This window comes from Microcaecilia unicolor, chromosome 5 (genome assembly GCF_901765095.1).
Source record: "Microcaecilia unicolor chromosome 5, aMicUni1.1, whole genome shotgun sequence".
In the NCBI taxonomy this organism is placed as follows: domain Eukaryota; kingdom Metazoa; phylum Chordata; class Amphibia; order Gymnophiona; family Siphonopidae; genus Microcaecilia; species Microcaecilia unicolor.
The window spans coordinates 235,743,110-235,887,288 of record NC_044035.1 but is presented as its reverse complement, the minus strand read 5'-3'; the positions used below and the strand labels follow the sequence as shown (position 1 = coordinate 235,887,288).

The following is a 144,179-nucleotide window of genomic DNA, read 5'->3' as shown; positions in this document are numbered from 1 at the left end:
TAAAGCAGGTTTCCAAATATATCAGGTTTCCAATAAAGCAGGTTACTCTCACCTCCAACATCCTTCCAAACCCTCAGGAGCTGGCCATCCCTGCCTTGGAACTCTCCCACTCCATAGAGGCTTCTCCCCCCTCCTGGGATTCCTCTCCCCTCTGATCTACCCATCCTTCCATATAATCCATATAATCATCTTCTTCCCTCTCCATGGGCCCCTCTCTATTCCAGCTGGGCCGCATGGTATATTGATTGTGTATCCAGGAGAACTGAGTTCTTTCCTCTGCCTCCCCCTAGTGGGGGACAAAATTATAGGCTCAGCCTGACTATCCCCCTGGCTCCCTCTGCTGGAGCTGGGAATCCATTCCCTTGTTTCCAGATTACTCTCTGCCTCCCTCCTTGCAATGGCTTCTGGTACTTGTATTTCAGGGTCTAAATGCTTCATCCTAGCCCCCATGGCAGTAGCCTTGTCACAACGTGTTCTGTAATTTTATTCTTTATAATAGTTTGGCTGGCACTGAAATCAGGCTTACCAGTCTGTAATTTCCTGGATCACCCTTTTTATTTTATTTTGTTTGATTTCTATTGATAACCTTAAGAGTGGACTAACACGGTTACCACACTCCTCTACTGGATCACCCTGGAACCCTTTTTAAAAATCAGCATCAAGGTGGCCTCCCTCCAATCTTCAGGTTCTATGGATGATGTTAACGACAAGTTACAGATCACTAGCAGCAGATCAGCAATTTCATGTTTGAGTTCTTTCAATACCCTGGGGTGTATACCATCTGGCACAGGTGATTTATCTCTCTTTAACTTGTCAATTTGGCTCAGCACATCTTTCATGTTCGCAGAGATTTCTTTCATTTCCTCTGCATCGTCAACTCTGAAAACCATTTCCGGTACAGGTAGATCTCTTACATCTTCTTCCATAAAGACCAAAGCAAAGAATTCATTCAATCTCTCCACTGTGGCCTTGTCCTCCTTGAGTGCTCCTTTTGCTCCTTCCTGATCTAACGGTCCTACGGATTCCCTTGGAGGCTAGCTACGCTTCCATGAAAATATTTAAATACACAAAACCAATCATAACTTCAGATAGAGCAACCTCTCCCCACTTGCTATCACTATTTTTTAAATGTAAAAATGCTGCATAAAATGCTGAAAAACAAGAAAAGAAACTTTTAAAATTATGTGTTCCAGGCAGCCATTTTGTATGCATTTCAATAACTCCAATGATGTCATCAGAAAGGGAAAGGGCTAAAGAGTCATACAAATGTATTGGAACATTTCAAAAATGCATATTAAAAACCAATTCTCATTGAAAAACAATTAACAAATTATTCAATGAAAAATTGCTATTAAAGGTGGTCATGCCTATGAAACATTCAATAAATACATAAATAATAATGTATCTAAAAAGCACAAATTAATAAAATCATAAATACAGAACCTAATAAAATCAGAATACAAAACAATCTTACTAAAACTATACAACATAAATACTGAATAGATGACTGACCATTAAATATGTGTTATGGAACTGTATGCATGCCTTCTTTTTGCTGAAGGTGCATATGTTCCATTTATTACAATTGGATCATAAAATTACAGAAAATCTAACTCCATGTTAAGACTATTAGGTGACGTGGAGGGGCATTTTCAATATGATGTCTAAGTCCGACTTTGGACGTTTTGCAAAAATATCCAAAATCTGAATAGGAAAGAAGGTCATTTTCAAAAAAGAAAAACGTCTACCTTTTTTTCCAAAAATACTGTTTTGAACAAGGTTTTGTGATTTGGACGTTTTGTTATTTTGGTCCATTAAAAAAACAAAAAACGGCCATGTGCAAGACACACAAAATCAAGCCATTGGGATGTAGGAGGAGCCAGCATTTTTAGTACACTGGTCCCCCAGACATCCCAGGAAAGCAATGGGGCACCCTATGGAGCACTGCTGTGGACTTCATAAAATGCTCCCAGGTACACATCTCACCATTGCTCCCTTATCTTGTCTGCTGAGCCCCCCAAAACCCATTACCCCAACTGTACACCACTACCATAGCCCTTACGGGTGAAGGGGGCACCTATATGTGTGTACAGTGGGTTTCTGGTGGGCTCATTATAGAGAAAGAAATGACAGGATTTAGCAGTCTGTTGAATATGTGCAGAGAAAGGAGAGAGAGGAGTCGAAGATGACCCCAAGGTTACGAGCTGATGATAAAGGGAGGATGAAAGTGTTGTCCACAGAGATAAATTGGGGAAGAGGAGAGGTTGGTTTAGGGGGATAGATAAGAAGCTCAGTCTTGGACATGTTTAGTTTCAGATGGTGGTGAGACATCCAGACAGCAGTGTCAAACAGGAAGGCTGATACTTTACATCTAACTTCCAATGCTTATGTTGCTTCTTATTTTCTTCATTTGGGTTCTTTTTCTATTTTCAAAGGATAATCTTTTGGCTATAATAGCCTCTTTTACTTCACCTTTTAACCATGCTGGCTGTCGTTTTCTCTTTTTTTTTTCCATCTTTGCAAATATGTGGAGTGCATCTGGCCTTATTTTTTCTTTCCAGTGTTGGGCTTTTAATCACATTATCAGTGTCATGTTTGATCCTTATCAGTTTCTTGCTTCTATCCCTAATTACATTATACCTTGTTTTATTTTTTTTCCTATGCCAGGAATATATAGAATGATATTTATAATCTAGCTTGTCTCTTTTGAACTTTTCATACTTGATATGTTTAATTTCTTTCTTAAAGTGCTCTAATTGGTATAATGTTCATACAGGACAATAAAGGAAATGTCATGCTTTTTAACATTTCTTAATTGTGCGTCTAAGTCCTCTTTTACCTTTTCTGCCTTTGTAGTTGCAGTTTGTGCAATTAAAATCATTAAATACAGGGAGCATTTATTGATTATAGCTTCCCATTTTATCATAAATTCATTGTCATCATTGTACATTCTGGGTTCTTTGTAAATCCTCAGGCCCCAAGGAATCATGTCTACAATAATCATGTAGAAGAATGCAGTTCTGTGTGTACTAAATGCTTACTCAGTTTAATTGCTTCTTCCCAGTATTCTTAAAGAATGGTTCCTTGGGGAGAAGCTCTTCCAGTTGTGTGTCAGTAAAGCTCAAGATGTCTCTCCATGGTGAAAACCACGTTTTGCCTCACAAGAAACAGTACAGCAACAAAGAGGCTGAGAACTGCATGTGAACAGTCCACACACAGAACAGAGCACACCACTAAATTGATGAAACAGATATTTATTGCTCAAGATGACCGACATGGCCATGTTTCACCTTCCAAGAGGCTGCGTCAGGGGCCATATATACAGTTAAAATCATATAAAACTTTACTTCACAACCAAATAAATTGAAATCATGCACATGCAATTACTTGAAATACACACAATTAGTTGAACAAATCATAATAAATAAGTCAAATGGGGAGATATGATAGAAGTCTATAAAATAATGAGTGGAGTGGAAGGGTAGGCGTGAATCGTTTGTTTACTCTTTCCAAAAATACTAGGAGTAGGAGATATGTGATGAAACTACAAAGTAGTAAATTTAATACAAATCAGAGAAAATTTTCTTCACTCAACGTGTAATTAAACTCTGGAATTCGTTGCCAGAGAATGTGGTAAAGGTGGTTTAACTTAGCGGGGTTTTAAAAAGGTATAGACAGCTTCCTAAAGGAAAAGTCCATAGACCATTATTAAATTGACAGGGGGAAAATCCACTGTTATTTCTGGGATAAACAGCATAAAATGTATTGAACTTTTTCGGGATCTTGCCAGGTATTTGTGACCTGGATTGGCCACTGTTGAAAACAGGATGCTGGGCTTGATGGACCTTTGGTCTGTCCCAGTGTGGCAATACTTATGTACTTATGTATGTACTTATGGTAAAACAAGAAGAGTTAGTACTATACTGAATGAAAATCATAAGTCTAAACAGCTTAGAATATGCATAAAATACTGAATGAAAATCATAATTCTTAAAGGCTTAGAACATACATATGTGTGCACAATAGGACATTTAGAAAAGACACATACCTATTAAAGTTTCTCGAGGCACTTTCCCCTAATAGTAAGTGCATGTCTTTTTATAGAAGTTCTGTTTGTGGGTGCTGACTTGTACAGCTTTCTGGAATCTGCTTTTGGACGAATCATGCTATATTAACCTAAATGGATATTGCTATTATTTCACTCTAATTATGTTCTGTCTAGGCTTTGTGGTCTTGTAAGTTCAATAAGAAAAACAGAACTTCTGACCCTAGAGTACTTTCAAAAGAAAGTTGTAACCCTACCCATTCCCCCAGGTATAAACAATATGTCCTGATGTTCACAGGGTTAATTAGTAAAGGACAGCTCAAGTCAGGGACAGCCAGTTCTGGGAAGTCATTGTGAGTCACTGTTGGTGACTTTTTCTTGGCTTGGAACTGTATTAAAGAAGAAATGAATCTTCTGAGTAAGTTGTTTGTCTTCTTTTACATGATCACATTGGGAGACTGTGCAAATGGTAGACCTGGAAATTCATAGAAGCTTGCAGTCAAAGTATTAAAGAAACTTTCTAAAGGAAAATTCACTTTCATAGAAAAAGAACAGGCCAAAGTCCAAATGTAGCCTCTTTTCACTCAGGGTTACCAGAAGACTTGGTGCCATCTGCGATTGGCCAGTTCTGGGTATGTCTCACTCTATTTATAGATTAGATAGGGCATCTTGCATTCCTTAGAACTAACCCATTTGTAGACATTGCCTCCAAAAGAGAACAAGTTCATTTTTCTCCCTGAACTAAATGTCCACACAGCTGTACTGGGGAAGTCCCAGCAGAACTAACAGTGGTTCAATCCACTCATTTATTTCCATGATCTCACTGATGTAGAAGCAGGAAAGAAAGGGAAAATAAGTTTAGTGATGCACTTTCAATTTCTTCAGTCAGGAGAAAGATTATCCACGAGTCAGACCTCCTCCTAAGAGAAATTCTGTCCAGTTGAAACGGCAGTATTTGTGTATTAATAAGTAAACTAATTGCATGTGTTAATGTACAAATATTAACATTTACACTTTCACGAGTAAGTGTAACATGTAAGTGTATACTTACTCGTGAAAGTGCTAGCAGGGCTCCTAATTCTATAATCCTGTGCACAAAGGTTATTTAATACTGCCAATTATTTGTTTATTGGTTAATTAAGCACTAATTGGCGCTAATAACCATACTGGTGATTATTGGAGTTAACTGGTGCTAATTGGCACTAATTTGCACTTATATGTATAACAACACTAAATCACTATTCTAGAAACTTAGGACTAGATTCTGTACATGGTGCCCCAGATAGTTGCTGAAATGATGTGCACTAAGCCAGAATTCTGTAAAGAGCATCCTCCACAGAATAACAATTAGAGACTATTAGCTTCATGCACATTTTGCACCTAAATTTGGGCGCTAGCACTTATGCCTGCCAAGACTGGTGTAAATGCTTGTGCCCAACTGATGGCTGTTAGGTAGGCAAATACAGGTATCTATAACATCACTCCTAATTTCTAGGAATGTCCCTGATCTTCCCATGGCCACGCCCTTTTTGGAGTTGTACACTATGAAATTGAGGAGCACACATTATAGATTAAGGCATAGGGCATATTTGTGCGTAGCTCCTAATTACTGCCAAAGATTGTTAGCACTTAATTAGTTTGCACATGGATCTGCAATCCGCACTCAAATTTGGACACCCAACTTTGGGTGACCTATACAGAATTTGGCAGTTATTGTGCAAGAGCTGTTGCATGTAACTACAAGAAGGCATGCACATGGGAGAATCATGGGCAGGTCAGAGGCATGCCTAGCACTTTTGTGCTACTAGTAGAACCGTGCCCGTTTCCTTAACAATGAAATGGGCCCTAGGAAGGCTGTCATGTACCCCTCCATGTCCAGCGATTCTTCCCTCCCCTCCATGTCCAGCAATTCTTCTCTTCCCTGCCCTCCCATCCATGTCCCACGATTCTCTCCTCTACTGTCCTCCCATCCCATCCATGTCCATCAATTCTCCTCTGCCCTGCCCTCCCTTCCCCTTCCCTTCCTCCCTCCCTCCCCTCGATTTGTACCTGAACGTTCTGTGGCTGGCTAGCGCTGGCTTCACCCTCCTGACGTCAGCTCACCTACAGCGTTCCCTTCCCTCTCACTGTTCCGCCCTCTGACGTCATTACGTCTTGATGCGAGGGCGGGACAGTGAGGGGGAATGGAACGCTGGAGGCTGGCTGACATCAGGAGATGTTACGAACCCAGGCAGCCAGACATGGAACGTTGGAGGTGCAAATTATTATATAGGATGATTCCAGAAAACTGTCAATTATGTGTGCAATTGCAACATTTAGTCATGGTCATTTTCACCACCCATTGACATGGTATAAGTGGCCACTCCTAAATTTCAGTGTCACAATGCTGACTTACACTGGTATTCTATAATAGTAATTATGATTGTAATTGCCAGTATAGAATTTGCACTTAACATGCAGCATCCTAGTCCTTAAATTTCAATGACCTTTTCAGAATTACCCCCTTACCACTGGAGTCTAAATAACGCGCCTAGCATTCTGTGCTGAAATCTATGTGCATTCCATAACAACACACAAAACTTAATTGGCTTAACAAGCTAATCAGCACTGATAACAGCACCTAACAAGCAATAATGAGCACTAATTTGCAGGCCACATTGAGCCTGCAAATAGGTGGGAAAATGTGGGATACAAATGCAATAAATAAATAAATAAATAAATAAATAATTGGCAATAATTACAATTTATGTGCACAACTCGCTAAGCATATTCTGTAATGAACTGCATCTAACTTTTAATGTGCACAGTTCAAAAGGGGCATGGTTATGGGCGGGGAAATGAGTGTTTCATGGGCGTTCCAAAATTTACACGCGTAATTACAGAATATGGCCCAATGCATGTAAATCTACGTGCAGGGATTTATGCCATGTTTTCATTGGTGTAAATGGAGTCGCATAGTTTTAGGTGCTGGGACATCAGCTAAGTGTATTCTATATACTCTATATGCTAAACCTAGTGGACTTACCGCCCAGGAATGCCAAAAGATCGGCCCGCAAATTCCTCAACCTGAACTTCCCCAGCTGCAAAGGAATGAAATACAAACAGGCTTATGCTACTACCTTTGCGTACAAAAGCACACAGTCTTGGAATGCACTACCCATGGCCCTGAAAACCATAACCAATCTAACAAGCTTTCGCAAAGCTTTGAAAACACATCTCTTCAACAGAGCCTACAAAAGTCACCCTCAATGAAACGAATCATTCCTTAAACTACCCAAGTACACCTAAAACACCTCTCACACGACCTTACCTAACACCTTTCCATCTGAATTCCTCTTTCACCTCAGCTTATGATTGACTTTTTTTTTTTTTTAAATCATGTAACGACGTTCTCATTTCCATACTCTGTAAGCCACATTGAGCCTGCAAAGAGGTGGGAAAATGTGGGGTACAAATACAATAATTAAATAAATAAATAAATATACTGCGCCTAAATCAAGGTGCCGCTTACAGAATACGCTTAGCCGGAAATGTTTACTATGCAGATTGTTTAGGCGCCTTATATAGAATCTGGCCCTTAGTGCATAAATGCAAGAGGGATATACACATGGGTGGGTCTCCCATTAACAAAATGTGTCCCTGTTGTATTTAGGTGCCTGCAGTTACACCAGACCTATTGGTCATGTAACTGTAGGTGCGAAATGTATAGTGGTGTTCATAAGTCCTGCATCACTTTGTTGAAATCTGTTTTTAGCAGTTTAAGACAAAATTTGAAGCTATGCAACTGAATACTGCATGTCGTTTTGTTCTAATTTTCATTCTGGGCTATCATATACCATCACTTGCAAATTTACATTACTGTTGACACACCTATAGCCCTAATTATAAACTATTTTGAATTTCCATGTTGCATTGACAGAGTTGCCTTATTGTAACCACTATTCACCCTATATTCAAGGCTCCTGACTGGTTAAATTGTTTATGACCACCTAAGTGGTAATATTCAGTGGCACGTAACCAGATAGTGATGCTGAATATGACGATACACTGTTCCTGCATTGTCAGGTTAATGCCATGGTGGTCCGTGGGCAACACCTGAGCAAAGTTGTTAAATCGCAAGAGGATTGTCAAAAATTACAAGAGGACCTTACGAGACTGGGAGACTGGGTGTCTAAATGGCAGATGACGTTTAATGTCATAAGTACATAAGTATTGCCATACTGGGAAAGATCAAAGGTCCATCGAGCCCAGCATCCTGTTTCCAACAGTTGCCAATCCAAGTCACAAATACTTGGCAAGATCCCGAAAATGTACAAAACATTTTACACTGCCTATCCCAGAAATAGTGGATTTTCCCCAAGTTCACCCAACAACGGTCCATGGACTTCTCCTCCAGGAAGCCGTCCAAACCCCCTTCAAACTCTGCCAAGCTAACTGCCCTTATCACACTCTCTGGCAACGAATTCCAGAGTTCAATTACACGTTGAGCGAAGAAAAACTTTCTCCGATTTGTGCAAAGTGATGCATGTGGGAAAGAGGAACCCAAGTTATAGGTACGTAATTCAAGGTTCCTCGTTAGGAGTCACCGACCAAGACAGGGATCTAGGCAGCGGCGTTGATAATACTTTGAAACCCACTGCTCAGTGTGCGGCGGCAGCGGCTAAGAAAGCAAATAGAACATTAGGTATTATTAGGAAAGGAATGGAAAACAAAAATGAGGACGTTATAATGTTCTTGTATCGCTCCATGGTGTGACCACACCTCGAAATTGTGTTCAATTCTGGTCGTTGCATCTCAAAAAAGATTAATAGTGGAATTAGAAAAGATACAGAGAAGGGAGACAAAAATGATAAAGGCAATGGGACGATTTCCTTATGAGGAAAGGCTGAAGCGGCTAGGTCTCTTCAGCTTGGAGAAAAGACGGCTGAGGGGAGATATGATAGATTTCTATAAAATAGTGAGTGGAGTAGAACAGGTAGATGTCAATTATTTGTTTACTCTTTCCAAAAATACTAGGGGGCATGGAATGAATCTACAAAGTAGTATATTTAAAACGAATTGGAGAAAAGTTTTCTTCACTCAACATGTAATTAAACTCTGGAATTCGTTGCCAGAAAATGTGGTAAAGGCGGTTAGCTTAGCGGGGTTTAAAAAAGGTTTGGATGGCTTCCTAAAGGAAAAGTCCATAGACCATTATTAAAATGAACTTGGGGAAAGTCCACTGCTTATTTCTGGGATAAGCAGCATCAAATGTATTGTACTTTTTCGGATCTTGCCAGGTATTTGTGACCTGGATTGGCCACTGTTGGAAGCAGGATGCTGGGCTTTATGGACCTTTGGTCTGTCCCAGTATGGCAATACTTATGTACTTACTGTATAATGACTAGCCTATTGTAATGCCCTGAACACTGGTCAAACCAAAAAACGTTTGTATCAAATCTAACTAATACAGAATACTGCAGCACGACTGATAGAAGGCTGCAAATGGTGTGACCACATCACACCCTTCCTGCAAAAACTACACTGGCTACCAGTACCTTACAGGGCTAAATTTAAAACTCTATGTTTGATTTTCAAGGCCCTCAAACAAAACAGGCCAGAGTATTTAAAGAATAAGTTAGCCCTTTACACATCTTTGAGACCTCTAAGATCCTCTCAAGGATCAGTGCTATCTGTCCCCTCAACAAAGAAAATTGTACCATGTAATACTGTCACGTCTGTGGCCGTGACCACCCTCAGACTTACCTTATTTCTGGGGGTCAGCTTCTAAGCTGGCTTCTGCCTATCCTTTCTGGAGTAGTTTTCCTTCTGTGTGCTGGCTGCTTCCAGCATGGCTCTAATTACTCCATTCTACTGCACCTGGGGGTGCTGCCTGAGTTAGCTCTACTTCTGTCTCCAGCCTGGATCTGTTTGCTCCTCTGTGCTGCACCTAAGTCTCTCTATGTTCTGTATGCGCTCTGCCTGCTCCTTGGTTTGTGCTCCTCTCACCTGCTGGTGGCCAGAGCTAGTGGCTGCCATAGTTTGTCTTGCTGTTCCTACCCGTTCCAGACTTTAGCCCAGTCTGGTCCGGTTCTTCCAGGCTGCTGGACTTGTTTCTCTTGTTTGTGCCTGGACAGCCTCCGTAGTTGCTTACTGATGGCTGCAACTGCTCCTCAGGTGTTGAAGGGCTTTATTAATCACTTAGAGACTGCAGCCTTTGCCACTTTCAGTAGCACATGTTGCCATTTGGCCTTGCGTCAGCTCCCAGGGTTTTCACCAATTGCTATGCAGACTGGGAGTCCATGTGTCTTACTACTACTACTTAACATTTCTAGAGCGCTACTAGGGTTACTAGGAGTCCATGTGTCTTCCTACCTGGATGATTGGCTGGTAAAGAGCATGTTAAATGACAGTGCTCAGGAGTCCATGAGGAGAGCTATTCAGGTGCTGGACCTATTAGGGTTTATTTTAAACTACCCCAAGTCCCATCTGCTCCTGGTTCAGCAATTGGAATTCATTGGAGCCCTGTTAGACACACAGCAGCAGGTGCAAGCCTTTCTCCCTGTGCTGAGGGCGGACACACTAGTCACCCTCGCCACTTGGGTTCGAGCCAGCCAGCAGGTCACAACTCAGCAGATGTTGAGATTGCTAGGTCACAAGGCCTCCACAATACATGTCACTCCCTTGACACGTCTACACACGAGAATGGCCCAATTGACTCTAGCTACACAGTGGTGTCAGGCCTCCGAAACCTAGCGGATGTCATCTGAGTAACACCGGAGTTGTTTCAGTTCCTCCTCTGGTGGACAATCTGATCCAATTTTGACAGTGGGACTTCGAATCCAAATTGCTCAGCCCCAGAAGGTGCTGATGACAGATGCATCCCGCCTGGCTTCACAGCCAGGGTGCTTGGTCTGTAATGGTATCAGTTTAAATTGTCAGGATTATTGAAATATATGTAGCATAATTATTGATTGTGCTGAATCAGTTACAAATATATAACAATATAAAAATACAATTTTAAAAGACTTATTGAAACTGCAACAGGGGAACTGATCTGAACTCCAAATCCCTCTTCCCCCTCCCTTTGGGAACATTTAAAAGGACAAAAGGCCACTACTTCAGAAGTCTTCAAACTTCCTCTCCCCCTCCCACTTGAAGGACTGGTAACAAAAGCATGACTAAGGTTGGTACCTGAAGGCTCATCAAGACATCTCCACCAGCAGACAGAGAGTCTGGAAAAGTGTAAATCCAGATACTGAAAACAAAGGAAAACCATAAACAAGGCATTTGCTTGTTAAACCATTTGCTGGTTGCCTCAGATATGTATATCTGTCCCCTCCCATTAGCTATCAGACATGAAGATGCCAAGACATGTGCAGAAAGGAAAGACTTATAATGTGATCATGTGAACAGACTACAATTACCATAATGCCTTGCAAAATATCCAGTGCAAACCAGGAAGCAAATGATCCAGGACATGCACCCACCATGAACTATAAAAAGCCTGGAAATAGCCCAGCTCAAGCTCTTGGGACCTGCCTGCTCTTGGGAATCTGCTCTTGGAAATCTGATGCTCTGGGGACCCGTAGCCCACCTGCCTGCTGTGAGGACCTGCCTCTGCCTCATGGCTCTTCACTGGACCACAGCATGCTCTATAACAAAGACTGTTCTGTAAGTTATAACCTCTGATTTAAAAACCTGCTACTTTACTTAAGCACAGATTCTCTGTAAGATCTCTTAAGACTCTTATTTCTCGCTACAACATTAATCGCTAAAATTGTAACTTAATAAACCCTTTTGAATCTAAATATATAGTGCTCCTGTTCTTTCTTAAACCTGGTAATGCAGGTTAAAGTAATCCAATAAATGTACTTAATGCTTAATTCATTGCAATTGTGAATCTTGTTGCTTTAATCGGCAACTGGTGGAGAATTAATATATATATATATATAAATTATAAACATTAGTGAGTGCTCTAGAGCTATCTCCAAGTATAAATTAATTCCTGTTACAGGTCAACGCAGGAAATATATCTTCAGATCAACCTACTGGAACACTCTAAAGGCTTTCAGAGATTGACTGGTCAACAAATTGAACTCATTGAATGGACAATCAGGTTGCAATGTATTACACTAACAAGCAGGGGGGTACTGGATCATACCCTCTGTGTCAGGAGGCTGAGGGGAAGTGGCAATGGGCTGCCAAGAACAGGATAGTTCTCAGAACCATATACCTGGCAGGCAAATCCAACATCCTGGTCGACAGGCTGAGCAGGGTCATGCAATCGCTCAGCACGAGTGCTTCCCGAAAGATCTTCCGGGAGTGGGGAACCCCCTTGATGGATCTGTTTACTACTCTGTTCACCACAAAGTCCCTCAGTAGTGTTTCAGGGTCATGGCACACAACAAACTAGCATTGGATGGTTTCCTCCTCCACCGGGGGAATGGTCTTCTGTATGCGTATCCTCCCATTCATCTCATGGGGAAGACTTTGCTGAAACTCAAGCGAGACCTAGAAATCATGATCCTTATTGCCCCTTATTGGCCCAGGCAGATCTGGTTTCCTCTTCTTCTGGAGTTATCTTGGAGGAGTGTTTTCTGACTCTCATCACACAGAATGAGGTTGCATCCCAACCTCCAGTCCTTGGCCCTCACAGCCTGGTTGTTAAGAGCTTAAAATTTGCTTCCTTGCATCTTCTTGAGGGTGTCTCCAGGGTCTTGCTGGCTTCCAGGAAAGATTCCACTAAGAAATGTTATTCTTTCAAATGGAGATTTGCCATCTGGTGTGAGGGCAGGGCCCTAGATCCTATTTCTTGCCCTACACAGACCCTGCTTGAATACCTTCTACACCTTTCTGAATCTGGTCTAACTCTGTAAGGGTTCACCTTAGTGCAATTAGTGCTTACCATCAGTGTGTGGAAGGAAGCCCATCTCTGGACATGTGACGTGGATGATGTTGCCCATATGTGAGAATTAATGGCCTGCTGTCCTCGGAGAATACCTGCTACAGGTAAGTATCTTTGCATTAACATGAACTCATTTTTGCCCATGTACATCCCTAGTACAAACTGTCCACCAGCAAACCTTCCACATTTGGGATCTTATTCATAGAACCAACTCTTCTTAACTAGATGAAGTAAACTTTAGCAATACAGGAGGGAAGGCCTCCTAGGGTATGTTGAGACCCTCCTGTATGTACTTCTTGAACAAGTCCACAGGAGTCACAATAGAAATCTTAGGAAAATTCAAAACCCTTCATGTCAGTTGTCTTGCTGAATTTTCCAAATTCTCCAATTTGCAGTAGATATTAGTCTTATTCTGAATCAGACCACATTGTACTTGCTGAACTTCTGCTTCAGAAACAGCAAAGAAAGCCATCACCCAGAGCTCTAGTGCAATGAGAAGTATTTTTGGGGAGCAGTAAGGATGAATGCTGAAAGAGTATGACGAGAAAAAAGGACGAATGATTGTGGAGAATGCATGACTGAATGTAGGGGTAGGTGAAGAGGGATGTGAATGCTTAAGTGATGAAGGCACAAGATTCTAATGGAGTATTAGGACAAGCATAGCCATAAAGGGAAAGGACAGGAGAGCTAATATCAGGTAGCTTGGGAAGAGGAGACAAGATGGGGGGAGGAGGTGAGAGGGAAAGAGAACCCAGAAGAGGAGATGGGACAGCGGAAGGGTGAGGAGAAGATGAGGGAGAGAGAATTGTGGACTGAGACAGAGGTGACCTAGAATAGGGAGAAGAGGATAAAAGAAAAAAGGAGCCTGGATAAGGAGCAAGGTGATGGAGAGGAAAAAAGGACCAGGCTGTAGTGAGAATGAGTGGACTGGCTACTGGGTAGAGAAAGATGGAGAAATGACTCATAAGGGAGGACCAGGTGTAACCCCCAGCCACCTATGGTACTCTGTGCCAACTTATGTTTACAGAAGGTAGGCTGGAAGACACATTCAGATATAGAAGGGGTGTGAATAGGCAAGAACACTTTCTCCCTTGCCTGGAAAAACAGGGTTCTTGGACACTGATCCACTGGATCAAGACAGATAGGCATTACAAGCTGCTAAGAGGATTTCTTTCTCAGTTTCATACAAAAATTGACCAGAGAGGCAGGTGTATAAATCACAGCAATAACTATACTGAAAGGTACTGGGGTTTAACTTAAAAATAGAAATAACAAGGCAATAAGACATTTATAGAAGGGAAAGAACCAGTATATAAACATAAAGATAAATAGTACATCCTTTTAAACAGCAAATGTTACTGTAAGACTTGGGGTTTCAGTTTTTGAGGGAGCCTAAGCTATCAGACTGCTATGCCTGAAGAAGAATGCATTAACTAATATAAGTTCAGTTCAATAATAATATAGCATGGTGTTGGGGCCCATGTGGAACTCTTACTACTTTCAAACAGGATTCCAAGCAGAAGATATAATAACCCTTTTCATCACTGTATAATAGTTGGGATAGTATGTCCTCTCTGTTTTTAAATTTAGATTGAGAGAATATGTTTTTTCCTATCAAAATACACTTGTCTCTTCTCCAAAGCAATTTATGACACTTTTTTCCACTGCCTATGGGAGGCACAGTAGCTAAAGCATGTGGCTTTGTGTTTTCTTTTGGGCTAGTGAAGTCCAAATTATTTCTTGTGATTTCTCAGGTTCTGTGTGAGTTCCTGAAACTGACTCTCTTCTCTCCAGCTTGTTGCACACCCTTCAGCCTCCAGTGCAGGGTTGCCAGATTGAAAAAATTTTCCCCACCCAAAACCAGCCCAAAACCCGCACAAAGTTAAACCCCGCCCCCGACGTCATCAACCCCTCCTCCGACGCCTTTAACCCTGCCCCCGATGTATCCTCTGATGTCATTAACACCGCCCCCGATGTAGCCGCCGATGTCACTAACCCCGCCCCCGAAGTAGCTGCTGATGTCATTAACCCCGCCCCCGATGTCATTAACCCAGCCTCTGTGGGGCTTCTATTGGACCAAATTGGACCAATAGAAGCCCCAGAAAAGCACCCAAATCCGCACCGTGGCTTTTTAAAAGCCACCCAATTCCCCGCAGCCCACAGCCGGCAAAAATTGCCAGCAACTGGTCGCGGAATGCCGCTCAATTGGGTGGGAAACCCGCAGACCTGGCAACTTTGCTTTGCTCCAGTGACAGTCCAAACCCTCTCTTTTCTCTTCTGGTTGTGTCTCTAGGCAGAGCTCCCAGAGTCTTTCAAAGTAGCCAATAGTAGCAGCTGTGTGCGTAAAGTGGGAGGAGTCCAGGCAGTGTTCCTTCACTTCCCTGTTGTTATAGGAAGGCCTGCATAGTGCTTTTTTTTTTTTTTTTTTACAAAAATACAAGGGGCTTTCCGATCCTGATGATGAGTACCATAGACCAATTCCTTTTGCTTTTAACTCCTAATGCCTTATCACTTGTACAGTACCCTTGTATATTTTATCTTTCCCACCTTATTAATTCCCTTATCCCTTATTTGTCTTGTTTGCCTGTCCTGATTAGATTTTAAGCTCTTTCGAGCAGGAACTTTCTTTTCATGTTCAAGTGTACAGCGCAGCGTTAGTCACTTTGAGTTTCAGCCCCCTCATATTGCGGCACCAGGCATCTGCTGCTATAGCTGGCGGGGATCACCAAGCCCCACCAGTTGATGAACTTCTCCACTGGCATTCCGTCTGTCAGCTGTATTTTCTATGGGATGGAGGGGGGCAGCTGATGCAGGGCTAGGACCTCCCTGTCCCACCACATATGCTCAGTTTTTGTGAAACTGAGCATGTGCTGGGAGGGCAGGGCCTGCCCTGTGCATGCTTAGTTTCCATGCATGCATGGGGATGAGGGGAGTTTGGTGCAGGGGTAATTGTAGCCCATAGAAAATGCTGCTGACAGGTTGAGAACCTCTTCGGTTGACGGGGCTTGGTGATCCCCTCCAGTAGCCAAAAGTATTTGGGGTCCCTGCGAAGGGTGTGGGAGTGCAGGGGGTGGGGCAAATTTTGTGCCCCCTCCCCCCACTGTGAGCATAGGCTCCCTCAAAAACTGATGGTCTGCGTACATGGCTGCAATAAAGGAATTTCTGTATGAGACTTCCTCATACAGGAATAGCAGGATGAGAGAGAAGGAGAGATAGTGAAGACTGGGAAATGAGGCAGACGGAATAAGAACACTGAATAGCAGGGATAGAGAGGGAGAAATGAGACAGGTAGAAAGGGAGGGGTTCAGATGACCAAGTATTGAGTGAATGGGGAGGGAGGAAATACCATGATGAGGGGAAGACTGGGAACAGAGTGTGAGAAAGCGAGGGCTTTGGAGAAAGAGGATCATGGGACATATTTGAGAAAGAAGGGAGATGAAGAATGGAGGAAAGAGAGTAGGCAAAAGGAGAAGGAATGGAGAAAGAAGACCAGACAATAAGATGAAGAGGATACAAGGAGGAAAAAAGTGGAGCCCATTCCCCAATCATTTGTGGCTGAGAGAAGTGCCTATACATATTATTTTTGGTGTCTGTAACAATAAAATTAAAATCTTCTCCACAATCCTCTTCCTAAGCATACATATCAGGTATAAAGGGTCACCTGAAGGCTGACTGTATAATCTTTGACTAGTCTCTAGGTAGGCACACTAAACCCTCACTGGAAGATAACTGAAGCAGGCTAATAAGAGTTAGAATATCCCCATTTACTGAATCCTCCCCACGAGCACAAAATATACATAGAACTTTGAAAACAATGAGGCATATAGTCCACAAAAACAAAGCAAGGTGATGGCAAAAAGTTTCAAATGCACTCACAGTATTCACAGTCCTTGATCTTCTCTATAGTGCACTTTAGTACATACATAAGCATTGCCACACTGGGACAGACCAAAGGTCCATCAAGCCCAGCATCCTGTTTCCAACAGTGGCCAATCTAGGTCACAAATACCTGGCAGGATTCCAAAAAAGCTCAATACATTTTATGCTGCTTATCCCAGAAATAAGCAGTGGATTTTCCCCACGTCAATTTAACAAAGTAAGGTAACATAGTAGATGACGGCAGAAAAAGACCTGCACAGTCCATCCAGTTTGCCCAACAAGATAACTCATATGTGCCACTTTTTGTGTATACCTTACCTTGATTTGTACTTGTCTTTTTCAGGGCACAGATCGTATAAGTCTGCCCAGCACTATCCCCGCCCCCCCCAACCACCATTTAATAATGGTCTAAGGACTTTTCTGTATTCTCATGCATCTCCTCTGCTCCTTTCTCCTCTGGATGGATTTTGAACCCTATCTGCTTATTTAGAAAGTGCCTTTTCTTTAGGGATCTCTGGCAACTCCTCCTTCTAGGTATCTTAGGTGTAGTCAGTGTTAGAATATTGGAAATACCCTAATTTCTCTCTCTCTCCTTTCCTCTCTTGCTTCTCACAAACTGTGCAGTCTTTCGGTGCTAGTGGAAAGTCCCAGTTCTTCTCTCTAGGACTTAACTCTCCTCATTCCTTATTACATATTCCACATGCTCAACTTCTGAACTTTGCAGGTAGGATGCACCCAGAACGAGGGTCCCATATCTTATCACACAGGCTGTCAGCATGCACCAGGGGCGTATCTGAACTTCAACGGTAGGGGGGGGGGCCAGAGCCAAGGAGAGGGGGCACATTTTACCCCCCCCCTGGCGCCGCTGACCCCCCCCCCGCCGAAGACGAAGACAATGACGACGCCACCATCCGACTACTTTAAACGCCCCCCCTTGCAGAAAACAGCTCCAACTACTTTGAACCCCCCCCCATCTCCCGCCGTCACTCCGCCATCGCACCTCACCTCCCTTTGCTGGCAGGGGTTGGCCCACCAGCCGAAGTCTCCATCCTTCCTTCCTTCCTTCCTTTGGTCACTCTGCCGTCGCGCCTCACCTCCCTTTGCTGGCGGGGGACCCCAACCCCCGCCAGCCGAAGTCTCTGTCCTTCCTTCCTTCCTTCGTTTGGGTTTGGTGGTTTCTGACATCCTGCACGCTGCACGTTGTACGTGTTTGCGTGCAGGACGTCAGAAACCACCAACCCCAAACAAAGGAAGGAAGGAAGGATGGAGACTTCGGCTGGCGGGGGTTGGGGTCCCCCGCCAGCAAAGGGAGGTGAGGTGCGCCAGCGGAGTGACGGCAGGAGGAGGGGGGTTGAGAGTGTCATCGGTAGGGGGGTCCAGGGGCAAATCTGCAGGGGTCAGGCCCCTGTGGCCCCATAGCAGATACGCCCCTGAGTCAGACTGCTTATGGGTTAAACAACCCTGAGCAGGCTGACTGTCAATATTGAGTGGCACTTAACTGGGCAATGCTAGGGCAGAGTCAGGGTGGAGCCAGGAGTTATGCGGGCATGAGCAATAATCAGTGTCAGTGCCTGCATACCTAACTGGGTAAGTTGAACTCCAACGTTGCCTGTTTAGGTATGCAGGTACGACAATGAATATTAGCCATACTCCCATAACTTCTGGTTGCTGCCAAAGAGCTAGATATCCAATGCCAGTTCCTGGACATGGACCAACATTAAACATCAGGATCTAACAGCCAGCAATGGTCAGTGTTTAAAAAAACACTCCTGCTGCTGGCTGAATATTGACTGGATGGTTTATAATGTGATAGGAAACCCAGATTTCTCTTAAGTCCTGACTTGGTGGTGTCAAAATATTTTATCATTTTAACTTCAAAGGTCTTATGTTTATGGATTGTTAAAAAAATTTCCTTTAAGTATTCTGCTACAAAAAGAAAGGAGAGAATCAAGGAAAGAGAGAAAAAATGAAGCAAAAGAAAGTGTTAAAATGTCACTCTATAGGTAAGAGACAAAGAAAAAGACAGAGGGTAAACAATAAAAACAACAGAGAGAAGACCAAAGAATGAAAAAAAAGGCCACTTTGTCAAAAAAGCAAGCCAGGTACACAAATATTTAAACTGTTATTGCCTGACAAAGAGTGTTAATAATAGCTCATCAGTGTAAAATAACCTGGGATAAAGTTCAAAGTCTTGAACCATGTCATTCACATAAAAATTACTTGTTAAGAATACTGGATGTTACTGGCACTGCCCAATTATACTTTTTCTGGGACAACTACCAGCATTGAGACTTTTCTACTAGCCTCAAAATATTTTGTGGTAACAAAAGTTAACAAATGTGCTTTTAGATATATTTTGAAAGCACAATTTTTCATGGTACCGTCCGCCAGACTGCTCCTCCTCTCACCAAAATAACTGCCTTGTTCACTACTAGCACTACAGGAAACAAGTATGCTATGTAGATTTCACTAGGGTTACCATATGTCCAGTTTTACCCAGACATGTCCTCTTTTGAGGACATGGCCGGGCAACCGGGCGGGTTTTACCAGCCTGCCCGTTTGTCCAGATTTCTGGGCCTAATGGTGTCCTATCCTAGCCTCCCCTTACCTTACTCTACTGCCCTGGTGGTCTAATGACCTCTTTGGTACAGGAAAGAGCCCCCTCTTTCCTGCCCGGAGAGCTGCCCTGCATTCTGTTCCCCTTGCAATGCTTGCTGAGTATTGATGGTCCCGGCGCCGATTCAAAATGGCTGCCGAGAGTTGCAGCGGATATTCAGTGGCACATAACTGGGCAATGCCACTGAATATCCTAACTACTGCAGAACTCCCTAGTTAGTGCCAGGGTGGTCTAGGGGCGGTTTGGGAAAAGCCGGGAGTTATCCGGGTGCCGGTGATATTCACTTAACTTTGCCTGGTTAGCTATGTGGATACCGCACTACTACTACTACTACTTAACATTTCTAAAGCGCTACTAGGGTTACACAGCGCTGTACAATTTAACATGGAAGGACAGTCCCTGCTCAAGGAGCTTACAATCTAAAAGACAGGTGTACAATCTAGAGACAAGTGTACAATCTAAAAGACAAGTGTAGAGTCAATCTGAAAGGGCATACTATATTTCTCGAAAGGTTAGGTGCCGAAGGCAGCATTGAAGAGGTGAGTTTTAAGCAGAGATTTGAAGATGGGTAGGGAGGGGGCTTGGCGTAGGGGTTGAGGAAGATTGTTCCAGGCATAGGGTGAGGCAAGGCAGAATGAGCAGTGGTGGAGAAGGGTACTGAAAGGAGGGATTTGTCCTGTGAGCGGAGGTTACGGGCGGGAACATAGGGGGTAGAGAGGTAGTGAGGAGCCACAGACCGGGTGCATTTGTAGGTAAGGAGTAGAAGCTTGAATTGTAAGTGGTATCTGATCGGAAGCCAGTGAAGTGACTTGAGGAGAGGGGTGATATGAGTATATCGGTTCTGGCGGAATATGAGACGTGCGGCAGTGTTCTGAACGGATTGAAGGGGGGATAGATGGCTAAGTGGGAGGCCGGTGAGGAGTAAGTTGTAGTAGTCAAGGCGAGAGGTAATGAGAGCGCGGATGAGAGTTCGTGTGGTGTGCTCAGAGAGGAAAGGGCGAATTTTGCTGATGTTGAAGAGGAAGAAGCGACAGGTCTTGGCAGTCTGTTGGATATGCGCAGAGAAGGAGATGGAGGAGTCAAAGATGACTCCGAGGTTGCGGGCAGATGGGACGGGGAGGATGAGGGTGTTATCAACTGAGATAGAGAGTGGAGGAAGAGGAGAAGTGGGTTTAGGTGGAAAGACGAGGAGCTCGGTTTTGGACATGTTCAGCTTCAGGTGGCGGTTGGACATCCAGGCAGCAATGTCGGATAAGCAGGCCGATACCTTGGCCTGGGTCTCGGCGGTGATGTCTGGTGTGGAGAGAGATATAGCTGGGTGTCATCAGCATAAAGATGATACTGAAAACCATGAGATGAGATCAGTGAGCCTAGGGAAGAGGTGTAGATTGAGAAGAGAAGGGGTCCAAAGACAGATCCCTGGGGAACTCCAACAGATAGTGGGATGGGAGTGGAGGAAGATCCATGAGAGTGTACCCTGAAGGTGCGGTGGGAGAGATAAGAGGAGAACCAGGAGAGGACAGAGCCTTGGAACCCAAAAGAGGACAGTGTGGCAAGAAGTAAATCATGATTGACAGTGTCAAACGCAGCGGATAGATCGAGGAGGATGAGGATGGAATAGTGGCCTCTGGATTTGGCGAGGAGCAGGTCATTGCAGACTTTAGAGAGTGCTGTTTATGTCAAGTGAAGAGGGCGAAAACTGGATTGAAGTGGATCGAGGATGGCATGAGAGGAGAGAAAATCAAGGCAGCGACTGTGAACGGCGCGCTCAAGTATTTTGGAGAGGAAGGGTAGGAGAGAGGTGGGGCGGTAGTTGGAGGAGCAGGTAGGGTCAAGTAATGGTTTTTTTAGGAGAGGTGTGACTACGGCGTGCTTGAAGGTGTCAGGGACAGTTGCAGTGAAGAAAGAAAGGTTAAGGATGCGACAGATGGAGGGGGTGACAGTATGGGAGATGGTGTTAAGTAGGGTGGTGGGGATGGGATCGGAGGAACAGGTGGTGCATTTCAAGGAGGAAAGAAGGTGAGAGGTTTCATCCTCGGTGATCTCAGGAAAGGAGGAGAAAGAGGCCATGGTTGGTTGGTTGTTGGATGGGGCTACAGGCTGAAGAGGAGGTGGTGGCTTGGTAGTGAACTCAAGGTTGATCTTTTGCACCTTGTCGCGGAAGTAGTCAGCCAGTGATTGAGCAGAGAGTGAAGAAGGAGTGGGAGCGGGGGGCACTTTGAGGAGGGAGTTAAGGGTGGTGAAGAGACGACGAGGGTTGGAACTGAGAGAATTGGTCAATTGGGTGTAATAGTCCTGTTTTGCAAGGAATAGGGAGGAATGGAAGGAGGATAGCATGAATTTGTAGTGAAGGAAGTCTGAATGGGTACGAGATTTCCTCCAGAGGCGTTCAGTGGATCGGGTGCAGGAGCGAAGGTAATGGATGCAAGGGGTCAGCCAAGGCTGGGGATTAGTACGCTTTGTGGGACGGGAGGTGGATGGGGCGAGGGTGTCCAAAGCAGAGGAGAGAGCGGCATTGTAAGCGGAGACCGCTTTGTCTACAGTCTCAGAGGACATGATGGAAGGGAGGAGATTAGGGATACTAGAGGATAAAGTGGGGGGGTCAATAGCCTGGAGATTCCTGGAGGTGGTGGTTACAGTTGGACGGGGGAGGGGGGGGGTGAAGAAGTGTAAATGTGGTGATGATCGGAGAGAGGTAAAGCAGAAGCGTGGAAATTGGAGGGTGAGCCGGAGGAGGAGAGGATGAGGTCAAGACAATGGCCGTCACGGTGAGTAGGGGTGGTGGAGCACAGCTGGAGGTTGAAGGAGGATGTTAGGGTGAGGAACTTAGAAGTGTCAGGGTCGGATGGGTCATCAGCGTGTATGTTAAAGTCTCCGAGAATGAGGGACGGAGATGAGGGTTCAAGAAAGACGGAAAGCCAAGCATCAAAGTCGGTGAGGAAGGAAGAGAAGGATTTATCAGGGGGGCGGTAGATGACTGCGACTCTGAGTGGCAGCGGGTAGAATAGCCAGATGGAGTGGGCTTCAAAGGATGAGAAGCAGTGAGACTGCGGTAGGGGGAGGGGTTGGAAACTACAGGAGGGCGAGAGTAGTAGCCCAACACCTCCACCGCGACCAACTGGGCGGGGAGTGTGGGAGAAGAGATAACCTCCATGGCAGAGGGCCGCAACTGAGGCCGAGTCTTCCGGGGAGATCCAGGTTTCGGTTAGGGCGAGCAGTTGAAGGGAGCGAGAGATGAAGAGATCGTGGGTGAAGGGCAGTTTGTTGCAGACTGCGTGGGCATTCCACAAGGCGCATGAGAAGGGGAGGGAAGAGGGGGGGAGGAGGGGAATAGAGACAAGATTGGAGACATCCCGGAATCATTCGCATGGATAGGACGGGGACAGGTGAGGGGGACCTGGATTAGGGTTAATGTCTCCCGCGGATAGCAGGAGGAGGAGCAAGAGAATGCGGAGGAGGGTGGGGGAGGTCGGGTGGTGAAGGCGACGAAGATGGGGTGAACTTAGGAGGAATGGGGATGGGTTAATGGCAGGAAGGAAGTGTTGAAGGTTAAGAGCTAGGAAGGAGGAGGGGTCAAGAGGGATGGTGAGGTGGTGGGGGATGAGGGTGAATAGGGTATTGGCGTGGCGGGCAGGGCGGGAGGGCAGCGAGTTCTAGTGGTAGACAGTGGGAGTGGGGGGAAAGAAGATTAGGAAGAGACAGGGCAAGGAAGAGAACGTGGACAGGGGCCATAAGTAGTGGCTGAGATGTAACAGGTGACTATGTAGTGACTGAGGTGACTGAGGTGTTAAGCAGATAGATAGAGCTGGAAAGCTGGGTTTGGACTGGCGAGTAGGTAAGTCAATGGCTGACAAGCACTGAATATTGGCTGTTCCTTCATAAGTTTTGGGCACTGCCCGGATAGGGGCTCACAACTGAATATCCTGGTCTATTTTAGCTGGTGGCAGTCAAGAGATAAAGATACTCTGACTGCTGCTGACTGAACATTGACCCATTTGGTTTTCTTACAATAGCGTCAAACATTTTACCCAGCATCCTCTTCAGGTTTACCAATCTATAGTGCCTCAAATCAACCTTGGAACCCTTTTCAAAAACCAGCATTACATTGGAATCCACCAGTCCTCATATATTGAATGATAGGTTACAGATTATTAACATTATTATTACAGTTTAGCAATTTCGTATTTGAACTTTTCCACAACTTGAGGTGAATACCATCCAGTACTGGCAATTTATTGCTCTTGAGTTTCTCACTTTGAACTATTACATCTTCTAGACTTGCAGTGATGTGGTTTAGGTGCTTTAAATCATTACTATAAAAGAAAGTTTCTGATATGGTTATGACCCCAACATCCTCCTCAGTAAAGACCAAGGCAAAGAAATAGTTTAGTTTTTCTGATATTATCTAATCCTCCCTGAACTCTCATGTTACCCCATGGTTTTCCATAAGTCCAACTGGCTCCCTCATGGACCTTCTTTTTTTATTATTATTATTTCAGATATACTTGAAAAAGATTTTAGCATTAGCTCTTGACTCTACAGCAAGCTGTTTTCAAAGTCTGTCTTGGCCTGCCTTATTACCATTTTATATACAAGTTGTCACTGCTGCTTGTGTTCATCCCTACTTTCTTCATTAGGGTCTGCTTTCCATTCTCTGAAAGATGCCCTTTGGGCTTTCACTACCTCTTCCACCTCACTATTAAACCATGCTGGTTGTTGTTTGGACTTTTAAAAAAATCTTTTTTAATACATGGAATATATTTTATCTAGGCTTCCAATATGGTCTTTTAAAAGCAACATTCATGCCTCATGCAAACCTTTGCCCCTGGCAACTACTTTTTGCTTCATTTATCATAGTTGCCCTTTTTAAATGAAAGTGCTAAAGCAGTAGGGTTACATGTATATGTGTGTGTGTGTGTCTTCCTTCTTGTGTTGATACATTTGACTGCTTTATGATCACAGTTGCCTGGTAGCCCCACCAATATTATTCTTTACACCAGAAGAATGTTCCCCTCTAGCCATCTCCTGGATCAACTGCTCCATGAAATGGCATCTAGAAACTTTACTTCTCTACCTGTCCTCCACCCCCTAGCTCAAACACATTTGCTGCCACTTTCAAAAGCAGTCTTGCTTTTTCTCCCTCTCCCCTCAGTAGGGGGAGACAGTGAGCAGTGCAGCTGCCACCATCTCCTCTGCTAGCTTCTTTCTGAAATTGGAACTGTACTTGCAAGATTATGGCCCTCACACAGTTCTGAGTGACTTCAGAAGGATGCCAGCAGAGGAAGAGGCTGCAGCAGGTAAAAACTGCTCACCCAATTCCTTTTGCAGGATGAGTAAAGGAACGTGGTGATGCCATGAGTGTGTTTGTTGGGGTGGGTGGCAAGAGAAAGTACTGATGTCAACATGGGTAGAAGTGATGAGGACCCACTATAATTCTCTGAACATAGCCCTGGATCCCGACAGATCTCCCCTGCTAAGAGACCATTCCTTACACCAGAGCACAGTGCTGCATGTCTATTCATTTTCTAGTGAAAGAGCTTCACTCACAGCAACAGAATATGCCAATCACTAGATCTGATTTCACATGGCCTAGTACTGAAGCCTCTATAACTCATGCAGAACCTTAATAAAGTTATTTTACAGTATAATCCTTCTTATAGAGTCCTTTAACTAAGGTGCGCTAATGGATTTAGGGCCAGATTCTATACATGGTGCCTAAAAAATATGCGCAGTTAACATTTCCGACTAAGCATAGTCTATAAGCCGTGCCTAGATTTACGTGTGGTATATAGACTATGCTTAGTTGGTATCCCAGTGCTTAAAACTATGCGCCTCCATTTACACCAATGAAAACGTGGCGTAAATCCCTGTGCATAGATTTACACGCACTGGGCCATATTTTGTAACTAAGTGCGTAAATTTGGGAACGCCCATGAAACACCCATAGCCACGCCCATTTTGAACTGCATGCAGGAGAAGTTAGGCACAGTTCATTATAGAATGCGCTTAGCGAGTTGTGTGTGCAAATTCTAATTATTGCCAATTAGTGCTCATTATTGCTTGTTAATACCCAGTGTACCTGAATGTAACTTAGCTTGAGCTACTAGTGAAAAAGGTGTGAGCAAAATTTAAATAAATAATAATAATAATAATAAATAATAATGTGTTGTTAAAATGCTGATTAGCTTGTTAACCGAATTAAGTTATCTGCATAGTTACAGAACATGCCTGGACTTCGGTGTAGATCTCTAGGTGCGCTATATAGAATCCAGTAGTTAGTTGCCACTATATTTTATTTGTTGCATTTGTATCCCACATTTTCCCACCTTTTTGCAGGCTCAAGGTGGCTTACATATTACCGTTAACGGCGTTAGCCGATTCCGGTCTGAACAAATATATGGTGTGAATGAATACAAGGTGATATTGTGGTAGATAAGGTACATGTAAGGTAGGTACAATTGGGGGTAATTTAGGGAGGGAGGAAGGGAGGAGTCAGATAATGTCCATTACGTTCTTTGGTTACATCGTGTCGCAGGTGGACATGTATTTTATGTTGGGTCGGTGGGGTATGCTCTTTTGAACAGGTTTGCTTTCAGTGCTTTCCAGAATTTAAGGTGGTCTGGCATAGTTTTTACTATTTTTGGTAGTGCGTTCCATAGTTGTGTGCTTAAGTGGGAAAAGCAGGATGCATAAGTGGATTTGTATTTGAGGCCTTTGTTGTTTGGGTAGTGGAGGTTTAGGTATGATCGTGCAGACTTTGTGGTGTTTCTGGTTGGCAGGTCAATGAGGTCTGTCATTTATCCAGGTGCCTCACCGTAAATAATTTTATAAAATTATTAGGAAAGGGATGCAAAATAAGACCAAGAATACTATAATGCCTCTGAATTGCTCCATGGTGCGACCTGACCTTGAATATTGTATTCAATTCTGGTTGCACTATCTCAAAAAATGTAGCAGAATTAGAAAAGGTTCCAAGAGCGACCAAAATGATAAAGGGGATGGAACACCTCCCATATGAGGAAAGGCTAAAGAGGTTAGGGCTTTTCATCTTGGAAAAGAGACAGCTGAGGGGGATATGATTGAGGTCTATAAAATCCTGAGTGGTGTAGAACAGGTAGAAGTGAATTGATTGTTTGAAGATATATATATCAGCAAATCAAAGCTTATGAACTTCAAATATGGTTATCACATTTCACAATTGGGCTTATATAAATATTAAAAAGTAATGGTGGCAAAGGAACACATCAGAGGACTCCAAACAGCAAAGGCTCAGGTTGAGAAATACCTGACTTGAAGCATAAACATTGGTTGCTGCCCTTCAAACACAATCCATACCAAGACAGAATCACTCCACCAAACCCAATCTCTGGCGATCTATTCAATAAAATAAATTAACATATACTAGCACAACAACTAGCACGCTTTTGCAGAAATGGACATATTAAATTTTACCAGCCATGTAAATGTTAAGCCTCCCTAGCCCCAAGCTCTATCTCCTCAAATAAAAAAATGGCAGCACATAGGCCAGTCCAGGTGTCTGCATTTCTCCCTCTCCCCTTCATTCCCCCTCCCCGCGGTCCATGTTGTGATAGTCTAAATCCCTGGTTACTTCCTGCACATGTATTAATTTGCTTCTTGAACTTATTTATTTATTAGGATTTATTTACCGCCTTTTTGAAGGAATTCACTCAAGGCGGTGTACAGTAAGAATAGATCGAACATGAGCAGGAGGCAATTAGAGCAGTAAAAATATTCGAACAACAATACAAAGTATGGCATGGTACACTAGCAATGTCAACACAATATGTACTAGAACATTACAATTGGTAGTGAGGGGTAAGGCAAAGTTGTAACATATAGATGAGTAAGAAAGTAGGAAGAGTTAGAAAGTAAGGTGACTGGTTTGAAGAAAGTTGCACCTGAGGTCAGAGAGATGGTTAAATATTATCTCAGCTAGGGTAGGAGTGGATAAACATGTCCTGCTGCAGCATATGCAGCCCGAGTCAATCCTTTTGTGTGTGAGTGAGACTAACAAGTTAGTTACTTCTTCTTATTGTAATTTGTGTAATATTCTGTACATTATTATGTTTTATTCACTTTATTGTTTGTAAGCCACATTGAACTTGAGTCTATTTCGGGCTAATGTGGGGTATAAATGTCATTAATAAATAAATAATAAATAAATAGTGTGCACTAATGATTAGGGTGTGCTAAATGCTAAGAAGCCCATGAGAATAAAATGGGCTTCTTGGCATTTAGTGCGTGCTAAACAGGGGCCTAGCCAGACCTCGAGGTGGAAGGGGGCCAGAGCCCAAGGTGGCGGGGGTACATTTTGTTCTGCTCCCCCCTCCGCCGCTCCCCTCCACCACCTCGCTGACCACCTCTACCGCCTCGCCACCCTGCTGCTCCACACCCATTGCTGCCGCTGTACATATCTCGGCTGGCGGGGGTCCCCAAATCCCGCCAGCTGAAGCACTGCCGCCGCAAATACTAAAAGGAGCATGCCAGACGTGAGGGGAAGAGAGAGCAGGGCAGGCAATGTGGCGGCACTGGAGACCTTCGCTGGACAAAGATGTCAGCTGGCGGGAGTTGTGGATCCCCACCAGTCAAATCAAGGGGCCAGAGTAAATTGGGGGGGGGGGGGGGTAGGCCCCCATGGCCCCACATAGCTATGCCACTGATACTAAATCCATGGCATTAACGCATCTTAGTAGAAAGGAGTCATCTTTCATACGCCTGCTCAGAAACTGTGCTCCCTGCATGACTACCATTTAATTTTGACAGCTTCTTCCTGCACCTGTTTTGAACTTACTAGACAAATCACATTTTATTTCTGGCACCTTTTCTTTGGAATCAGCTACCCTGTTGTGGTAGGGCTGAATCCTCCCACAATGATCGAAAACCTATTTGTTCACATTAGCATTTCCAGGATGTTAATTTTAATCAATTGTGCTTAACCTGCAGACACATGACTCAGAAAGCTTTTGTTTGGGGGGGGGGGGGCGCATTGTTTTTGCTTACTGCTCTCTGTCCTCTTGTTTGTTGGAGTTCCTTTCGATGTTTTTATTTGTAACCCGCTACAAATAAATAAGCATAAAATTCGGAAACTTCTGGAGTGACCAGACTGATGTAATGTAATAGGAGCTGAACCTGTTATGTCAATCCTTGCTGTGGATGTTCTCTACTCTGACTAACTTCTAGAGGGAACCCTTTAAGGCTCTGAAGTTTGGGACTGGAGAGGTTTTCTTTGGCGTTTGAGGATGCAAGGGAGCAGAAGGGAACTGCCTCTTTCCCTGGCAAAGGGAGGAGATCTGAAGAGGCAGCCTGTAGGACTGCAATTTTCAACCAGTGTGTTGCACATTGGTGTGCTGCAGCTGCTCCCCAGGTGTGCCGTGGGAGTTGGGCCAGCTTAATTTATGACAGAATGGACTGTTTTTCTGTCTCTAGCAGTCGGTGGCAAGAAGCAGCGATTCATTCAGCCTGCTTTCTCCAACTCTAGAGCCGTTCTCTCTGACGTAACTTCAGGTTTCCACAAAAGTGGGAAGCATCAGAGAGAAGGTTCTGTGGTTGGCACGAGCATGCTGTTATGAAGTCACTGCTCGCTGCTGTCAATTGCTAGAGACAAGAAAACTTTTAAAAGGAACACAGTGGGGGGGGGGGGGGGGGGGGGGGGGGAGGGATTAATAGAGACAAGGGGAGATGCTTGGTTGCCAGAGGGGACAAGAAGGAGAGATGCTAAACTATTTTTGTGGTTGTGGGGGGAAGAGAAGGTAAATGCTCGACTATTTATGAGAGTGGGGGGGGGGGGGACGCTGGACTAATTGTGAGGGTGGGGGAAAGAGAAGGTAAATGCTGGACTTTGTGATGGGAAGAAGGTAAAATACTGGACTGAGTAGAAGGGGAAGAAGGTTAAATGATGGACCATATATGGAGGTGCAGTGGGGGGGGGGGGGGGGGGGGTAAAATGCTGGATGATGTATGAGGGTGGGAGGGGGAGGGGGAAGAAGGTAAAATGCTGGACTATATGTAGGGGTGTGCCTTGACAATTTTAGCGCCATGTGTGCCCTGAGATGAAAAGGGTTGACATCTCTGCTCTAGGACATCCAGCCTGAATGTGAGGGACCAAACCTTGGTGTATCCCTAACATTTGAGGAGGATTGTTTGAGAAGTTGTGTTCTAAGAGACTTTTGATCATTTTGGTTTTGGGGAAAAGTAATTTAGCTAGCACATTTGCTTATTTCCGATCTGACGAAGAAGGGCAACCTTCGAAAGCTAATCAAGAAATGTATTAAGTTATGTCCAATAAAAAAAGTATCATCTTATTTTCTTTTCCATGTTTTATTTTGTTTGACTTCTATTGATAACCTTAAGAGTGGACTAACACGGCTACCACACTCCTCTACTTAAGTTAGTTTGGAATTTTCATGTGAGTCAGTCATGAGGACCTTAAACATCTGTTCCCCTGTCCACCAAAACCCCTTAATTTATTTGTTTTTAACTTTTCTCTTTGTGTACCTTCTGGGGCAAACACTCACTCCACATGTATTCTGTTTTTATAATAAGTTCCTTAATAATTAACCCATTTTTTTTTTTTTTACAAAGCAGCACTAGTGGTCTCCTCCACTATGTCTGTGTGCCAGCACTGAGCTTGAAACCAGACTCCCTGCTGCCTGGACTCAGCTGGAGAATAGTTATTGGGCCCTCAGTGATCAGTCTTCAGTCTATAACCTCAGGCCTCAGCACTTCCCCCACCTCCCCACAAACAGACACAGGAGCCAGCACAGTCTGTGCATACTCAAGCCCAGGTAAAATAACAAAGGTTTTAATTATGTGTAATGTTGGTGGGCTACTGGGTGGAGGTAAAAAGGTTTATTATTATATTTAATGTTGGTGGTGCCCAGCGTTAAAATAATTTAAAAAATGTTTTGCATTTAATGTTGGTGGGGTCTGGGCGGGGATGGGCTCAGTAGTTGTGTATTTCATGTTGGTGGGTTTTTAGGTGGGGATGGTCTCTGCAGTGCCCAGGTTAAATTTTTTTTTTAAGTTTTATATTTAATGTAGGCAGGTTTCTGGTTGGGGGTGGGCTTTGCAGTGCCCAGGACATTAAAAAAACAAAAGGTTTTATATTTAATGCTGGTGTGCTTTAGGGTCGGGGGGGGGGGGGGGGGGGGGGAGAAGATTGGGAAGAGCAGAGGAGATGCCAGACCATGGGAAGATGGGTAGGGGGTAGGACAGGGCTGATGCTAGGCTACAGGGAGGGGTGGGGCAGGGTAGGGTAGAGGTACAGGGATGGATGGGTGGGTAGGGAAGGGATGGGAAAGAAAAGGAAGGGCTGATGCCAGGCTACGGGGATGGGGGGAGGTAAGGGAAGAGAACGGAAAGGAAGGGCTGATGCTGGGCTACAGGGATGGTTTATGTTTATGTGGTTTATGTTGATGTTGGGGAGACTTATTAGAAATCCATCATCCAGAGCATTCTAAGGTATTATTTTAGTTAGTCTCACTCACACACACACAAGGAGTGACACAGGCTGCACATACTGCAGCAGGACATGTTTAGCCACTCCTACCCTAGCTGAAATAATATTTAACCATCTTCTGACCTCATGTGCAACTTTCTTTTACTTTCCATCTCCTCTTAGTCACTTACTTATCTATGTGTTCCATCTTTGCTTATACCCTTCACTGTCATTTAAAATGTTCTATTATGTATTGTGTTGAAATTGTAAGTAGTATACTATGCCATACTTTGTATTGTTATTTGAATATTTTTACTGCTGTAATTGTCTATTGCTCATGTTTGATTTATTCTTATTGTACACTGCCTTGAATGAATTCCTTCAAAAAGGTGGTAAATAAATCCTAATAAATAATAAAATATATACATTTTATAGAATCCCCAGAAACACTACCTATAGGTATATACATAGTGTCCACCCAAAATGTCAGGTCTAGCTACCCACTGGCACAAGCCCACCCCTTTCCGAAACCCCCTTCCTTCTGGATCCTTTACAGGAAGCCTGATCCCTGGTCTCAGGTAAGGAGCCCAACCAATGGTTAAGTGGGGGAAGGGCTCGTCTCTAATTAGTTTATGGCTATTCACGTACTGCAATTTTGCAGGAGCGTTAAACATTTACAACGTCGCGTGAAAAAGACAAACACAGGGGAAAAGAACTCCAATGACAAGACAGAGAGGAAAAAAGCACAGGTGCTTTTTTTCTCTATCTGATTTTTTGATTGGATTTTTTTTTCTCATTTGGTTTTATTAACACGATAGATACGACTCCTTTAATTAGTGTGGGTGGCTGCAATTGTACGAAAGTGACGTGAGAGTCCCGAAAACGGGAAGTAGCTGTTGATCTTATGCCTCATTCACAGAAAGCCGAGTTGAAAGAGAGCTTCGAGCTGTTAGTATGTGGACTGAAGCTATCTTAAGAGCAGAAGCTGGAGCGCTGCTGGCAGAGCCGATGACCACATGCTAGAGAGCTTGCCACCGGAATGGAAATGCAGTTCTTGTAAGAGGAAGTTCGCATTTTACAATTGTACTTTTAGTATGAGAGCTGTCTCCTTAGCTGGGTGCCCGTTTCTCTGTGTCTTGGTGTCTGCCTGCCTGCCTCTTATCTGATCCTCTTATCTTTAATGTCTAACTTTGATCTCCCAATCCTAGGGGAGGCAGAAGGCAGCTGAGACAGGCTTTGCGGATTTTGGGCTGGATGTTAGCCATCATAGTCTGGCGGAATTGCTTTGTCCCAGGTAAGATTTTTTTAAAGATATGCTTTTACTTTATCTTTCCTCTGGAGAGCTGTCTCTTTGTTGCTGGTATATGCAGTGTTTAAAATACATATTTGTGCTTCTTGTTTTTTACTACCATCCTTGGCAAAGCAGAACAATAGTAACTGTATTCTGGAAGTTAATTAACATGAATATTGTTATATTTGCTTTTGTCAAATTGAATTCCGGACTTGAATTATACGAGTTTATCTTGTTGGGCAGACTGGATGGATCGTACAAGTCTTTATCTGCCGTCATCTACTATGTTATGTTAGACCTACTTAGTGGAAATATTGTTATTGTGCACTGAACTTTCAAACTTTTTTTTAATGGTTTATTAAGCAGAGAAACTGATTGTGGATAGAGACTGCTAGTGTAACAGCTCTATATCAGACTCCGGTTTCTTCTGTTTCTCACTGTTGTGCCAGACTGACAGGCTACCTACCTGTTAGAGCTCTGGGCTATAACCTTTTTGAATTCCAGTGCTCTTTCCTTTGCTGTAACATCTCATTTGTATTTCTCATGTGGACTCGATTATTAAGCATGTCTTTGGTATTAAACCTCCCAATGTCTTCTAGTAACATAGTAAATGATGGCAGATAAAAACCTGTATGGTTGATCCAGTCTGCCCAGCAAGATAAAGGGAAATGGGACTTAATATACTGCCTTTCTGAGGGGTGTGTGTGTGTTTTTTTTTTTTTTTTTGCAACTACATTCAAAGTGGTTTACATATATTCAGGTATTTATTTTGTACCAGGGGCAATGGAGGGTTAAGTGACTTGCCCAGAGTCACAAGGAGCTGCAGTGGGAATTGAACTCAGTTCCCCAGGATCAAAGTCCACTGCACTAACCACTAGGCTACTCCTCATTGTGTATGGTATGTGATACTTCGTATGTATACCTGATCTTGCCATTTTCTGTTGCCAAATCTATTCAGCCACGATCAGGGCACTGACCTCCTATTTACTTTTCTTTTCCTCTCAATTCATTAATTTCCAGAATGGCACCCTTCCATCGCTTTATTTCCTTTAACCAAGTCCTGTCTCTTCAGGAGATAGTAACCAGTTTTATACCAGGACCTCTTCTGGTACATACATATTACCCGGTGATGTGACCTGGTGTTGTCACTGCCAGAGAAAAGATGTTGGGCTCAAGGCACAGAGTATGACACATCTTATGTTCTGTATCACAAAAGAATTGACCATCGCTTTGCTAGAGTCAGTTACATTTATATTCATTTTTAGTTTTGGCTATATTATTGTATTTGTAAGTTTTCCTTTTGTCTTTTCATCCCTCTCATCTCAAACCCATTATTAATATTTTTAATGTAAAGCATGTAGATATATTATATGCAGTATATAATGTAGTATATCAAATACATTTGAACCATCTTTTAGTCACCTTATCTCTCTTTAATGACTACTTACACATCCAAAATCTAATTTCCTCAGTCAATTAATTTACATGGAGGGGTATTTTCTGAACAGGAAAGACAGTAATTTTCAATTTGAATAGGAAACAAGGTCATTTTTTTCCAAAAAAGAAAGTTTATCTTTTGTTTTTTATTTTTTTCGAAAATAGTTTTGAACAAGGTTTTGTGATTTGGATGCTTGTTTTTTGATCCATTTTTGAAAAAAAGTCAAAGTGCAAAATACACAAAATCAAACCATTGCAATGTAGGAGGAGCCAGCATTTTTAGTAGACTGGTCCCCCCAGGCATCCCAGGAAGGAAACAGGGCACCCTAGGGGGTACTGCTGTGGAATTCATAAAATGCTCCCAGGTACACATCTCACCATTGCTCCTTTATCTTGTCTGCTGAGCCCCCACAAAACCCACTACCCCCAAATGTACACAACTACCATAGCCCTTACTAGTGAAGGGGGCACTTATATGTGGGTACAGTGGGTTTCTGGTGAGTTTTGGAGGGCTCACATTTTCCTCCACAAGTGTAACAGGTAGGGGGAGGTAGAAGCCTGGGTCCACCTGTCTGCAGTGCACTGCACCCAACACTAGACTACTCCAGGGACCTGCATGCTGTTCTGATGGACCTGAGTATAACATCTGAGGCTGGCAAGCAATGTTTTAAATCACATTTTGGGGTGGGGGGTGGGTGGGAAGGGGTTAGTGACCACTGGGGGAGAAAAGAGAGGTCACCCCTCATTCCATCCAGTGGTCATCTGGTCATTTAGGCCACCTTTTTGTGCCTTATTCGTTGTAAAAACGGTCTAGCTCAAAACATGTTAGTTTCAGTCCTGGACAGTTTTGCTTTCTTCCATTATGGCTGAAAAATGTCCATGCTAGGAATGCCCAGATCCCACCCTTAACACGCCCCTTGTAATTTGAATGCACTTCTGACGGACTTCATAGAAAAACATCTAAAAATTTGGTTTTCAAAATACCAATTTGGATGTTTTTGTGAGGAAAAACGTTCAAATGCAGATTTATGACACTTTTTAGACGTTTTTCTCTTTTGAAAATGAACTCCATGGTAACATAGTGGATGACGGCAGATAAAGACCTGTATAGCCCATCCAGTCTGCCCAATGAGATAAACTCATAGCATAAGGCAGAGGTTTCCAAACCTGGTCCTGGAGGCACCCCAGCCAGTCAAGTTTTCAGGATATCCACAATGAATATTCATAAGAGATTTTCATGCTCTGCCTCCACTGCATGCAAATCTAGTTCATGAATATTTATTGTATAACAATACTAAATCATGGATTTAACAGTGCTGCTAACCTTACTGGAGAGTTATGGCTCAGGTAGATTTTAATGTATAATTGCCTAAATGTATTAATAAAGCTGTTTAGTTTTATTTGTGGATATCCTAAAAACCTGGCTGGCTGGGGTGCCTCCAGGACCAGGTTTGGGAATCTCTGGCATAAGGTATGATGTGATACTATATATACATACTTGATCTTGATTTGTCCTTGCCATTTTCAGGGCACAGACCATACAAGTCTGCCAGGTACTGGCTTTATTCCCCAACTATTGAAGTTATTATCAAAGCCCCACTCCAACCCATCCAGATCTGCCCAGCCATGATCAGGGCACAAGCCGTAGAAGTCTGCCCGGCACTGCCTTTGTTTCCCAATTACTGGAGTTGCCATGTAAGCACCGCTAAGTTTGTTTGGTTCCATTCTCTTTCCATACAGGATTCCTTTGTGTTTATCCCACACATTTTTGAATTCTGCTACCATTTTCATCTCCACTACCTCCAGTGGCAGGGCATTCCAGGTATGGTATCTAATACCACCCTCTCTGTGAAAGTACTTCCTGATGTTATTCCTTGGTTGCCTACCCCGCCCGCAATCTCAGTTCATGTCCTCTAGTTCTATCACCTTCCCACCTCTAGAAAAGGTTTTTGTATAATGATACCTTTCAAATATTTGTCTGTATCATATCACTCCTATTTCTCCAAGGAATACATCTTCAGATCATAGGAGCCAGATCTGTGGGTGCTTGAGTGCCCCTAATATTAAGCAAACTCTTTTATTATTTATTTAGATTTTGCTCACACCTTTTTCAGTAGTAGCTCAAGGTGAATTACATTCAGGTACACTGGATATTTCTCTGTCCCAGGAGGGTTCACAATCTAAGTTTGTACCTGAGGCAATGGAGGGTTAAGTGACTTGCCCAAGATCACAAGGAGCAGCAGCAGGATTTGAACCGACCACCTCTGGATTGCAAGACCGGTGCTCTAACCACTAGGCTACTCCTCCATGCCTATCCAGGAAAGGGTAATTTCTATTGGGTTTAACACCCCCTAATCATTTTGAAACGTTGGCTGCTGTGCTTCAGGTCATCAAGTCTCTTCTTATGTCTTGCAGCTCAAACCCCATTTGCACCAACTGAAATGTGGTGAAAATCCTGGTGCATACCCCTCTTGTTCTGTAACTACATGCGTAAATTCTAGGAACACTCCCGATCCACCCACGACACGCCTATTTCAGTGCCCCCTTTCGGACTCGTGCATAAAATTTAGGCACGGATCTGGCACCTAAATTTATGCAGGTAACCGCTAATTAAATCCAATTAGTGTTAATTGCTTGTTAGGATGTCAGTTATCGGTGCTAATTGGCTAGTTATTCAATTAAGTCACATGTGTAAACTGGGAAAGCATCATATATAGAATCTGGGGGGGTGGGGGGGGGGGGGGTAAAGGTTTTTCCAAATATTGAGCCCATCGGGTGCTCATTTAAACAGTATTTCTCTACTGAAGTATCTGTTGATTTCCAATGTGATCCCTTTGCAGTAACTGTCAGAGAAGGAATTTATAAGATTGTATGACTCCTGAAGCGGGCGTTCCACACTGAAACATAGCTCCTTGTCAGGTCCGTTTACAGTTGTTGCTTCAATAAACATTTATCATTTGGCTTCACCTTTGGAGTCTTCCCTTGGACTTTATTGGAAGGCTATTGCCCATTCTTTTGTTCTTGTCCTCATACATAGGGTTGTGTCTTCTTGTGTATTTATTTGTTACATTTGTATCCCACATTTTCCCACCTATTTGTAGGCTCAATGTGGCTTACATAGTACTGGAGAGGCATTTGCAGACTCTGGTGTGAACAAATACAAAGTGATGTTGTGGTAAGATAAAAGTTCATGTGGTACAGCCATATTAGGGAATCGTAGTATGGAGGAGTTGTGTTATGTCCATTACGTGCTTTAGTTTGGTTGTGTTGCAGAGATCAGGCATTTAAGTTGGATCGGTAGAGTATGCCTTACTGCAGGATAACTGAGCGTGTTCAGTGATACTCTATTTTTAGCTGCATTAGCGCCTAATGCAGCTTAATAAGAGGGCTCCTACGAGACATAAGGAAGAGAAGTCATGCATATATTTTAGAGGCCACTGGTGAAATATCACAGGGATGTGATATTTATTACTCACCTTTCCAAGTTGATTTATTTATGACATTTTCCCGAACAATTTCGAGTTCGATGTGGCTAACAAGCTAAAAAGAAGTCATTACGTAATATGAAACACAATACATAAACTCACACACAGTAAGGAAAGAATTGTAAATATATGAAGAATTCAATAATAAAGCATAAGGGGGAGATTAGGCACCAGGATCAATTGACAGAAATTTTTTGAAAAGGAAAGATTTCAAAACCTTCCGAAAAACCAAATAATCATGTTGAGATCTTATATTTTTCGGCAAGGAATTCCACCATTTAGTACCTTGGTATGAAAAAGTAGCTGAATACATATAGATTTATAAACTACTTTCTTACAGGTAGGAAAATGAAGATGCAGGTAGACTCTTGCACCAAAGATTGCATTGCGAGAAGGCAAAGTTGCAAGGGGCAAAATATAGTCGGGGGCAATACCATACAAAATCTGAAATATGAGAGCATAGAGTTTGAATACAATCCTGGCCCTAATGGGAAGTCAGTGCAAAGGAGTAGCACTCTCAAAGCGTGGTACATGCATGAAAAGTCTAGCCTCAGTATTTTGTGCAGTTTGCAGTTTCCTTAAGATACATTCTGTACACCCTGCATAGACAGAATTAAAATCTGACTGTTTCCGATTTATTGAATTGTTTATATCCATTATGCTACACTTTATTTAAAAAAAATTTTTGTATGCAACCAATCGTTTATCTACTTTGGCGCTTGCCACGATGTGTTATTGTAAGCCACATTGAGTCTGCAAATAGGTGAGAAAATGTGGGATACAAATGCAACAAATAAATAATCAAACTGGGTCAAAAGAAGAGATTGGACAAGTAATCTGAAAATATCAGTTGACAAAAAAGGGCCTAATGTGCTTCAGCTTCCAAAGTAATTTTAAAAGATTTAGGAGCTCTTTTACAGTGGCGGTAAGCCCAATGCGGGCTTATCACTGAAAGGAGAGGAATGGAAGGGTGCTGGAAAGAATGGTGGGGATGAACTGGGGGTCCCTGAACTTTGGGAGAGGGGTGCTACGGGGTCCACACAACCCAAAGGCTGGGAATTTGTTTTGTGGAGTATTAGACATCTTCCTGTCATCATCCATTTATTTAGATTTTGCTCACACCTTTTTCAGTAGCAACTCAAGGTGAGTTACATTCAGGTACACTGGATATTTCTCTGTCCCAGGAGGGCTCACAATCTAAGTTTGTACCTGAGGCAATGGAGGGTTAAGTGACTTGCCCAAGATCACAAGGAGCAGCAGTGAGATTTGAACTGGCCATCTCTGGATTGCAAGACCAGTGTTCTAACCACTAGGCCACTCCTCCACTCCATTGTATGTTTATCAGCCATTGATCTAAAACTGGGATAGGGACAAATGTTGACACCCAACCTTCTTAACCAATGAACTCCCACAAGTTTTACTGATCTATTGAAGCCTACAGTTAGAGAAATAAAAACAAGTAACTCAGAGAACAAAAGTAGGACTTAGTTTTGAATATTAGAGTGATTTCTTCCTGCCCCAAAATAACTGGTCAAAAATTTCAAGGAATTGATAGCTTCAGATTGAAATGATAGTTCAGGTTCTGGGACTTTCCCTGTTGGAAATTCCCACCAAAGCATGGTATAGGAGCTTACATTGTTGTTATTGTACATGTGGTAAGGGAAGGTGGAACTGCTGTTCTGTGTGGTAGAGAGCATGATGTTATATCTGTGTATGAAAGAAGAGCAAGACTTAGGGGTGATTGTGTCAGATGATCTCAAGATGACCAAACAGGTAGAAAAGGTGATGGTCAAAGGCAGAAGGATGCTCGGGTGCATACGGAAAGGAATGGCCAGCAGAAGAAAAGAGATGATAGTGCCCTTGCATAAGTCTCTGGTGAGGCCCCATTTAGAATACTGTGTGCAATTCTGGAGCCTGCACCTACAGAAAGATATAAACAGGATGGAGTCGGTCCAGAGGGCGGCTACAAAACTGGTCAGTGATCTCTGTCTTAAAGGGTATGGGGACAGACTTTTCAATATGAGAGGGGATATGATAGATGTTTAAATACCTCTGTGGCATTAATGTACAGGAGGTGAGCCTCTTTCAAATGAAGGAAAACTCTGGAATGAGGGCATAGAATGAAATTAAGTGGTTTATAGGCTTAGGAGTAATCTGAGGAAATACTTTTTCACAGAAAGGGTGGTGAATGCATGGAATCACCTCCCAGTGGAGGCGGTGGAAATGAGGACTATGTCTGAATTTAAGAAAGCATGGGACAGGCATGTGGGATCTCTAAGGGAAAGGAGGAGATAGTGATTTGCTGTGGATGGGCAGACTGGATGGGCCATTTGGTTCTTATCTGCCATCATGTTTCTATGTGATAGAGAAGGTAACATTGTTACGTGTGGTAGAGATGGCTACATCTTTGCTATATATTCATTAATAGTAGGTGCTTCTGATTAGAGAATGACATGGGGACAAAGTTTGTCCCCATCCCCACGGTTACTGCAGTTCCCCGTCCCCATGTCATTCTCTACTTCCGATTCAGCCAAAAAGTTTTCAATTCGATCGCTCATATGAATTGATTTTTCAATTTGATTCAGTTCTTTAAGGCTACTATGGAAATTAATAGATTAGATGTGTTATATTTATGTGAAGTCAATAGTTTTATTAACAAATTTCACCATATAGTTTGTCAGCACCAATTGAACAAGGACTAACTGTAATATGAACAACTTTTTATTTTGAGCATGTAGTCTTACATAATGTCAAAAGCAAAGTTAGGTTGGGTCCTACATCTTCCAGTTTTTATTGAAAAAAATCAATTTGTCCTCTTTGGCTGGCTTCAAACAACTGTATTTTGCAGCTATAATTTGTCCAGTAGTAGAAAAAATTCTTCCCAATGGCACAGAAGTCGCTGGCATACACAGTTTACTTCTGTGCAAGCTGGTTCAACAGCCACAATTTCCCTTGCCTTTGCTGCCAGAAACTGAAAACATCACCGCCAGTTTCTAATGGATCTTCATGTTGTTTATAGCAGGCACGTTCTGCACTGCATCTGATTTGAATATCGCTGCCAAAGTCTGGCTTTCTTAGCTGCAACATTGGTCTCTTCCACTGATTCCCAGAAACTGTGTTTGTGTTGTCAAGGTTTATCCACATCCTGTGTTCCAAGATCTGCAACAGTTGACAATGTGTGAGTGATTTCAAATTTCATTCTCCACTGAGGCTGGCAACAGTACATCAGTAGTTTTGCATTTTTATGGTCTCTTGAGTTGCAACTGCAATAACATCTGATAACTTCACTATAGGTTGACTTGAATCTCGGATCCACGAAACTGCTTAATCTATATAAATTATCAAATAATATATATTGAAATCTATGCAGTAAACTTTCTTTTACATTACATTGGGATTTATAGCCCACTAACAGTTCTAAGCAGATTCCAGTCAAAGAAGCCAAAACAAACTTCTAGGAAACTGTGCTATCTAAATAAATACATTTTCTAAATAGATAACATTTTCAAAATAACACATAAGATTGAGCTAAGGAAAACAACCCCGCAACACTGCAACATCTTTCCAAAGACGCATTCCCTGAATTGCCAATAACTTGTCAAAAATACCTAGCCTTTTTCTCCCTTTAACATTAGGAAATGTGAAAAAATTGTCACTAGTACGCCGTTGGACTCTATTTAAAGAAGCAAAACAAAAGTGCGCAAGCATGAAATTTGAAATGTGCCCTCACAACACTTTATAAAGAATACAAGCCAGTATAAATAATAATCTGGCAATAATTAGTAGCCAGTGATTTTTAAAATATAAAAGGAGGATATGATCGAACTTAGACCAAATATTAATCTAACAACCATATTCTGCACCGTTTGCAGTCTCCTTAACAAACCCTTCGAGCATCCTAAATAAATCAAGTTACAGTAGTCCAAGCTTGATAGCAACAAGGAGTGAACTAATTGTTCATAGTGATTAGTGTCAAAAAAATTCCAAATAGTAGAGGTTTTTTTTTCATTAAAAAGAAGCATTTTTGACTACATGATTTACCTGTGGTTCTAAAGAAATCGAAATATCAATATAAGCCCTCAACATCTTCAGCTCTTCTTTCAGGTGAGCGATAACTTTCAAATTTGCTGATTCTGTATCCTCAGTAACAGAATCCGTTTCAATTTCATCATCAACGTCAATGTCTTCTGCCTCTCCTGATTCTTCACCATATATTGTATCAATCAAACTAATCAGGTGGATGAACAACAGACACTGTAACATAACTGTTCTCCAGATGCAGTTGTCGTGGCTTGTTCAAAGACCTGCAAGCCATCAACGAGTTTGTGGTCAGATCATAGTCATGTTCTGCAGACACAGCTTTCTTTGTGGTTTATTGTTGCTGCTGCTTAAAGCTAAACCAATAGGTTACTGCAATCCAACTGCTCATCCCAACTAGAGAGCTGCACGGCTTCCGTCCCCGCGGGAATCCCGCGGAACCCGCGGGATTCCCGTGGGGACGGAGGCAGTTCCTGCGGGGTTCCCGCGGGGATGGAAGCAGTTCTGCGGGGTTCCCGCGGGGACGGAGGCAGTTCCTGCGGGGTTCCCGTGGGGATGGAACCAGTTCTGTGGGCTTCCCGTGGAAGTGTAAGCTGCACCTGCACCAGCCTCTCATCTACCGAATTCCAATTTATTTGAGTGCTGTCTCCTCCTCCTCCTCCTCTTCTTCCTTGCTTTAACAGCATAAATGTGGAAAGTCTTCCATTAAGGAGGTGGTAGAGTCACAAATGATGACGGAATTCAAAAAGGCGTGGGATGAACACAGAGGATCCCTAATTAGAAAATGGAAGTTATATAAAAGCTAACCTTAAATGGCTGCATGTGTGTGGATATGTCAAGTGACACTTAGATGGTGACTCTGGCTGTGATGAATTAGAGCTGATACCTGGCAGACTTGTATGTTCTGTGTCTCATACATGGCAATCTGGTGTAGGATGGGCTGGAAAGGGCTTAGACAGCAACTTCAGTGGCTGGAACATGAGGACAGTGCTGGACAGACTTTTACGGTCTGCGTCCCACAAATGAGAACATGAATAGGCTGGAGTGGGCTTCGATGGCAACTCCAGCAGTTGGAACATAAGGATGGGGCCAGATAGACTTCTGTGGTCTTTGTTCCAGAAACACGAAAGAAAGACCATAATCAAGTATATAATATCACACTCGTTGATTTAATGATGAATTGATCATGAGTGTGAATATTGGCAGAGTGGATGGACCGTTCAGGTCTATTTGCTGTCACTTACTATGTTACTATTAATCCTCTTTGCTCCCAGGCTGGTGCACAGACCTCAGCTCTGACACAGGCACAAGAATCAGATGTCACCTGACCTACTGGCGCGTGCATGTGGAGGCCTCTCAGCACACACTGCCAGTGAATCAGAGACAAATCTTACATGTGTGCACCAGAGTGTTCCAAGTTCCAGCTTCCATTCCTTCCTTGCCTACAGTGCTGTGGCTCAAATCCAGAAAATCCCAACATAAGTACTGTTCCGACGTGTTTTCACATTAGCAGCCAGTTTTTTCACTGCCATTCCCAACGTTTCTTGAGCTCTTTTCAGACTTTCAGTGAGTATAACACTGTGATGGAAAATGCTGACGATATCACAGAATTTATTAACGATGTCATGGATTGCTGGATGAGACTGCAGCCCATCCTCCACACATAGCTGCAGTAATTGCGAGTGTACAGATTCCTTTTCAAATAAACTTTTTTTTTTATTAACATGGTATTATCGGTAACAATTGCAAATTTTTTGCCTTCTAATTTCCATTTCTTCATTGCACTTTCCATAGCATCTGCTACATTGTCACCTGTATGTCTCTCTGGCATGTACTGTGTATCCAGCATAACATTTATTCTTGAAAGTAATCTATGCCATGTGCTGTGATTCTAATATAAGCTGCCAGGTTCTGCTGGTCCAGAGGTCTGTGGTAATGCTTACTTAGCTCAGACATTTTGAACTGACACAAAACGTAGATGTAATTCTAAATCCAAAATATGGTAAGCACAACGGAAATACAGGAAGCTCAATCCCTATACTTGAAAAATAAGGAGGAAAAGACCTTATTAAGACCTAAATCCACAATGGTGGGGCTGTGGCTACCTTTGTGTGTTTGGTCAAATAAGTCATCATCAGTCAGAAAAACATCCTGAAAAAAGGTTGTCTAGTAGATCAAAATTTCCAAACTGTAATTTTCAATCAAACTACTATTAACAACCAAAAAATGAAAAAAAAAATGTTACTTAGCTTGAGTTGCACAGCACAGTGGCCTTACTTCAATAGATCACCAAAACTTTTAAGTGATCGTCTTTGCAGGTATTCTTTAGTAATCCTTAGAATAACACCCAAAATGACTTCTACATTATGCATAAGATCCTTGTATTTTTTGGTTGACAAAATGTAGATGGACACTTTATCATATTTAGATTCAATCATTCTACCTAAAAGTTTGACTTGATGGCATGTCATAACCTCCGTTGAGAGCCTGAGAATAGGCCAAAAAGCCTTCAGCCTTAACAATGCTAAATGGTTGCATGACTTTAATAATAAAATACATGAGGGCAGTGTCAATTTTTTTTTTAATCTCCTGGCAGGAGTGACTTGTAGAAAAAAGGATGAAACCCTGACTTTAGAAGACTACTGATGCTTTAGGCTTTGTAGCTATAGATGCCTTCTTACAAGTGTCTTGCCTTGGAGATCCAAAAACTTAGCTTTATGATGTCTTTCAATGTGCTGCCAAATTACAGGTACCACAGCTGTGTTTAACTTTAACTTTTACTAGTTTCAGGATATTATGTACAAAGAGTATGTAGTGTATGCCTGACTTGCAAGGGGGTACTCCAGGACCAACTTAGGGAACACCTCAGTTGTTAAATGATGGGTAGTGAACCTAGTGTAAGACAAAGGCACAAAGCATCTGAAACTGTAATACTGTGCATTTTACACAGTGTCATTCTTGGCTCATTTGCCTTTCACTTAATAAAAGACACTAAACTGTCAAAAGTTGATAAAAATGTATTTAGTTAGTTTGGTAAATAGGCTATCAGAGCACTCCTTTGCTGAAATAACAGTGCTTGAGTGAAGAGGAGGAAACTGAAGGAGAGGTCGTGTAGCAAGAGAGAATGTAGAATAATAGGCAGAGAGAATGGAAGTTACAGGTTAAAAATGGGGAGGAGTAAGTGAATTTAACATGTGATATAGGAAAGAGTATAGTGAACAACTGCCAATATAAAGCCATAGTACTGGACATAGGAGAAAAAGAGATTGTGGGCTGGAAAGGGATGAAAGTACTTCACTTTCTCCATTTCTACCCCAGCCTGGAATAACTGAAGATTGTGTAAGCTCGATGGGCTAATTGAAAGACAGCTTGAGTGCCTTTTAGATCTGACTGGATAGATACTATTTATCAGTGTATTATTATCCACTGGAGTATCAATTCTGAAAATTTCATGAAATATCTGAATACATAAGAATAATCAATTGGATTTTATAACGCCTTCTTTATCCTAAAATTCTGTACCTTTTTAAAACTGTTGATCTTCTCCGGAAGCGAACAGGAGTAACCAACGAGTACACTGCTCCTGCAGGCCCCACAGCCTTCCCTCTGGCATATTCCCGCCTCTGCAGAAACAAGAAATTGCATCACTGGGAAGGCTGTGTGGCCAGTGTGAGCAGTGTCACTGGCTGCTCATGCTCGCTGCCGGCAAAGAACAGTTTGAAAAGGTACGCGGGGGCAATTGAGCTATCTAATTGTTTTTGTTTTTTTTTTAACAAATCGATTTGAATCAATTCACCCAAAAATGAATCGACAAATTGATTTGAATTGTGAGTTGGACAGCACTACTGAACACATAAAGAGATTCAAGAAAACACTTTTTCTGCCTGCTCTGGTCCTTCTCAAATATTTTGCTTTAGAACAGGGATAAATACCACAATGTTACCATGAAAATGGGTAGTATTTCAGGGAAAAAAAAGGACTATGGTGTGACAGACTAGAGACAGTATCATGAACATATGTATTCCATAGTGCCTCATGTGCAGCATTACTATCCAAGTACTGTACTATAGACCAATAACATGACCATGTAAATATTACTTCATGGTGAATCCATAACATTAGTCTGTGTATACTATATCTGAGTACCTATATCGTAGTGTGAGAGATTTTATGAGGATCTTATAAAAGTGGCCATTCAAATTGCAGATAAAATTTACCCCCCCCCCCCCACACACACACACATTTACTAAGCCATGCTAGCAGCTGCCATGCGCTAATGCCGACACAGCCTATTCACTTTGAATGTGCTGTGTCGGCATTGCTGAGTGGGTTAGTAAACAGGGAGGTTAATGTGAACTAGGGCAAAGTTGATGCTCATTGGGAAGAATAATTCAAATGATGCCTACTGTACATGATGCTAGGTTCCACATTAGGAGTTGCCTCCTATAACAAAGATCTAGGTGTCATTGTGGAGAAAATGTTGAGATCTTCTGCTCAGTGAGCAGCGATGGTGTCACAAATTCAGGGAATGTGAGCTTTTGGGCCATAGTCAGGACTGCGGCAGACAAGTCCCCTGGGCTGGCACAGGGCAGGAGTCAGAGCAAGAACCAAGACAGGACTGGGCAGGACAAGACAAGGCTAAACTAGGTAGGACTGAAGTAACAAGGTACGACAAACAAGACAAGGACCGGATCCAGACAAGGCAGTGAAAGCAAGGCAAAGGGCTAGAATTGGAACCCAGGCAGAACAAGGCAAGACTCTGAACCAGGTTAAAACCGGGTCCAGAACCCAGGCAGAACAAGGCAAGACACGGAACTAGGTTAAAACTGGGTCCAGAAAAGGCAAGGCAAGAACTGAATCGGGACAAGGCAAGGCTAGGCACAACCAGACAAAGCAAACAGGCAAGACAGAAGCTGGATCCAGACAAGACAAGGAGTGGAAGACAACAGGGCAAGAAATGAACCCAGATAGGAACAAGATACACAAACAAGGCCAGAACTGGGTTCAGGCAAGGCTAGGCAGGGCAAGAACTGGATCCAGACATGAGAAAAGATGACAAGACACCAGACACAGCAGACAAAGCAGGGCTGGAGCTAGGCAGAAACAGGGTAAGGCTGGAGCTAGGCAACAGGAACAAACAGAAGCAAAACTAAAGACAAGGCAAGAATAGAGTTTGGCTATCAGAGCAGGAGTGGAGCCAGGAACAGGGTTTGGCTATAGGAGCATAAGTCAGGAACTAGGCTTCAGGGACAAGACTCACAGGGACAAGGCTTCAGGAACAAGGTTATGTAGGAACAAGGCTTCAAGGACAAAATTCACAGGGACAAGGCTTCTGGGACAACACACAAAGGAAAAAGACTAGGCAGGAACTCAAGAGCAAGGTTTCAGGAACAGGGTTTGCAGGAGCAAGGCTTTCATGAACAAGGTTTGCAGGAGCAAGACCTCCAGTAACACGGTTCTGTTTCATATTTATTTTAGCTTATTTTTACCAATTTGCATGTTGGCATACTGCTTTGCAAAGCTCTCACTTTTTTTCTAGTTGAAAAGTGAGGTGAAGGAAGCTATTAGGGCTAAAAGAAACGCCTTCAGAAAATGGAAGAAGGAACCGTCTGAAAATAACAAGAAACAGCATAAGGAGTGTCAAAGCAAATGCAAGGCGCAGATTAAGAAGGCCAAGAGGGAGTATGAAAAAAAGATAGCATTAGAGGCAAAAAAACATAGTAAAAATTTTTTCGGTATATTAAAAGCAGGAAGCCGGCAAAAGAATCGGTTGGGCCGCTGGATGACCGAGGGGTAAAAGGGGCAATCAAGGAAGACAAAGACGTAGCGGAGAGACTGAATGAATTCTTTGCTTCGGTCTTCACCGAGGAAGATTTGGGTGGGATACCGTTGTCGGAAATGGTATTTCAAGCAGACGAGTCGGAGAAACTTACTGACTTCACGGTAAACCTGGAGGACGTAATGGGGCAGTTCGGCAAACTGAAGAGTAGCAAATCTCCTGGACCGGATGGTATTCATCCTAGAGTACTGATAGAACTGAAAAACGAGCTTGCGGAGCTACTGCTAGTAATATGCAACTTATCCTTAAAATCGAGCATGGTACCGGAAGATTGGAGGGTGGCCAATGTAACGCCCATTTTTAAAAAAGGCTCCAGGGGAGATCCGGGAAATTATAGACCGGTGAGTCTGACGTCGGTGCCGGGGAAAATGGTAGAGGCTATTATTAAAAACAAAATTACAGAGCACATCCGAGGACATGGATTACTGAGACCAAGTCAGCATGGCTTTTGTGTGGGGAAATCTTGCCTGACCAATTTACTTCAATTCTTTGAAGGAGTGAACAAACATGTGGACAAAGGGGAGTCGGTTGATATTGTGTATCTGGATTTTCAAAAGGCGTTTGACAAGGTACCTCATGAAAGGCTACAGAGGAAATTGGAGGGTCATGGGATAGGAGGAAATGTCCTATTGTGGATTAAAAACTGGTTGAAGGATAGGAAACAGAGTGGGGTTAAATGGGCAGTATTCACAATGGAGAAGGGTAGTTAGTGGGGTTCCTCAGGGGTCCGTGCTAGGACCGCTGCTTTTTAATATATTTATAAATGATTTAGAGATGGGAGTAACTAGCGAGGTAATTAAATTTGCTGATGACACAAAGTTATTCAAAGTCGTTAAATCGCGACAGGATTGTGAAAAATTACAAGAGGACCTTACGAGACTGGGAGACTGGGCAGCTAAATGGCAGATGATGTTTAATGTGAGCAAGTGCAAGGTGATGCATGTGGGAAAAAAGAACCCGAATTATAGCTACGTCATGCAAGGTTCCACGTTAGGAGTTACGGACCAAGAAAGGGATCTGGGTGTCGTCGTCGATAACACACTGAAACCTTCTGCTCAGTGTGCTGCTGCGGCTAAGAAAGCGAATAGAATGTTGGGTATTATTAGGAAAGGTATGGAAAACAGGTGTGAGGATGTTATAATGCCGTTGTATCACTCCATGGTGCGACCGCACCTTGAGTATTGTGTTCAATTCTGGTCGCCGCATCTCAAGAAAGATATAGTAGAATTGGAAAAGGTGCAGCGAAGGGCGACTAAAATGATAGCGGGGATGGGACGACTTCCCTATGAGGAAAGACTAAGGAGGCTAGGGCTATACAGCTTGGAGAAGAGACGGCTGAGGGGAGACATGATAGAGGTATATAAAATAATGAGTGGAGTGGAACAGGTGGATGTGAAGCGTCTGTTCACGCTTTCCAAAAATACTAGGACTAGGGAGGGGGCATGCGATGAAACTACAGTGTAGTAAATTTAAAACAAATCGGAGAAATTTTTCTTCACCCAACGTGTAATTAAACTCTGGAATTCGTTGCCGGAGAAAGTGGTGAAGGCGGTTAGCTTAGCAGAGTTTAAAAAGGGGTTGGACGGTTTCCTAAAGGACAAGTCCATAAACCGCTACTAAACGGACTTGGAAAAATCCAAAATTCCAGGAATAACATATATAGAATGTTTGTACGTTTGGGAAGCTTGCCAGGTGCCCTTGGCCTGGATTGGCCGCTGTCGTGGACAGGATGCTGGGCTTGATGGACCCTTGGTCTTTTCCCAGTATGGCATTACTTATGTACTTATGTACTAGACTGCACTTTTTATCAGCATCTTTAGCCCCTCTTTTTTTAGCAACCCTCCTACAGTTTTCTACATCTTTATTCAACAGCGTGAAACTGACGAGCATGCACCTTCCTATGTACATTTCATCTTGTATTTGCAGCAAACAGCTTGCTTTCTTTGACGAGCCTGCATGGTTTTTTCCTGCACTCCTTATGCCACTTTAAATAATAGCTGGTACCGCTGCACGTCTTTTCCTATGCAAGGGAGGTTTTAACTCGAATTTCACTTGGTTTTTGGACCCTATTGGTGAGTGGACATACCTTTCAGGCATTCATAGTTGTCACGGCACAATTTGTTTATGCAAACTCTTACTATGCTCCAATGTTTCATTTCGCATTCCATTTGCACACATTGGGCCTCTTTGGTGCACTTTTGTAATTAAACTTGGTATCTTTCCATCTCGCCATTTAAAATTTACTACAAGTATTTTGATACTCTGACACAGTGTTGCTAGTTTTGTCACCATTTTTCCTGAGGGTCCAACCTAAAGAGCTTCTTTCATACTGTATCAGTTCATTATTTATTTCGCATGCGAATTAAATAATGAACTGATACTGGGTATGCATGTGGGAAAGAGGAATCCAAACTACAGCTTCGTGGTGCAAGATTTCACATTAGGAATCGCCACCTAGGATAAAGATCTAGATGTCATCGTTGATACTTTTGAAAGACTCTGCTTAGTGTGCAGCGGGTGGCTAAGAAAGCAAATAGAATGTTGTGAATTATTAGGAAGGGACTGCAACACAAAAATGAGAATGTTATAATGCCTTTGTATTGCTCCATGGTGCGACTGCACCTTGAATACTGTGTGCAGTTCTGGTCACTGCATCTCAGAAAAGATATAGTGGAATTAGAAAAGGAACCAGAGAATGGCAACAAAAAAAGATAAAGGGGGTGGGACAACTTCCCTGTGAGGAAAAGCTAAAGGCTAGGGCTCTTCAGCTTGGAGAAGAGATGGCTAAGGGAAGATATGATAGAGGTCTATAAAATATTGAGTGCAGTGGAACTGGTAGACGTGGATCGCTTGTATACCGTTTCCAAAAATACAAGGACTAGGGGGTATGCAATGAAGCTGATTGCCTAAGACCCCATCAGACAGGGTAAATACCCAGCTCTTTACTCCAATCTCTAGGAGGCCAAAGGAAAGAAATCAATCCATACACACACACACACACACATCATCAATAAAAAAATATATATACATCAAAGGCCTTTGGGAGAGAGCGTGGGTCCCACTTAATGACAGTGAGCTCATCCAGAACTGTCTCAAAATCCCTCAGGTCCTCTGCTCTTTTATTGAGAATGCATTAAGTCATAAATTAACTTTGAAAAATCATTGGCTAGATTATATTCTACTTACATCTACAAGGTCAGGGGATTTGGGGTATTTTCCAAAACTGCTAGTGGTTCCAGTAAAAATCTATCATTTTATAGGAATGTGGAACTATCATACATTATTCCATACATCATCTGTATGCTCAGACATCTGCATACATCGCATTCACTTCCCTGTTCTCTTTCAAACATGTTTATGTCTAATACCAGTTTCCTGCATCTGGTAAAGACAGCATATAGTTATTTTCCATCTTATTTACTATACTAACATTTAACGTCCAATATTTCCCTCTATGAATAGAGGGACCATTATTTTCAAATATAACCTTAATATCATGTTTCCCCCCTTTGATCATGTATGTGATCACATATTCATGCCAAGCAGTCAAATTTAATTCTATTAGTTCTAGGCTTGGGTAATAAGTCTCAAGTCATCTGCCACATAGAGCATCAACAACTAAGCTGCACCTATTGGGTACTTTTAAACAGATATTAAAACTATTTAAGCTAAAGGAATTCAATGCAAGCAAGGAATGGAAATACATTGTAGTAAGCATTTTGACAACATAATTATAGCAATGATGCTCATGATTGTACGGACTAGGACCAAATAAAACATTAATCTTTCAAGGGGCTGGCCAGTTCAATATCAGTCCTATCTTGATCACAGAACTACTCTTTTCTATATGTATAAATATACTTTCATCCTGTCCAGAGCTTACTTGCATCTTTAAGAAAGATTAACCAATCTTCACTTCTAGAAAAAAACTGCTGACCACATGTTCTCCTAAAAAGGCTTCAACCAGTGCAGACTGGGTTATTCTGGATTTCTTCAGGTGTGCTCACAAATGGAAATGTCAGAGTCTGGGTTAACCATGCTGGAATCTCTTATGCTCTCACGTTCAGTATTCCATTCCCTAATCCAGAGGCTTCCACTTCTGAAGGAGGAAAGTGGTTGAGTTTCAGTTATAAGGCAGTATCTGTTGCAGTAGCCATGGTTCCCATCTCTTATCAGCAGGTGGTATCCTCATTTTTGTCACAGCACTTGTGTGAGGTGTCATTTCAGCTGGGCAGTAAGGAGAACAGCGAGAGAGTCTCTTGAAATGAACAGACATAAGATTCAGGACAAGAAGAAAACACAATTTTTCTTAGAACTATGTTCAAAAAACACATATGTCTTTCATCTGACCTGTCACTTTTTCTTAATCCTCACAAACTTAGTAATTCCAATGATATACACAAAATAATTAAAGATAAGAATAAACTCCTAAAAACAATAATAGGAATAAGTCCTCAAATGCAAGAAAAATAAAAACAAACTTGGGTTCAGTCCCACAAAACTGTGCTGCAATAGTAGGCCGGTGATCCTGATGGCAGATGAGCCCACCATAATCATTCGGTTCCTCAAGGTAGTTGATGTTATAAATCATGCAGATTCATGATGGGCCTCAGTACTATGGGCCGCCTTCACATTTTTGTTTTCTATAAAGTTTGTTTCAGTTGCGTTGTGGCACCTTCCATGTAGTCTGGCCTATAATGAAAAAACAGTGAATGAAAGGCCTCAAATATTAAAAGAAGGTTCTACAAACATACAGCGTTAATTCAAAACAGTAAAATCAAAGTACAAACTGAAAAGGTTACCAAAGGGAGAAAATGAAAAAAATATCAGTTTCTTCATTTGTTGCAAACAAATCACAAGCAGATATTTAAGCACTTAATCCACCCCCCCCCCCCCCTTTTTGGCAGCTTGGAGTGATCAATCTGTATATACAGGAATGGCCCCCAAGTGTTGGGAACTGTGCAGGAGTTGATCTGCAAACTTGTCTTCTCTTTCCATGAATGAAAGACCTGGACCATTGTTTGTGTGTTCAGGGCCCTGTGGATGATACCAAATATACAGTCAAAGGATAAAACATTTTCCACAATTCTTCTTCAGTGTGTCTGCATTAGCAGGGTGTTTTACAAGTTTTTTTTTTTTTTGAAGTTCTGCCATTTCTGGTGGATGCTTAGGGTATTATTATTGATGTCCTCTTTCCTATTCTATTCAACATTGATGTTTTTCCCAATTAGGATTCATAGCAGTTAATCTAGATCCTTTTCCATATTTGAGGGATGTATAAAATTAAATTACTAAGGCATAGTTTTACAAATTTCTCTATAAATATTTATGATGATGGTCAAATAGGAATTTTTGTCAAAGCCTTTCTAAAAGAAAAGCTGCATATAATGATAAACATTTTCCTTTATTTCCCAAAGCAGCCTCTTTTGTCCCTAAGGGCTTTGGTAGTAGCCAGCCCAGTTCTTTTAAAATTTTCATCGAATCAGTTTAAATACTGTCACCTCTCGGGTGTCAGCTGGAAAGTCAGGAAGAATGCATAGGTAGCAGATGATAATGTAGTAACTTCAACTAGAATACAGGAATGAACTCAATGAACAGGTTAACAGTGCAGCAGCATCAAAACCGCGTCAGGTTCTCAAACTGTAAGTCCCACTCAAGGAACGATTTAGGGTTTTTATGATTTTCTCTCTAGCCTTTATACAATGCCACTAGTGTTAAAAAATAATAATTAAAAAAAACAACAACAAAAATTATTATCCCAGGAAAAAAACAGCTTATGCCTATAAGAGGTCTGAACTTGGGCTCATCCCCACAGTAGGATTCAAAACATAGTTCTATTCAAACAAAAATAAAAACACACCATTCATATTTCATTTCAGTAGGTTCCAACACATAGAGGCAGAAGGAAATAGATCAAAAATTCAGTCCCACTTGCTGTGAAATTGTTTGAACCCTACCTAACTTAAGGAGCCCAGCAGGGTGCACTAAATCTGAAAGGTCCTGATACATTTAAGAAGTTACTTTCAGAAAGAAAATACTTTTCAGTAATGTTCATTTCTTCCTGTATTATATCATTCACTTCTTCATTCTGACATCTATCCTATCTCTGCTATGTTATCATAATGTTTTTAAAATGGCAACTAACAAACACATTTCTTATTATCAATACAATTTTCTTTCAGCCAAAATTGCTACTTATATATTTCCTTCAATACAGATTTTCCCTAAGAATGTCCCCTCCAGCTCCTTTATAGCTTCAATCCGTACACTTTAAAGCATTGTGAATTACTTTGAACAACTGTGCACAAAATAAACTCATAAGTTAGAAATCCTCCTGTCCACTGTCTATAAATATTCACAGCTTTAAATTGTTCCAACTCGCAGGCACAAACACAGCATAATCAGACAGGGTATTCTGGTTAAAGCTGCCTTTTCCAGGTTCCTTTACCATGGCATAAAGAAATTCAGTACTCTGCATGAAATCTATTATTCACAAAAATACAGTTAATTTGCAGATATGTTGCTAGGGGAAGACACTTTTAAGATAGCCGTGATTCTTAGAAAAGTTATTTCCTTCCCTTCATAAATGTAAATACATTTCAAAAAATGTCATTCTAGATTAACCATTGCAACTTAATTCCTATATGACGCATAGCTTGCTTTACATGTTTCTGAACTATTAGCACACACGATTAAATCATGTACATATTGACAAAGAAAGAAAGGCACCAGGTCCTTGTAAATCCCTCAAAGCCTGGGAAAAGCTTTCAGGACCCTTGATGTTTCCTTGGTGTTTGTACACCATCCTACTGCATAATGCAGAAGTAGTCAGTCATTTTTGGTCTGGTCAATTACTAAGGAAACGGTTTATGGCCACAAATCTCTCAGAAAGAAGCAAACATTTCATGTCTAACATAGCAGCAATAGGAAACTTCACTTATTATCGGCTGGACTATACTTAAATACATAAGCCATCTGCAAGCCTGAAGACTAATGAAGTGATGTACATTCAGATACAGTATTCCCCCGATATTCAAAACTATTTAACCGGCTAGGAACGGTTCCTGGCCGGTTAAATAACACTTAACCGGCTATCCGTGAATGTTCAGCGGAGAATAGCCAGCTACCTCCTGCTAAATATTCACGGTCAATGCATTACAGCTAACTGGCTATATCATGTGATTATAGCCGGCTAGGCATGAATATTCAGCGCTTCACTGGCTAAGTTAAGCGGCTATATTGGATCACGTAAATAGCATGCCTGTCTTTGGCAACTATAAACTTAGCCAGCCAGCGTTGAATATTAACTTAGCCAGTTAAGTTTAAGGTGGCCAACCCCCCCCCCCCCTCCCCCCAGATAGTCCCATCACTGGAAATGGCCCGGCACTGAATATGTGTGCTCGGCACTGACTGCAGGACATAGCTGGCCTGCCTCCTGCAGGCTCAATATCGGCCTGTTTTTCTGTCCACAGAGGACTCACAATTACAAAATAAAAGTGTTAAAGTGGGATTTGAACCTGGGTCCCTTGATTAGATGGGACATTATTAATGTGAGCTTTTGTTAAATTGGTTTATTTTACCATAAATCGGTTATTTTAGCACAGGGTCTGATTTGCATAAAATGGGACCCTGTGCTAAAATAACCCGACATAAGTAAGGTTATTTTACCACAATTCAGGTTAACAGTGACCCACATCGATGACTTCCCCCTTAACTGACCCTTACTTTTGGCGCACTATATAGAATTAAGGGGTTAATACATGTATATATAAAATTATTCTGAAAATAATAATTTGTTACCTAGAAATTGCTGTAATTTTGTCAAATATTTTAACTTTTACACTTTTCAGTGTTGGTGATATATTAAAATCTTATGAAAAAAAAAGATTTTGGAAGGGATACCGTAAGTAAATATTAATGGTTTCCACTTGGTTTAAGAGCAAACACCTGGTCTTTAGAAATGCTTTGTGTATTTTGCTTTTCCTTCTAGGTCTGGCTAGTCCTGTACCCATCTGGGCAGTGATCAATAGCACAGCGGAGCTGCCCTGCAGTCATAACATTGGGTGTGTGGAATCCCTAGTTAACTTTCGTGTATACTGGCAGAAGAACAAAACGGTGTTGTTCGAACTGAATGAAGGGAAGATAGAATTGAAGCACCAGAACAAGGCCTATGTGAACCGTACCACCTTGCACAGCAACTGCTCCTTGCTCCTATTTGCAATTCAGGTGTCTGATGAGGGAACCTATGATTGCTACTTGCTAAAACGAGAAGGCAATGAATATAAATCCCCGCTACATCTGTCTGTGGCACTGACGGTTACAGGTGAGAATTGATGAGAAAAACTAGCGATGCTAGATTTATTAAATGAAAAACAGTTCAAAAAAATCTGTGAATGTTCCTCTTAACATAAATATAATACAATTTTATCCCTGTTCTAGCATTTTTTGGTGATAGAAAATCTGTAATGTAATGGAAGAAGATGTGAAGTACTAGTTAGAGTACAGACCTGTACAAGTCAAAAGAAATCCTGGGAGCCAAGTTCAAGCTTCACTTGTAGCGGTGATTTCCGGATGGATTCTGTACAGGTCACCCAAAGTTGGGCACACAAATTCGGGCACATATTGCAGACCTGCACACTAATTAGCTAATTAGCTAATAAGCACTTAATTAAGAGTTGCATGTTGATATGTCTGCGCCCTATTCTGTAAAATGTGAACCTAGGTTTCATACCACGCACAACTGCAAAGGGGACGTGGTCATAGGAGGAGCATGGGCAAGTCGGGTGTTCCCAGAATTTAGGTGTGATGTTATAGAATAAAGGTATTTAACTGCCTTAGCTGGGTACCAGCATTTACACCAGCTTTTGACAGGTGTAAATGCTTGCGGCCAAAGTTAGGTGTGAGATGTGCACTAAGGGGTCCTTTTAATTTAAGCTGCGGTAAAAGGAGGCCTGTGCTAGCATCGGCACACATTTTTGATTCTCACTGAGGCCCCCTTTACTGCAGTGGATAAAAGGCTGCCTTTTTTTTTCTTTTTTTCTTTTTTTAAAGAGATGACCGTGCAGTAAGTGAACCACACATACTGCACGGCTTTTTCAGGGGGGAGCATTTATTGCCATCCACTGAGGTGGCGGTAAGGGCTCCCGCACTAACCTTTTGGTAACACCAGCGCTACAAAAATAGAAATATTTTTGTAGCACTGGAAATTACACGTGGTGGGAGTAGAAACTACGGCTGGGCTGCTGCGGTATCCCAGCGGTAGAGTGAAGATACTTACCTGTAGCAGGTATTCTCCGAGGACAGTAGGCTTCATATTCTCACAAGTGGGTAGACACACCCTGTGTCACCCCCTGTCAAAATGCCAAAGCAAAAAGAATGAGAGCTTTCTGGAGCACGAGCAAACGTTCCAACGTGCATGAGCGAGTGCCTTCCCGCCCACAACGCGACCGCGCCTTTCAGGTTTATTTTTGTCAAAATATTTTATTAATTTCCAAGTATACAATAACAAGGAAACAATGATGGAATAACATTAGAAGCTATATACACCGTAATTGAGGGAGGAAAAAAGAGAAAGGGAAAGAAAAAAGGAGGGAAAGCGTCCAGGTGTTTGACAAATAAGTCCTTTGTGTTGGTTGAAGGTGTGGTCTGAACAGTTTGAAGGTAGGTTTCCAAAGTAGACCAAATTTTTTTCGTAGATACTATCATCCGACGTTTCTCAGCAAACTCAAACTTCTGATGTTGTAGGACCGTATTCCACCAGAAGTGAATATTCAGCAACTGTGCATTTTTCCAATTTTGCAGAATTTGCCGTTGAGCAATAGTGAGGAAAATGTCCAATAGTTTTGATTGCGAGGTTGTCAAATCAAAAGTTGCATTGACGGACTACAAAATAAAAATGTGAAGAAAAGACAACTCCAAGGGGGGGTGGGCAGGATTGTGAGAATATGAAGTCTGCTGTCCTTGGAGAATGCCTGCTTACAGGTAAGTATCTTCGCTTTCTCCGAGGACAAGCAGGCTTACAATTCTCACATGTGGGAAATCCCTAGCATCCAGGTTCACCCAAAACAACAGACATTGGTCAATTGGGCCTTGCAAGGGCAAGGACTTAACGCAGATTAACCTGCAACTATATACAACTAGATGAGGGTGCAGCCTGGAACAGAACAAAATGGGCCTAGGAGGGTGGAGTTAGATTCTAGACCCCAAACAGATTCTGCAACACTGCTCAAACTGACTGTCGTGTCGGGTATCCTGCTCAAGGCAGTAGTGAGAGGTGAATGTGTGGACTGAAGACCACATCACAGCCTTTTAAATCTGTTCAATGGAGACTGACTTCAAGTGGGCCACCGACGCAGCCATGGCTGTAATATTATGAGCGTGACATGACCCTCCAAAGTCAGCCCAGCCTGGGCATAAGAAAGGAGATGCAATCTGCTAGTCAACTGGATATGGTGCTTATCCCAATGGCGACCCCCATCCTGTTGGGATCAAACGAATCAAACAGCTGGGCGGACTGTCTGTAAGGCTTCGTCTGCTCCATGTAAAAGGCCAATGCTCTTTTGCAGTCCAAGGTGTGCAAGCTGCTTTTGCCAGGGTGGGCATGAGGACGGGGAAAGAATGTTGGCAAGACAATTGACTGGTTCAGATGGAACTCCGACACCACCTTCAGCAGGAACGTAGGGTGCATGCGGAGGACTACTCTGTTGTGATGAAACTTAGTATAAGGTGCATCCACTACTAAGGCCTGAAGCTCACTGACCCTACGAGCTGAAGTAACAGCCACCAAGAAAAGGACCTTCCAGGTCAAGTACTTCAGGTGGCAGGAATTTAGTGGCTCAAAAGGAGCTTTCATCAGCTAGGTGAGAAAGTCATTGAGATCCCATGACACTGGTGGAGGTTTGACAGGAGGCTTCGATAAAAGCAAACTTCTAATGAAGTGACAACTAAAGACTGTCCAGAGATAGGCTTACCTTCTACCCGTTGATGATAAGCACTAATTGCACGAAGGTGAACTCTTATGGAGTTGGTCTTGAGTCCAGACTCAGATAAATGTAGAAGGTATTCAAGCAGGGTCCTTGTAGGACAAGCAAGAGGATCTATGGCCATGCTATCACACCAGACAGCAAACCTCCTTCATTTAAAAGAATAACACCTCTTAGTGGAATCTTTCCTGGAAGCCAGCAAGACCCGGGAGACACTCTCCGAAAGACCCAAAGAAGCGAATTCTATGCTTTCAACATCCAGGCCGTGAGAGCCGGAGACTGGAGGTTGGGATGTAGAAGCCACCTTTCATTCTGAGGGTCGGAAAACACTCCAATCTCCACGGTTCTTTGGAGGATAATTCCAGAAGAAGAGGGAACCAAATCTGTCTTTTGCCAGTAAGGCGTGATCAAAATCATGGTTCCATTGTCTTGTTTGAGTTTCAACAAAGCTTTTCCCACCAGGGGTATGGGAGGATACGCATACAGAAGGCCTGTCCTCCAATGAAGAAGGAAGGCAGCATCTGATGCTAGCCTGGAATAGAACTGAGGGACCTGGTGATTGATCTGAGTGGCAAAAAGATCCACGGAGGGGGTGTCCCATGCTCGGAAAATCTTGCGGGCTATGCCCATATTTAGAGACCACTCCTGAGGCTGCATTATCCTGCTCAGCCTGTCAGCCAGGTCGTTGTTTACGCCCGCCAAATAAGTGGCTTGGAGAAACTTGCCGTGATGGCGTGTCCAAAGCCACATCCGGATGGCTTCCTGACACAGAGGGCGAGATCCAGTGTTCCCCTGCTTGTTGGTGTAATACATTGCAACCTGATTGACTCTCATCAAATTATTCTAATTCAAACAATCTCTGAAAGCCTTTAGAGCATTCCAGATTGCTTGGAGCTCCAGGAGATTGATCTGAAGATTTCTGGAGGTGGTGTAAAGTATGAGATGAGTTGCTAAAAATGCTGGAGAACTAGAGGACTAAATCTGGCGAGTTAGTACTAGAATTTTGTATGGTATTCCGTAAGTAACAAGGAGCCAGAGTTCTTTTATAAAAAGGAGATAACAGTCAAATATCCTACAGCCATAAATAAGTTTAAAGCAGTGTCTTGTACTAGTTATAGCCTGTGTAGCTGTGTTTGGAAGTCCAATGAGAAGAGAACTGCAGTAATCAAGCTAGTAATTACCAAAGCTAAAAGTAAAGGTTTTTTTTTAAAAAGACAAAGTCCAATATTGACCGAAGAGAACCGAAGAGAATGAATGTAAGTGTGAAAAAGCAACAGGAAACCACCCAAGAGGTATGGTGATAAAATAAGAGATCCTTGTTCAGGGTTACACCCAGAACCCTGATGATCTCCTTGAATAGTACAGGAATTCCTTTGATGGTTAAAGTGGATAGTATATTACCAACTGCATAAGAAGGGAAGATCATGGTTTCAGTCTTCATGGTGTATTTGGAGGGGCATAATCGAAAGGGGCACCCAAGTTATCCTGAGGACGTCCTCGCAGGACGTCCCGGCGAAGGGGCGGGAAAACCAGTATTATCAAAACAAGACGGGCGTCCATCTTTCATTTCAATAATACGGTCGTCCTTAGCGACGGTCGTCCCTGATTTTCGGCCATAATGGAAACCGAGGATGCCCATCTCAGAAACGACCAAATCCAAGCCATTTGGTCATAGGAGGAGCCAGCATTTGTAGTGCACTGGTCCCCCTCACATGCCAGGACACCAACTGGACACCCTAGGGTGCACTGCAGTGGACTTCACAAATTGTTCGCAGGTGCATAGCTCCCTTACCTTGTGTGCTGAGCCCTCCAACCCCCCCCCCCTAAACCCACTCCCCACAACTGTACACCACTACCATAGCACTAAGGGGTGAAGGGGAGTACCTACATGTGGGTACAGTGGGTTTTTGGTGGGTTTTGAAGGGCTCACATTTACCACCACAAGTGTAGCAGGTAGGGGTGGATGGGCCTGGGTCCGCCTGGCTGAAGTGCACTGCACCCACTAAAACTGCTCCAGGGACCTGCTCCGGTGGTCATCTGGTCAGTTCGGGCACCTTTTTGAGGCTTGGTTGTAAAAAAAAAAAATGGACCAAGTAAAGTCGCCCAAGTGCTCATCAGGGACACCCTTCTTTTTTCCATTATCGGTTGAGGACGCCCATGTGTTAGGCATGCCCCAGTCCCGCCTTCGCTACGCTTCCGACATGCCCCCGTGAACTTCACCCTGTGATGGAAAGCAGTTGAGGACGCCCAAAATTGGCTTTCGATTGTGCCGATTTGGGCGACACTGGGAGAAGGACGCCTATCTCCCGATTTGTGTCGAAAGATGGGCACCCTTCTCTTTCAAAAATAAGCCTGATAGGCTCCCCACCCCAGGAGAGATGCATCCATCATCAGCACTTTTTGTACCCAAGGAATTTGGAATGGAAGTCCCAAGGTCAAATTGGACCAAATTGTCCACCACTGAAGAGAGCACACAACCTCCAGGGACACTTGGATGACATCTTACAGACTTCCAGTGGCTTGATACCACTGAGAAGACAGGGTCCATTGAGCAATTCACATGTGTAGACGTGCCATGTGGAAGCCATGTGGCTCAATAATCTCAACATCTGCTGATCTGTGACCTGCTGCGATGTCTGAACCTTGGAAACACAGGAAAGAAGGTTGTCTGCATGGGTTTCTGGAAGGTAGGCCCGAACAGTCTTGGTATTGAGCAGGGCTCCTATGAAGTCCAGTTGTTGAACCGGATGGCGATGGGACTTGGGGTTCTTTATAATGAACCCATCCGCATGGACACCCGAGCACCATCCTCCGAGGTGCCTTCACCAGTCAATCTTCAAAATAAGAACACATGAACTCCCAGTCTGCGTAGCGACACTGCAACTACCGCTAGGCACTTTGTAAAGACTCTGGGGGCTGATGCGAGACCAAAAGACAACACGCGGCACTGAAAGTGACGTGTTCCCAGACAAAATCAAAGATACTTTCTGTGGGCTGGAAGTATCGGGTTGTGTGTGTAAATGCATCCTTCAAGTCCAGAGAGCATAGCCAATCGTTTTCCTGAATCATGGGAAGAAGGGTGTCCAGGGAAACAATCCTGAACTTTTCTCGAACTAGGAATTTGTTCAGAGCCCTTAGGTCTAGGATGGGATGCATCTCCCTTGTCTTTTTCTACACAAGGAGTATCTAGAATAGAATCCCTGCCCTTCTTCCCCTACTGGAACGGGTTCGACAGCATGGGCCTTGAGAAGGGCAGAGAGTTCCTCTGCAAGTACCTGCCTGTGCTGAGAGCTGAAGGAATGGGCTCTTGGTGGACAATTTGGAGGTTTGGAAAGCAAACTGAGGGTGTATCCAAGCCAGACTACTTGAAGAACCCATCGATCAGAGGTTATTAGAGGCCACCTTTAGTGAAAAAATGTTAACCTCCCCCCAACCAGCAAGTTGTCTGGGACGGACACTTTGATCATGGCTATGCTCTGCTGGAGCCAGTCAAAAGCTCATCTCTTGCTTTTGCTGGGGAGCAGCAGGGGCCTTGGGAGCACACTGTTGATGAGAACGAGCCTGGTGGGGCTGAGCTTGAGCAGGCTGGCGAGCCGCAGGAGTGTACCTACGCCTAGAATAGGAATAGGGGGCTCTCTGCGACCTACTGAAAAATCCTCCTGGATGAGGAGGTAGTTGCAGAAGACGCCTGGCAGGAGAAAGAAGACATAGCATCAGTATGCTGCTTGATTTCTTCAGCGACCTTCTTGACCTTCTCTTCGAAAAGATTATCTCCCCAGCAGGGGCAACAGCCATCCTTTGCTGGACAGAGTGGTCCAGGTCAGAAACATGCAGCCATGAGAGCCTGCGCATTGCTATACCTTAGGCAGAGATTCTAGATGCCATGTCAAAAATGTCATAAGTGCCCCTGGCCAAGAACTTGCGACATGCCTTCTCCTGCTTGACCAACTGGCGACGACTTGGCCTGCTCTGGAGGGAGCACATTAACCAAGTCTGACAGCTGCCGGGGCCGGTGTGAGAGCAGGACCATGGCTGCTAGGAGACGAATGTATCAGCACCTCCTGAATGGAGGGGGAATGGTCCTCCCAGCGTCGACGCTTTTCGGGTGCTGAATCCCTCGGCGCCCCGGAGCTCCCAGCACCGACTGTCGAAAGAGATCAGTGACGGTGCTTCTTGGCCTTCGCCCGATGCGCGTGACCCATTCTCCTTGGTGCCGACGAGGATGACTTTGAATCCTCATGTCGCCTCGGGGTCGGGTCTAATGATGGACTGTCCCGGGGGGCCTGCTTAGCAGGAGGCCTCAAAGTAGGTGGAGACCCACTCAATGCCTCGCTGCTCTCAGTGTCTCGGGGTCTCGCAGCAGCCATTCCTGCTGTGACTCCCGATGCCGGTGCAGTACTCGACGCCGACACCTCCAACCTCAATGCTGATGCTGACGTCGAAGATTGCCTCACCAATCTAATGCATTTTTTTGAGGGGGTAAGCAAACATGTGGACAATGGGGAGCCGGTTGATATTGTATATCTGGATTTTCAGAAGGCGTTTGACAAAGTGCCGCACGAAAGACTCCTGAAGAAATTGCAGAGTCATGGAATCGGAGGTAGGGTATTATTATGGATTAAGAACTGGTTGAAAGATAGGAAGCAGAGAGTAGGATTGCGTGGCCAGTATTCTCAGTGGAGGAGGGTAGTTAGTGGGGTCCCGCAGGGGTCTGTGCTGGGTCCGTTGCTTTTTAATGTATTTATAAATGACCTAGAGATGGGAATAACTAGTGAGGTAATTAAATTCGCCGATGACACAAAATTATTCAGGGTCGTCAAGTCGCAGGAGGAATGTGAACGATTACAGGAGGACCTTGCGAGACTGGGAGAATGGGCGTGCAAGTGGCAGATGAAGTTCAATGTTGACAAGTGCAAAGTGATGCATGTGGGTAAGAGGAACCCGAATTATAGCTACGTCTTGCAAGGTTCCGCGTTAGGAGTTACGGATCAAGAAAGGGATCTGGGTGTCGTCGTCGATGATACGCTGAAACCTTCTGCTCAGTGTGCTGCTGCGGCTAGGAAAGCGAATAGAATGTTGGGTGTTATTAGGAAGGGTATGGAGTCCAGGTGTGCGGATGTTATAATGCCGTTGTATCGCTCCATGGTGCGACCGCACCTGGAGTATTGTGTTCAGTACTGGTCTCCGTATCTCAAAAAAGATATAGTAGAATTGGAAAAGGTACAGCGAAGGGCGACGAAAATGATAGTGGGGATGGGACGACTTTCCTATGAAGAGAGGCTGAGAAGGCTAGGGCTTTTCAGCTTGGAGAAGAGACGGCTGAGGGGAGATATGATAGAAGTGTATAAAATAATGAGTGGAATGGATCGGGTGGATGTGAAGCGACTGTTCACGCTATCCAAAAATACTAGGACTAGAGGGCATGAGTTGAAGCTACAGTGTGGTAAATTTAAAACGAATCGGAGAAAATTTTTCTTCACCCAACGTGTAATTAGACTCTGGAATTCATTGCCGGAGAACGTGGTACGGGCGGTTAGCTTGACGGAGTTTAAAAAGGGGTTAGATAGATTCCTAAAGGACAAGTCCATAGACCGCTATTAAATGGACTTGGAAAAATTCCGCATTTTTAGGTATAACTTGTCTGGAATGTTTTTACGTTTGGGGAGCGTGCCAGGTGCCCTTGACCTGGATTGGCCACTGTCGGTGACAGGATGCTGGGCTAGATGGACCTTTGGTCTTTCCCAGTATGGCACTACTTATGTACTTATGTACTTATGACATGGCTCCAAAAATCTTCTCACGTTGAACCTCTTGGGAAATTTGGGTTCTTTTCTTCATGCGAAGACAAAGGACACAATTGGCAGGGCTATGGTCGGACCCGAGGCACTGTATACACCAAGAATGGGTGTCTTTCCCCGAGTTGGTCTGGTTGCACCGGGTCCAACGTTTGAAGCCACTGGGAGTCTTCAATGACATGGAAGGAAAAATGGCTTCTGCAAAATTAAAAGTCACGATGGTGCCTAAAAAAGGGAAGAAGGCACAAAAAAGACACCTAAATAAGCAGACCTAAAACCGGCCCATGCTGAAAAAGAAAAACTTAAAAACGTGGGCAAATATCTAGGGATCATAAGGGACTTGTTTTGTTTTTTTTAAACAAATTGAAAAAATAAAAGTAGAAAAAAGAAAGCAGGCAGCGAACACCGCTGAAAGGCACAGAAATAGCTCTCTCCCAGACATGTGAGGAGCAGGCGAAAAGAACCGCTGCTTCTCATGCGGAGAAAACAAAAGTGAAAGGCACAGCTGAACTGCGGGCGGGAAGGCAATCGTGCATGCGTGTTGGAGCGCTTCTCGCGCTCCAGAAAGCTCTCGTTCTTTTTGCTTTGGCATTTTGCCGGCCTGGGTGATGCGGGATGCGTCTACCCACTTGTGAGAATTGTAAGCCTGCTTGTCCTCAGAGAATTCCTGTTTGGTGTATGGTAAGTCCATTGTCGGCTTACCGTCGCTTATATTCTGTTAAGGTCGTTCTGCACAGAGCACCCTTTACAGAATACTAGCTTAGTGTGGATCATCCCAGGGCCTAGCTTTTAGGCAACATTTATTGAATTCCCTCCTTCCTATATGACCTTGAGCAAGTCAATTTGCTCTCCTTTGTTTCAATTTTCCAATTGAGAAATAATAACATTATGTTGCCCTCTCATTCATTGTTTGTTATGCTGATGAAATAGTAAATTAAAAGGCGTGTTGGAATTGTTTCTAAACACCGCCCTGGCCTTAAATGAAAGGCCATCCAATTATTCCAAACAGAGAAATTTGAGTTTATTGACAAGAGACCATGAAAAATTCATTTACTATGTTATGTTATACGTCATTTTAAATCCAAATCATAATACATAGCAGATATTCACAAGTAGGGTAACCAGTTGGTTCAAGGGTCACAAGGAACAGGTGTAACAGACCAGATTTATCCACTCATAGTTAAACTGAACTAAAAGATTCTTTTTCCCTGGGCCTCCTCAATAACATTAAATTGGATACTTCTAATTGCAGCTCCATTCAGCCAGCCTATCATTTTAAAAGAAAGTTCAGCAAAAGGGACCACAGTGAATCTCACCTGCCTGTCCTATGGAGGCTACCCAAAGGCGACCATAGTCTGGTATAATGTAACTGGGAATGCCACTCTCAACTCAAGCTTCAGTTCAACCAGTTTCATTCAAGACCCTGAGACACAGACATACAACATGAGCAGCCACCTGGTGATGGAGATCACTGCACCATTCAGTGTTGCCTGTTCAGTACAAAGTACCTATCTCCCAGAGAGGAACTCCACCATCTGGATTGGTAATGTATTCTCTTTTGGAAAATCCCCAAGGAAATTGTTCAGATGAACCTAGGGAGCCTATGTTTGTGTGCATGCTAAGATCATGTAGCAAAAAAACCCCTGAACAATAATTTTGAAAGAAACTCCAAATAAGTGATAAACATTAGGGGTCCTTTTTACAAAGCAGCGGTAAGCATTAACGTATGCTTACTGCATGCAACAAAAACACTACTGCGGGACACAGTAATTCTGGGATTGGCATGCACCAATCCTGTGCTAAAAAATATATTTTTTAGCGCAGTGACATGTTTGCAGATGGAGAGTAGGCATGCCCTGTGCTAATCGAGTGGCACGGGTAAATTGTCTCTTGATGCACGGTTAACGCAAGAGCCCTTACCACCTAGTAAATAGGTGGTGGAAAGGGCTCACAAGCTAATGGCCATGCACTAATTAAGAAATAGCATGTGGCCATTAATAGAAAAAAAAACAACAAATTGTGGCTATTTTACATCCGCACTAAAAGTGGCTCAGCATGCAGAAAACCCACACAGGCCACTTTTTAGCACAGCTTTGTAAAAAGGCCTCTTAATTTTAGTGCTCATAAAACTGAGATGTAAACAGCACTGAAGGTGTCAAACATCACATCCCATATTTTTTAAACATTGTATAAGTTTTTTTTATGTATAAATAGTGTTCAAAGTGAAAATCTCAGACCATACAGCTCGCAAAAAAAAAACAAAAAAGTCAAAAAGCAAGTGCAGAGTTATTCCAAAGTCTATAATCAACAATATGGATATATCTTAATTTGTATCCTAGGTGTGTGCTGGCAAAAATTTCAGTAGTTCCTGGCCATGGCTATTTTGAATAATAAGTTATATATTACTTACTAATTTAATAGACTAGCAATTTCTGGGGTGATTGCCTTTCGGTCCTGGTGATTTGTTGCTCTTGTCAGTTTGTTCTATTACATTTTCTAGATGTACAGTGATTGTGCTTTTGCTGTTCTGAATCATCACCATCAAAGGTTTCTGGTGTTGGCATGACTCCAACCTCCTCCTCAGTAAAGACTGAGGCAAAGAAATCCTTTAGTTCTTCTTGCTATTAACCTTACCCTCCCTAAGCACACCTTTTACCCTTTGGTCATCCAGTAGTCCATGCGACTTCGTCATGGGAGATTTGCTTCAGATGTACTTGAAGTGTTTGTGGTATTAGTTCTTGCCTCCACAGCAAGCTTTGATGTACCTCCAGGAGAGGGGTTGAGAAGCTTTGTACTAGAAAGTAGGTAAAATTTAAGGGGGAGAAAGAGATGGTAGAATTGGAGGGCTAAATAAGAATGGAGAGATGGATTGGGTAAATAGGAAAAGGGTAGAAACAGGAAGACTGAGTATTAGAGGGAAGGAGGGGTGAAATCTGAGTGGCAAAAAAGTTAAATAGTGAAAAGAGTTACAAGGGAAAGGTCAATGTCATGATACAGACAGTGGTGTGCTGGAACCGGCTCGCAAGAGCCGCTTGTTAAATTTTGACAGCTCTTGCGAGCCGGTTGTTGTTCGGGGTGAGCCGGCTCCATTGCACGAGGTAAGCATGGCTTACCTCCCCTCCCGCTTCCATCCATGTCTAGCGATGTCCTTCACCCCCACCCTCCCCTGCCGCTCCCATCTGTCACTTTCAATTACCTCCCTCGAAGCCCTGCATTATTTAAGGCCCTGCTGCCCGTCTCCAGCTGCCTTCCCTGCCTGCTTCTGAGGCGTTCGCGCCCTTAGTCTCGCCTTCTGACGTCATTCTGATGTCATTTCCTTTTTCCGTGGCGGGACTAAGGGCGCGAACGCCTCAGAAGCAGGCAGGGAAGGCAGCTGGAGACGGGCAGCAGGGCCTTAAATAATGCAGGGCTTCGAGGGAGGTAATTGAAACTGACGATGGGAGCGGCAGGGGAGGGTGGGGGCGAAGGACATCGCTAGACATGGATGGGAGCGGGAGGGCAGGGGAGGGAGAAGAATTGCTGTGCATGGATGGGCAGAGGGAGGCAGGGGAGAGCAGGGCCGTGCCGATGCAGTAAGCGGGGTAAGCAAGGCAGGGGGGCACCTGCCTTCGAGGGGCGCCGTGCCCTGCCGTCCCTTCCTTCTGCTCACTTGCAAAATCTTTTTCCTGAAGTTGCGATTCTCCTATTTCCCCTGCCCTCCTTTTTATGGCAAACCGGAAGTGAAAGCAACGCAGCAGTATTCACTGAAGCAGGCAGGCTCTTCAAGTTATTTGAGAGAATGCAACCAGATTGCTATATATGCTTTGGTTTGGTGATAACTCCTCACTCAGGGTGAGCTTCAGAGCTTGAACAGCATTCAAATTAAAGAGAACCTGAAATTTTAAAAGTGCTAAAAATAAATTTTAAAAGTATTTGCATTAAATCTAATTGCAGAATTCAGGTGCTGGGAGTCTGTACTTGGTTGTCATATGCTCAGATTTGTTTAAATCATATGCAAATTAGTCCATTTTTGGGAGGTTCTCATTTGCATATTTATGGATAAAAAATGATGGAATGTTTAGAGCCTTAATGTTAGGTCATGGCTCTGATCAAAAGTGTGGAGTTTGATCCAAAAACGAAGGGTTTATCTAGTGTTTTTCACTAAAAATTCCCATGAGTGTCTGTATGTTAATCTGCATTCAAATAGAGCTCTCTGATTGGATGGTCAGCTTCTGTTAGAAATCTGCCGGGAAGGGAACAGAGTGAGACACAGCAACTGACCGTCGGTTTGGCCAAGAGAGACATGCAGCTGTGAGTTCCTGTGTGTGTTGACTGAAATTATAAAAGAGTGCCTGATTATGTGGTAAATGAGAAAATATGAATGAAAAGAGGTTGGTGGAGATTGAAGTTTCTCTAGTGAGAAAAGGATCTGAATATTTCAGGATTACTTGAAGTTTATGAAGAATAGAAAAGGGTGAATTTCAGTTTGAGTGTTCAAATCCTATAAGCTATATAAAGGCTAGGTAGATTTAAGTGACTGTAAGCAAGGAAACCTTAATATTTGATCTGAAATAAATATTTGATCTGAGATAGTTGATCAGAGATAAATGTTGGATCTGAATTATATCCTTTGGTGCAAAGGAGATTAGAAAAAGAATCTTTGGAAACTAAGAGGACTTTGCTCACATTTTGAATTAGCATTCCTATTTTGAGTTGGAAATCTTTGAAGTGTTATGAAAATACATTTTGCTTTAATGAAATTGCTAAACTTTAGAGTCAGAGACTTATCAATGAGGGATACATACAGTGCTATTTTTTCCTGAGGTCCGGCTTACTTGCCTGCTCCCTTCTGTTCCTGCTCTGCTAGATGGAGGGGGGGCGCTAACTGATAGTTTGCAGGGGGGCACCAGAGACCCTAGGCACGGCCCTGGGGGAGAGAATTGCTGGACATGGATGGGCAGAGGGGGGGCAGGGGAGAGAACTGCTGGGCATGGATGGGCAGAGGGAGGCAGGGGAGAGAATTGCTGGACATGGATGGGCAGAGGGAGGCAGGGGAGAGAAGAGAGTTTCAGGACATGGATGGAGGGGAGGGCAAGAGAAATTCTGGACATGGATGGAGGGGAGGGAAGGGAGACAGAAGAAATGCTAGACATGGAGGGAAGATAGAGGAAGGAGATTAGATGAGGGAAAAGGAAGTGAGGAGAGAAACTGCACATGGATGGAGAAAATAGGCAGAAGCTGGATCCACTGTACAGTCAAATCTGCGGAGGACCAGAAATGAAGAAGAAAAGAGGAAAGAAAAGAAATAAATGGAAAGGAAGCCCTGGAAACGGAGTCAAGGGAACAGATAGAGAGCAGCAGAATCAGATACTGGGCCAGCATGATCAGAGAAACAAAGTCACCAGACAACAAAGGTAGAAAAAAATAATTTTATTTTCATTATAGTGTTTGGAATATGTCCACTTTGAGAATCAGGTGCTGAACATTAAAAGTTTATATTTATTTACTTATTTATGGCATTTTATCCCATATTAAACATGAATTAGATTGGAACCTGGGATCATTTAATTTTTTTTTTCCTGGAGAGAGTAATGCATTGCCCCCCCCCCCCCCCCGGCTATAGCCAGCTCTGCAATTTTGAGGGGGCGCAGAGGTGGATGGGGGGGCACAGTGGTGGATGGGGGGCGCCGAGGTGGACCGGGGAGAGAGCCTGTTGTTAAAAATTTACCAGCACACCACTGGATACAGATGTAAGAGATGAAGGGAAGAAGACAAGAAAAGACAGACAAAATGTGAAACGGACCCTAGAAAAAAAGATCAGCACAAGGAAAGTTGAAAAGACAGACTGGGAGTTCCCCAATTAAAAATGGCCAGACAACAAAGGTAGAGAAAAGCTTTTATTTTTTCATTCTAGCAACTGGGATATGCCTGCTGTAGGTATATACAGCTCTGTCTGTGTATTTTGTTTAGTACCATAGGTCAGGCTTGTCCAAGTTCAGTACTTAATGGCTGAAAAGAGGTCAGATTTTTAAGGTATGGAACACCATGAAGCCTGAAGCCATGATCTTCCCTTGTCATGCTGTTGATAATATACTATCCACTTTAATCATCAAAGGAATTACTGTACTATCAAGGAGATCATTGGGGTTCTGGGTGTAACCCTGAACAAGGATCTCACATTTCATCACCATACCTCTCAGGTGGGCTCCTGTTGCTTTTTCACACTTAGACAGATTCTCTTCTGTCAATGTTGGATTTTCTGTCTCTTTTAAACTTTACTTTTAGCTTTGGTAATTACTAGCTTGATTACTGCAGCTCTCTTCTCATTGGACTTCCAAACACAGCTACACAGTCTACAACTAGTACAAGTCAAGACACTGCTTTAAACTTCTTTGTGGCTGTAGGAAATTTGACTTGATATCTCCTCTTTATACAAGAACTCTGACTCCTTGTTACTTACAGAATACTGTTCTAACTCACCAGATTTAGTCCTCTAGTTCTCCAGCATTTTAGCAAATCATCTCATACTTTATACCACCTCCAGAACTCTTCGCTGTTCCCAGAAAAAATGTGTTATCCATCCTATCCCTTCACCATGCTCATCTTGATAGTATTTAAAATTCATGTTGTGTCACAGCACCATCTCTATGGAACTCGTTACTTCTACACTTAATGTCTAGAGACCTTAGCAAATTTAAGGGCCTTTTTTCTAAGCCACGTAGGTGCCTATACGCACCCAATGTGTGTTAATTTGGAGTTACTGTCCAGCTACTGTGCTACCCTTAAAGTAATTAGATTTTTGACATGCGTCCGCTATGCACGCCGGAAAATAATTTTTTATTTTCTGGAAAGCAGTAGAAACCGGGTGGTAATCGTCATTCTACGAGCGTAGATAATTACCGCCCAGTTAACGCATGAGTCCTTACCACTAAGTCAATGGCTGGTGGTAAAGTCTCAGACCCAAAATGGATGCGCGCCAATTTTTATTTTGCCACATGTCCATTTTCGTCAAAAATTTTATAAAGGCCTTTTTTATAGGCGCGCTGAAAAATGGATCTGCGTGCACCCATAACACATGCCTACACTAGCACAGCCCATTTTTCGGTGCACCATAGTAAAAGGACCCCTTAATCCTGCAAAGCAGATTGAAAAACAGAGGAAAAGTAAAAGGCTTTAAGCAAGGATTTGACTACTCTTTTCTACCTTACTGATAATTTGGTTTTTCTGATTGGCTTGGCTCTTCTGCTCTCAAATCTTTAGTTTTTTCCAGTTGGCGCACAACTGCCCAAAGGATGAGATCTATTTTATCTTCCTCCTGTTTACCTTCCCATGACTTCCATCTATTATATTTTGTAATTTTCCCTCTTCCTATTATCCACTTGTATCAATGTCTTACCTTTTTTATTGTCTTTATGTTTTTAATTGACCCTTCCCTTTTTAGGTTGTTTTATTATTGAATTACTTGTAAACCATGGTAAAATTATGTATCATACCTGATAATTTTCTTTCCATTAATCATAGCAGATCAATCCATAGACTGGTGGGTTGTGTCCATCTACCAGCAGGTGGAGATAGAGAGCAATCTTTTGCTTCTCTATATGTGGCCATGTGCTACCAGGAAATCCTCAGTATAGTCGATATCAATGCTCCATCCGCAGGACTCAGCACATAGAGAATTACACCCACAAAGGGACATTCTTTCCAGCCCACCACCGCCAAAGTGGGGGGGGGGGGGGGAATCATTCCAGCCCACCACCGCCAAAGCGGGGGGGGGGGGGGGAATCACACCCACCGACGCGGGGGGCACTGGCTTATCCTGCTACCACAATCGCGGGAGGAGCTGGCTTACCCTAACACCGCTGAAGTGGGAGGGATACAAAGCTACCCTACTATCGCACGAAGCGGGAGGGAGCGCCGGCATAATTTAGTTATCAATCCAGCCACCGTCGAAATGGAGGGAGAGGAAGCAGCAGCTCATTGTAACACAAACTCGTCTCAACTCAAGGAAAATCCAATTGGAAGAACTTGAACACGAAGTCCTCCTGAACAGGAACTGAAGACTAAACTTGAACCTGAATTATAACCAGAACACAAACAGTACAGATACCTGGGAGGGGCTATGGATTGATCTGCTATGATTAATGGAAAGAAAATGATCAGGTATGATACATAATTTTACCTTCCATATCATCAAGCAGATCAATCCATAGACTGGTAGGATGTACCGAAGCAGTACTCACCCAGGGGGCGGAACATGGAAATCCCAGAACGCAACACCGAAGCCCCAAACTGGGCCTTGGCCCGGGCTGCCACATCCAAGCGGTAATGTCGTGAGAAGGTATGAGCCGACGCCCAAGTTGCCGCTCTACAGATCTCTTCCAAGGAGACGGATCTGGACTCTGCCATCGAGGCCGCCTGTGCTCTAGTAGAGTGAGCCTTCAGCTGGATAGGCGGCACCTTCCCTACAGCCACATAAGCCTCCGCAATCGTCTCCTTGACCCAACATGCCACAGTAGGCTTAGATGCTTGCAGACCCCTACGAGGGCCTGCGAACAGGACAAACAGATGATCCGATATCCGGAAATCATCGGTCACTTCCAAGTATCTGATGATGACTCGTCTAACATCCAGATATTTGAGAGCAGGGTACTCCTTTGGGTAATCCTCCCTATGAAAGGAGGGTAGACAAAGCTGCTGATTCACATGGAAGCGAGAAATAATCTTGGGCAAGAAGGAAGGCACTGGGCGAATTGACACTCCTGCCTCAGTGAACCGCAGGAATGGCTCTCTACCCGAGAACACCTGGAGCTCGGAAACTCTTCTGGCTGAAGTGATAGCCACCAAAAAGACCGCTTTCAATGTCAGGTCCTTCAGCGACACCCTCAACAAGGGCTCAAAGGGCGGCTTCTGCAAGGCCCGTAGCACCAGATTGAGATTCCACGTAGGCACTATCGAGTCCAGAGGAGGGTGCAGGTGATTAACCCCTTTAAGAAAGCACACCACAACTGGCTGCAAAGCCAGGGAAGCACCCTTCAGTCGACTCCTGAAGCAAGCTAGAGCCGCTACCTGGACTTTAAGTGAACTAAGCGACAGGCCTTTTTTCAGACCTTCCTGCAGGAATGCCAACACTGAAGTAATTGGAGCAGTGAAGGGCAAAAGGGAGCCTGCCTCGCACCACGATGCAAAGGTACGCCAAACCCTGGCGTAAGTAGTAGAAGTAGAGCGCTTCCATGCTTTCAGCATAGTGGCGATAACCTTGTCTGAGAAGCCCTTCTTCCTCAGCCGCTTCCACTCAAGAGCCAGGCCGTAAGACCAAAGGGGGAGGGATCCTCCATCACCACAGGACCCTGATGCAAGAGGCCCCGCTCCGCTGGAAGCCGCAGAAGACCGTCCACGGAGAGCCAGATTAGTTCCGCATACCAAGGACGCCTGGGCCAATCTGGACCCACCAGGACCACCCGGCCTGGATGCTATGCCACCCGGCCATCATTGGCCAGGGCAGGAACACATAGAGAAGCTCTTGTATCGGCCACTGCTGGAGAAGAGCATCGACCCCCAGAGAACGAGGGTCCCGACCTCTGCTGAAGAACCGCGGTACTTGGCAATTGACTGAGGTTGCCATCAGATCCAAGGTCGGCATTCCCCAGTGCTTCGTGATCTCCAAGAACGCCCAAGCTGACAGCTGCCACTCTCCAGGACCCAAGGTATGCCGACTGAGAAAGTCCGCCTTGACATTCAGGACTCCTGCAATGTGAGCCGCCGACAGCTGTTCCAGGTTCGCTTCAGCCCACAGGCATAACTTCATGGCCTCCCCGACTAGGGGGGCACTCCTGGTACCTCCCTGGCGGTTGCCATAGGCCACAGCCGTGGCATTGTCTGACAAGACCCGAACTGGCCTCAGTACCAGAACCTGGAGGAATGCTTGCAGCGCCAACCGAATGGCTCGAAGTTCCAAGAGGTTGATGGACCACTTTGCCTCCACAGGTGACCATATCCCTTGCACTGTCCTTCCCAGACAGTGGGCTCCCCAGCCTGTCAAGCAGGCGTCCGTCGTGACGACAATCTAGTCCGGGGTCGTAAGAGACATTCCGGCGGCCAGCTTGTCTGGCATCAGCCACCAATTCAGTGCCTTGCGCAACGCTGGATCCAAGGGAAGGCGTATAGCATAATCCTCCAAAACCGGAGACCAACGCCGCAGGAGAGAGTGCTGTAATGGTCTCATATGGGCCCTGGCCCAGGGCACTACCTCCATCGTGGCCGTTATGGAGCCCAACAGTTGCACATAATCCCATGCCTGAGGAGTAGTGGAGGCTAGAAACCGGCCCACCTGGGCCCTAAGCTTGAGGCTCCGGCTGTCCGGCAGGAACACTCTGCCCACTTGGGTGTCGAACCGAACACCCAGATACTCCAGGGACTGAGTCGGGCGTAGCTGACTCTTCTCCCAGTTGATGATCCATCCCAGGGAGCTCAGAAGAGCAATGACCCTGTCCATTGATCTCCCACACTCTGCAAATGATGGACTTGCACTCCTTCCTTGCAGAGATAAGCCGCAATGACCACCATCGCTTTGGAGAAGGTCCGCGGAGCCGTAGCCAACCTGAACGGGAGGGCTCTGAACTGGAAGTGCCGGCCCAGCACCGCAAAACGCAGGAAGTGCTGATGAGGCCAGATGGGAATGTGCAAATAAGCTTCCTTGATGTCCAAGGATGCCAGGAATTCTCCTGCTTGTACCGCAGCTATCACGGAGTGGAGAGTCTCCATTCTGAAATGCCGTATTCTCAAGCCCAAATGACTCCCTTGAGGTCGAGAATAGGCTGAGAAGAACCTCCTTTCTTTGGCACCACAAAGTAAATGGAGTAGCGTCCCGTGCCAAGTTGATCTACTGGCGGATCAAGTTGTCCAGAGTCTGCTGAACTGCCGCCGCTTTGAGGGGAGACTTGTAGGGAGAGTTCATGAACCTGTCTCTCAGGGGCCGGCAGAACTCCAACTTGTAGCCGTCTCTGATGACTTCCAGAACCCAAGCGTCTGAAGTTACCCTGGTCCACTCGCCCAGAAATGAGGACAACCTTCCTCCTATCTGCTCTGGGCCATGGACCAGGGCCCCGTCATTGGGTACGAGACCCTGGGGGAGGGCCGGAGGACGAACCTCTGGGACAGCGGTCTCTGCCAAAGGAATGCTGCTTGGGGGAGAATTTCCGCTTGAAGGAGGAGGAGGAAGAGGAGCCCGACTTGCCCGGGCGATACCGACGGGCTTCCTGAAACCGTCCCTTAAAGGAACCAGGGCGAGCACTGCCAGCCCGTGCCCTGACCTCCGGCAACCTCTTGCCTTTAGAACTGCCGAGATCCGTCACGATCTTGTCCAGCTCGTCCCCAAAGAGCAGCTTGCCCTTAAAATGCAACTTGGCTAGGTGAGATTTTGAGGCATGGTCAGCAGACCAATGCTTAAGCTATAGCCACCGACAGGCAGAGACTGTCTGAGCCATACCTTTAGCCGAGGATCTCAAGTCTGCCAAGTAGGCCAAGCCCGACTCCAGGACCGGCCAATCTGCCCTTAAGAAAGGATCCGAGGGGGAGGCTCGCTGCAAAACGGTCAGGCATGCCCTGGCCACATAAGAGCCGCAAACCGAGGCCTGCAAACTCAGTGTGGCCGTCTCAAAGGCCAACTTTAAGGCCACCTCCAATTTCCTGTCCTGAGCATCCTTCAGGGCAGAGCCACCTTCCACCGGCAGAACCGTCTTCTTCGTCACCGCAGTGATTAGAGAGTCTACTGTGGGCCAGTGAAAGGCCTCCCGTTCACCCTCAGGCAGAGGATACAGACGGGACATGGCCCTGGCTACTTTAAGGCTCGCTTCAGGAGAATCCCATTAAGCCGAAATTAAAGTCTGCATGGCTTCATGAATGTGGAAGGTTCTGGGCAGGCGCTTTGTTCCCAGCATAATAGCGGAACATGCCGAGGCTGAGAGAGAGCCTTCCTCCGGAGAGGAAATGTTTAAAATGCTCATGGCCTGAACTAACAGGTTGGACAAATCCTCTGAGTGAAAAAGCCGTGCTGCAGAGGGGTCATCTGCCCCATCAGGGCGAGGATCAGCCTCCTCCAAAGAATCCCCGAAGGACCTTTGGGAGAACCCAGAAACGCTGCCCTCATCTACATCAGAGGAGACAGAGTCCCCTAAGGCCTGGTGATCCACCTGAGGGCGTTTGATCAGGGAGGACTCTTCACCCATGTCTGACAGGGGAGCTGGAGCAGTGTTTTGCAGAAGAAAGACCTGATGCAGCAGCAAAATAAACTCAGGAGAGAAAACGCCCCTGTTTGTGCACCTCTGCAGCCTAGGCCACGGCCCTAGAGGAACTCTCAACCTCCGCTCCAAAGAGTGGAGGAGAGGCGCGCTGCGCATCCAAAATGGCATCTGTCGCATCACTCCGCGAAGGAGCTACGCGGGAAGAATGGCGCTTGAATTTCCCCAACTTCTTACCGCCGCCCAAGTCAAGGGCGGCCATCTTTTTACTGTCTCCCACCTCAAGGGCGGCCAAAGAAGAAGCCGTCCGAGCAGCGTGGCCGGCCAAAACCAGAAGAGCGGACATCGGGGGATGGGCGCCTAAGGCGGGAAAACTGCCGACGCCCAGCGGAGGAAAAACCGGCTAACTCGCCAAACTCCAGAAAGGCGCCCAAAAAGGGCTTCTCTGCCTCCAATCCCCAAGCTTCCCCGCTAGACGTGCGAACGCGGTCCAGGGAGCGCTTTTTCGTGCCCTTGCCATCCGACGCCATAGCCATGTGGAGAACATTCGGGGACCCCCCTGCCCACTAGGAAAAGGTAAAAATTACCTGCTTCTTGCTCCGAGCTGCAACAAATTGCTGCCCCAGTGAGCAATTGCAAAGAAAGCTGTTTGCTTCAAAATCGCTTTTTTTTTTAACGGAGCCAGCGGGGGGGGGGGGGGGGGGGGTGGAGAGAAAAGGAGGGACCTGGAACCACCAGGTTTCACTCGCTCATGAAGAGCCCTCAACCCCAGGTCCTCAACAAAACCTAAACAAATAGACTTGGAGGCCTAGCCAGAGCTGCTGCTTTGTGACCACACACCTGCTGAGATAGAGAACATACTGGGGATTTCCTGGTAGCACATGACCACATATAGAGAGGCAAAAGATTGCTCTCTATCTCCACCTGCTGGTAGATGGACACAACCCACCAGTCTATGGATTGATCTGCTTGATGATATGGAATTAGAATTTTATGTCAAAACCATCTTTATTAATGAGAATGTTGCCAGCTACAGTAACACAGCAAAAGATCAGAAGATAACCAGCTGGCCATGACAGTGAAAACAGACCAACAATTTAAAACCACATTTTCAAGAAAAGTATCCCCCTCCCAATCTCACCCCTCCTCTTTGTCCCATAGCCAAAATATTATTTAGTAGTCAATCTGAAAAGGATGCGAGAGTGCACTGCATAAACACATAGTGAGAGAACCCCAAAACAGGCTCTAAACACTGACAAACTTATGAATGGCCTTTTCCCAGCTTGATATGCAGTCAGTTGTTCCATCCAAAGAAGAACATGCATTTGATTCTCTGCATGGTGATCCCTGGTGACTCTGCATAAACACAATGAATCAAGATACATTTCTTAGCAATAAGACAAGTTTTGCAAACAAAAATCTCATGATCTGCAGATTGCAATGCAAGATCATCCATAAGGTCTAAGAGACACACCTCAATAGTTCTAGACACAGACTCCCCAAGCATATGTTCTCCCATAGCTCCTCCCAAAATGCTTGTATCTTTGGACCAGGGGCATAGCCAGATGACCAATTTTGGGTGGGCCTGAGCTCAGGGTGGGTGGACATGGAATTCAGTTCCCCAGCTTCGCTCTCCACCCTTGCCCACCCGCCAACCTAAAATTATAAAATGCCTGAGCTGGAACAGTGCAGACTGCCTTACGAGGAGGCAATCTTCAATTGGTGGGGTTTAGGAATCCCTACAAGCCACAGAAAAGAATTTTTGATGGGCCTGAGTCCAGTGGGCTTCAGCCTACTCAGGCCCACCTGTGGCTACATCACAGCTTTGGACAGGTCCAAAAACAGTATATATAATAATGCCAGTGTCACGTCTGTGGTCGTGACCACCCTCAGACTTACCCTATTTCTGGGAATCAGTGTCTATGCTGGTTTCTGTCTACTTCTGAGTTGGCTCTGTTTCTGTCTCTGGGTGCTGGCCACTTCCAGCATGGTGCTGATTGCCTCAGTATACTGCACCTGTGTGGGTTTAACCTCTCTGTGCCTCAGTATACTGTTCCTGAGTTAGCTCTATCTCTGTCTCTGTGGGCTGGCTGCTCTAATGGCTTCACTTCTCTACACTTGTGTGTATTGGGCCTCACTGTACTTCAGTGGGCTGTTCCTGAGGTAGCTCTGTCTCAGGCTGGGTGGGCTGGCTGCTTCCAGCCTGACACTAATTACCTCACTAGACTACACCTGTGTGGGTTAGGTCTCTCTGGGCTTCTGTATGCTCCATGCCTGTGGCCTGAAGGGGTGACCTCATCTGTCAGGGCCTTCTTAAGGAACTGGTGTTCTAGTCTTCAGTGCCTTTGCATTGCCAATGCCTCCGCAGTGCCTTAGGTCCCGAGGTTAGTGTGCTGTTTGCACAGTTAGCTTTTCTTGTCTTTTCTTGTGGGCTTCCAGCCCTTCTGCTTTGCTAGTTACTATCACCTGTGGGCCTTGCCTTCTGGCTCAGGGTATTTATTCTCTGTGGGCTTCTAGCCTTTTTGTTATCCCTGTGCAGTGGCTCTGCTCCCTGTCTGAGGTTGGTTAGCGGCTGATGCTGCAGCCATTTCTCTCCTTTCTATCTGTTAGCTACTGTAGCTCCAGTCTTACCCTTCCTCTGGCAAGCGTATCTGTCATTCCCATTCCCTTGAGCTTAGCTTGTATGTAGCTCCTGTGTCCTCTTTCCTGCCAAGCTAAGCTTCCATGGACATCCTGCCTGCCTAGTGTTTGGGTGAACCCGGATCCAGTCAAGCTGTGCCAGTTTCCCGAATCCTGTGGGAGAAGCCTGTATTGAGTATCCTGTATCCTGCTTCTCAGCCTGAACCCTGAGGTAGGACGTTGTTCCTGGATTCCTTGTTGCTTTCCTCTTCAGCTCTAGCCTAGCCACCCCAGTCCTGTCTACTTCAGCCCGTCTTAGGGTTGCCTGTTTCCTGTTGGGTGGTTTTGCCTGCTGCTGCCACCTCCGTGACAGCGGCCCAAGGGCTCACATTTCCCCGAGAGACCCGACAGCCAGGTACATTCACATTTAGGGCAAGATGCTGATCTTCCAGGCCACAATTTAGCCACCCATTTTGGATGCATGTATAAACTGTGCAAAATTTTATTGTGTGTTTCCTGTAATTGGGCACATTTCACCAAAGTGGAGCCCCCGCCTATAAGGTCAATTAAGAGATCATCTTCTTCATATTCTTTCCCAAAATCTCGGGCTCTCCTAACATTTAAGGCTAAGTTCAGTATATAACTGCACAATCGTGCTACACTGCTCTCCCTGAAGTGCCCCAAAACATGCCCAAGGGACTCTTTTTATTGCATCCCTGATTTTGGTCGATAAATTTTCCACATAGTGTCGAGCCTGGAGATGCTTGAAAAAATCAAAACCAGGTAGACCATATTGAGCTCACAGCCACTCAGAGGAGCGTTTCAGACAGCTCTCCAGCTTAAGAAGATGTTGCACCTGCCAAAGACTTTATCATACTATTGTTTAAACCCCTTATTTTCCAGTCCAAGAGGAATATTTTATTGCCCACAAATAAAAGATACAGTGAACAAATTTCCAAGTCCCCAAATTTAAAAAAAAAAAAATCCTTCTATGCGTACCGTACCAACTGAAGTTTACTCTAAGTGTGGGTGGCAACTGTCAGCAACTGGCATGAAGGACATATTTATTTATTAGGATTTATTTACCGCCTTTTTGAAGGAATTCACTCAAGGCGGTGTACAGTAAGAATAGATCAAACATGAGCAGGAGGCAATTAGAGCAGTAAAAATAGTCGAACAACAATACAAAGTATGGCATAGTATACTACTTGCAATGACAACACAATATATACTAGAACATTATAATTGGTAGTGAAGGGTAAGGCAAAGTTGTAACATATACTGTAGATGAGTAAGAAAGTAGGAAGAATTAGAAAGTAAGGTGATTGATTTGAAGAAAGTTGCATGTGAGGTCAGAGAGATGGTTAAATATTACCTCAGCTAGGGTAGGAGTGGATAAACATAGGAGCCAACTTTTCAAAATTATTGGGGTGCTAAGCCCAGTGGAAATAACCTTTCCCTGGATACATACAAGGAATTTTTTAAATATTGGGTGTGCTCAAGCACTTACAGAACCCACAGAATCGGCTTCTATGGATATTACCATACTGTGCACTAACTTACATTTATTCTTTTACCCTCTAAAGTTCTACCGAGCTGAGCAAACCATCACACCATCTCCATTTTGTATTCTACTTGGTATCTCTATCTGCTCTTCTCATAACACTGTGTCTTAAACGTGCTTAAATTGTCACAGCTTTGGTTTCATTTCCTATACCAGAATATTCTGAGCATCTACTACTGGCACAGTCAGTTCTGGGGTAAGTGGCACACCGTCTCCCCTGCCTCCCTCTAGAAGCATACAGCACCTGACCTAGGGCTCCCAGAGACAACCTCTGCCCACCCTACCTTAAAGCCAGCCCTGGATACTGGTCATTTTGTCATCATTTACTACCATTTTCTGCATCCTGCCATTCAGATCATCTAGTTTACAACTTTGTTCTACTTCAGTACCACCCACCTTCTTTACTAATCTGTAAGGAGCAATATTAAGAGCCTTAATATAGTGTTCTGTCAGGCGATCTATTGTACTTCCCTCAAGGGCCCTGATCCACTATTTTAGTCCTCTCACTAAAGTCAGGCTTCTCTCTGACAGTATCTTCTTCTTGTGAAATACTCCAGAGTATATCTCCTTTCTTCTTTCAGAGTGCTGAAGCTTACTTTAAATAAACAAGTGCTTTTTGGCTGAAAACAAACCTTGACCGACAGCTGCGCGGAGGACAGGGAAAAGTAGTTACCTTCAGGTTTTTTTACATTGTCTGGCTCTGTTCTGGGCTGGCTCCCTTCCCTGTACCTCTCTGGCTCGCTCTCTGCCCTTCTTCAATGTTCCAGGCCGCCGGCAGTATCAGTGCAGTAAGCACACTGCCTTCGGCAACTCTGGAAGCTCTCCCTCTGTTGCAGTATCCCGCCTATGCGGGACAGGAAACTGTAACAGAGGGAAAGCTTCCAGGCCGCCGAAGGTAGTGTGCTTACTGCACTGACACTGCCGGCGGCTCGGGACATTGAAGGTCAGAGGACAGCGGTGCAGGGCATGGAGCAGGACGGTGCAGGGAGTGGGAGGGACAGGCACTTTATGCTCACACCACTGCCTCAATTATTGCGGGTGCTTGTGCACCCACAGCACCCACGGAGTCGGCGCCTATGTGCTGCAGTATGTGCAGCCCGAGTCAATCCTTGTGTGTGTGTGAGTGAGACTAACAAGTTGGTTACTTCTTCCGTTAAAGGCTTGGTTGAAGAGCCAAGCTTTTACCTGCTTCCTGAAGTAGAAGTATGATGAACTATAAGGCACACTAAGCTGCCACTCCAATGTCAAGTTTCAAAAATCACTTTTTTCTTCAAGCCAATCGCAAACCTGTCACAAGAGATGGGCATTATGGTATTGTCAAATGTCTGGTAACCTTAACCTCCCTCTCTGAGGTGGCAAGCACAAAAGATCTATGTTCATCCTGGGCTTTTTCCTAGCTACAGAAAGGTGTTCAGCAATTTATTCCTATGCTGCAGATCTCTTTGTTTAATAACAAGAAGCAAATATTGCAAAACATAAAAACTACTTTGGCAATATCATCATTTTCACTACTTGTACCCTGCCAAACAAGGAAAGTGGATAGTCATGCCAAGATTACAGCAGATGGGACTCGTATCATGAAAACATTGCCCCATGTTGACCTGCTAGAGCTTAGTTGGATCATGCAGAATCCGTAGATCCCAATATTTGAGCCCGTCTTCAGCCCATGTTAAGAGAAAATCCACCCCCCCCCCCACCAACCTCCACTCCTCTTCTATAGCTATTAACAATACTAACATCACTGACTTCTCTGTTTATTTGTAAACCAGTAAAAGTACCAAAACCATATAAATGTGTCAAGATCCCAGGGATGATTTCCTGTGGGTCCCAAAGGGCAACCAATAAATTAGACAAGGAGCCATTTTAAATCCATAGGTGCCCACCTGTAAGCCCCTTGCTGCCTGATCTTGTAGGAGCCCTTGTGCCAGAGGTTCTATGCACAAAACAAAAAGAGCAGATTAGAATGTGGGACTCATCAAGGCTGCCCCCGCTCAAGAAAAACAATCAGAAAGCACGCCATTAGTCAAAACCCATGCTTGAAGTGCAGTGTAGAATGCCTGAATCCAATGCAAAATTTGCCTCTCAAAACCAAATAACCTAAGTACCCACCATATATAATGCCAGGATACCGTGTCAAAAGCTTTTTTGATATAAAATTTAATTAAGGCTCCCTTATGGCCTAATTGTTGTGTCTCTCAAATGGCTGTTACTGTGTTTCGCACATTCACAATGGCATTTCTGCATAATACAAAGCCTACTTGTTTGCTTACCAGTTTAAGGATTAGTGCACTCTTTGGCTAACACTTTGGTGTACATTTTTATATCAGTATTTCAGTAGTGATATAGATCTATAGGAGCACATGAGGAATATCACTCTTTGGTGAGGGGGGGGGGAGTTAAAAGTTTGAAGACGTTATTATATGTACACACTGTTGATGTGCTGATTGCGGGTTATTTGTTCGCTCTGTACCATGTACCTGTATGGAATAGCACCTGTGTTCATTTTGTCTTCAATAAAATCGTTGAAACATAAAATTATCAACTACAGCCATATAAATACAGACCTCCAGTAGGAATGAGAAAATAAAAGCCCGACTCTTGGCCTTGTCTCCTCAACTACTACTACTCTTGTGTAAGTTCTCTAAAAACAAATGTTATGTTAAAAGTAGTGTATGGCATTGTATGTACTTTGGGCCATAAAGTGTTTGCATGCCTTAAGTATTAAAATAAACTACTTTTTCAAGCTTGCAAAAAAAAAAAAAAAAAACCATATGTACAGTACTGTTTATTATACATACAGTATACAGTTTCCATATACAGTCTCCGTTAACTGACAGGCTTACTTGAAGTAATCAGTTATAGTCCTCTGTACACTCTTGGGTCTGTGAGTTCCATAGACTACGTCTGCCAGATGGTAAAAACTGTCATAGCACTGACATCCAGTGGCCTCCAGATAGGCCCACGCGGTGTTGAGACTCTCCAGTGCTCTTGCAAAAATGACAGGAGGAGGTTGTTGAATTTCGTCAGCATGTGCCTCGCTGCTCATTTCTTCATCTGTTCCATCAGCCGTTGTTGTCTGCGTGTAGGCGCATATCTCAACATCAGTGCTGTCTTCAGCTGTTTGTAGATTGTAATCAACAGCTACGTAGCGATGGAACTCCTCTTCAGTAACACCGGCTGGGATGTCAGTAACCTGTTCATCTGACACGTTTGCAACAGCTGCATCTGTTTCATCCCTCTCCACATCCTTAACAAAGCTTGCCCGCTTGTAGCAGTTCACAATGGTTGCCTGTGTAACATGATTCCAGGCTTCTTTCTGCATATGTAGGGAATCCAACAGTGATAGATTACGAGCCAGTTCAACAGCACGTTTATCCTTGCCAGTCTGGTCATCCATAATGCTCATCAGACGACGTAGCACAAGAGCCCGATAATGTTGTTTGAAATTGGCTATTATGCCCTGATCAGAGAGGTAGTGTTTGGTGGCAGGAAGACCACCTTGACATTAGACAGCCTGACATTATCCCTGTGTGCAGCACAATTATCACAAAGCAACAAAATCTGACTCCTTTGTGCCCGCATTCTAGTGTCTAACTTCTTTAGCCACTGCTTCCAAATTTCCCCAGTCATCCATGAATTTGCGTTAGCCTCGTATGACACAGGAAGTCGCTTAACTTTCTTGAAGCAACGGGGCTGTTTGCTCTTTCCAGTGATGAGCGGTTCCAACTTCTCACTCCCATCCATATTGCAGCAAAGGAGGATCGTCAGTCGGTCCTTCGACGTTTTACCTCCAGTAGTTTCGGCATGTTTGAATGCAAGTGTTCCATCAGGAATCGCTTGCCAGTAGAGACCATTTTTATCAGCATTGAAAATGTTACGAGGTGCAAACTCATTCAAGATGGTAGGAAGAACTGAAACAACCCAATTTTCAACACCAAAGTCATCAGTGTCTTGTTTCTCACCATGTTGTTTCTTGAATTTTATGTTGTTCCTCACCTTCCATCTTTCCAACCATCCAACAGTGGCTTTGAATTCAGTTAGTCCAAGACTTTCAGCTAGCTGGTTGGCTTTCTCCATAAGCAGTGGACCACTGATAGGAAACCGTCTGCTCCTGACTCGAGAAAACCACCGAAGAAGAGCATCTTCTACCTCCTCAGCTTTTCCCGCCCGTTTTCGTTTCCATTGTAGATTTGTATTGTTTTGCCAGTCTTCCAGAAGCTGGTCTTTCTGCTTCAAGACACGTGAAATTTGACTGGGATTGACACCATATTCTTTAGCAATAGATGCTTGACTTTGTTTTCTAATTTTTTAAGAACTTCTATTTGTTCAGCCAGTGTTAAAGTCTTACAGTTCCGCCGCAATGACAACCCCGGTGTACGCTCTAACAACATTCTTTCGCTTATTCTGCCTGTGGCAGTTAAAGAGGCAGTAAATTTGAAATCTTGTTGGTTGTCACGTGCCAATCGGCTTCCATATTCCATGCACACACTTATACGGAGTCTTTCCTGCAGAGGAGCGGTCTTGAACCATGCATATAAGCGAATCTTGCACTTATCAGTGGTGCGCTAAACTGAAGTTTGTCCCCATAGAAATTGATGGTGCCAAAGACGGGACCGAAGTACGGCATGCAATTAAACAGAGCATGCACTTATTCGATTTGCACTTAAATGGAATGCACTGTAATTCAAGGTAGGATCCCGTTCCTGCCTAGGTATAATTAGGATGAAAGCTTCATTAAAAGAAGGGAGGGACCCTCGTCCAGTATCCTCCCCATAGAGAACAGCCAAAGTAAGCACCACATGGTTTCCCAAAAATTTATAAAATTCCACCAGGAGAGCATCTGGTCCTGGAATTGTATTTAATTGTTTCTTGGCCTGCCCTATTTCTGTACCAGTTAACAGACCATTAAGCTTACCAAAGTCCTCTGGTGAGAGGCGTGGCAAGCGCATTTGATGAGAAAATTGACCTCATTGTCCTGCGTCTCCTATTAAAAAATTTTATAATGAGTTTAAAATGTTTGACTATTCCTGAATTTGTGTATATAGTTGGTGTGATATAGTATGGATGAAAGGTATAAATTTATGGGTCCTTTTACTAAGGTGTGCTGAAATATAGCCTGCGGTAGTGTAGGCATTTGTTTTGGGCGCACACATATTCATTTTTCAGTGCACCTGCAAAAAATGCCTTTTTAAAATTTTTCCCGAAAATGGAAGTGCGGCAAAATGAAAATTGCCACGTGTCCATTTTGGGTCTGAGATCTTACCACCATCCATTGACCTAGTGGTAAAGTCTCACACGGTAACTGAGCGGAAATGACCTACGCGTGCCAAATGCCACTTGGCGTGTGTCATAGTAACATAGTAAATGACGGCAGATAAAGACCTGTACGGTCCATCCAGTCTGCCCAACAAGATAAACTCATTTTACATGGTATGTGATACTTTATATGTAAACCTGAGTTTGATTTGTCCTTGCCTTTCTCAGGGCACAGACCGTAGAAGCCTGCCCAGTACTGTTCTTGTACTAAGTTCTGAAGCTAACATCGAAGCCCCTTAAAATTTACAATCCAGCCCATCCCTATCTATTCAGTCACGATCAGGGTGTAGGAACGTAGAAGTCTGCCCAGCTCCCGTTTTGTTTCCAATTACCGGTGTCCGATACGCACATCCAAAAATAAAAATTATTTTTTGGCCATGCATATCGGATGCGCGCCAAAAATGAAATTACCTCAAAAGCCATGCGGTAGCTGGGTGGTAACTCTATTTTGGCATGCGTTGGGTCCGCATAGACACGAGGCTTAGTAAAAGGGCCCCTTAATGCCTTCTGACAACCACAGGCCCCAGGTTTATTACCATATTTAAAATAATATATGTTTGCCATATAAAATGGCAGTAGAGGCTCTGCAATGTGAAAGTGTGCTCAGTGTCCTCTGAATATTAAAAAAATAGACCTTTGGTGGCAGATGTTATGCCTTTTGCTGTTTTATAAGCCTAGCTCCATATAATTCTCTCATAAGCAAGAGAATTAGTTTTTTGTTTAGGTAACTTTGTAAGTGATAATCTCACCATGCATCATAGCCTCTGCTGTTTCCAGGTGTATCTACATGTTGTTGATTGTGATTTGAAAACTCTTCCCATTTCCACACTAAAAATTGTTGAAAGTCAGGATTACGAGACAATCTCTGGGCATCCTCCACCAACAAGGGCGTTCCCACCAAGTAAAATTCCAGAGGCAAAACCAGAGCATGGTCAGAAATCATAAGCAGGCCTATCTATGCTTTGAGAACCTTGGAAAAAGAAAATCTGATCAGGGCCGTGCCTAGGGTCTCTGGTGCCCCCCTGCAGACTATCAGTTGGCGCCCCCCCTCCCTTGTGGCACATGATGGCAAGGCTTACAAGCCTTTCTTGCGAAATACTTGATCGCAAATAATTTTTTATGATATTTAACCGTGAAAATGATTGCTCACCACTTGCCACACTGACAGGAATTGTCAGCAATATTCTTAGAAAACAAATTGCTATACATTGCAAAATAAGATAGCAGATGTAAATTCTCAAAGTGGACATATTCCAAACACTAAAATGAAAATAAAATGATTTTTTTCTACCTTTGTTGTCTGGTGACTGTTTTTCTATTTATATTGGTCCGAGTCTCTGATTCTGCTGCTCTCTATCTGTTCTCTTAACTCCGTTTCCAGGTCATCCTTTCCATTTATTTCTTTACTTTCCTCCTTTCTTCTTCATTTCTTGCCCTACATCCATAAGTAAAAGCTGTGTCCTCCTCTGTGGAATTGACTGGAGGAGGTATAACGTGGATCCAGCTTTTGCCTATTTTCTCCATCCATGTGCAGTTTTTCTCCTCTCTTCCCTTTCCCCTCATCTCCATCCATGTGCAGTTTTTCTCCTCTCTTCCATTTCCCTCATCTCCATCCATGGGCATCTTCTTTTTTTCTTTCCTCACCTCCATCCATGTCCAGCACTTCTCCTCTCTCATCCCCTCCATCCATGTTCAGCATTTCTCCTCTCTCCTCGCCAACTCCTCCATCCATCCATGTCCAGAGAATCTCTCTTCCCTGTCCTCCCCTCTCATCCATGTCCAGCGATTCTCCTCTCTCCCCTGAACCACATAAAAGCCAGAAACTGTGCAATCGCTGCAGTACTGTTTCAGGCTTGGGCAGACCCAAGTGGGCCTTACAGTCATTCCCTTCTGTCATTCTCCATATCTCTCTCACCCAGACTAAGCAGTATATCATCTTTAACTACCAATAGGGTGAGCAGATGCATTTCTGCCAGGTCATAAAGAACAGAAGCCAGCGCTGGATTCTTTTTTAAGTTCTTTCTCAAAGGCACTTTCTGCACAGACATAAAAAGGTTAATAAATAAAAACAAACAAAATCCATAACCTAAAAACAAACGCAAAAAAGCACTGACTCTAAAGTTTAGCAATTTTATTAAAGCAAAACGTATTTTCACATATCACAAACTCTTCCTATCCAAGCAGAATGTTTTATATTTATTTATTTATTGCATTTGTATCCAACATTTTCCCACCTCTTTGCAGGCTCAATGTGGCTTACAATACATCATGAATGGTGGAGATATATAAGAAATAAACATGTAGTAATTACACACAAAAAAGCAATCAGATTTTCACTTACCAGCTCTTCACAGCTAAACTTCCTCTTTGAACCTACTGTTTGAACCATCAGCCAATGAAATGGCTTTTAGCTGTAGATATCTCAGGTTACCTGATAAGATAATTATGCACACAACATTGCAGTCATGCCCGCCTCTCAGAAAAAAAACCCCAAAAACTTTGAACCACTTACAGATTTTTAACAAACAAAATTACACTATTTTTTATTTCTCCCCAGTCTCACTTGCACACCTCCCTCCAAACCTGTTCTGTTTAATTTGAATGTTGTTCACTTCAAGCTTACCCTGAATGAGAAGTTGTTCCCACACCAAAGACATATATAGCACTCATTGTATTCTTTTTAAGCAACTTCAACAGAGGTGTCTGCCTCAGTTAGCACTGCTGGGCTGCCTTCACTTTCTGACGCAGAGAGGGAAGGGCAGGGGAGAGAGGACAATCACAACTTCAGGTAAAAGATTTTGCAAGTGAATGGACCTGGGCAGTGCCCTCCAGAGGTCAACGCCCCCCAGTGGTGCTTACCCCGCTTACCGTGTTGGCACGTCCCTGAATCTGATGTTAACAAATAATCAAAGGGACTCTGGGTATGATGCACCTGAGAGACGGCAGTGTATTCCCTGTCCAATGAATGGAGGACCCGCTGGGCATCTTACAAACCCAATTCCTTACTTAGTCTAGCCCCTCCCTCCAGTCAGATGTCATCGTCCGGCAGAAGGATTGAGTTTCTCCAATTTTATATCCACTACACTATTAAAATCCTCCCTGACCACCACACCACACCCAGAAATTCCCATCACTGCATGTAGGATTTGGTCATAAAACTTTTTTTCTGGCACATTTGGTGCATAGAGTGTTAAATGTTAGATGTTCCCCATAAAGTTCATCCTGTATCATAACCCACTGGCCCATTGAGTCAGTAAGAACTTTCCAGCCAATACTCAAAATGATTAAAGTGGGCAGAAGAGACTCCTGCCCGCTTAAATTGCTTGTCTTTGGCTAACTGCAAATATTTAATGACATGTAACTGGTTAGTGCTGACAAATATTCATGGTTAGCGCCTGAGCTGAAGCCAGCTAACTTGTGTGCGTTCCAAGGGCAGAGTTGGCACTTATGCAGTTAAATGCCGATATTCAGCCCTTAACCACATAAGATAACTGCTCGAATTGGGACAAATAAATAGCAGTCCTATCTTTAAGCAGTTCATTTTATGTGGTTAAGGGCTGAATATTGTACTTAGCTATATAAGGTTTAGCGGCCAACCTGTAACTGGATATTGAATGCCGGTGCCTGGACGTAGTCTGGCATTGAATATCTGGGAATACAGCTAGTGGCAGACATAAAAACGCTGCTGCTGCCTGCTGAATATCAGCTGGTTTATGTTCTACAAAAGGGAAGGCTTTATGAAGCTACTAGTGGGACATGTCAAATAGTAACATTAACTCACCCAGTCCCTTGTAATTTTGCATATTCTGTGTCTTTGAGGTTGTCTCCTGGAGCAGGGCCACTCCTGCCTGCATTTTGCAAAGAGCCAACAAGACCTTATTTCCTTTTAATAAGCGAGTCAAGCCCACCTACATCTGAAGTTAGAATGCGTGTAGCCCTTAACATAAATTAGCATGTGAGCCCTTATCTCCACCTATTCTGTAGGCAGTAAGGGCTCACACACTAATCCTGCACTAATCAGTGCACAGCAGTGCCAACACAATAACTGATTAGCGCAGAAATGCTCACTCTCTGTCCCAGACCACCCCTGCAGCTGCCCCATTGGTTCAACTCCTACTTCATTTGTGTCTTTGAACTACTCCACCAGTAAATTAAGCTTCTCTTCAAATCCCTACTTCTCTCTCATTTTTACCATATCTGTCTATCCTTTTTCAATCCACCTTATGGCCCATGCTCTTCTCTCTCACCCTATGCCTACCCTGGACTGCCAGCCTGCCTCCTGCTCCCATTCTCACCCCCATCTTTACCCTATCTCTGAGTGGCTGGCCTACAGCCAGTTTATGGATGGCATCCACTTAATAGGCTGTGAGGACGTGAAGTACAAGCCATACACTTAGGACTAGATTCTATATATGGCACCAAAAAATGTAAGCACTATTCTATAAAGGATCCACATCCTTTATAGAATAGCGCTAAGCGCATAAACAATGCCTAACTTTAGGCTGGAGAAACAAATGACTGGTATAGATGCAGCAGAGTGGGAGGAATTGCATGCTATTAGAGCAATGATGCAGCACCAACTGGACACTTCATCTGGAAATAAACAGGACCTTGAATTACTAATGAGGCAAGCATGTGATTCATAAACCCATATTGAGAAGATTCAGGAGAAAATTTTCCAACTTGAAATAAGATATCACCAAGTTCAGCATAATATTCAGGCACTTACACAGTTGCGGGAATGCATGGAGGTCCTAGTGAACTGATGTAGAAGAAACAGCCTTTGACTGTTGGGCCTGCCAAAAGGGTTGGTGGGGAAAAACATGTTGCTCATTTTGCTGGATATTACTCTCACTCCTCCACTCATAGGCGGTCGGTGGCCCAACTGTTTGGGGAGGCTAAAGGGGGCGGGGTTAGGGGTGGGGCCATGGGCGGGGCTTACATCCATAGTTGTCTAACACAGAAAAAAAATAAGTAAAAATAAGTCACAATACCTTTTATTAAATTTAGATATTAAATATGTATCATATGTCAAAGAATCAAGTGGTTGCTCAAAGCATGTACTAACCACAATTGCTCAACTGCAAAACACTATGCACAAATTTGTGCAAAAACACACTCATAAACCTCACTGTACCATAACACTGGACAGACCCTAATAAACCAATATACCACCCATAAGGAAAATGCAGACCGTCAACAATATGAAACAAGGGATCATAATATCACAATTCTCATGTAGAGCCACAAAACACCCTTTTAGGGTGGAAAGTGTTCACAATGAGCTCCTTTTATGAATGACTATATGTAGATCCTTCAAGAGGTAGTGTGTCATGATTTAGGCTCTAAAACCCTTTCTGATGATTTGGTGCCACCTCAGTAAGGCCAATACACAATCTCTCCACTGCACAACACTATACACAAACTTGTGCAAAAACACACTCATAACCTTACCAAACCATAACAGTACTAATTCCAAGGACAGGACGAGCTACAACCTTATGCGTGGAAAGGCAGCACTGTAATTACACCGGGCTCTAAAACACCAGTGCACAACCTAGTGAAACAAAAAACCCCCAAAAAGGGCTGAAAATACTACATGCTAGCAGAATACTGCACCTTGATCACACATGAAAAACACATGACACAACAGATATGAAGGCAAAATACTGAACTGGAAAGTTACCTCAAGAAGTCAGATTCAGCATGCAGCAATACTAGAAAAATTGAAACTTACATGCAAAACATCACAGATGCACATTTCCAAAAGCTGACATATTCCAGTTAATAAATTCTGAATAAAATACTTTTTTCTACATTTGTTTGACCATTTCGTTTTTCTATTCGTGTTGGTCCCAGTGTCTTCTGTTTTATGCAGTGTCTTCTTTCCATTTGATATTTTTTCTCTCACCATGTCCACCATCCTCCTGTGTCCTTATGCTTCCTGTCTACCATCTGTAGCCCTGTCCCTATCCTTCAGTATCCCGATCCAGCTCTTAAATTCAACAGTTTCCTCTCCATCCATATTCAGCATTTCTCCTCACTCCCCTCTATCCATGTCCAAATACTTCCCTCCCCTCCATCCATGTCCAGCACCTTCCCTCTTTTTCTCCTACCCTTCCATCCAGTGTCATCCCTCTTTCTCTCTCCATCCTTCCACCCATTACCCTTTCCCAATCCTTCCGTCCATTGTCTCCCTCTATTTCCCCTTCCTTCTAGACAGTTCTCTCTCTTGACCCTTTTTCATTCAGCATGTCCTCTCTCACCCCATCCTTCCAGTGTCTTTCCTCTTCCCCCCTACCAGCATCTTCTCTCATTCTGCCCCCTCCTTCCAGCATTTTTCCTCTTTCTCCCTCCTTTCATCCAGCCAGCATTTCTTAGTCTGACAGCTAGGGTCTCCCCCAGTTTCTCCCCAGCAGCTTCTCTCTCTCTCTCTCCCCATCTCTATCTGGCTCTCCCCTGCTCTTTTCCATGTCCCTGGCCCTCCCCTGTTCTTTTCCATGGCCCCTCTTTCTCTCCCCATCTCTTTCTGGTTCTCCCCTGCTTTTTTCCATGTCCCTGGCTCTCCCCTGCTCTTTTCCATGGCCTCTCTTTCTCTCCCCATCTCTCTCTGACTCTCCCCTGCTCTTTTCCATGTCCCCTCTTTCTCTCACTATCATTCTCTGGCTCTCCACTGCTCTTGTCCATGTCCCCTGGCTCTCCCCTGCTCTCCCTCTCTCTCCTCCTACCGTTTCCAGCCAGTGGCCACGTTCTCTTCTCTCCCTCCAGCCCGGGCCTCTTTACAGCAGCGCTGACAGGAGAAGAAAGAAGCGTGGGGCCACAGCAGCCTTCAGACATGCGCTGTCGGCTCTGTCAGTCCTCTGCCCCCGGAACGGGAAATTGACGTCACGGGGCAGAGACCGGCAGAGCCGACAGCGCATGTCTGAAGGCTGCTGCGGCCCCGCACTTCTTTTTCTTCTTATGTTATGCTGGCTGTGGAGAGAAGCAGCAGATCAGCATAGGTCTCGTTCCTGGCTGCTGCTGCGCTGCTTAACAGAAGCGGCAGCAGCAGAAGATTTTGTCAGGAGTCTCGACTCGGGCTACATTTGGAGAAGGAGGCAGGCGGGGCCGTGGGGAAGGTCACAGCTGGGCTGGGGAGGCTTAGTCTCCCCAAGCCTCTTATATGGGGCGCCTATGCCTCCACTTGAAACCAAATGGGATTATAGAGTCCCAACAGGCCAATCCAGCAACTCTGCATCCAATATTGATGCTGCTGCTTCGATTACCCAGGTGCAGTGGATACTACAAGTGGTTCGCAGAAAGGTACCACTAATGGTGAGGAACCATAAGATCTTTTTTTTGCCTGACTTTACTGCTGAAACAGCCAGAGTGATCTGTGTGATATGGACTGCTGGCGCCAGTCCTTATTGTTGTGACTTTTAATAATAATCACTCTTTCTCTAAAGTGGAAGATCTGTACAGCGTTATTGGAATCAAATGAAGTTCAGCACTAATAGATGGCTGATGGATCTTCTCTTTGTGGCATGCCATGCAGGTTGTGTCTGCTCTACTTGCTTCACAGGTTGTGGTATTTATGGAAATGAGTAGATTCCTTATTTTATTAGCCCTATATGGATGTTTAGTCTTGCAAGGGCTATATCTACTCTACACTTTTTTAGTATTCTTTCTTAGTCTGATCTATACATGAGTTTGGAATATATTCGACCTTGCTAAATATCACCTGAGTGATAATCTATTATTTTAGTTTTGGTGTTTTTAATTTTCCTTTATTAAGTACTTATACTGATATGGAAGCTTTCGGTGTGTATATATTTTTTTATTTTGTTATAGGAGGGAATGCTGGCAGCGCATCTTGTGTACTTGCTCAAACTTGATTAACAAATATATATGGACTGGACTGGATTATTTCTGTTTGTCAAGCCTGATGTTTGTTTTTCATTCTTGTTTGATATTTCTTAGTTGTCAGGGGGAATGTAATGTAGAATTGATTAAACTGATCATCTATAATTTTGTAAAGCAGCGGAGTGTTTCTATTGACATTGGTGAACTGAATCATTCATGTCAGTTAGGATTTTAACTCTTAATGTTAACCATTCCATTAAAGGAGCAAAAAATAATTAGTTAAGGCAGGAGCAAGCTGATATAGTGCTTTTACAAGAAATTCATTTGTTGCAGGTGGAGTCTTGTAAATTGATTCAAGCATGGAAGGGAATAGGTTGTCATTCTCCAACCTGTGGAAAGAAAAATTGGGTTGTAACCTACTATTTGCATTCAGTTTCGTAAGTCTTAGGCAGATGGGTTCTGTGTGTAATTCACTCTAGGCTGATTCTTCTCTGGCTTATTCATAACCTTGGCTTAGTGGCCATTTAGCGATTTCATCATTCAACTACAAAGGAATTTATTTTACTCTTACCCCACATATCACTTATTGTACTATTTTCTAGTAACAAAAGATCTTATACCCAGAGTGCAGCATTGCTTTGTAGGATCTATTCTCAGATCATGCAGCTGTCAGAGTTGACTTTGAGGGCCTCCAAGCTTCCAGAGATTCCCCCAATTGGTGCTTGAACCCAGAATTACTAGCTCAAGATGACTTTGTAGCAATGATACATAGGGTCACCCAGGAATAGTTTCACAGATATGTGATGGTGCTGATTTTTCAGCTACAACGATATGGGAAACCTATAAAGCAATGCTACAAGGAGAAATAATTAATTATGTGGCCTGGATGAATAAATCTAGATGGGCAACACTTCAGGAATTGGAAGATAAGATAGCCAAGTTGTAAGGCAAATTTATGTCTGTTGGTGCCCCTAGTGCACTGTATGAGTTGCAAAAGATAAAATGAGTATAATTGCCTGCTTAGTCAACAAGTGGTATGATCCATTTTTCTACATGAGTGCACTATTATGCTTCATATAACAAGGCAGGCCCAATGCCTGAAGGCCAAATGTGTTAAGCAAAACATTGCGGGTATTATTCATCTGGATAGATGTATGTACATCTGATACAAGCATTACTGACCAATTTGTAAATTTTTCTACCCACTTCCGTGCATCAGAAGGTAGAGAAACCAAACAGCAGCAGAAAACCTTTTTGGATCATTTACCACATTCAATGCTGTCAAAGGCTCAGCAGCAGCATCTAGGGGCAGACATCACTGATGAGGACGGTAAACTAGTAATTAAATCATTGTCCCCTCAGAAGACTCCTGGGCCAGATGGTATACCCATCGAATATTCCAAAATCTTTTCTCACCTCCTACAGCCTAATTTGTCAGAACTTTATTCTTCTTTAAATATCAAGCAAGAATCATAGGTTGGACAATGATTAGTGTTCTGGAAAAGCTTGACAGAAATCCCAACTTAGTGGCGAATTATAGATCAATCTCATTATTGAATGCTGATTATAAGGTACATGACATGCCAAGATTTTAGCAGATAGACTTGCTTCTGTGATGACCACTCTTATATATCAAGATCAAGTTGGCTTCATTAAAGAGTGCTGCATATCGAACAATGCCAGAGTTTTAATGATTTGTTGGTTATTGCACAATGGCACCATCATCATATTGCAGCATTATCCATCGATGTGGAAAAGGCACTTGACTGCGTTAAATGGACACATTTATTTGAGGTCCTGCACTGGTTTTGATATGGGGAGTCATTTATAAATTTGTTAACCATTCTTTATAACTGTCCATCCTCATGTTTTATGATCAACAGCATGCTCTCTAAGCCTTTTCCTCTTCAGAGAGGCATTAAGCAAGGCCACTGTCACCATTGTTTAATTTAGCCCTTGAACCCCTCTTGATAGCCATCCATCAAAGATACACTTGGTATAACTGTTGGGGACCTGGATTGCAAGTGGCAGCGTACACAGATGATGTCATCTTATTTTAATCACATCCAGAGACCTCTTTAGTTTCTTTGAACACTCTGATCTCATACTTTTCTAGTTTTTCTGGCTACAAGGTCAACTGGAGTAAATCAGAGTTGTTATCCATGCACGATTACTTTATCAGCCAGACGTTGCTCAGTACAAATTTAAATTGGACTGCACAAGGCCTTAAATAGCATAGAGTTAACAAGAGATCTGGACGTGAATAAAGCTTGAACAATGGCTAAAATTGACTCCATTATCACTTGTACAACTTTGGACTGATCATCATAAGATGTGGACTGCCAGTAAGATGTGATTAAGATGATTGTGGTTCCTCAAATCAATTATATACTAGCATGTTTCCATTCCTGCTGCCTGATGCTTTTATAAAAAGTTTGAATCTTCATTGCTTCAGTTCTTGTGGGCAGGTAAACCACCTAAAATTGCTAAGCTGAAATTGAAGAAATCTCATGAAAAAGGGGGTATCTTCCCTGATTTCTTTCTTTACCACATAGTCTTCTTGCTCCACTATGGGATGAGACAGCTTGAAGCTGGGCAGGATGAACCTAAGCTGCTGGCATGGCTGCTCCTGAACAAACAGAAGCTAGCCCATTTCCATTGGGACTATACTGGGGGATGATTCCATGGAAGCACTGATGAGTGCACCATGTGCTACATTCCACAAGCAAAGCTCTCCATTTCATGGATAGTGCTCAAAAATTCCTTGAACAAAGAGCCTTCACATCCCATTGTGGAGAAACCCTTCATTAAAAATTGCAGAGAAACTCAGCTATTGGGAGGCCTTGCTGATGAAAGGCCTTTGTTCATTTTCCCATCTGTTGCAGCCATCAGGTTTTATAGACTTTTGCTGCTTTAAAATGCTGATATGATCTGTCTATAACTCATCTTTTTCAGTTCATACAGCTGCAGCACAGCCTGCGATATTCTTGTTACTTTCTAAATAGCTTCTTGGAATTTCTGAACATTTTGGAACTTGCATGCAAATGTGCTTTATGTGGACACCCGGTGTCATTATGTTTAAGAGAGAGATTTTCACAAACACTTGGAGTTCAAGAGATCTGGTCTGCGGATGTACAATTTCAGCCCTCGCAGATTGGGAGTATTTTTTGAGCTCAGTCACTAGACCAACATTATCAACTTCATTAATGCAATCATTATTTTTCATGGCACACAGAGCTATCTGGACACCATGTAGGATGTTCCGGGCTGTACTAACTTCTTCTGCAAAATGCTGGTATTTATTTATTTGTAGCATTTGTATCCCACATTTTCCCACCAATTTGCAGGCTCAATGTGGCTTACATTTGCCGTAATGGCGGTTGCTATTTCCGGTTAACAGGATTACAGATGGTATTGCGTTCAGGTGCGTACAGTCATGGTAACATACATGGAACATAATATATATGGAACAGATCATGGTATATATATATATATATACCATGTGCATACATACATGGTAAAGAAGAATACATTATGGTATTGCAAGAAGGTTCCTGAGTAATAAATTGGGTTGTAACATACATTAGGTCAGCGGCTATAGAGAGACCCTATTCGACATAAGGTTTAAAGTGGTAGTGCTTGATCATTAATAGCAAAGAGGTTAAGCAGTCAGGCGATAAAAGTTAAGTTTTGTATAGATCGTGTATAATGTTATTATTTAGTATTTAAAATGGATGTTGTTGGTATGCCTTCTTGAAAAGATCTGTTTTCAGTAGCCTTCGGAAGATGGTTAGGTCTTGCGTTGTTTTTATGGCCTTCGGTAGAGCATTCCATAGCTGCGTGCAGATGTATGAGAAACTGGTCGCATATGTGGATTTGTATTTTAGCCCTTTACAGTTAGGATAGTGGAGATTCAGGAATGTGTGTGATCTTTTTGTGTTCCTAATAGGCAAGTCTATAAGGTCTGACATGTAGGTCGGGGCTGCCCCGTAAACGATTTTGTGGACCAAGGTGCAAACTTTGAATGTAATTCGTTCTTTTAGTGGGAGCCAGTGTAGTTTTTCTCTTAGGGGTTTGGCGCTTTCGTATTTCGCTTTCCCAAATATGAGTCTGGCTGCTGTATTTTGAGCGGTTTGAAGCTTCTTGATGATTTGTTCTTTGCATCCGGCATAAATGGCATTGCAAAAGTCCAGATGACTTAGCACCATTGATTGTACTATGCTGCGGAATACTTCCCTTGGGAAGAAAGGTTTGATTCTTTTGAGTTTCCACACTGAGTAGAACATTTTCTTTGCTGTATTTTTCGCATGATCTTCAAGTGTGAGGTTTCGGTCAATTGTGACTCCTAGAATTTTCAGGCTGTCTGAGACCGGAAGTGTGTAGTCTGGAGTTTTTATGGTATTGGGTTTGTTTGTGTTGTATTGTGAGGACAGGATGAGACATTCCGCCTTATTTTCGAAAGAGAAAAACGCCTATAGTGCGACCTAAATTGGGAGATAGTTGTTTATCTCGCAAAGGCGCCCAACTCGGTATAATCGAAAGCCGATTTTGGGCGTTTCCAACTGCACTCCATCGCGGAAACGAATAAAGTTGACGGGGGCGTGGTGGAGGCATGGTGGAGGTGGAACTGGGGCGTGGTTATCAGCCGAGGAGAGATGGGCGTCTTTAGCTGATAATCGAAAAAAAAAGGCGTTTTGACCGCGATTTTGGGTCACTTTTTTTGGACCCTTTTTTTTCACGAGCAAGTCCTAAAAAAAGTGCCCCAACTGCCCAGATGACCACTGGAGGGAATCGGGTATGACCTCCCCGGACTCCCCCAATGGTCACTAACTCCCTCCCACCAAAAAAAACCCACTTTAAAAACTTTTTTCCAGCCTGTATGCCAGCCTCAAATGCCGTACCCACCTCCATGACAGCAGAATGTGTTCGATCCTCTCACAGCCTTTCCATGGGTCAGATGTGGCTCTCGGGTGCAGTACAGGGTCACATCAGCATTGCATTGTGGTGGGTGTAGCGTATTGGGCTCCGTGATTTCACTAGCTTGTGTTACAGTATCACGATGTTGGTAGTTGGTAGGCTCTTCTCCCATGGTGCTTTTCCCCCTGCCTACTGGGTCAGAGTGTGCCCTGTTGTGTTTCTTGTTGTAGTCCATGCGGTAGTGGCCATTTTTGTAAGCCAGTTTTAGTTCCCTTTCCTGTGTTAGCCACGTTACAGAACTTAGTTCTTACCTTGAATATGGCTGAAAGAGGGCATTGTACACCATTCTGCCAGCTCTGACCTACTGCTCATCTCATACCAGGGAGACTCGTTGCCAGTGGGGCACAACCTCTGATCTGCAGTTAACTGTGAGTAAACACGGTTATTCCAATAAAGGACGTTTTCGGAGAGATTAGTCTTGAGGTGTCAACTGGTGTGCCAATGTTATATAGCAGCAACCAGTCCTAGAGGCCTGCGTGTATGCAGGTCCCTGGAGCACTTTTAGTGGGTACCGCAGTGCACTTCAGCCAGGTTGCCCCAGGCCCATCCCCCCCCCCACCTGTAACACTTGTGCTGGTAAATGGGAGGCCTCCAAAACCCACTGTACCCACATGTAGGTGCCCCCTTCACCCCTAAGAGCTATGGTAGTGTTGTACATTTATGGGTAGTGGGTTTTGAGGGAGGGGGATTGGGTGTTCAGCACCCTTGGTAAGGGAGCTATGCATGTGGGAGCTTTTTCTGAAGTCCACCACACTGACCTAGGGTGCCCAGTTGGTGTCCTGGCATATCAGGGGGGCCAGTGTACTACCAATCCTGGCCCCTCCCATGACCAAATGGCTCGGATTAGGACGTTTTTGAGCTGGGCATTTTTAGTTTCCATTATCGCTAAAAAAAACAAACGCCCAGCTCAAAAACGTCCATTTTTTCGAAAATACGGTTCGGCCCGCCCCTTCACGGACCCATTCTCTGAGATAAACGCCCATGGAGATAGGCGTTTCCGTTCGATTATGCCCCTCATTGTGTTTTTTCTGTGTTTAACTTTAGTTGGAATGCGTCCGCCCATGAGTTCATTATTTGGAGGCTGTGTGTGATTTCATTTGTGATTTCGGTTATGACTTGTTTGAACGGGATGTATATTGTGACAGTCACTAGACCAACATTATCAATTTCATTAATGCAATCATTATTTTTCATGGCACACAGAGCTATCTGGACACCATGTAGGATGTTCCGGGCTGTACTAACTTCTGCAAAATGCTGGTACTGTGGGCAACTTGTAGGAACTATGATTCACACGTTGTGCCAATGCCTGGTTATCCACATGTACTGGGAAACAATTTGGGTGCACTTATCACTATATCAAATGCAGCATTTTAATATTCTGATTTCTGTGGCATTGCAACAAATCATAAGTAACTGGAAGACGTCTATGCATAATAATGTTGGGGTTGATATTCAACATGATTAAACAGCCAGAAATGGCTCCTGACCAGTTAGATTGCCTGTTCAGTGCTAACTGGTCATTTTCAGCGGCACTAGTCAGCGCCGCTGAAAATAATCAGTTAGTGCCGAATTCAAAACCAGCTGTTTTGGGGGCGTTCTGGGGGCAGAGTCTGCACGTGGCCAGTTAAGTGCTGATATTCAGAACTTAACCAGTCGAATAAAAATAGGAGTGCATAAAAGTCAGTCCTATCTTTAGGCAGTAACCCATAACCGGTTAAGTGCTGAATATCATATTTAACCGGTTCTGCAAACCCAGAAGTTCAATTCCAGTGCCCGGTCATGGCCCGGCATTGAATTTCAGGCCTGCATAACGATCACCACCAGCTGTCGACCCTGTTTTTTTTGGGTTAAATACTGTTCAACTATGTTATCAATGCAAAAGTGTAGCTGCTAATAAACTGCATCATATAGACTATATTAAAAAAATATATGGCAGCCTATTGCTGACTTTTTATATTGATAATATTAAGCCACATACATAGTGCAGATGCTGTGCAGCAAAGTTACTGATGAACTTTTAAGTTGCGGTATGGTCCCTACTTGTTTTTGTTTTTATTTGTTTTAACTGTATTATCTGTGCAGAAGTTATTACTGACTATTGTTCTTAGTTGAAAATCTCAATAAAAGATTGAACTAAAAAAAAAAAAAAGAGTATCTGCCCGACATCACTTCCACAGCCCAACCTGCGAGGCGTATGGGAGAAAAGGCAACCTCCATGACAGAAGGTGGCAACTGAAGCAGAGTCTTGGGGAAAAAAGCCAAGTCTAAGAGCAAGAAGATGCAAAGTACAAGAGATAAAGGAGTCTTGAATATAGGCAAACTTACTGGAGGCAGAGCGGACCTTCCGCAGGGCACATAAGAAAGGGAGAGAAGGGGAAGGAAGGAGAGGAATAGAAATAAGATTGGTGAGGTTGTGGCTTGACCAGCACAGGTAGAGTGAGAGTTAATTTGGGAGACCAGGATTGGAATTGATATCCTCAGGAGAGAGGAGGAGGAGAAGAAGCAAGAGAATACGGAGTGTGGGAGGCATGATGATAGTGATGAAGATGGGATGTGATCAGACAGAATGGAGATGGTTGATTGAAACTAAGAAAATGTTGAAGCTTGAGAACTGGAGTAAAGCTAGAATACAAAATGGCTGGTGAGGTGATGAAAGCAGAAAATAGGCAGCGTGGTCTTGAGGGAGGGGGATTGTAGTGATTTGAGATTTGGAATAAGACTAGAAAGAGTTAGTATCTGGAAGAGAAAGTATAGTGGGAGATAGGAAACAGAAGGAGAAGGGAAAATACAAATTTGTGGAGATGCACTGTGACAACTTGTACCACCTGGCAGGTGGATGGATGGAGGGCAGAGTAGCAGGGGCCTGAGTGGTTCAGATGAACCAAGGGGTAAGCCCAGATGACAGCTGGAGGAATATACAAATGAACCACAAATCCTCCCCAGTACCTTGGGGCTTTTTAATTTTTTGCACTGAAGGAAGCTCTCCCGCATGTTGGATTGCTATTGAAAGGAGAGGGTGTTGAGACTATTCACGGCAAGTTGGAGCATTTTTTTGGAATAAAAACTTGAGGATCTAAAGTCTGCTATGAAATTGTCAATTTTGAACAAACAGCGCTGTTTCACCAAGGGAGCCCTGATTGGAGCCATCAATAGTTACAAGTTAAAGGTACATTTCAACAGTTACAAAGTAACATAGTAAAATGACGGCAGAAAAAGACCTGCATGGTCCATCCAGTCTGCCCAACAAGACAAACTCATATGTGCTACTTTTTGTGTATACCCTACTTTGATTTGTACCTGTCCTCTTCAGGGCACAGACCGTATAAGTCTGTCCAGCACTATCCTCGCCTCCCACCACCGGCTGGCTCTGCCACCCAATCTCGGCTAAGTTCCTTAGGATCCATTCCTTCTGAATAGGATTCCTTTATGTTTATCCCACGCGTGTTTGAATTCTGTTACCGTTTTCATTTCCACCACCTCCCGCGGGAGGGCATTCCAAGCATCCACTACTCTGTGAAAAAATACTTCCTGACATTTTTCTTGAGTCTGCCCCCCTTCAATCTCATTTCATGTCCTCTCGTTTTACTGCCTTCGCACCTCCGGAAAAGGTTCGTTTGCGGATTAATACTTTTCAAATATTTGAACGTCTGTATCATATCACCCCTGTTTCTCCTTTCTTCCAGAGTATACATGTTCAGGTCATCAAGTCTCTCCTCATACGTCTTGTAACGCAAATCCCTTACCATTCTCGTAGCTTTTCTTTGCACCGCTTCAATTCTTTTTACATCCTTCGCAAGGTACGGCCTCCAAAACTGAACACAATACTCTAGGTGGGGCCTCACCAACGACTTATACAGGGGCATCAACACCTCCTTTCTTCTGCTGGTCACACCTCTCTCTATATAGCCTAACAACCTTCTAGCTATGGCCACCGCCTTGTCACACTGTTTCGTCGCCTTCAGATCCTCAGTTACTATCACCTCAAGATCCCTCTCCCCGCCTAACACATACATCTCCCGAGGGTTTCTATTCCCTAAGTGCATCACTTTGCATTTCTTCGCATTGAATTTTAATTGCCAAACCTTAGACCTTAGACCTTTAGATAGTTGGGTCACGAAGTAATGTGAGCCAAAATCACGGAGGAGTGATGATAGTTCACAGCGGGTTTCATTAAAAAGAAGCGCTGAGGGTGTGCTCTTTGTGTGTGTATGCTGATAGTAAATGACATAGGGCTGTTTTTGAATTTAAATTGTGTAAAATCCACATATGCAATATTTTATTAGGATGCGAAGAGAGTATAACACAACATTGTTCAAATGTGATGATTAGTCATGATGTGTTTATAATGTTCATATAACAATCTGTGATGTATAATATTCATGGGGGATTGAACTGACTCAGTAATTAGTGATGGATATGTATGCTGATAGGGATTTGTTATAATAAAGTGATTTTGATATATAAATATGTCTGGAGCACAGTAATACATTGAGTGCTCTGGTTGTGACTAGTTTATAGTTTATCCCCGGCTTTTTGGAGTAATATATAACAATGCCATATATCATTCCTGGAAAAACCATGGTGAATGTTGGATTCTGATGCATTTAAGCTTCCCACTGGATGACCACTGTTAATGTGATTTTTTTTTTAACAACTTAGGGTGCTTAATACCTTATCCAGTATTTTATGTTTAATTTCTTTTATTGATTTTTGATACAGATGCAATCAAGAGCTCACAACATAACAACAAGTAACATTTTACAAAGTAAGGCAATACCGGAGCTTACATGTAATCTACATCCAGAATCAAATTAAGTGAAAACAAGAGAGAGGGAGGAAATTAAACTGACAATGGATTATGGGCCCTGTTTACTAAGGCACGTTAGCATTTTTAACGCGCCTACAGTTATCGCACATGCTGTGTAGGTACCTATAGGGATATTGTAGGCGCATACAAGGTTAATGCGCATACATAGTTAACGCGCATTAAAAATACTAATGCACCTATGTGGCTTAGTAAACAAGGCCCTATATGAGGTTTTGACGTTTAGTGAAAACCTAGCTCTTTCAAAAATACTTTGGATCTTGAATTCTGTCGTTGTGAATTAAAATTGTATGATTCTTTATTATAATAAGTTGAATTGATTGTATGGGATTTTGGTGAAGTCTTGAATCTGATAGTATTTGCATGCTGGAGAGGTATATACCTCTTCATTTGATTGTGTTTTCAGATTGACAGACCTTTTTCATTTGACTGTACTTTTAAGATTGACTGTCCTCTGCCTAGAACTTAGTGGTAAAGAAGATTATAAATGCCAAAATTTAAATTAAAATAAATCTCTTTTTTTTATTTATTTACTGTTTTAGAGATTCTACCACCTCAAACTCCTGATCTCAAGGACATTATCTCCATTGTGGTGGGCATTGCCAGCTCTGTCATGATCATTGTTGCTACCTTCATGGTGGTTAAAAATTGTTCTCCTTGTTCCAAAGAAAGTGAGTAGCCTTTTTGTTGGGTTCCTGTAGAGTGCATCATGTGTTCTCTTTATCCCCTGGATTCTATATGTGGTGCCCAAATTTGGGTGTGTTGCTGAGATGCATGCACAACTTAAGGGCCCTTTTACTAAGATGCATTGGCGCCTATGCGTGTCCAACACGCGTCAATAAAGAACTACCACCTGGCTACTGCGTAGCCCGGGCAGTAATTTCATTTTTTACACACGTCGGAAAATTTTTATTTTCCAGCACACGGCGCTAGCCGGGCGGTAATCAGCATTGTACGTATTCTGATGATTACCGCCCTGTTAACGCATGAGATGTTACTGCTACTTGAATGGGTGGCGGTAAGGTCTCAGACCCAAAATGTACGCGTGCTAATTTTTATTTTGCTGCACGTCCATTTTTGGAAAAAAAAGGCCTTTTTTGCAGGTGCGCTGAAAAATGGATCTGCGTGCATCCAAAACATGCGCCTACACTAGCCCAGGTCATTTTTCAGTGCACCTTAGTAAGAGGACCCCTTAATTGCTTAACGAACCATCAACTATCAATAATTGGGTGCTAACAAGCAATTATTGATTATTGGCAACAATTAGGTTTTACACGCACATTTGACTTTGGGCTATTCTATCATGCTAGGTGCCCAAATTCCATAGGGGCCCTTTTACTAAGCAACGATAGGGCTAACGCATGCCAAATCGACACTACCGCCTGGGTAGCATGGGCGGTTGGAAGTAATTACAAAGCTGGCGCACGTTGTTTCCCACAGTAGAAAATATTTTTCTAATTTCTATAGCGGGGGGGGGGGGGGGTTGTTCCTGGCAGTAATCGGCAGCATGGCCACATTGGTGTATACTGCCTGATTACCACGCTAGTAGCGTGTGTGCCATTACCGCTAGGTCAATGGGTGGCAGTAAGGGCTCAGGCAGTAAATAGTCACAAGCTACTTTTTTTTTTTTTTAAATTTATAACCATTTAAATTTTTACAAGCGATAAAACAACTTGCCGGAAATACAGAGAAAATAATATATAGGAATTATTTCAGTCAGGTAATTCTATTCTCTTTCTTAGACCACTAAATAAGGAGAGCAAAACAAGACAAGGAGATCAATTAAACAGTAAACAGAAAAAAAAGTGGTATTAACCTGATTATCCCCAGATATTACTCGTCTAATTCATTATTCCACATTGATCATCTGGTTGGCTTCTTCAAGGCCAATACGGTGTATAGTCAAATCATTTCATTGAAAACATACTTATTGTCCAATATTAGTTAGAAATAATACATCTGATTACATTCTTTCTCTTTTAAAAACCAGAAGTTATTTAACAATACATATACTCAGTGCTTTTTTTGTGCCGGTACGCGACGGTACAGCGTACCGGCACCTTTTTTCTGGGGCTCCCCTGCTCGCTCCCTGCTGTTTGCACCGATCCCTGCCTCGTAAAACTTATTTTTTCGCGAACCGGCAGACTGAAGAAATAAAACAAACAGCTGACAGGCTTGCCTCCTTCGATCGCGTCGGCCGCTTCCTTTCCCTGCATTCTGAGCGCGTCCCGCCCTCCTCTGATGTCATTTATAAGTACATAAGTACATAAGTAGTGCCATACTGGGAAAGACCAAAGGTCCATCTAGCCCAGCATCCTGTCACCGACAGTGGCCAATCCAGGTCAAGGGCACCTGGCACGCTCCCCAAACGTAAAAACATTCCAGACAAGTTGTACCTAAAAATGAGGAATTTCCTTTCCTCGAGGGTGGGACGCGCTGAGAATGCAGGGAAAGGAAGCGGCCGACGCGATCGAAGGAGGCAAGCCTGTCAGCTGTTTGTTTTATTTCTTCAGTCTGCCGGTTCGCGAAAAAATAAGTTTTACGAGGCAGGGATCGGTGCAAACAGCAGGGCGCGAGCAGGGGAGGGTGAACAAGTGGGGCTGGGGGGGGTGTGGCCAATTGGGGCTGGGGGGGGGGTTGTGTTGTGTGGCCAAGTGGGGCTGGGGGGGTTGTGTGGCCAATTGGGGCTGGGGGTGTGGGCAAGTAGGGCTGGGTGGGTGTGTGTGTGTGTGGCCAATTGGGGCTGGGGTGTGTGTGTGGCCAATTGGGGCTGGGTGTGTGTGTGGGCAAGTAGGGCTGGGGGGGTGTGTGTGTGGGCAAGTGGGGCTGGGGGGGTTGTGTGGCCAATTGGGGCTGGGGGGTGTGGCCAATTGGGGCTGGGGGGTGTGTGTGGCCAATTGGGGCTGGGGGTATGTGTGTGTGGGCAAGTGGGGCTGGGGTGTGTGTGTGGGCAAGTGGGGCTGGTGGTGTGTGTATGGGCAAGTAGGGCTGGGGGTATGTGTGTATGGGCAAGTAGGGCTGGGGGTATGTGTGTATGGGCAAGGGGGGCTGGGCAAATGGGGCTGGGGTTTGAATGATCTCAGGGGCAGGTGGAGGCTGGGGCGAGTCACTGGACATTGAAGGGAGGGGGAGGATAGGGGGCAAAAGAGAATCGCTGGACATGGAGGGGATGGGATAGTAGGGCAGGGGAGAGAGGAGAATGGAGAATTGCTGGACATGGATGGCAGGGGAAGGCAGGGAAGAGAGAATTGCTGGACTTGAATAGGAGAAGAGGGCAGGGGAGAGAGGAGAATCACTGGACATGGGAGGGGAGGGGAGAGGAGACATGCTGGACATGGATGGAGGGGAGGGAAGACAGGAAGGAGATGCACATGGATGGGATGGCAGGAGAGGAAGGAGAAATGCTGGAAATGGATGGAGAGGAGAGCAGAGCAGGAGATAGAGGAGCATTGCTGGACATGGATGGATAGAGGGTTTGGCGGGGGGAGAGGAGAAATGCTGGACATGGAAGAAGAAAGGAGGAAAGTAAAGAAATAAATGGAAAGGAAGCCCTGGAAACGGAGTTAAGAGAACAGATAGACAGCAGCAGAATCAGACACTTGGACCAGTATGGATAGAAAACAGTCACCAGACAACAAAGGTAGAAAAAAATTATTTTATTTTCATTTTAGTGTTTGGAATATGTCCAATTTGAGAATTTACATCTGTTGTCTTATTTTGCACTGGGTATACTGGAGCTGTAACATCTTACAGAAATGATTTATAATGAAAAAAAATCACAAGTTATTGTTTTTCTCCTATACTAGTATATTTTCAATGATGTCTGTTTATATGTGCCATGGCTGATATAAGGGGTGTGGCTAATGTGGGTGTGGCTATCATAGGGGTGGAGCCATATGTGGTGACCCCGCCCATAATGAGTACCAGCACCTTTTTTTCTACAAAAAATGCACTGCATATACTTAAGCCACAAGCTACTTTTAATATTAGCATACGGCCATTTACTACTCCAATAAAAAAAAATAAAGCCTTTTTCCCAGCCGCGGTAAAAAAATAGCCCAGCACGCACCAATTTCATGCGTCCAGACTGCCACAGCTTAGTAAAATGGCCCCATAGTGCCCCAAAAGGAGGCAAGGCCATGGGAGGGACATTCTGAAAAATTGTTCAAATCATTACAGAATACTAGCTCAGTGGGCCGGGTTGGGTGCCAGCATTTTGCACCTGGTTTCAGCAGGTATAAGTCTGGCACCCAAAGTTAGGGCGCTGGAATTGGCGCTAAGCACGATTCTAAAAGGATGCATGTCCTTTATAGAATTGTCCTTAGCGCTGACCTTTTGTGGTGTCCATTTTTTTAGCGCTATTTATATAGAATTTCCCCATGTGACTATGCTCAGAGATCTTTACAAACCTTTTAACCTGCCAAGCCAATCAGAAAGATAATGACTACTCCAACCTAACACCTTAATCCATGCTGCCCTTTTGAGTGCTATATGGCCGAGATTCAAACGCACTTATTTTGTCAACGGTGGAGCTGGCTGCTTAAGTATTTATTGTTAAAAATCCAGGCCATTTGAATGGATAACTTTGACTATTAAAGCACCGAATCACCATAAATATCCATTTAGAAATAGGTATGGTTAAGAATGGCCATAAAGTTATCTATCTAAAGGACAACGTTCAGCCACTAGATTGATAATGTATTAATTCAAGTGGCACTACACAAGTAGCAGGTATAACTTTAAACAGATATATTACCAGTTTAATGTTGTACATTAATTTTTATTATTGCCAGTTGGGCAGATAGTGTTGCTGAAAATCCATAAAATTCTAAATAGCAAACACCCAGCTGAGTATTTACTTTTGGATACCCAAATTAGCACCCCACTACTTAGAACTCATAAGCATAATGAATTTCCAATGGGGCAGCCTAGTACTTCAAATTAGCACCCCAGTATTTATAGCCTTATACATGCTGTACTTCCAAAATGTATACCTAACCCTTAGAACTTCAAAACATATTTGGAATCCCAATACAGAGGTATTTAAACCTGAAATCCTGTATTCACAGCCCAGAATAGCATTGAAACCCATAAAGAGGATCTCAAGTGCAGAAAATAAATGCAGGGAATACAGGGCTCAGGGTGGGTGCCTTCATCGGATCATAAAAAATGCATGTCTAAGAATCGCACTGATTTTCAACAAAACAGTTTTTCTCAGGACACAGTGTAAGGAAGATGCTGGCATCCTTTGCTATTAACCCCTCTGCCCCCCCATTCTCAGTCCCACCCAGTACCAGATCTCACCCCCTTCCCTCCATTCCAGTCCCCACAGCCCACTGTTGTACCCCCTGCCTTATTGGTCAACTCATCCTCAGGTCCTATTACTCGTGGTTTCTGCCTTCCAAATGTAACCTGGAGCTGAAATATTTCTGTGTGTTATTCAGCTGAGGCAGACAGCTTATAATACTTATAACACATATAAATGCTGATGGTATTTTTTCACCGAGAGGATGATGGATACTTGGAATGCCCTACCGTGGCAAGTGGTAGAGATGAAAATCGTAATGGAATTCAAAAATGTGTGGGATAAACATGTAGGAATCAGTGGCGTAGCCACAGGTGGGCCTGGGCCCACCCATTTAGGGCTCAGGCCCACCCATCAGTAGCACATGTTTAGCAGTAGCTGGTGGGGATCCTAAGCTCCACCGGCTGAAGACTTCCCCCTGATGGTAATGAAAACGCTACTCTCTATGATACTGACACCTGCACATGCTCAGTTTTCAGTGTATGCCTGCTACAAACGGCCAAGGTGGAAAGAAGTGTTTTCCCACCAGCTGAGAGATTTTTTCGTGGTGGCGGGGGAGAGAACACTTGGTGCCCACCCACTTCTTGCCCAGGCCCACCCAAAATCTGTTGTCTGGCTACGCCCCTGGTAGGAATCCTTTTTAGAAGGAATCGCTTCAAAGGAGCTTAGCGGAAACTAGGTGGCAACACTGGTAATTGGGATGCAAGGCCAGTGTGGGGTGGACTTCTATAGTCTGTGCCTTGATCATGGCTGAATAGATTTGGATGGGCTGGAATGGAGCTTATCAAGGTCTTTGATAACAACTTCAAAAGTTTTTGAACAAGGACAGTGTCGGGCAGACTTCTACTGTCTTTGCTCTGAAAATGGCAAGGACAAATCAAGTTCAAGTATACATATGTTGTATTGCCTCATACCTTATGTAATGAGTTTATCCTCTTGGCCAAACTGGAGGGACTGTACAGGTCATCTGCTGTCATCTACTATGTTACTGTTGTAATTTCTCGGGGCTGTGGCTGAAGTCTCTAGGAACGGCAGTGGGTCCTCCTCTGAAGCAGTGGCAAAGTTACGTGGGCCATGGGGGCCTGGCCCCCCCCAAATTTCCTCTGGGCCCCCCCAAATTTCCTCTGGGCCCCTGGTTTTGCTGGCGGGGGTCCCCAACCCCCGCCAGCTGAAGTCTTGTTCAGTGCTGGTCTCCGGCGGCGTCTTGTTGCCTGCCCTTCTCTGTCTTCCCTCATGTCCAGCACGCTCCTTTTAGTGAAACTGAGCATGGTCAATTTCACTAAAAAGAGCATGCAAGACGTGAGGGGAAGACAGAGCAGGGCAGCCAACAAGGCGCCGCCGGAGACCGACACTGAACAAGGCTTCAGCTGACTGGGGTTGGGGTCCCCCACCAGCCAAGGTATTTGCTACGGCAGTGGGTGGGGAGCGGCAGGGTGGCGAGGCAGCAGACCAAAATATGCCTCCCCCCCACCTCAGGCTCTGGGCCCCTCCCACCAGGAGGTCTGGCTACACCCCAGCTCTGAAGGCTTGTTTCCTCTCAGAAACACACAGTTCACTTCAAAAGACCCCAAAAGGTTCAGGTAGGATTCCCCTGGAGTTAAATTCCCCTCATCCAGGTTGGTTCTGGTTATGCAGCAGAGAAAAGTGCCCCAAATAATGAGCCCAGTGAGTAATTCTTTTCAACAGTTCATAAGCTTCTGGACCAGCAGCCCGTAGCGTAGCTATAGCCCTTAAGTCCCCTCCCCCAAGCAGTGCAAACAGTTTATCTTAAGCTCATCAATTCAGCAGAAAATATCAGCAGCCTTTTTACTTTCGCTTCTCCAGTTCACACAACAAGCCCTTCTATATCAAGGGCTGGCAGCAAACTACCCACTATACAGTACTTATTCACCTGTGTCCTCCCACACTGCAGTGGCATTCCTAGCCTGGATGACACCCGGGGCGGATCGCCGCTGTGCCCCCCCTGGGTGCAGCACAGCCCCCCCTGCAAAATGATACCTCCCCCCCCTGCAAAATGACACCCCCCCCGGGTGCATGCCGCTGGGGGGGTGCCACAGCGTGCGCCTTTCGGCTCCGAGTTTGCTAACTTCGCTCGTTCGCTGCAGCTCCCTCTGCCCCGGAACAGGAACCAGAGGGAGCTGCAGCGAACGAGCGAAGTTAGCGAACTCAGAGCCGACAGGCGCGCGCCGCGGCACCCCCCAGCGGCGTGCACCCGGGGCGGACCGCCCCCACCGCCCTCCCATTGGTACTGTCTTTAGTTTCTGGCGTTTTCTTGCCCTGTAGTTTCCCATTTCATAACTGCAGGGTCTGCTGTGGGTTCCAGAGACACATCCTTCCCCTCCTCCATATAGCCATGGTTTCTTCCCCCTCAGAACCGCTTCTCTAGGCCTCTTGTTCTCCAGGAGTCCTCAAAAATTCCTCTATTTGCTCAGCACACCCAGGATGAATCACATACTGCTTTCTCAGCCACAGGAATTGAGCTTCATCCCTGACACTCCCTCTAGTGGGGGCTGGGAAAACTGGGAAGCCTTTCTCTGAGCTGCTTCCCCCCCCCCCCTCCCCCCCCACACACCTTTGCTAGGACTTCGCTCCTGCTCTTTGGGCCAGCCTTTCCCACCCTGTCCCCAAAGGGTTTCTGAGTACTCTAGTCTTAGTGGATTTCGCCTCCTAATGGGGACTTGTGCACTAACCTCATCACACTATGTATACTGCCACTGACTAGGCACTTAGCAGCTCCTGGATACTGGCAATATTCAGTTCAGTTACCTATATAGCTCAGTCAGGACCGTCATTCGTATAGTCCAACTTGTCTGGATAGTTATCCAGACGACAGCACCGAATATCACCTGTGCCACAATAATTTCAGAAACCATCCTGACTCTGTCCCCTGACCATCTCAGCAGTAACTGGATAGTGTTGACCAGTCAGAGCAGATATTCAGCACCATTATCTGGTTACATACCACTGAATATCTGCTTCAGGGTCAGTCAAGGGGATTTAACCAGGTAGGAGCCTTCTAGAGATGGGAGTAACTAGTGAGGTAATTAAATTTGCTGATGGTACAAAGTTATTCTAAGTTGTTAAATCGCAAGAGGATTGTGAAAAATTGCAAGAGAACCTTACGAGACTGGGGGACTGAGCATCCAAATGGCAGATGATGTTTAATGTGAGCAAGTGCAAAGTGATGCATGTGGGAAAGAGGAACCCGAATTGTAGCTACGTAATGCAAGGTTCCACATTAGGAATCACTGACCAGAAAAGGGATCTAGGCATCATCGTTGATGATATGTTGAAACCCTCTGCTCAGTGTGCAGTGGCAGCTAAGAAAGCAAATAGAATTTTAGGTATTATTGGGAAAGGAATGGAAAACAAACATGAGGATGTTACAATGTCTTTGTACCACTCCATGATGCGACCGCACCTCGAATATTGTGCTCAATTCTGGTTATCACAGCTTAAAAAAGATATTGTGAAATTAGAAAAGGTAGAGAGAAGGGCAACGAAAATGAGAACATTATGATTCCCTTGTATTGCTGCATGGTGCGACCGCACCTTGAATATTGTGTTCAATTCTGGTCGCCGCATCTCAAAAAAAAATATAGTGGAATTAGAAAAGGTGCAGAGAAGGGCGACAAAAATGATAAAAGGGATGGGGCGACTTCCCTATGAGGAAAGGCTAAAGCAGCTAGGGCTCTTCAGCTTGGAGAAAAGGCGACTGAGGGGAGATATGATAGAGGTCTATAAAATAATGAGTGGAGTTGAACGGGTAGACGTGAAGCATCTGTTTACACTTTCCAAAAATACTAGGACTAGGGGGCATGCGATGAAGCTACAAATCGGAGAAAATGTTTCTTCACTCAATGTGTAATTAAACTCTGGAATTCGTTGCCAGAGAATGTGGTAAAGGCGATTAGCTTAGCAGAATTTAAAAAAAGGTTTAGACGGCTTCCTAAAGGAAAAGTCCATAGACCATTATAAAATTGGACTTGGGGGAAAATCCACTATTTCTGGGATAAGCAGTATAAAATGTTTTGTACTTTTTTTGGATCTTGACAGGTATTTATGAACTGGATTGGCCACTGTTGGAAACAGGATGCTGGGCTTGATGGTCCTTTGGTCTGTCTCAGTATTTCAATTATTATGTACTTATGTAATTATGATAAAGGATATGGGATGACTTCCCTATGAGGAAAGGCTAAAGCGGCTAGGGCTCTTCAGCTTGGAGAAGAGATGGCTGAGGGGAGATATCATAGATATCATTATAAAATAATGAGTGGAGTGGAACGGGTAGACATGAATCGCTTGTTTACTCTTTCCAAAAATACTAGGACTAGGGCGCATGCAATGAATCTACAAAGTAGTAAAGTTAAAACGAATCGGAGAAAATATTTTTTCATTCAATGTGTAACTAAACTCTTGAATGTAGTAAAAGCAGTTAGCTTAGCAGGATTTAAAAAAAGTTTGGCTGGCTTCCTAAAGGAAAAGTCCATAGACCTTTATTAAAATGGACTTGGGGAAAATCCACTGCTTATTTCTAGGATAACACAAAAATCTAGCAAGTAGAGAGTATAACAGGAGTCACACCTGTCGGGGCATATGGGCACACCAAGTTGAAAAGTTGAGCAAGCCAGCTTGATAAGATAAGTGTCTTTAGATCACAATGGTAGACCTATGCACAGTGAAGTTTAAATAAAAGAGATTCTATGAAATGCAGCATAGGAAGGTGGAGGGAATGAGTCAATGATTAAACAAAAGTGCACGTGCGCAGATTCACCACGGGAGTGAGGTGACTAGGAGCCGTGCTAAGACAGATGAGACTCTACCTCTTATTAGCTTGAAGAGTGACTCCTGTTACACTCTCTACTTGCTAGATATTTGTGTTATTTAAACAACTCAGAAGGAGTAGCTGAGAGCCTAATGTCTTGTTTGACGACTTGTGAGCCCTTGGGTCCCGCAGGGGAACGGGTGACTCCCCAGTCGTTCCCCAAAGGACAGCTGAGCAACCCCTAGTCTTCACCCGCGGCAACCACCGTTCACCGGGAGTTGAGCCCCCAGCTGCAGGCGGCCAACGGGGCTTCTGGAACCACGGGGGTTGACGGACTGACCAGGCACCGAGGAACCGGAACCACGAACAGCAGTCAGGCAGCGGTCAGGGCAGGCGGCAGCATGAGTAGTCTTGGAGCAAGCAGAAGGTCGAGGCAGGCTGCAAGCAGAGTAGTCCAGAAACAGGCAAAAGGTCAAGGCAGGCGGCAGACAGAGTAGTCGAGGAACAGGCAAAAGGTCGCACTGGAATGTCAGGGAAATAAGCAATGAAGTGTAAGTGACCACACACGCAGGCTGAAACCTCTGGAAGCCGAAGCAAAGACCTGCAGGGAACCTGCTCCTTAAATACTGTCAGTCATCAGAAGCCGAGCCACAGCTGATCGGGGCGGAAACTTCGGATGACATCACTCGAGGAACCACTCGGGTTGGCTCAGCACAGGTCCTCAGGCGGAGCCTCAGCTCCATTCCCCCAATCAGGGTCCTCCAGGGCGGAGTTTTGGTTCCCGCGCTCAAGATGCGGAAAAGACGCCGGCTCCCGGGTCTCGGCGCCATCTTTCCCGCCAGCACAAGCGCGGACTCCATAGCCAACGACGGGGAGCAAGGAGGCCGTGAAAACCAGCCCTCGGATGTGGTCTCGGAATGAGCCGACCATCGCCGCGAAGGATCCCGGCCATGCCCGCACCGAGGCTGAGATGACTGACTATCGGGGCAGAGACCAGGTAAGCTGCCCGGCGGCGGGGTTAAGGCCGACCATGTCCGCGGGGTTTCCTCTTCGGGGCTAGCTTCCAGTGGGGAACAGACTGAGTTAGCGAGGGATGTGACACCTAAAAAATTTCTTTTGGATATTTCTAGGATAAGCAGCATAAAATTTTTTCGGGATCTTGCCAGGTACTTGTGACCTGGATTGGCCACTGTTGGAAACAGGATGCTAGGCTTGATAGTCCTTCGGTCTGTCCCAGTATGGCAATTCTTGTTCTTATATAAATCCTGCTGACTATTGACACCATTGGAGTTGATATTCAAAGTGATTTAATAGACCAGAAATGGATCCTGGCTGGTTAAATCGCCTTTTTGGGACTAAGAGGGCATTTTTAGAGGCACTTAACCAATTAGTGCCACTGAAAATGTGCAGCGGGCTTTGATTGTTGTGTCCTGGGTTCAATTCCCACTGCAGCTTCTTGTGAACCTGGGTAAGTTACTTAACTCACTATTGCCTCAGGTACAAAAACCAGGATTGTGAGCCCTCTAGGGACACAAAAAGTACCTGCTTATATTGTGTGATTGTCCTCCACTTTGAACTTGATTTTTAAGCCAAGGTCTCCGCATAAATAGGATGGCATAAAAGTCAGTCCTATCTTTATACACTGTACAATAGCTGGTTAAGTGTTGAATATCACACTTAACCAGCTATGGTGTAGTTTGCTCCAGAAACTTGGAAATTCAGTGCTGAAGCCCAGACATAGCCCGGCATTGAATTTCCGGACATAATGCCGGCATCATTCAGCAAAATACTGAGCATCGCCGGCTGAATATTGACCCGTTATATTGCTTCCATTTTGGGAGATATTTTCCCTACGGAAAAAAGAGGACACGTGCCCCACCCCCTGTCACTTTGACCCCCTCCCCCCAAAAAAAAACAGAGTCTCTCCTCCCTCCCCAGACCTCTAGACTACACTAAGGTAAAGGAAGGGAGGGGAGGGTAGGACACCCTGAGGCCCACCTGTCCATCCACCAGCTAGCTAGCTAGCCAGCCTGCCTGTTGTCCCGCAAATCCAAACAAATGGGCAGGCTGACAAAACCCACCCAGATGCCTGGCCATTTCCTCAAAAAGAGGACATCCGGGCATATGGTAATCCTAGAGTGACCAGCAGTGGTTATAAGGGCTTGATCTTTTCCGGTGTTTGTTTTTTATATTTTGGGAGGAGCAACATCAAAGGAATCCTGACTGTGCATGGCTGTCAGTCACTTTGAGCCCTGCCTGCCTATTCTCCAATGTTGCTCACCTTTCATTATTAGAACAGTACAAGACTAAGGGTGCCACAGGGCTCCAGCTTCCTGGAAGTCACAAAGAACCTTGAGTCACTTCTGAATGCTTCTGACATTGAACCTCATCTTTCCCAGAGATGCTAAGGCTGAACCATCTCAAAGAGTGAGATTTACCACCCCAGTTAGTGTGAAGGCCAAAGAGTGAGATTTTCCAGACAGTACATCCAGGTTATAAACCTAGAAATATGTAAGTGTGTACTAATGCTTTGCAAATAGAAAAAGCATAAAATATTTGCTTTTTCTTTGGATCCTATGAAAGGATACATAGTGAAAAAAACATAGTTAAAATTCTCTGGGCTGAAAATTGCTCTCTGCTCATTGGCTAAAAGTATATGGATAAGTTTCACCTCACATAGAACAGTGGTAAGGGATGGAGTGGGGGGGGGACAAAGTACACAGGAAGGTGTGCTAAGATTTCTTCCTATTGGTTGATCCACTTGATTTTCCTTTTCTTACACTTGTCTCTAATGAAAGCAGTGGTCAGGATAGCAAAACTGGCACCAAGGCCAGTGAGTGAGGGAATGGGCTCCAAGAGTGTGAGAGCAAGAGATCTTTCACTGAAATATTTGTTAAGTGGTGATCAAGTAAAAGATATCCTGTCACAAAAACCCATGAATATAGAAGCTAGAGGCTTCCTCTGACTCCTAAAGCCCCTTTAAGAATATTTCTTAGGAAGTACCTAGACTAGGGGATTCTTTTTCTTATCTGAGTCAAGCCTGGAGGCTGCAGTCCTCTGAAATCACAAGGCAGAAGACCTGTGCAGTACCAAGACCCTTCTCAGGACACGGGCTTGGAATTCTCTGGCAAGTTCGTACTGGTAAAGCTTCTGCTTTCCACGCTCTAAAGTAGAGCCTTATCAGCTGCAGATCAACACACAAAAGCCTGCTATATTCCAGAAAACAAATCTATACATTTGGGGTGCAATCGCCACTAGCAGAAGGAATGTGGAAAATACTCCCTTTCACTAGTATTCAGCACCACATTCCTGCTTGGAGCCCCTCACTGCTGCTCTGCATGCTTTCTCCCTCTCTTTAGGTGTGTGTATCCTGACTTTGGCTCCTCCTGGACTATATCTGAGGAGAAAGAACCCACATACCTCTCATTCCCTTGGCTATATTCAGCTCCCAAACCCTTGTGCAGCTCCTATTACAGAATGCCAAAAAACAGTTCACCTATTTTGGCATCTTGGTCTTCTACCTATGGAGACCCCTATCTCATTAATAAAGCACAGGGGTTATAGGCCCTTCTTCTTGAATCTGTATATTAAAAACTGCTTTGAAATATCTTTTGTCACATATAATCAAATCTAAAATTACACTTTTGTATGCTTACATTTGCTGCTGGAGGCTCATTTAAGGGCCCTCACAGTACCAAACTGTTGGGCACCATAGGGCAGTGGTGTGCTGGTAAATTTTTAACAACAGGTTCTCTCCCCGGTCCACCTCGGCGCCCCCCCCCCCCCCACCTCTGCACCCCCCCCAAAAAAAAAATTTGCAGAGCTGGCTATACCCCGGGGGGGGGGGGGGGGGGGCCGCGGCCAACACATTACTCTCTCTAGGAAAAAAAAATTAAATGATCCCAGGTTCCAATCTAATTCATGTTTAATATGGGATAAAATGCCATAAATAAGTAAATAAACATAAACTTTTAACGTTCAGCACCTGATTCTCAAAGTGGACATATTCCAAACACTATAATGAAAATAAAATAATTTTTTTTCTACCTTTGTTGTCTGGTGACTTTGTTTCTCTGATCATGCTGGTCCAGTATCTGATTCTGCTGCTCTCTATCTGTTCCCTTGACTCCGTTTCCAGGGCTTCCTTTCCATTTATTTCTTTTCTTTCCTCCTTTCTTCTTCATTTCTGGTCCTCTGCATACTTGACTGTACAGTGTATCCAGCTTCTGCCTATTTTCTCCATCCATGTGCAGTTTCTCTCCTCACTTCCTTTTCCCTCATCTAATCTCCTTCCTCTATCTTCCCTCCATGTCCAGCATTTCTTCTCTCTCCCTTTCCTCCCCTCCATCCATGTCCAGAATTTCTCTTGCTCTCCCTGCCATCCATGTCCTGAAACTCTCCTCTCTCCCCTGCCCCTCTCTATCCATCCATACCCAGCAATTCGCTTCTCTCCCCTGCCCCCTCTGCCCATCCATGCCCAGCAATTCTCTCCTCTGCCCATCCATGCCCAGCAATTCTCTCCCCTGCCTCCCTCTGCCCATCCATGCCCAGTAGTTCTCTCTCCTGCCTCCCTTTGCCCATCCATGCCCAGCAATTCTCTCCCCTGCCCATCCATGCCCAGCAATTCTTTCCCCTGCCCCCTCTGCCCATCAGTGCCCAGCAATTCTCTCCCCTGCCCATCCATGCCCAGCAATTCTCTCCTCTGCCCATCCATGCCCAGCAGTTCTCTCTCCTGCCTCCCTCTGCCCATCCATGCCCAGCAATTCTCTCCTCTGCCCATCCATGCCCAGCAGTTCTCTCCCCTGCCCCCCTCTGCCCATCCATGCCCAGCAATTCTCTCCCCTGCCTCCCTCTGCCCATCCATGCCCAGTAGTTCTCTCTCCTGCCTCCCTTTGCCCATCCATGCCCAGCAATTCTCTCCCCTGCCCATCCATGCCCAGCAATTCTTTCCCCTGCCCCCTCTGCCCATCAGTGCCCAGCAATTCTCTCCCCTGCCCATCCATGCCCAGCAATTCTCTCCTCTGCCCATCCATGCCCAGCAGTTCTCTCTCCTGCCTCCCTCTGCCCATCCATGCCCAGCAATTCTCTCCTCTGCCCATCCATGCCCAGCAGTTCTCTCCCCTGCCCCCCCTCTGCCCGTCCATGCCCTGCAATTCTCTCCCCTGCCCCCCTCTGCCCGTCCATGCCCAGTAATTCTCTCCCCTGCCCCCCTGCCCGTCCATGCCCAACAATTCTCTCCCCTGCCTCCCTCTGCCCATCCATCCCCAGCAATTCTCTCCCCTGCCCCCCTCTGCCCATCCATGCCCAGCAGTTCTCCTCCCTCCCCTGCCCTCCCGCTCCCATCCATGTGTAGCAATGTCCTTCGCCCCCTTATCCTCCCCTGCCGCTCCCATCCGTTAGTTTCAAATACCTGCCTCGAAGCGCCGCCTTATTTAAAGCCCTGCTGCCCGTCTCCAGCTGCCTTTCCTGATTGCTTCTCAGGAGTTCGGTTCTTCGCGCCATTAGTCCCGCCGTGGGAAAAGGAAATGACGTCAGAATGACGTCAGAAGGCGGGACTAAGGGCGCAAACCAAACTCCTGAGAAGCAATCAGGAAAGGCAGCTGGAGACGGGCAGCAGGGCTTTAAATAAGGCAGCGCTTCGAGGCAGGTATTTGAAACTATCGGATGGGAGCGGCAGGGGATGATAGGGGGGCGAAGGACATCGCTACAAATGGATGGGAGCGGGAGGGGAGGTAAGCATGGCGCCCTCCTGCCATGCTTACCTCGTGCAATGGAGCCGGCTTGCCCCTTACAACAACCGGCTCGCAAGAGCTGTCAAAATTTAACAAGTGGCTCTTGCGAGCCGGTGCGAGCCGGCTCCAGCACACCACTGCCATAGGGGGACCTATACATTCAATTCAAAAAAGAAAATCAACCACTATGCCTTGTATAACATGTTAACTCACCATTCATTATATCTCTTTATCCACTTAATTATTCCTGACATATGTGGAGGAGTGGCCTAGTGATTAGAGCACCGGTCTTGCAATCCAGCAGTGGCTGGTTCAAATCCCACTGCTGCTCCTTGTGATCTTGGGCAAGTCACTTAACTCTCCATTGCCTCAGGTACAAGCTTAGGTTGTGAGCCCTCCTGGGAAAGAGAAATATCCAGTGTACCTGAATGTAGCTTACCTTGAGCTACTACTGAAAAAGGTGTGAGCAAAATCCAAATAAATAATAATAAATATGACATCTGTTAACCAAGAATTGATCTTTAATTACAGAGAAGCTGAAGAATTCCTATTCACCACCTGAAGAGCAGAGAACTGGTGAGTAAAACACTCTCTTATGTATATAATCCACCTGATTTTCAGATCACGGGAGATAGCCGGGCTGCCTCCCACAGTCCGCGCTGAACACGGATATTCAATGCTAGGTCGTTTCTGGTAACTGGCACTGAATATCCGATTTAACTTTGGCCAGTGCAATTTTAACCGGCCAAGCTGATATTCAGTGCTGGCCAGTTAGTCAGTCTGGCCAAAGTTATTCCACCTATTGTGGCCGCCAAATATGGCCACCAAACTTGTCCAGTCTGTCTTTAAAAATTGGCGAATTGCCGGTTATATCATGTGATATAACCGGTTATATTTTAGCTTATCTGGCGATATTCAGTGTGGGGAAAGCCGGCCAGCCCCTGCTGAATATTGCTGGATAGCCAGCTAAGTGCCGTTTTAGTTGCCAAATTGTTTTAAATATTGGCCCCAATATATATGCTATATAAAAATCCTCTATGGAGGTCATTTAATAAGCTTTTTCTGCATGCAAAACATCTTTTACATGTGAAAAATGGTTCTTCTGACATTGTGTGTGGGTATTCACACATAAAGGAATTAGAAATTGGTTACTGGACAGAAAACAGCGGGTACAGTTAAATGGCCATTTCCCTCAATGGAGGAAAGTGAACAGTGGAGTGCCGCAGGTCTGTACTGGGACCGGTGCTACTTAACATATTTATAAATGATATTGAAATCAGAATGACTAGTGAGGTGATTAAATTTGCAGATGATACAAAATTATTCAAGGTTGTTATTGTTAAAACACAACCAGACTGTGAAATATTGCAGGAAGACCTTAGGAAATTGGAAGACTGGGCGTCCAAATGGCAGATGAAATTTAATGTGGACAAATGCAAGGTGATGCACATTGAACAGAATAATCAGAGTCATAGCTACCTGATGCTAGTGTCCACCTTGGGGGGTCAGCATGCAAGAAAAAGATCTGGGTGTCGTAGGTAATACGCTGAAATCTTATGCTCACTGTCTGCGGCAGCCAAAAAAGCAAACAGGATGCTAGGAATCATTAGGAAAGGGATGGTGAATAAGACCGAAAATATTATAATGCCTTTGAATCACTCCATGGTGCGTCCTGAATATTTCTGGGTTATTTCCAGTCCCCGAGACACCCCCGCCTCCCCCCCCCCCCCCCCCAAGACCAAATGGAGGTATCTCGAGCACAGGAAACTCCCTAAGGCTGCTTTTAATATATTCACCTCGTATATCTGAACTCCTTACTTACCAGAGCTGTGCACTAGCTCATAAGTAGCCAAGAACACATACTAAATATAATTAAGAGTATAAGAAGGTATCTTTTATTTCTTAGGCATCAAGTATAATTACAATTAGCCATTAGTCTGCAGATACAATTTACAGAACACCATTTGTCATGGAAAGTACAATTCAATTGATTGTGCGAATATAGCACTCCAGCTGCACATAGGTGCTTTCTGGGTCTTAGTTTTATGTGACATATCTTACCACTCAAAGGTATACATGGGAAAGCAATTGGGTAATTTGCCAATTCTATTGCGCTACATTGGTTTCCCCTGGAAAGAGAGTAGTGACCGCCCCTCTCTAGCTTGAAGCAGGAAGTACGCCAATTTTTATAGGTTTACTCAGGATACGGGTAATATGACAGTAAGCACACCTGATTGGATCTATGTTTATGTCATGGTTAACACTGATTGGCTATGCTAATGAGTAGCTTCAAATCTTAAAACCATTTTTTTTCATCTTTTAGCTTCAACCAGTGTTGCCAGGTGGGCGGTTTTACCGCCCAATTGGGCGGTTTTTGCCGCGGGAAATTTTTGCCCGCGGTGGGTCAGCGGTTTTTTGGGCTTCTTTTTTTTCTTTTCCGCGGTTTTTCGGGCGGTTTTTTCGGTCGCGGGGGGCGGGGTTAGTGACATTTTGGGCGGGGTTAGTGACATTCTGGGCGGGGCCGATGATGGGGGAGGCGGGGCCGGTGATGGGGGAGGCGGGGCCAATGACGGCGGGGGTGGGGTTGATGACGGCGGGGGTGATGACGCGGGGGTGGGGGTGTCAGGGGCGGGGTTTGAGTTTGGGCGGGTTTTGGGCTGTTTTTAGGCTGGATTGGGTGGTAAAAAAATTTTCCACCTGGCAACCCTGGCTTCAACCACAAACTTTTACAGTTCCCTTGCACCTGGCCTATGAAGCCATCTGTGTCCTGTTTATGAGGTTTTTGCACCCTGGCTCCTCCCTCATTTTGCTGCATGGTGTGTCCCAATAGCTCAGGAGCTTGCTGGAACTTCAGAGTTCAGATAACGGCTAAAGGCCTGTACTTTTCTTGTCATTTTTAGATCCTGAACCAAAGTCTCAGGCCTGGGCTGCCAAATACTAATGCACAGTCCGCACCTTGAGTACTACATTCAGTTCTGGTCGCTGTATCTCAAAAAAGATATAGTGGAATTAGAAAAGGTTCAAAGAAGAACGACCAAAATGATAAAGGGGATGGAACTCCTCTCATATGAGGAAAGGCCAAAGAGGTTAAGGCTCTTCAGCTTGGAAAAGAGACGGATGAGGCAGGGGTGTGCTGGTAAATTTTTAACAACAGGCTCTTTCTCCGGATGTAGCCAGCTCTGCAGTTGGAAGGGCCAGGGGTGGCTGGGGGGGGGGGGGGGGGAGAGCAACACTTGCGTCTCTCTCCTCCCTCCCTTCGTGCGGGCACGCTAGTCATACCTTTGCTGGCAGCCAATAAATGGACTGCCACCACTCCCAACGTCTTGCTCTGAGCAGCATGCTGAAACTTCTCACACATGCTGGAGAAGTCCCAGCCTGCTGCTCAGAGCTGGAAACAAGGAGTGGGGAGCAGCAGTAGTCTATTTACTTGGCTGGCAGGGCTCAGCATCCCCACCAGCAAAGTAAAAGAGAATTCAGCAGGGGGCCCAAGCCCACATTTTGGAAGCCAGTTGTTAAAGTAACCATGGAGGGCCCTACTTTAACAACCGGCTCCCAAAATTCTTAAAAACATAACAACCGGCTCTTGCGAGCCTGTGAGAGCCTGCTCCAGCACACCACTGGGATGAGGGGAGATATGATTGAGGTCTACAAAATCCTGAGTGGTGTAGAAGTAAATAGATTTTTTTACTCGTTCCAAAAGTACAAAGACTAGGGGACATTTGAGGAAATTACATGGAATACTTTTAAAACAAATAGGAGGAAATTATTTTTTCATTCAATGAATAGTTAAGCTCTGAAACTGTTTGTTTGCCAGAGGATGTGGTAACAGTGGTTAGTGTATCTGGACAAATTCCTGGAGGAAAAGTCCATAGTCTGCTATTGAGACAGACATGGGAAGCAACTGCTTGCCCTGGGATTTGTAGTATGGAGTGTTGCCATGATTTAGGTTTCTGCCAGGTACTTGTGACCTGGCATGGCCACTATTTGGAAAACAGGATACTGGGCTAGGTGGACCATTGGTCTGACCCAGTATGGCTACTCTTATGTTCTCTTATGTAAGGGCTGGATTTGGTAAATGGCTCTTAAAACTTGACACTGAATGGTATTCTGTAAAGGGAGTTCTGTGAATGGCGACTTTTATGGAATAACATGTAGCACTGAGATCCGTTTTCAACCTTGGGCACGAGGTTTTACACCAACTGAAACCAGGTGTAAATCCGGCGCACAAGATAAGACACGGATCTGCACTATTCTATAACATCTTAAGGGAATGCACCTGACCTGCCCATGTCCCTCCCATCGTTATGCCCCCTTTGCAGATCTGTGCGGAAACACTTAGGCACTGTTCTATAAATGGGCACATAAATGTGTTTTTGCGTGGATCTGCTGTTTCTGCCCTGTTTCGGCACCTTGCATCCGTTAGAGTGGGTTTCTGCGCTGAAAACTCATCACAGAAGCAGAAGCATAGCCAGATGGTGAATTTTGGGTGGGCCTGAGCCTAAGGTGGGTGCGCATTGAATTCATTCCCCCCCCCCCCCCCCCCCCCCCCGTTTGCTCCTCTCTCCACCCTTCCCTGCCTACAAACCCCAAATATTAAATACTTGAGCTGGCGGAGATCCCCAAACCTTGCCAGCTGAAGATTTCCTCCTCCTCCTCCTCATGCAGTCAGCACTCTTCCAAACGGCAGCCAGCAGCACTTGCTCAGGCCGTGCAAGCCCAGTGCTTTTGTATGTGCGAAAACTGAGCATGTGCAGAAGGGTCAGTCTCAGCCTCAGTTCAAGGCAAGTGCTGCTAGCTGACATTTGGAAGAGTGGGGACTACCCAAGGACAGAAAATCTTCAGCTGGCAAGATTTGGGGATCCCCACCAGCCACAGCAAGAGTGTCACAATTTTGGGTGCGCCTGAGTTCAAAGTGAGTGGGCCCTGGCCCACCTGTGGCTACATCACTGCACAAAAGTAGCACCTAACATTAGGCACCATATATAGAATGCCCCCAAAAATGTAGACGTGCAGAAAGATTATGCCTAATTTTATGCAATCTCCCCCGGATTCTATGTAGTGCATCAAGTGTTCCGCGTCAAAATCCAAGCATTTTCTATAGCCATGCATGTAACTTAATTGGCTTAACAAACCATTCAGCATTGTTAACAGCACTTAACAAGCAATAATGAGCACTAAGTGGCAGTAATTAGAATTTACATGCACAACTCCCAAAGCGTATTCTGTAACGCACTGTGCCTAAATTTTAATGCCCGCAGGCATAAAGGGATGTGGTTATGGGCGGGGAAATGGGCATTTTGTGGGCATTCCAAAATTTACTTGCGTTGTTCTAGAATATGCCTCTCTGTGTGGGATACAAATGTAACAAATAATAATAATAATAAATAAATCTACGCACCAGGCTTTACATCACATTTTCATTGGTGTAAATGGATGCGCATAGTTTTAGGCGCTACAATATCGACTAAGTGTATTCTATATACCATGCCTAAATCTAGGTGCTGCTTCTAGAATACACTTAGGTGCAAATGTTTTCCGCACGGATCTTTTAAGCGCAATATAGAGAACCCCCCCCCCCCCCCCCCCCCCCCCCCATGCATAGGCATTGCTTCATGTTTCAAGTTTATTGACAAATTTTCTATCCTGCCCATCAAATGTGTGTCTGGGGTGTAGTTTGAGCACAAATTTATCAAATATGCACATATTTATACCTTCTTTGGAGCAGGAGTAAATTTATGGTCGATTGGGGAGGGGGGTCATTATACAAGCACAATTTTTTTTAATGTTTCAACAATTTTTTATTGATGACAAAACAGGCAATCATCTCCAAGAAGTGTAATGTACATAAAGTCAAACATCAAAATTTGTTCCCCCACATCAGAACATTAATGTCAGTCATCAAGCTTTATCTGTTATCTCCCCCTCCCTAATATATTCAAACAAGATAGTACTATAGCAGTATTTCGTCCCCAGTGCCAACATTTAACCTTCCCCTCCCTGCTCTACCCATCCCCCAGCCCCCAGGGTAGATGTTCGTCCAGCCAATTATGAGATCGTTTTGCCCTAGTATATATGTCGTTCCACTATGGGGCAACTTTCAAGTGTGGACAACAACAAATTCCAGATGAGGGGTCCTTTTTCCCTTAGTACCCCACAATCCTCTATTCGGCCAACCATCATGAAGATGCCATTGATTGATCACAGAGTGATCCCTAACGCGCCCCTCAAATGAGCATATATCTCCATGTAGTTAACTTGTATAATAGGATAAGGTCTCGCTTCCCCCCAGAGCAGCACTGATCCCCCCCTCCCCTCCATCTGATTCACTCCACATTCATCCCAATACATTCATCACCTGGCTTCTGGATCTGGGTGCAATAATGTTTAAGTAAGCTCCCCATACTCTAATGAACAACTTCCTCCTGTTCCCAGAGTGACGGGCCCCTTGTGCTTCCCATAGCATCAGTGCATGCAATTTATTCCTCCAATACCAATAGGATGGAGGGGTGCTAGAAATCCAATGGTTGAGTATACATTTTTTTCCCCCAGGATGCAGGACTTACTAAGAAACAATTTCTCCTCTCGATTCCCCATTGTCTATATGAGCACATTTTATCCTGTGTGTTGATTTTCTTCTTTTTTTAAATCCGCTCTGAACTAGCCGGTTGAACATAATATAAAAGATTTGAATTAAATTAAATAAGTGCACATTGACATTTACATTGCCTTTATAAAATACCAAAATCGAATCGCCCCAATTTTCTAGAGCATTATGCAATCCACAATTCCAGGAATAACATGTATAGAATGTTTGTACGTTTGGGAAGCTTGCCAGGTGCCCTTGGCCTGGATTGGCCGCTGTCGTGGACAGGATGCTGGGTTCGATGGACCCTTGGTCTTTTCCCAGTGTGGCATTACTTATGTACTTATGTACCGTTTCAGATGTTCTGTACAAAAAGTACTGCTGTGACAACTTTAAACCTTTATATATTGGTTATAATAAAGGGACTATCATAAAAATATAAATGCCTGTCCTTACAGCAATGTGTATTTGTATTTGCTATATCACAACCCAAATGTGATATAGCAGATACAAATACAGTTCGTTATTATCCAGTGAGAAAACACATCTGATACTCTTATGAAGCACTGAGAGCATCTAACTGGGGGGGGGGGGGGGGGGGGGGGGGCTTTTTACTAAGGCACACTAATAGATTTAGCACGCAGTAACAATTAGTGTGCGCTAAATGATAAGACACCCATCGGAATATAATGGGTGTCTTAGCATTTAGCGTGCACTAAATCCATTAGCACACCTTAGTAAAAGGACCTCTGTGTGTGCAAGAACTATAACCAGTTTAAAAGCTGTTTGCACAATTCTGGACTTATCTGTAAAGGAGCTTATGGCAAACTTCCATGAACCTTCGTCTTGCCTGACTCAATGCCAAGGTTTGTTGACAAACTGCATCAGGGGTTTGGACTGGTCTTCTCCATACGGGCTGCTAGTAATGATAAAATGCTACTTGGCAACAGCTCCCCAAAATGTTTTTCATATAGGACTAAATTAAGTAAATGGCACTCAAAAAACAGTGCCAAAAAAATCTGTGCAGAGTGCTAGTCTGTAAATGGCATTCCGAGTTGGGCGCCATTTATAGAATAGCACTTGGAGCCGATTTCTGTGCCAAACTCTGGGTGCGAGAGTTTAAACCTAGTGTAAATTCTGGCATTATAATTTAGAAAAGCTATATACTTAGAGGAAAACCTCTAATCATAGAGTACAATATCCTAAAATCCTTTCATGAAGTACTCACACCAATTGTATATGTTTTGTTTCATCCAAAAAAACACATTTATTTAACATTTTGTGCCCTAACAAACAAGTATACTTCGGAACTCACTTGATCTATCACTCACTTGTGTGCACACCTGAGACCCATTCATTACTATCACCATCCACAACCTCAAACAGCAGTAATCAGAGAACTCAAGACACTCGTTGAACAACAGATGACACACTGATGTTATACATTCTTATAATTGCCAGATATCTCCTATCGGAGTTATGTCCAGAATAGTGTCCAACTTTAGTGATTTGAGTACATAGCTAGAAAAATTTGCAACATCCAACTAAATGCTGCAGTACTTCTTCATCCAATGGGTTATATTGCCCATCTATTTTTCAGACGGGTCACATAAGAGTTTGTCCCCTAGGGGCAGCACAGGATTTGACAGAAATATAGAAATGATTCAACACATCGCCCTCAGCTCATTCAGGTCCTCATAGTGGAGGGCGATGTGTTGAATCACCCCATGCCACACAGTCACCTTGATCCCCCCCCCAAAAGAAAGCTGGTTCCACCCCTACCTACATTCCATCCATTATCCACTTCCCCTCCCCTAGCTTATCATGCCCTGGTGGTCTAGTGGCCTCTTCGGGGCAGGAAAGGACCCCACTCTTTCCTGCCTGGTGATGCCGCTGCCCGCTCACTGCTGGTGCTGTTTCAAAATGGCTGCAAACTCTTCAAGTGGTGGCCTCTCAAGACTTCTGAAGTCTCATGAGGCTGCTGCTTGAAGTCTTGGCAACAATTTTGAATCAGCGCCGGCAGCAAGCGGGAGCGGCATCACTGGGCAGGAAAGAGGGAGGTCCTTTCCTACCCCGAAGAAGCCACTAGACCACCAGGGCACAATAAGATAGGGGAGAGGAGGACACCCTGAGGCCCACCAACGCCAACCAGCCAGCCTGACCATTTGCCCACAAACCCAGACAAACGGGCAGGCTGGAAAAACCTGCCCGGACGTCCCGTGGTGTCCTCAAAAAGAAGACATGTCCGGGTAAAACCAGACATATGGTAACCATAGGAATCCCCAACTCCACTTCAATACCTTATTCCATTTATAGTGGGTTTGGGAACTTGCACATCCAACTCTCAATTCTGTGAATCTGGGAGCTCGAAGTGGCAGTACTCACCCAGAAACAAGGACCTCTTGGTTTCCTCCTATCATCTTGGACCTAGCTGACATCAACATCCTTTCCACCAGCATAGGCTCTCTGCAAGCCTGCCTAGCCCCAAAGGGTAAATTCTGCAAGCAAGTGAGCTGAAAACCTCAATAAACCCTGCTTCTCAAAAGGTTTTGTACTTCTGAATGACCTCACACTGTGACACATCCTCTAGACATGTCACAATGTGGATATCTAGCCCCCTAGCCCCCTTGACACCAACCCTACCCCTACCCCCATCTCCACTCACCCTGGTGGCCTAGTGCCCCCCCCCCCCCAAAATCCTCCCAGTACCTTTAGAAGGGAGGAGGTAGTAGCATTCCCTTCTCCTTGGGCACTGCCTTCAAAATGGTCGTGCCCTGCCCATTACATTCTAGGATGAACTGGGTGGGGCTTCAATATCATCTAAGCGAAATTTCCCCTTATATGGTATTGAAGCCACCATTTTGAAGGTGGTGCCCCAGGAGGATGGAGTGCTATTCTCTCCTCCCTTATAAATGGTCCAGGGGGGGTTTCAGGAGCAGTAGGCCACCAGTCAGGTGGGGGGTAGGGTAGGGTTGCTCACTGGGCCTCCAGGGACAGGTTTTTTGGTGTCAAGGGGGGGCTAGAGGTTCACTGGACCTCTAGCCTCCTTGTGCCTTTGTGTTGGGCGGCTAGAGGTTCACGGACCACCAGACCCCTTGTGTCTGGGGGGTGGGGGGGCCTGTAAGCATACAAATGCATGCTGGACAAGGCTCTCTATTCCTCCACAAAGCTCCACAAACCCTATAGGGTTTGCCACGGCAGCAGCACCCTTGTTTGGTGCACTGTCCACTGAACATTGGGGAGGAATAATTAATGCCCTGTTTAGCATGCATTTGCATGCTACTTGAGGTCAGAGCCGGCAAGTGGGTTGTTTCACGCACTTGCTGGCTCTGATCATGGGGCGGGAGCAAACACAGGCACTAGTATGGTGCTAATATCCTCTAGCGCCTGCGTTTGCTTCTGATCAATGGCCTCATGGTTTCTGGCAGATTAATGTAAGTGTTAGACAGTGTCGAGACAGCATTGTCATAAGAACATAAAAATAACTGTAAAGGGGTGTTAAAATAATTTGCTTTAAAAAAAAAAGTAAATGTTGGCTCACAATGGCAGTTGTTTTTCTTGCTAATATATGAAAGTAAATCTAGTTCAGAGACTGTGGAATGCTGTGAATGCCACACATGCTTGCTGAGTCTCCCTGCATTGCCCTTGTAAGCCAGGTAAACCTTCTAATGTAGCTGTTTGTGGACAGTTAGGAGGGAAGTAACTGAGTGAGTGGATGTGTACACCTTGAGGTCTCTTGACAAGGCTCCAAATAGTTTTAAATTTAATTGTAACGGAGATTGGCAGAAGGTACCAAGGAACTGGTATGAGTATGAGTAAGGTTTATTTTAGCAGTTCCATTCTGGTAAGTGCATGAGAAGAGCTGCCAGAGCTGTGTGAGACTGTGGAGAGCACTGCGGTGGTTTAGTGAGCTCTCGAGTGGTTATGTGTGGGAGAAAAAAGCCCTGACAAGTTTCGCACTCCAGGGAAAATTTTGTTCTGAAGTATTTCTGACCCTCAAAAGGTCCTTATTGCAACAGAACTGCGAAAGGGAATATACTGAGGGAACCCCAGTCTCAGACTATTTGTGGAGAAATATTTTTAAAGGAGCAGATTAGCCAAAAATAGTTGAAGCAATGTGGGAACCTTACAGAAAAAGTTGCTGATCATTTTGCTACCCCAGCTTATGAGCTGTAGGATGAGGCGACTCATGCACACTGCTGCTGTCTTAGTCTAGGTATTAAGAACACTGCTGCTGATGGTGATGCAGTATTAAAGGGATCTCAGCACTGTTATTTTTTTCTAGCGGAGAATTACTGTATCCCTACAAAGGTTTTAATAAATTGACAAACAATTGGTGAAACTGTTGTGTGAGGAGAATAGCCAGACTGTGGGTTGAAAGTATGAATGTCCAAATATGAAACAAAACTGGGAGGGTTAATTAGGGAATCAATGATTCTTTCTTTTTCCTAAGCTAGACAGGGACTTTATAAAGCAGAGATGACAGTTTGACACAACTTAAGCTGGGAATAAAACAAAGCTGTGATAACTGAGGTATAGGGATAGTCAGATAAGGTCTTCACTACTATTACTACTACTACTACTACTACTACTACTACTTAACATTTCTAGAGCGCTAGGGTTGTTCCTTCTTTGGGTTGTTCCAGTTAGGAAGTAGGTGCAGCAGGAGTGGAGCATCACAGCTGTGGACAAAGGACAACGGATTTGGAAGAAGGAGAGCTAGCCAACGCCAGGGTCATATCTGCGTGGGGCCACAGGGACCTGGGTCCCCGCAGATTTCGCCCTGGACCCCCCTACTGCCATCACCTACCCCCGCCGAGGTCCGCTTCCTCCGGTCCGATGCCTTAAAAAATATTACTTCAGCTGGCGGGGGACCCCCAACCCCCGCCAGCCCAGCCGAGGTCTTGTTTTAAGAAGTTTTTCCATCCTCATGCTATTGAAAACTGCCTGCCTGCATCCCTTCCAGTTTCGGACTGAGTCTGACGTTGCAGCATGTTGTAGCACATTGTAGCCGCGACGTCAGACTCAGTCCGAAACTGGAAGGGATGCAGGCAGGCAGTTTTCAATAGCACGAGGATGGAAAAACTTCTTAAAACAAGACCTCGGCTGGGCTGGCGGGGGTTGGGGGTCCCCCGCCAGCTGAAGTAATATTTTTAAAGGCACTTGACCGGAGGAAGCGGACCACGGCGGGGGTAGGTGACGGCGGTAGGTGGGGGAGGGTTGACGGCGGTAGGGGGGGCTATAATGTGCCCCCTCATTCTAGCCCCTGCCCCCCCTACCGCCGAACCTCAGATACACCCCTGGCCAACGCAAGACAGCGTCGAGCTGGCAAAGCCAAGTAACTACAAGAGACTGTTTGTGGGTACAAAGACTGACACAATCACATGTAGAGAACAGACACAAGTGTATACTTACCTCATAAGTTCAAATAGTAGCTAGATTCATGCTACTGATACTGAGGGACAAGCAGTGGCATGTCTATCTCAGTTTCAGACTATGGACTTTTCCTCCAGGAACTTGTCCAAACTTTTTTTAAACCCAGATACACTAACCGCTGACACCACATCCTCTGGCAACAAGTTCTAGAGCTTAACTATTCATTGAGTGAAAATATATTTCCTCCTGTTCATTTTAAAAGTAGTACCATGTAACTTCCTTGAGTGTCTCCCTATTCTTTGTACTTTTTCAAAAAGTTAAAAAAAAAATGTTTTTTTGATTTACGTTTACCTGTTTTACACCATTCAGTATTTTGTAGATCTCTATCATATCCCCCCTCAGCTGTTCTTTTCCAAGCTGTTGAGCCCTAACCTCTTAAGCCTGTTACGATGCTGACCATTGGACTGATTTCTCCATGAGTTTACCATGAGTTGACTCTGAACCAATGATTTCAAAAACAAAGTTTCAACAGTCCTGTATGCCATTCAAGATCATATGCAGTGATCTTGTTATCATAAACTGCTAAATCTTACAGTTCTTTTGAAAGTTATTTGTAATAAACGTAGTCAGGGCAGTGACATAAACATCTGTACTGTATCCCAGACCAAGACAGAAATTATGTCTTTTTAATGCATTCATATGAGATACTATGGAAAAAATACAACTGTAATTGTAAATGTCACGTGTTTTGTATTCTTTAGCTGTTCACCATGAAGAAACCAACTTGGATACAAGGTTATGACCAGAATATCTGCAATACTACTGACGTCTCCTACATTTGCTGATACTGACGCTTGTGTTTTTCGCAATTATGGGCCTCTTCAATCTCAGCATACCCTCAGCCATTTTTTATCTTAATGGGATTAGCTATTGCTGGGCTCAGTGAGCACAATCTGATGACTGTCTGTTATGGATCGCTGCACCTTGGCTATCACTTCGCCTAGCAGGAAAAAAACTTCTTTGCTCTAAGGCAAAAGAAAAAGTTTTCCCATCATCCATGCAACATTCTTATGGAAAAGAGGAAGTAGTTTCTCCATAGGACAAGAAAAGGACTTAAATAGTCTAGAGAGAGAGAATATGTAAGACCCTTGTACATATTGGAGGTGGTATATAAACTGAAAGATACAAGGACTGAATGCCACCATTTATTCCTCAGGTTGCTTCATCTACAATTAGACTCCAGCAGATATGAAGAGATCAGAGTATCCTGTACCATGATGAATTATATATTGATACATTTCAAGTACTCCAGTGAGTAAATGAAGCTTTTAAAAAACAGGAACACAGGAGAGGGATTCCGAAGTACACTCGCACAAGAGCGAAAAACACAAGCACAAGGAGCCTTCGAGAGTGGTGGCTTCAACTCAATATTTTATTGGACAAACCCTACTCGGTCCGTGTTTTGGTGCAACGGCCTGCATCAGGGGTCTAGGTAAAAAGTGTGTGTATGTTTGTATGTATGTATATATGTCTGTGTGTGTAATAAACCAACTAATGGTATATAAAATAATAAGTCAAAATTAAAAAAAAAAAATCACAGTTTTAAAACCTATGATAAAATAGTCACATAAGACATAAAAAAGTGGAAAATCATAATCATAAAAGATGAATCATGAATGGGTAAATGGAAGCTGCATGCTTCTCATACCTAACAAGATAGAAGGAAAGGGAATGGGACTTGATATACAAAGCAGTTTATGTAGTATATACAGGTACTTATTTGTACCTGGGGCAATGGAGGGTTAAGTAACTTGCCCCAAATCAAAACAGTGGGGTGTAATTCACTGTTTAGACCTGCTGGGCTACTGTATCAAACTAAAATATGAGAAGTTCCTCTTATAATAAAATGCGTTTGGTGTCATCAACTCGCAATGTGGCTCCAATGTTTTTGAAACTTTTCCTATATACATCAAGGAGCAAGGACACATGATAATATATGTAACATATTTTGTATATCAGTCAGATTTGTGTTGTAACTGAAAGATTCTTCCACTGAGTGGGTGTTTGATTTCCAATAGGTATGATGACAATGGGCAGACAGAATATTTCCCATATGGTGCATATCCTCTATTTGCATTATTAACATCTTTGTGTTCAGGAAGGGCAGATGGTGCTATTAATTTTTAATATTTCATCTTCTGGTGTGTGTAATTACAAGCTGTTTTTCCTTGAAACACTGGTGGCCAGCTAAAATATGCCAGTGCTTTCTCATGATCTGTTTGACCTCATTTGAAAGCTTAGAAAATCTCAGGGTAAAATGAGGGAGGTCTCTGGCATTTCCAGAAATCAGGATGTCTTCTTGGTGTGAGGCTTTTGCTCTATTGAACCCCCTTCTCAATACAGTTATGTGGATAACCTTTATTAGAAAATCTCTTTGTTATTCTGGCTGACTGTTTCTCAAATTCATCAAGTGAACTGCATAATCTCTTTAATCTCAAAAATTGCGAGAATGGTAAGTTTTCTTTCAGGCCCCTGTTATGATAAAAACAATTTTTTTTGCTCTTTTATGATTATCAGTGGATTTTCTATGAATGGTGATATCAAAACCATATGCGCCCTTGGAGATTGTGATGTCCCAAAATGCAATTTTGTTTGGATCGTATTGCATAGTAAATTTAAAATAGTAGCCTAAAGAATTCAATCAAACATGGAAGTGTTGTAATCTTTCCACACTGCATTTCCACAGTACCAGTATGTCATCAATACTGCTTCTTTGAAAGGATGAGATGTCAAAAAAATGATCTTCGAAGTGTGCCACATAAAATATCCTAATCTCTGGTGCCATGGTAGCGCCCATTGCAGTCCCTTTACTATGTTTAAAAAACTTCCCATGGAAGGAAAATCATTTTCTTTTAAGGCAAGCTGGACCAATTCGATCAGGAAAGCAGTTGGAACTCACCTATTGCTTGTTTGTTGGTTGAGAATCATAGTGAGGGACTCATCTTGAGGGATATTTGTATAAAGTGTCTTAATGTCAAATGTGAACAAAATTATGTCAGAGGTGTCTGCGTCAAAATCATTAAATATATTGATTATGTGGCTCAAGTCACACATGAAGGACCTAATTTGAGGAACAAATTGCCATAAAAAGTGTCTATAAAAATGGACAAAGGCTCTAGGAAAAAACCAATGGCTGACACTAGCGGCCTACCTGGAGGATTTGTAAGAGACTTGTGTATCTTGGGTAGTATGTAGATTGTTTCATAGCCAGTTATTCCAACTGTCAGAAAATTTATTATTTTATGGTCAAATAACCATCTTCAAACCCACCCAACTGCATATTATATTTCTTTGGTTGGATCTGATGCCACTAGTTCATAAATATTACCATCTGATGACACATTTGAATGCCATCCATCTTGTTAGGTATGAGTAGTATGTAGCTTGCATTTACCCATTCATGATTCATCTCTTAGGGTTATGATTGAGAACTTTTCCTCTTTCTTTTTTTTATGACTTGTTATGTGACTATTTTATCATATGTTTTTTGATTGTGATTTGTTTTAAATTTTGACTTATTTTATATTCCATTAGTTGATTTACGTTTATGTATACACTTTTTACCTAGACCTCTAACGCAGGCAGTTTCATCAACACACGGACCTTGTCGGGTCTGTTCAATAAAATATTGAGTTGAATCGCCCTCTCTCAAAGGCTCCTTGTGCTTGTGTTTTTCACACTTTTAAAAAACACAAAGGAATAGATCTGGCCAAAACTTGTACCATGTGTAAATATCTAAAGCTCCTTTGGGGTTTCTGGGTTTTTTTTTAAGTGTCTAGATTGCTTCCTAATTATACAAAACTTCAGTATAAAGATTTCCATTCCCGTTTATAAGATCTCCAATTTCTGATGTGCAGCATATTCTGGAGGAAAGAAACTTTGTTGTATATGTGTTTTTCACATAGATAATGATTTCTGGATCAAGGAACTTGACATTGGATTTGCTTCTGTCTGCTTGTATCTCTTGCATCAATACGATTTTCCAGATATATTTATTATCTTTGCTTAAGAATAAAATGAATCCCTGTTGCTCTGGTTTCTAGTTATGTTAACATTTAACTTTCAAAAAGGAAACCGTGATAAAATAAAAAGAATGGTTAAAAAAAAAAAAAGAATATAGAGGAGCCGCTTCAAAGGTCAAAATTTTACATCAGGTGTCGTTGCTATTCAAAAATACCATCATGGAAGCCCAGACCAAATTCATTCTATGTATTGAAAAAGGTGGAAGGAAGGACAAATGACAGGTGGCATGGTTAAAAAGTAAGGCAAAGGAAGTTATTAGAGCTAAAAGAAAATCCTTCAGAAAATGGAAGAAGGATCCGACTGAAAATAATAGGAAATCGCATAAGGAATGGCAAGTCAAATGCAAAGTACTGATAAGGAAGGCAAAGCGAGACTTTCAAAAGAAGATTGCACTGGAGGAAAAAACCCATAGTAAAAAAACGTTTTTAGATATATTAAAAGCAGGAAGCCAGAAAAAGAATCAGTTGGATTGCTAGGTGACCGAGGGTTAAAAGGGGCACTCAGGGAAGACAAGGCCATAGTGGAGATATTAAGGGGCTCATTTTTGAAACAGGAAAATGTCCAAAAAAATGGCATAACAGGCAGATATGCATATTTCTCTAGAAAAACATCTAAAGTGCATAATCAAACAAAAGCACTGTCCAAGTCCGCTAGTCGCCAAAAAGATGATGTTCTTAGAGAGGGCATTTCATGGGCATGAAATGAGCGGTGTTTCCGTGATGAAGGTTTTTTGCCAATAACAGATAGCAAAATGACTTCCTGGGGGCAGAAAGAAAAACGCTTGGAATTAGCCTTGCTTTAAAAGCGTCTAAGGTAAGGCTAAACCAGTCTTTACTCGTGTGATTTTGCTGAGTTGGAGAGTGGAGAGGTGAAAGTGGTCGGTTTGTGAGAATTGCTGAGTTGTTGCTTTGCTATCTTGGTGTGTTTGCCCCAGTCTGAACCTTTGAGCCTCACATTTCCTGAATGCCTGCTCTGCATCTCACCTCCTCAACTCCTTGCCCACACCTTCCCTTCCCCCCGCCACATCCATCCCTTCTCCCACCAAACCCTCACTGTCCCCAAACCCCCACACCTCCCATTATACTTCCCTACCTGCTTGTCCTGTGTCTTTTATTGCTCCTCTTTTTTGTCCACTCCCAGTTTGTCACTGTACTCTGTGCCGCATCTGTGTGTGTGATTACTGTTTGCTGGTGGTGAAAGAGTGAGTGCTTAGTGCTGCAGCTGTGTGTGTCTGGACTGTTTGTTTGTGGTAGAAGAATGTTTTGGGCAGCTGTTGTGTTCTCACCACCGTGTGCTGGTATGGGTACTGGTGTTGGGTCTCTCAAGGTGCAGTAGGTGGAGGTGTGCACAGAGACGTTTCTGGGGTGTTCTGGAATTTTCTGGCCTTTTCTTTTGGGTTTGCTTATTTCTGTGTGTTTCTGTGAGTTTCCACTGATAGTGGCAAGACAGGAATTTCTGGATGACCACAAACTGACAAAGACCATTGTCATGACATCCCAACCAACTGTCTTACAAACAAACTGACCAGACACCCTCCCCCCCCCCCCCCCGTTGTCATGACATCCCAACTCTTTGTTACTGAGCAGAGGTATGGCAAGGACACTAAGGCCCTATCACAGGTCTCCTATGTACTTGCAGGATTGCTGATTGGGTGATATATGATGTGGTCCTTTGTGATGGGAAAGGTATATAAGTAACTGCTCATCTAAAGAGACTCTGAAATAGTCCAGGTGGCAGGAGAGTTTCATACCCTTGCCACAGCCTATTTCTAGAGGGGGGGGGGGGTACTCTCCCTCCCCCTCATACAAACTAATTCTCTATAGCTAAGATTCTTTCTTCCTTTCTTTCTCTTCTTTCTCTCTGTTCTCAGGGGCGTAGCCAGACTTCGGTGGGAGGGGGTCCAGAGCCCGAGGGGAAGGGGCAAATTTTAGCCCCCCCCCATCGCCATTGCCACCCTCCCCCCATCGCCATTGTCGCCCTCCGTCTTTACCGCCCCCCTCTCGCCGCAAACCCTCCCCTGCCGCCGCCTACCTTCGCTTTTGCAGGCGGAGGACCCCAATCCCCGCCAGCCAACACCCTCTCCTTCCTGCTGCATTGAAAGTCTTCTTCCTTCTGTTGCATGCTGACGTCCTGCACATACAACGTGCAGGACGTCAGCATGCAACAGAAGGCTTTTTTCACTGCAGCAGGACGGAGAGGACGTCGGCTGGCGGGGATTGGGGTCCCCCGCCAGCAAAAGCGAAGGTAGGCGGCGGCGGGGGCGGGTTTTCCGGGAGGGAAGTCCAGGCTGAAATCTGTGGGGGCCCAGGCCCCCTCAGGCCCCACGTATCTACGCCACTGTCTGTTCTATGACCTTACATAAGTACATAAGTACATAAGTAGTGCCATACTGGGAAAGACCAAAGGTCCATCTAGCCCAGCATCCTGTCACCGACAGTGGCCAATCCAGGTCAAGGGCACCTGGCACGCTCCCCAAACGTAAAAACATTCCAGACAAGTTATACCTAAAAATGCGGAATTTTTCCAAGTCCATTTAATAGCGGTCTATGGACTTGTCCTTTAGGAATCTATCTAACCCCTTTTTAAACTCCGTCAAGCTAACCGCCCGTACCACGTTCTCCGGCAACGAATTCCAGAGTCTAATTACACGTTGGGTGAAGAAAACTTTTCTCCGATTCGTTTTAAATTTACCACACTGTAGCTTCAACTCATGCCCTCTAGTCCTAGTATTTTTGGATAGCGTGAACAGTCGCTTCACATCCACCCGATCCATTCCTCTCATTATTTTATACACTTCTATCATATCTCCCCTCAGCCGTCTCTTCTCCAAGCTGAAAAGCCCTAGCCTTCTCAGCCTCTCTTCATAGTAAAGTCGTCCCATCCCCACTATCATTTTCGTCGCCCTTCGCTGTACCTTTTCCAATTCTACTATATCTTTTTTGAGATACGGAGACCAGTACTGAACACAATACTCCAGGTGCGGTCGCACCATGGAGCGATACAACGGCATTATAACATCCGCACACCTGGACTCCATACCCTTCCTAATAACACCCAACATTCTATTCGCTTTCCTAGCCGCAGCAGCACACTGAGCAGAAGGTTTCAGCGTATCATCGACGACGACACCCAGATCCCTTTCTTGATCCGTAACTCCTAACGTGGAATGCAAGACGTAGCTATAATTCGGGTTCCTCTTACCCACATGCATCACTTTGCACTTGTCAACATTGAACTTCATCTGCCACTTGCACGCCCATTCTCCCAGTCTCGCAAGGTCCTCCTGTAATCGTTCACATTCTTCCTGCGACTTGACGACCCTGAATAATTTTGTGTCATCGGCGAATTTAATTACCTCACTAGTTATTCCCATCTCTAGGTCATTTATAAATACATTAAAAAGCAACGGACCCAGCACAGACCCCTGCGGGACCCCACTAACTACCCTCCTCCACTGAGAATACTGGGCAGACTTGTACAGTCTGTGCCCTGAAAAAGGCAGGTACAAATCAAGGTAAGGTATACACATATGAGTTTATCTTGTTGGGCAGACTGGATGGACCATGCAGGTCTTTTTCTGCCGTCATCTACTATGTTACTATATGGGGGGAATCAGGAGAGTGCTGAACTGGCAGGGAGGAGGGAGCAAGAGAAAATCTGGATCTGAGGAGGAAGGGGGAGGGTCAGAAGAACTGCTGGACTGGCAGAGAGAAGGGGCAAGAGAAATTCTGGACCTGGAGGGGGAAGATGCCAAACTACTCAAGGGGGACCCAGAGAGGGGGGGAGACTGGATGCACAGAGGTAGGGACATATGCTGCAGAGTATTGGTGGGGTTGAGAGACAGAAAGGAAAAATATGTCATCCTGTTGGGGTAATAGAGAGGAGGGATGCTGGTCATTGGGTGGAGAGGAGAGAAAGATGTGCTGGGCAGGGTAGAGAGAAAGAATAAACTGGACACTGGTAAGGATAGGGACATAGGAGGGACAATGCTGGACAAGAGAGGATTCAGACACAGGACCAATGCTGGAGTGGAGTGGTAGGGTTAGGGACACACAAAGGAAAGGGTGGACATTGGGTCAGGGATAATATTTGACATGGGGGGGGGGGGGGATTCAGAATGGAAATGCTGGGCAAGGGAAGGGAGGCAGAATAGGGACAGACACACAGAGAGAAAATGTTTGTATGACAGTGAGGAATAAACTTTCCTTCCTGTTATTAGGCTCTGTTCTGTAAAACTACTACTGCCAAGAACCAATAATATTTCTTGTGCTGTTACTAGTGAGAAATAAAGATTCCTTTTTTTTTCTTCTAACTTAGCCTGGAGTTTTTATAAGAATAGCATGACCAAACGCATGACCTAATACAGAGGTCAGTGGGTTGCACCTGTGGCGTTGGGACACCTGCACATCAGTCATGAATGCATTCAATGCTTTGGTGGCTTATGCCTTGCTGGAGGTGGATGAGAGTTTGAGGGGAGGCCCTGGAGGAGATATCCCTATCGGAGAGTCTTCAGGTCCTGCACCCACTTCAGGGACCTCACTGACCAGGAATGTCTTACTAGGTTCCACTTTGACAGGGCTGCCATACAGCACCTCTGTGACCAGCTACAACCCCGCCTCCATTCCTGGATACAGAGGAATAAACCTGTGCCAGTCCACCTGAAGGTCACTGCTTCCCTCGCCTTTCTGACCACGGCTACTTTCCAGTCAGTGGTAGCAGTCGATGCAGGTCTCACTCAGTCCACCATCTTCAACTGTCTTGCCCAATTCTTCAATGCCTTCCTCACCCATACCTCACACTATCTTACCTTCCCCACTACCACCCAGGTACTCCAGAACAACATGGATCAGTTCTACACCATAGACTGCTTCTCTATTATGGACCTCATTGACTGCATTCCCCCTGGAATACACAAGGATACCTACAGGAATAGAAAATCATATCACTCCATGAACATGCAGGTCGAGTGTGATGCCCAGGGAGAGATTGTGGATATGTGTGCTCACTATCCATGATGCCTACTGAAGGTTTGACTGATGGGATATCACCATTGGCCAACTCCTAGGTAAACAGTACAAGGGATTCACAAACCCCCTCTCCCCTCCTAACTTTCAACACACTTCCTCCTTCTAGGTGCCCCCAAAACACACAACCATTACCCCACCTCCACAAGGTCACTATCAGGCTCATTTTCAAAAGAGATAGACGTCCAAAAAGTGACATGTCAGCATTTGGACGTTTATCTCACAGAAACGTCCAAATCAGTATTATCAAAACCTCTTTTTGTATGTCTTTGTCTGGTCCATCAGTAGGGCATCCAAATCTCAAGGGGGCATGCCAGGGGTGTGTTCAAGGCAGGACTTGGGTGTTCCTAAGACATGGACATCTTTCAGCAATAATGGAACAAAACAAAGATATCCAAGACTAAAACCTAGATGTTTTGAGCTAGACCTGTTTTTATAGTGAATAACTGCAGTGGGACTTGAACCCACATCCCCAGCATCAAAGTCTGCTGTACTAGCCACTAGGCACCTGCTCTACTCCACACAAAAGGTGCCCCAAATGACCAGATGGCCACTGGAGGGACTCGGGGATCACCTCCCCTTACCCCCCCCCCCCCCCCCCCGTGGTCACTATCCCCCTCCCACCCCAAAAATGTGATTAAAAATATTACTTGCCAGCCTCATATATTATACTCAGGTCAATTAGAATAGCATGCAGGTCCCTGGAGTAGTCTAGTAGTGGTGCAGTGCACTGCAGACAGCTGGACCCAGGCTTCTACTTCCCCCTACTTGTTACACTTGTGGAGGAAACTGTGAGCCCTCCAAAACCCACCAGAAACCCACTGTACCCACATATTGGTACTCCCTACACCTGTAAGGGCTATGGTAGTGGTGTGCAGTTGGGGATAGTGGGTTTTGGGGGGCTCAGCAGACAAGGTAAGGGAGCAATGGTGAGATGTGTACCTGGGAACATTTTATAAAGTCCACTGCAGTGCCCCCAAGGATGCCCTATTGCTTTCCTGGGATGTCACTTTTCCACTATTCTACCTGATGCCAAGCTTTCTATTTTTTTTTTTTATAACATCTGAGCCTTGTGTCTATTGTTTATCATTAGATTTGGGCTTTGAATTCAGATCTATAGATGAAAAGGAGGTCTCATTACATATATCTAAATACCTGCGTGCTATTTTTCCATACTTCATAGCAACAGTGTATATTCCCTAATTACCTGTCCCAATGCAACTGAAGCTTTTACCTCCTCAGTGCATGTAAATGGTTTCATCCCTGTGTGAATTCTCTGATGCTATGTGAGGCTTTCTTTTCAACCAAAGCTTTTACCACACTCAGGACATGTAATTGGTTTCACTCCTATGTGTGTTCTCTGCTGCATTGTGAGGTTTACCTTCTGACCAAAGCTTTTACCAGACTCTGTACGTGCAAATGGTTTCTCTCCCATGTGGACTTTCTGATGCACTTTGAGATTTACATTACAACCAAAGCTTCTACCACACTTAGAACATGTGAATGGTTTCACTTTGTTGTGGATTTTTCTTGTGTATTTTGTATGTTTTGCATTTGGATGTATTTGTTTGAAAATGTACCAAAAAATAAAACATCCAAATCACAAAACATTTCTCCAAACAGCATTTTCAAAAGGAAAAGATATACTTTTTTTTTTTTTTTTTTAGAAAATGACCTTTCCTGTTCTGATTTTGGACGTTTTACAAAAAAAGTTCAAATTCAGACTTAGATGTCATATCCAAAAATGCACTTTGTGCATTTGACTTGCCCAAAGTCACAAAGAGCAGCAGTGGGAATTGAACCCATGTGGCCAGGATCAAAACCCGCTGCACTAACCATTAAGCCACTCCTCCTCTGTTTTGGACATATTGCATTGGATGTCTTTTATTTGAAAATGGACCAAAAAAAGAACGTCCAACTCACAAAATGTCCAAATCACAGGACATCCATAGTATTTTCGAACACAAAAGATAGACATCCATCTTTTTCGAAAATGACCTTCTTTCCTGTTCGGAATTTGGATGTCTTTGTAAAACATCCAAATTCTGATTTAGACGTTTCTTTTGAAAATGGCCCTCCACATCCTATATAATAAAATGCACCTCCAACGTTCTGAAGATGACTGCATGGTTGAGGCATTCTTGTTCTCTGTATCCATCTCCTGAATTGACATCACGTACTTCCGGGTTCGTCACAAGCAGAAGTGACCAACCACATGAGGTTTCTCGGCTTCAGAATGTTGGAGGTGCATTCTATTAAATAGGATTGGTCAGTTCCTTGATAACGCTCAGACACCAGGGAGAGAGGGGGGCCTGACACCAGAGAGGGGGGGGGGAGGTATCTCTGTCACATACACACTCTCTCTCTCACAGTCAATGTCTTTCTCTCTCCCACTCTCACACACTGTCTGTCACACACTCTATGTCTCACACTGTATCACATTCACTCTCCATGTGTCACACAGTCACTCACACACTCTCTTGGTCTCATACATTCAGTCTCACAGAGAGTCTGTGTCTCACACACACACTCTCTCTCTCGCACACACTGTATCTGTGTGAAACACACACTCTCTCTCACACTGTGTCTCACATACACACTTGCACACACTCTCATTCTCATACACACTCTCTCTCTCACAGACACACTCGCACCCAGACTCACTCTCTCTCTCTCTCACACACACACACTCGCACAATCACTCTCTCTCATACACACAGTCACTCTCACGTACACTCTTTCAAACATACACACCAGGGGCGTAGCCAGACAGCAGATTTTGGGTGGGCCTGGGCAAGAAGTGGGTGGGCACCAGTGGCTACGCCACTGGTTAACAGCAGAATCTTAAAAGTCAAGAAGGCCTTACAAAGTTATTCATTCAAATACTTACTAAAAAGATACATTTTCAATCCTTTATGAAATTGTAAATTGAACTTGTGATGTGGATGTGGTGACATCTTCATCTTCTTTGAACATGCGAACAGTGAAGCCTCCTTTACCACAGAACCTTTGTGCGCATGTCCGGCAGGCTTTCCCTGATTAGCGCACAAGTTCTGCACACTTTGAATTTGCATCTCATTAGGTTACCACGTAACACTGGAATACTTTCTCATTAATCTCATGACTTTCGTGACTTTCGGCACTGGCCCCTCAATCCCCTGAAAGCTGGAATAAATCTTGCTACAGTACAGTCTTGCTGATCCGACCTTTGCTGATCCGACCATCTGGCATATCCGACAGACCCCCAGTGATGGCACGCGGGTTTCTATTTCTATTTCCAAACCCGGGACCCTACGTTTACCACCATTGTGAGCGGGGACCCTGCTTTTACTGCCTTTGTTCCTGCATTGTTTGAGGTGGTTCCATTGTTCTATATATTATCCGACAACGGGTCCGGCCCGTGTAGGTCGGATAAATTGAGACTTTACTGTAGAATTTTCACATTGATTGTAAGTTCCTCTAGATCTGTTCAGGACTCCAGTATTATTTACTTGAAGGGCATTGGGTAGGACACTTGGAATTAACATCTCTGCCCTGCCCTTGGTTTTTGTTGTTTTGAATTAAACAACCAGGTTAAAATGTTGGTATTAACATTAATCTCTCGGATTGGTTTTAACATCCCATGCACTAGTGAACCACAAGGAATTATCATTAATATCAGCTGTGGAAGTGCTTTGAATGTATCTCTGGGCATCTGAGGCAGGAAAGATAAGAAAGAGAGGTGGCACCTCAGTTGTTAGGGCCTGTATGTGATCAGGCTTGGGTTTTGGGGAGGGGGAGGGCAGGTGTTAGACTTTTTGAGCTGAGGCTTTTGGTGGTTGGTGACAATGGGATCGGTGGGAGTCGCATCTCTTCACGTTCCCTGCAGTTGGGATTGTAGAAAGGGGCGGGGGTGAGGGTGAGAGAAGTGTCTGTGACAGGAAAGGCCAGATGAAGGGTGACTTTCGCCTTGATTAAACTAGAAGGAAGGGAAGGAGGAAACCCAGCAGGGTCAGCAGTCTGCAGAACAGTTACTCTGTGACTTTTTTTTTTTGTTGTTGTTGTTGTTGGCGTTCAGCCTCTTTCGGCACCAGGGCAGGATTCAGGTCCTGCTGATCAGGAATGTAAAAGCAGAGGGGTGTACACCCGTGAAGCTCCTTTGCTTCGGAGTGCACAAAGAATCGCTCTGGGTTCCTGTCACATAGTAAATCCCATCTC

The 144,179-nt window shown here is 44.2% G+C and overlaps 1 protein-coding gene across 1 annotated transcript; it reads left to right on the top strand.

The window, feature by feature from the left end:
• Positions 1-31,691: 31,691 nt before the first annotated feature.
• On the top strand, positions 31,692-134,025 carry LOC115470603 (T-lymphocyte activation antigen CD80-like). Its single transcript, XM_030203899.1, has 7 exons — positions 31,692-31,942; positions 32,095-32,180; positions 54,967-55,299; positions 65,006-65,296; positions 103,657-103,785; positions 119,448-119,492; positions 131,637-134,025. The coding sequence occupies exons 1-7, from the start codon at positions 31,926-31,928 to the stop codon at positions 131,675-131,677; spliced, it is 942 nt and encodes a 313-aa protein (XP_030059759.1). The 5' UTR covers positions 31,692-31,925; the 3' UTR covers positions 131,678-134,025.
• The last annotated feature ends 10,154 nt before the right edge of the window (positions 134,026-144,179 follow it).

Bases quoted from the DNA above. Each gene is read 5' to 3' on its own strand.
- LOC115470603 (XM_030203899.1), top strand. The intron at 65,297-103,656 runs GTAATGTATTCT...TTACTGTTTTAG, and splicing joins GAACTCCACCATCTGGATTG to AGATTCTACCACCTCAAACT. The intron at 119,493-131,636 runs GTGAGTAAAACA...TGTATTCTTTAG, and splicing joins ACCTGAAGAGCAGAGAACTG to CTGTTCACCATGAAGAAACC.